We start from the raw sequence: 121690 nt of genomic DNA on the forward strand, positions 1-121690 counted from the left end.
GATTGTACACAGCATTGTCATTACTGAAATGTCCATCGCTGTACAATTTTCTTATCACTGAAAACCAGAAAAGCTTCATTTTGATGGTTCTGAGGTGCCCGAGAAAATGGTTCGCTGGTATAAGTCTCATTAGCTGTGAATAAAGAATGGAATTTTTTGCGACGTTTGGGATGTGAAGAGATGGACCCCAAGCACAAGTGAGTGTAACCATTTTTTAATGAATGGTGCTTATCAAGGTCATTTTTTTCTTTTATATTGTGTCTAAAAATGTTGTGCTTGAGCCAGGAGGAACAAGTCTCACTCAGTTGTACAGTTAGGAACATGTCATGTTGATCAGACTACAGTACCCAAATTCTCTCTCTTACATGTTTACCTGATTACTGATTAAACACACCTGACACACACTCAGTCATCTTCAGAGCACTCTCTCAAAGTATATAAGTATAAGGATTCTGAACAGACACTGCATTGCAAAGTATAAGCTCTTTGTCTCTTTCTTCCAGTTTGACTCACTGATTGTTCCTCTGGTTTTGACTTTCTTTTGCTATTCAAATTTTTGACCATCTCTGCCCTTGTTTATGCTGTTTTCTCATTGCCTGTTGTTTGACCATGTTTTTGGATTTCATCTTAGTTTTTTCCCTGATAATAAACATCACTGTATCCTGACACAATGTCAAAGAGGTCATCAATGTCAAGAGTCAAGTCAAGAAGCTTTTATTGTCATTTCGACCACCTATAGCTGACGCAGTACATAGTGAAATGAAACAACATTTCTCCTGGACCCTGGTGCTACATAAACAACATACAACATATAATTACAAACAGAACAACAACACAGCTAGGACAGAAGTTAAAGGTTTGTCTACATAATGTGCAACGTGTGCAACTAGGCACAAGCAGTGCAAAGACAAGAGAGTGCAAAACAGGAAGTACAAAAAACAACACAAGATGGGACATATAGCGCCGAACAAGAACATGTGCAGTGAAACAAAATGTAATGATGTGCAAGCTAAGTAACTATGAAACTGTATTAACTAATTAAATAAATATGTATAAAATAATAAAAAATGTTCATCATGTGTGAACGTTAAAACTGAAAATGTCCCTATTCACACAAACAAAAGAAAGGATTGGTCAGTGGACAGTGACGAAAGAGAACAGAGAAGTGATGTGGCTTCATATACTAAATTAAAAAATGCATGGCCCAAGCTGCTAGACTGTTGAATTTATAATAATTAATATAATCTATAGTAACATTAGGAATGTAATAATTACTATATTTAGCTTAATAATTTAGAGGATATACAGAGAGTGTATACAGAGCTTGTAAATTAGGCTACTTTACAGAATCAGATATATCTGGAACAGAAATGGTCAATGCTTAGTCCACCGATGTGTTATCTATCAGTTATCCCTAATAATGGATCATTATTTAACATGATCAGTCAATTAGACAGACAGATTACTTTAAAGAGCATTCCGAATGGCTGCTACATCCTACAAACTGTTCTCACTGTAGAGGGCGTGGTCTCGCGTGGACCTCAGCTATAATCACTTTAGAACGGAGCTTTAGGCTTTAGGCTACTACTCTGTTGATGACGCCGCATGCACCGCCCTACTTTATCACGTCACCAGATACGGTTCTCAGCTCGCGCTGTCCGCTACATCAGTTCAGGTGATCGAGTTTCATCTGAATCACACTACCCCGCTTTTCTTTAATTTTTACTTTGTAAAACCTTCTTGGTAAAAGAGCAGGAGTCGGTTTTGCGCTACAATTCGCGGACAATCTCAAAATAATCTCATAATCCCCGTTTCCCCCACACAAGGCTAAAAAACCGGGACCCTTAGAAGTTCGCGCGGAGCCTACTATTGGGCAAGAAAGACAAGAGACAAAAAGGCCTGTTTCTGTGGCGGAAAATAGGGACCTGGGGTTCAGAGACACGGACGCATCTAAAGCGAATTGTTAAAGCGGACTGTATCTCACATCTCTTCTTCCTTACTGCCACACTGGAGGGACAGAGGGAAAGCAAAGTGACGATTGTGTGGCTGGATCTCCTGAGCGACCATTCGCATTTTTAATTCTGTGTCTCCATTTGACTTGACAAGTTCGCGATCCAGGAGCAGCCTACATCTGTTTCTGATTACAGAGGCTTTGTGGCGGATCGAACCCGTAAGAAGAAGAGTGAGTCGTACCGGAGTTGCTGCAAAGGCGCTTCAGAGTGTATGGCTTTGTGACAAAATATTCTGTAGAACTGATCATCGACCGGAGCAGAACTTATTATTCTTATTATTATTCTGAAGTGCACGCGCCTGTCCACGGGATTTTCAGTTCACGGCTTGCACCATGGCAAGGCAGGCCAGTTCATGGATACTCTTATTGGTTCTCATGAATACACCAGGTAAGTGCAGTTGCGCTCTAGGAGTCAGAATGTGTTAATAAAAGAAATCAATACCGACTTTTATTTTGCGCGAAATGCAATAGGACAGGGTCACTTAAGCGCAGCTCCCATTGTGCGCGTTTGGCATGAACCTGAGTAGGAGGACACTGCAAAACGAAATGTAATGAATTTAAGAGCCAGGCTGAACGCAAGCACCCTGGTTTTGGCATTCAGTGCAGGAGGAAGATGGCGACAGCGATGCGGCACGACTCCATAAAAATGTTACAGCCGTTAAAAGATAGTCATCTCAAGAAAGGATGATAAAGATCACAAATCTAAAGTAAACCATTTCGCAAGAGTTTTTTTTTTCTTCCTATGATGAATTCCTCCATCATGTTCATGTATGCTAATGGCTTCACTTTGTTCAGAGTAATTCAACACAGCACTGTGTATTATACACGAGTTTTAAGGCATTCATTGTTCACACACTTTTCTTTAGATAGTTCAGGGTTCTGTATAAAGCCATATCTGATAAGGAGAACATCTTTATTATACAGATCTTTGAGGATTCTCCTACAGGGACAAAGTAAAAAACTCCGTAAGGTGTTCAATAAAACCAATTTTCCAAAGTTGTACCTGAAGAGTGCTTATGGCTAGAGTGCAAACATGTCTTCCAGCTTATGTCCCTTTAGACTAGGATTACATCTATTATTATTATTATTATTATTATTATTATTATTATTATAGCTATTCTGTGCAAAGTGTTTTAGTGACATATTAAAGTAATAAATGACATGCATTAAATCTTCTACTAATATAACATGTCATATCTCCTCATTAGATAAGCTTCTGCTGGCTTTGCTTCATGTGAAAATGAGAAATCTGCACTCGATACACGGACTGTGACTCAGGTGTAGAACTCTAAAGAGTTAAGATGTACGTGCCGTTGGCCAGCTGTCACTTTCCACTGAGACTTCAACAACAAAAACCTATTTTTCCTTACTGAAGCCACTGTTAAATAAACCACTATTTATAAGCACATTTCTCAGCGAATATCACACCTTTCCCTCCGACTGCTAATGCTGTAAACAGAGTGAGGTCAAGACAGCACCTTGGTCTTGAGAGGGCTTGCCTTTGGCTTCTCCGTCAAATTCAGATAAGATTCCCATCTCATTTAACCTTGGGCAGATAATTTTTTTCTACAGACAGACATGAAACAATGGATGGAGGATGTGTCAAACTCATTAAAGATTGCACTCAGTTTTTCTTCCCATGCAGTCATATCCAGAGTATTAGTACAAAAATGAATTACATTTTACAAACTGGTCCTTATGGGCTTTTTCAGCATTGTTTCTAAGTGTCTGTAATTCTTTGCTGAGCCACAGCCTTCCCTCTCCCATGATTAGTACAAGCCGTTCACTTTACAGGCAATTTGTTTGCAAGCTGCGACTTGTGATTTCAAGCTGTAGAAATGTAAATCCGCACACAGACACAGCTGGGTGAGGCTGTGAGCTTGCACAAAGAGGCAATGTCTGAGATCTGTACAGCTTGATCTCTGAATACACAAACCTAGCCAATCCCCATTGTCAAATCCAGTACTTTAAGGATAGTCTGCAATATTAACTGTGTACAAAACATGTATTTAAATTATCAGGATGAAAATTGCATCCTGTGATTAGCAGTTGTGGAGCCTGATTTTTTGGCATATAATTGTCTCAGAAACAGACATTTGTATCAGAGTACAGAAATTTCACAGAAAAAAGTGTGTTCATATAAGTGACACAGTAAGCAGTATTTTGTAGCTAAGGATTAAAGCAGACTGATGAATTATGTGAACATGCTGCATCTTGTTTTACCCCTCACGGCAAGCTTCAGCTCATTGGGAAACATGGTTAAAGGATCTTTCGGTTAACTCTTTGTAGAAACAGAGAGATTTCACACATTCATCATTAAGTTCATGGTTCAGTCTTATCAAGGTTGAACATAATATCAGGATAATATACTTCTGATTTGTTCAGTAATTAGGACTGGCGATTGCACTTGGCATGTTTGTCTGTTGACAGAAGGGTAGGAGTCAGGCCAGATTATTTATGAACTAGATATGGTCTGTTTGGCAGATTTTCTTTTCAGATTCAACCTCCGTTTCCATTTTTAGTTTTATTTTTGAAAGGAGAAACCACATGCATATTTTATATTCCCTTTCATACAGCTGACACTGTGCTAAACAAATCATATAGGATTAAGTAGGAAATTAAGAAATGTACGTTATCTCAAGCCAAACAGATGGCAAGTGGAAAAATTCTTGTTATTTTCCTTTATATGGCACATCAGCTGAAAATATTTGTCAGCCTTTTCTAGGGTTTTGTGTTACTGGCTGTCTACTCAGAAATAAAGACAGAAATAAAAAGTTATAGAATGTATCAGTTTACTAAAGTACAACATTTTAAGGTTTAACTGTGTGGAAGTGATCAAAGTTTAATCATCTGAGGGCAGTTTGGTCTGATGCCTTAAAAGTAGTACCATAAAGGAAATTGGTTTAAAGCACACATATTAATGCACACTGCTTCAGCTGTATTTTTCAAATCTATGAAAGGACTTCTGTGAAAAAAATGCTACAACCAGTTGCCTTCAATATCCCCATTACAATTTAAAGATTTCATTTTTAAAAGTAAAACAATTTGGAATTTAATATCGGAACAGTTGTGGTTGCAACAGTTTATGCTGATGTTTGGGTTGTGCCTGACAAGAAAGTCTTGTGTGGATATAATCTTTTGGCTCATGGTAGAGATCAGGATTAGTTGCTGGCCAAGGCAATCACATTTTTGGTCCTTTGAAGCTGTTCAGTCAGAGAGCTTGGGAAAAGAAGACAGGGATGCTCTTCTACATTTTCACCACTTTTATTAGCCTATTGATTGCAAAAACAAGGTTTGAGTGTTGTTTTTAATTTCTGGTTATTGCCAGGGTTTTACATGTTGTCATGATAAGCATTATCATTTCCATTACCAGATAAAAGGTCTTCACAGGCTGTGCAGGAAGGACCGGAAATTGACAGTTATAGCCACCTCTGACTGGGAATTGTGTACATTGCTAATATTATATGGCATTTGTGGTAAATTCCCTTTACACTCAAACACAGGAATTTATTTCTCATGGGAAAAGTGCTGGTTTATTAAAGGCTTATGCAAAAAGCTAGGAATTAGTGAAGGTAATCATGTTTTGGGGTTTTTTGAAGATTTTAATTTAGAGAGATGTAGAAGAAAGGGGGAAAATCACCACCATTCTTTTATTAATATTTCACAGCAGAATTTATGTTTGATTGGCATTTGCAATCTTTTACATTCATCTCATCGGCAGTGGACAGATACTGGACAGTAAATGTGAAAAATTCAGGGGGACTTGTTGTGTGGCACTTGTGTTTACTCTTCTTTACAAGCAAACACAGGAATACAGTCATTCACCTTCAGGATAGTCAATCAGGCTGAGGTCAAAGATCTGGCCTATTAAAGTCAAGCTCTTTTGAAGTGCTAAGTGATATACAACCTGTTGTGACCTTTACAATAGAGTCCAGACCAGCAGTGTCTGTGATGTGTAAGAATATATTCAAACAAGGGTGATTGGTCACATCTTCCACATTGCCCTTTTAAAAGTGATTTAAAGAGAAAGTGACACCTGGTACAGATGTTCATACAACTGCTATTTCCATTGCTTGCTTTCAGACACTTTGATAATTTTTTTTACTTAGTGAAGCCTGCTGTTAATGATGGTAGAAAGCGTGACAGAGTGTCGGCCATTTTGATTATTTGAACCTTTGTTCTTGATGTAGAGGTTTTGAGAATGAAGTGCACTCTCAACATCATCCCATATTGAAATCAGTTCCCAGTGAATACTCCAATCAGAATAATCTGTGCTTACAATAACTCTGATTACATGGGTCTTATTCCTGTATATAATTTAAAACAGCACATTAAAAAAAGTAAAAAGTAATCACGTCGCACAAATTATTTCTAATGAAGTTGTTTCTAAAAAAACACATGTGCATCCTTTTTGGGATGGCATAAGTTTGTAACTCCAGGTTAAAGCCACTTGTTAATTCAAATAATGTATGAGATACAATATTTAGGAAAGTGTGTGCATCAGAGAGAGAGAGAGAGAGAGAGAGAGAGATTAAAGACCAGAACATAAACATTTAAGGGAATTAATTTCCATCACTCATACAGATATTCAATCATATAGAGGCTTAGTGTCTTGAGCCGTTTGGCCATTTGGTTGGCAAGTAGAATTGGGTGGGACAGGACAGGGAAACGAATCAGTTGTGCAGTGAAGGATTTTATGCAAAGTTTACACATTGCTTTCATAATATTTTTGAGATTATTTGTTATTGTAATATTAAGATCATTTGTAAAGTCTTATAACCAATTTCGTCATTAGCGTTATATATGGAAGTTTAAGGCACATTGCATATGTTGATTGTGTTCAGTTACCTTTTCAGTTACCTGTAATGTTTCACACAGCTTGTATGACTTTGAAAGTGAAATGGTATGTTCTTCACAAGCAGATCACTTGATGTATGCCAGAAATGACAATATATGGATGCCTTCTTCAAACAGGAATGTCCGTGAGGTCTGCCAGACCTTTCACCAAGGTGAAAGTTGAAAGTCTTTCATAAGGATGTGTAGGATCATCTCAGCCAAATTTTGAATGGAAAGTATCTACTGATGAGTAGCTATGGTAACAAACAAATGATAGTCCAATAATGATTAACTTAAGAATTAAGAATTAATAGTCAAATTTACAAAATGCAATTACAAATGGGAATCTGTCTAGCTTGGAAGTGAAATCCAAGTAAGAATTTGGCAACATGCAAATTTAACAAATGTCACCCTCTGCTCAGATTAGACACCATACGGGCCACCTGTTTGGTGCCCAGAGTGTGAACGATGCTGCTTGTAAACTACAGACTGAAAATGAATTGCAATTAGTCACCCAGGTATTCCTCAGTATGATATTTACAACAAACAGAAGTTCACTGTTCGTTCTATCTTTCTATGAAACTCTGTTGCTGTTTTAACCAGCCATTATTTGTTAGATTACTTTGGGTGTACATGTGTATGTTTTACAAAGTGTGATGTTTCTTGATTCGTTTTCTGAATTGATTTCCATGCCTTGCTGGCCCTAATATAGGTATAATTGCTGAACAGAAACATCTGTTTTGCGCTGAAAGCTAATGGACAGATAAAGCGGGAAGAGCATGAAAACTGTTGACCAGAAACAGGTGTGTTTTCAGAAGGTCATTGAGCCAGCAAATGAGTGAAAATCTGTTTTGCTCATCAGCCATATCTCAGTGTGTGTTTTCTTAACTGCAATGGCTGCTGGAAGGAAGAGGTCCTTTTTTTCTCACCGTGTGTTTCAGAGAAAGCCTGTTTGAGAAGGAGATGTGTATTTGTTAGACATTGACACATGGCGTGACATTTGGCACAGTGTCACAGATGTACTGTTTGTAATTTTCAGATGTGTGTTAAGTAATTATACAGACATTGAGATGTGTTGAAGGGGGGTCAGATTGACCTGGCTTTTATGATATGACTGGGTTAATTTCTTGCTGAGCTGTTGGAATGGTTGTGCTGTTGGGCAGGGAAGCACAGCAAGAGAGCAACAAATTCCCCATTTGCCACACCACATTTTCCTTAAGAGTTAAGGATTATAGCTAAAAATATTTTAACAGAACCAGCATGTAAAAGTTTTTGTTATTTGACTTTTAGGCTTTTCTTTTTTGTCATGGATGTGGAAATTTAGCTTTCTGATTAGCTCTTCTGTTCCCGAGAAAAAGCGGCACTCAGGAACACAAACAGCAGAAATAAATTATTAAGTACAAGTATCCATTAAATACCCATTTTCTTAATGTTACAGAGTGTGTAATGATGCAGAAATTAGGGACTTAGTAAGCATGAAGTAGCCCTGAAGGTGAAGAAGTTTCTGTTATAGTCACCTATCATAATACACTTCAGACCTCAGCTGCTATTTTCTGCTTTAAAATTTGAAGTCATAGAAAATCAGTGACCAAGATCCAGTCTTGCTTGCACTGTTCTGATCTGGTATTAGTCTGATTTAGTGATTCTTATCTCGATTCGGAGATTAGATGGTTAAGTCCCTCACCCTTAGCTCTGGCCTGTATAGAGAGATCAGCTGTAGTGATGCTGGTATATTTAATTATTTTTTTCCCCAGACATATTTCAGGCTTTGAAAATCGACATAGCTTATTTATTCTCTGATGATTCTATTAATTCCTATCTGTTTGTTTTTCTTTCTTGACTGTCTGCTTTTTTTCCTCACTTCCTGTCATCTGTCTCTCTCTGCAGCCAGCCATAGGTTTGCTCAAACATTAAGCCTTTATGATAATACACCTTATGGCTTAAACCATATTAACAGCATATTCAGTAAAGAAATTAACTGTTGAGAGTACCAATATAAAGACAGATGCTAGAACATGTAATTAATCTCACAGTTTTGAATTTAATATCAGTACGTACACACGGGTAGAAATTTACTGTTTAAATCTATTAGAGACAAATGGCTCACCAGTTGGCTCGTTCCAGCTGTTCTTGAGCTCCTATATTAGGGAAGGTTAACCTATGGTTGGGAAGAGTCAAAAATATTTTCAGGGTAACAGCAGATAGTTAGATAACTGGAAATTACTGTACCTTTTAAGAACCTGGATCATTCCTGGTCTTCTCTTTTAAAACCTGATCATTCTTTTAAAATAAAACCAATATAACCATGCTTCGGTCAGAAACAGGTCTATTTATTGTAATGTTACTGGGCTGATATGCTTTCATTAGGGAAACTTGCCCTGTGATCGCTTGACTGCAGGGGTAAAAGCTTGTCAAAGGAATATGGCATAGAAAATGGATGAATATAGCTGCCATTTTATTTGGACTGTGTTTGTAGAGGTGTGGGGGGTGGATGAGAGGAGAGATAGATAGAGAGATGGAGAAAGAGGTGAGTGAATAGTCTGTGATCTGCTATGACGTGCTGTTGTTGTCATGAACATCTGGAGGCATGTGCTGTCCTATGATCATCACAGTCTGTGAATTTACCTCTAGTTTCCTGTATCTATTAGAAATATACAGTTGAAGCCAAATGGCTAACGATATTCAATCTCACTTTTTCATCCACACAGCTCCACACATTTCATGTTATCATGCATTTCAAATTGAGTTAAGGCCCCTTCATTGTTCAAATTAGAGGTAATTTTTAAAACAATCAATCAGAGACAAGTTTATATCAGCCTTAATTCACTGTTAGAATTACAGTGGGTCAGCTGTTTGCATACACTAAGCTGACTGTATTGAAGAGGCATGCTGCTACAGGCAGGTTAGAGATAGTTGGGTAGAAGAAACACAAAACACGGCTTTTGTTATCCTCTGTAGCTGCGTGTCTCTGAACCCTTGTTGAATCCTGCCAAGTTTCTGAACATGGACTTGAGCTAGATCTGATCATGCCTACACTATTTCCTCCAACAATGCTGCATTCTCAAAGCAACAATACCAACAATCTGAGGTCTGACCTGTGATAGTTGAAGAAGTGTGTGAATGCATTTTTTTTTTAATTTGGACTTGCACTAGCTGTGGTAATGGAATAAATATTAAAATGACACAAGATTGGGTAAAGATACAGGCCACAGAACACACAGGGAGAAAAATAGCCTGCAGTTTGGCATTGATCCTTCTGTGGCCCAATAGAAGGGCTAATGCTAAAGTAACCATTGTCATCAGCTATTGATTTTGCCATTTCAGTCTGAGTGGTCCTGTATTGCTGCCTTGTAGAAGGAAAATAGAGAATTGGCCTTAATAAGTACTCAAATATTTTCCAAATCAGTCTAGTATTTTGTGTATGAACAAGCATTTGCATATGTCTTTGCAAATGTTAAGAATAGCTTTATTTGATAGGTGGAGAAGAGGGAGGGGGAAACTGTAGAGTTGTAGATTTTATTTATTTCTTGATCTATGAGGGGAGAGAAAGAATGGAGGAGGAGGAGGAGGAAGAGAGAGAAGGCATGAAACATGTCAGTGTCAGTTGCATTGGTAATATAAAAAGAAATAGTGTGGATCAGTGGGACATTTATTGCTTAGTGGTAAATAGAACATGAGGGTTAAGAAAGGGGTTAAGGGAGTAAATCAGCCTGTGCTATAGGGTGTGGCTCTTATTCATCACAATAGAGCTGTGTCACAAGTAGCCCCTGTTTTATCTGTGACAAACATTTGCACTGACATTTAAAAGGCTTGTAATATGATCCTGTGGGTCATATGGTCTATGGTCAGGTTGTGAGGGGGGAAAAGTTGAAAAAGGGGAAATGGCTTCAAGGATATGTGGCACGTAAGTAAATGAAAGAGTACAGTCTCAATTTGTTTTACTATTTTCTATTTAAAATCTATTTCTCTATACCCACAATACACCATCCATGTGAATGAAGAGTGAAGTCAGGCATTAATCCAGCACTGATAATGAATTGACTTTATCCAAGCTCTCAGACACAGTTCCTCTCCCTAAGGGGAAGCCAGAGCCGTAAGTACTTATTTTATCCTAGCAATCAATCTGTCTCCTCCCGTCTGTCACCCATACCTAAAGTACCCCTAACCTTTTATACCCAATTTTAACTATGTTCTGTTAATTATCTCTCTATCAATGTGTACTTAGTCAAATTTCTCAGGTGAACACAAAACATTTTTTAAATCATATTTTATAGGTATTTGGTTATTTGGTCTGAGAGTAACATTGTGATTAAAATGCTTGTCATTTAAATACGACAACAAGATTTTAGTTCTGGACTCATTACCCTTATTACCATAATTTCTAAGTCTAATTTCTGTGTTTTGTAAATATATTTCAAGCCTACATTGATTTAAAATCAAAAGATAACCTGTGGCAATAGGTTATCTTTTACTGCTAAGTAGTGATCAGGAAATGAGGGTTAAGTAGGCCCCACCCTAAAGCCCTCCACCTACACTCATTGTATATTTCTCAGTTCTCCTGTAATTAGTGTAGACCCCCCTCCTTTGCTTGCTAACAGCCTAACAAGCAGTTTTGTGCCAGAAGAGCGACTCAGGAGGTTAGAGTCTGGCATAACATTGGAAGACTTGGCATAGCTATGGCATTAACCAGTAAGAGAGCTAGAAGTAGCTTAAGTACTGCTGTGGAAAATTAATGGGTGATTGTTAGTGCTAAGAGCCAAATTTGGTGATCCATAGACTGCCAAAAGTTATATCTGGATGGAGAGATAGAGGGTTACTTTCTCATGCAGATAAAAAGCCCACGCAATGTCATGTATGCTTAGCTAGAATCAATGTCGAACCATACTATGCCAACATAACCTTGACCTCCTCCTCCTACACCAATGCTAAGCTAGCAGAATAATTACATTTTCCAACCAGTTGTTTCTGAAGGAATTCTTGGCTTTCTGTTGGTGCATCCATCAGACACTCAAAGCAGCAACTCAGATCTCAGCAGACTAGGTTGGCCTGACTTGTGGGTCCTGTTTTTGCCATTAAGAATCTGTGTAGTTTCTATGTTAACAAAGCTCTGTGTTGGGATGACCAAACCTAACCATGGTTATTTTAAAAAGAAAGAAAGAAAGAAAGAAAAGAAAGAAATGAGATTTACGAGCTCATAATTTTTTATTTCAGATCCAGACCTCTTAGAAGAAAATATTGAACCACTGGACCCAACCCTATTTATGCTACTGTCTTATAAACAATGACGTATTTGACTTAATGGAGTTTCCTTTTTTAATTAATGGAAGAAATATAATAACAGCTGGCTGTGTGTGTGTGTGTGTGTTTGTGGACTGATTTACGCATTGCCTCAGTGGGGGATGGAGGCCAGAGTGCTTTGGGATTGCTGCAGCTCTGAATGAGCCATGTTGGAAGCCTGACATAGGTTCACTATAACAGCGTGTTTCTTTCTGGCTTTCCTTTTCTTTTAGTTTCATTAGACCACGGTGCAGGATGAAATGCTCCCAGGTCCCAAAACCCACTGAATTATCTCCATTAAGCCAGCATTCAGAAATAGCTCCCAGATGTGCCAACATACCTTAAAAGCAATTCTGCATTACAAAAGTATGGTCAATAAAAAAACGATTCAAAACAGGTGTACATTATAGACCTAACACGTCTTGAGTACTCTTTTGTTTTAGAATAGCTTTTGTGCAGTCCTTTTTAGTAGCAGAACATCTGAAGGAATTTGTCCCTGTAAGTGACCTAGTCTGTCATACTGTACATTCTTTGTCATATTTCTTGTGAGAATTAAGAGAGGAAGGTGAATGGTGATGAAGATTTTGTGTGGGTATGGGTTTCTGAGCTTGCAACCTAAGACAGTAAACAATCATCACTTTGTTTATGCAAAATTTCATGCAAATGAGTTTATTCTCCCTAAATTGATCAAAATAAATTTAGAAATGCATTTAATATATAACCTGACCTTTATGTTTTTTCATTAGCGCTACGAGAGTGTAATTAAATATACGATTAATGTAATGGTACATTTTTGTCTTTCATTAACTTGTCGTATAATTAAATATATTTACAAGTCTGATTTATTCTAAATGTTGCCACCACTGTTCAACACATTTTATACAAAATCTGTGATATAAAACGTCATCTCATTTAAAATTAATGCCAAGGGACAGACTTCAGAACCAGTTCATCTTCACTTACCTTCTTTCTCCCTCTCTCTCTCTCTCTCTCTCTCTCTCTCCTTTTTACACACACACACACACACACACACACAAACATTTCTCTATGTCTCTAGCTACAATTGTGAATGTGCTTAAAGTTATGTTTAAACTACAAAATGTCAGCATGTCATAATATTTAATGGTGTGCGTGTGAATAATAGGTATGTCAAATGTATATTTAGCATAAAAACTCTAAAAACCCACATTGCCGAAAAAAACACTTTCCTGATTTAGTGAGTTAATTCTCCTTAGAACAGCTGAGATTCTTCTTCCTTTGGCCTTTATTGATATATTCTATCCGTTTTATGGTCCGAGCTATTTATTTTTCCTTTAATACTCATAGCTTCTGGATAGGGAAGAGGTAGGATTGCAGCAAATGTTACATGTATGTGTGTGTGTGTGTTGTGTGTGAGAGAGAGAAATGAGAATTGTATGCACAGATGTATGTAAACACATGGCTGTGTACATGTGAGTACAAGTGAGGATGAGTATATTGTGGTTCTGCAACACAGTAAGCCTCATTTTCCGTGCCCCTCTCCCCCTGATCCTGACCCACATTTTCCCTTACATCCCTCTTGCACTACATCTCTCTCTCTCTCTCTCTCTCTCTCTCTCTCTCTCTCTCTCACACTCTCTCTGCTCCTCCTTCCCTCTTTCTCTCCTCTCACTCACAGCTCACACTCTCTCCATCTTTAATTGCAGCTGAACACACTAAGGCCATCTGTTTGGCCAGGGTTTGTCACCATGGAGATGCTGGGAAGCTTTTCGGATTTGTACTGTGCTGACCGGCAGGGCTAGAGGGGTCAATAATGTATGGAGTAGGTGGCAGTCATAAGGGAACCAGAACTGTACCATTGAACATTGGACATTGTCTTCTATAGATGTCTTAGAAATTATGTTAATACCTGCTTGCATTAATGCAGGTCAGGCCAAAGGGCACAAAGCTCAAGCACAGTGGATGATAAATTACTTTAATAGTGATATATATTTCTAATTGATTAAAACTGTCACACATTCGTTGCTTAAGCTTATAGAGTAATTTGAAAAGCTGCTAGATGTGACACCTTACTAGTCGTCGTTGACTTGTTTATTGCCTTCAAAGAAACCCGTGCTGTGGCTTCTGAGAAACTGCAGAAATGGTTTTTGAATCCAATTCTGTAAAATACCAAATTATCAGAACGAAAAGAAAAGTGGTAAAAGTATGCCTCAAACTGATTTTCTCAGGTTATCACTATTATTATCTTCATGTGCTGTTAGTTTTTAATTATTTTGTCATTTTTTTTTCATTAACTTTTTAGTAGCTATTACCATAAAATAAGACTGTTTGAAATATTACCCTGTGAAATGAAATAGGAAGGCATAATGTGACATCTGAGTAAGACTAATCGGCTGGGCCACACAACTCAACCTTTGCTTTCTTTATCGCTCTTCTTGCTCAGTAACAATTTGTAATTGAATATTGATCATCTACATGCAGGCTTGTACTCTTAACTGTGGCACAATTGAGAGAGTTTGCTCCATGCAATTCTTCTGATTAGTGTGATTAATGTGACTGCCAATAAAGCCTAGTGCACAGTACATGATTTAGCCCTGATTTCCCAGTCTTTCACTAATTTTGGTGCTCAATGTTTATACCCTGCAACTTGCCAAGTAGTCGCTTATGTAGTGTTCCCAGTATAGCAATGCAGTTCAAAATGTGTAATGTGAAATGGTTTAGAGATTTTCAAAGTCATAGTAGTCTGACTAAAATATTCCTATTACCCACACTCCACTACTGAACAGGGAGATGGAAGACAGATTTTGTGTTGCAGAGGAAGGCTTCTGCCCATGACCACACACTTTCTGGCCAGCCTCCATAGTGTGGCTAATGCTCATTTTTGGGAAATCAAAGTGGAGACATTAAGAGTGAGGGAGTTAGAGCTATGGAGGAGGATTGCCGTATAAATCACAAGATTCTTAAAGCACTAAAAGCCACGTGAATGACTGTTCAGTTGCTGTAGTTTGAACATAGGTACTTGCCATTTGCCTCTCTGACTTTGCAAGTCTTCTGGTTGTCCTGAAATATCCAGTGAGTTGTATTTTTGTGTTGCTATTCTCTCCCTCATCTCTTCCTAAACAGCATGCTTATGTGCAACTCTCAACTGAATGGATTTACATGTTTGCCAAACTTTGTCAGTTGAGTAGACAAACATTAAAATTGAGCTATTCTGGACCAACTGGTTTTAGATACATTCAGTTAGTACCATTGCCTTTTAATAAATGAAATCTACATGATCAAATGCCTAATATTTTGTGTTTGTGCTATAGCTTATTGAATTTAACTGCCAGGACACATATGGAGAAGGTCCCGTTTTAAGATTTATGATAATTAGGTTCTTGATTTTTTGTCATCTGTGCCGATGCAATTAAAAGCATATGTGTGTGTGTGTTTGCTTGGACAATCAATGATTGTAATCTTTCATATCAAGTCCTCCTGGCAGTATGTCTGAGCTGGAAAATTGAGTGTTATGCTTTGCTGTAGAAGATGAATTTGCACCAGCATCAGTATGCACACACACACACACACACACACACATTATTTACAGGAAATACACAGATTTCACAAAAATTCACAGATTGTTGTTCCTGTCTTTCAATACACCTTCTGCTTTGATCTTTTTGTGTTACATGCAAAGATCTTGTACTCCACTGAAGTATAAGGTGGGCCCCCTGTTCATGCTATGCTCAGCTTTTGCGATTTCCTGGTGCTGTGTGCCAGTATGTCAGCTCCAGTCTATCATGATCAAAGCTGTTAAGAGCTTTTCTGCTGCCTGCATATATTGTTCACATTGAATAGGAATTGGCTTGAGTCATATATATATATATATATGCTTTTACAATTGCTCAAGTTCTTTTTAGCTTCCTGTGGTGTCCATCAAAGCTTCATTTTATGTTAGTACTTTCAGGTAAAGATTGGTACCAGACAGCTGTCTTTTCATTGCCTAACAAAGCAGATACACAGCTATGCTTGTCTGAAGAAACTGCTGTCATTTTTTTTTCTCATGCCATTTGATTTCCTTCAGTAATTGAGAGGTTTCTTGATTTTGGCAGTGCTAAAGCCGCTGTGTGGCTGTTGAAATCACTAAGACTATCTAGTGTGTAGATCTTGCATGTTTTACAAGACACATCCAGATGTTTCTATTTGGAGTCAGCAGCAGGGGGTGGGTGCTCACTGCATTATAAGAACGAATTGGGATTAAGGTTCTCTCTTTGTGGAATTAATTATGCAGGCATATGAACTGCATTGTGGTAAGCAAGTGGAGGCACCCAATCAGACTGCTGACTCTTATTAATACTGGATCTCTCCACGGCTACCCACGTGTGGTTTTGGTTATAGTCATAGAGGTGTATGTGTATGTGTGTTTGTGTATTTCTGGCATATTTTGTCTGGAATCTGGAGTTGGGAGTTACATTTTAATCACAGTACAGATGCCACATGTAAGCTTTATTAGCCAGTGTTGCTGAATGCAGCTGCCACCACAAATTTTCCTGGCTATGTTTTGTCAAGACTTTTCCAGAGACCTAGACACTCCCCTCGTCTCTTTCTCTCTCTCTCTCTCTGTCTGCCTCTGTCTGTCTCTTTGTCTCTTGCCAGGTTTGAAATCTCTTTTAGGAGCAAGGTGACGATGCATTAGGCCACTTGATGCCAGATGGGAAATTGATCATTAGTGAATAGGCATCAGGGGAAGCTTGACATCCAAAGCTGCTTTTCACACATCTACAAAATCCATCACCCCTGAGCCCCCTGCTTTGCCCTTGACAGCACAGCGATTCATCAGATCTCTCTGTGCGATGTGGGACAAACACAGTCACAAAAATTTATTATGTGTTCTCTTGATGAGCTACTATTTTGGTGGCATTATCGATAAATTACTGTGCTTCTTTGTGTGTGTGCTGCAGGTGCTCTTTAGTTCCCGAGGAATAGCATTGTTCTTTTGTATTGGTTTTGTTTTCTGTCAGATGCTGTTTAACTGCAGATTAAGAATAAAAATGCTCCAGTTTTTGACACTGACTTCACAGAAAGTGGTGCTTATCCCCTTCCCCACCACCCCATATCCATGGCCCAAACACATAAAGGAAAAGCCGTATAATGTATTAGCTGCCAGTCCTATGCTCAATAACCATTATTCTGTTCTACTTGCCAGCTGCCATAAACACTGCCTCACATCTGGACTTTCATTGTCTGAGCTTGTTTTGTAACTTGAGCTGTGTCTTATAAAAATAGCCGATCTCTATTTAAATGTATAACCCCATAGTGTGGTAGAACAGGACTTCTATTCCTATTCCTGCTATGACTACTATTTATTATTGGAACTATGACTAAATTTATACCTAAGAACAAGCCTTCCAGTTTTTTAATTTCCCAATCGCACTGTCATGGTTTATTTTGAAATACACTGTGAGGTTTGCCATCCACATCTCCACATCTACATCTGACATGTCTATTTGAATAGAGTAATCTTACACAAATGGTACAGGAAGGCCATTACGTGCTGCTTTTTGTTCAAATGAAAAGCAACTGTTGCACAATAAGAAATGTTGCACAATAAAATGCAGTTGCAAGCATGCTCACTGATTTTTGTTTATGCCTTTAATTTGAAATGTTGGTATTAATTTAGATCTGCATACAGTGAATCTGAAGCTGTCTCTTTCTTAAGAATTCTGAAACATTGGTAAAAGCCCATAGTGGAGCATCAGTGGGTGCTGTGGGTATTAGCCAGAAAAGTCCCCTTATAAAACAATACCATAAACTGATGTTTTAAAGAGATGACTTAAACAGTTGCACAGTTGTTTTCACTTGTAAGTCTACTTTTACTGAGTACAAAATGAGTCCTCCTTCCCACATTTTCAATAATTTAAAAAATGTAATTGAAAAATATATATTATATATATATATATTTTTTTTTAGAAAAATTAAATAGATATACATGCACGTATACATATATATTTTTGACTAATATATTAAGAACACCATAGGTCATAGGCCCTTTTTGCTCCCAGAACAGCTTCAGCCGAACAGCTTGTGTGTATATTTTATAGCAGTTGGTCATTCTCTCCACGTATGTCTGAATGCTTTTGCCATGCAGTGAGTTCAGTTCTACTTCAGTCAGATATAGTGAGTGTACCAGGGTGAATCATTGCACAAAGTGATGTGCTCTGTGCACTCCCATTGCTGGAGGGGGTCAAGTGTTAACCCCATTATGTGCACGAGTAAGTGCATTACGCAGAACGAACACTCAATGAGCACCTCTTTCTCTCTCTGTCTCTCTCTTTTTCACACCAATACTTTCCTTAACAGGAGCTGTGCAGACCTGCTTGTGCACCTTCAGCTAAAATTATATTGATTTCTCTGGAAGGTAATGTCATGTATGAGCCCTCAGTGGAGAGTGAGATGAGAAAAGAAACGAGAGAGAGAGATGTCCCCCTCATCCACTACATTGAAGAGGGAAGATTTAATATTTTCATCCCTGGGAAGAAGCTGTCAGAATTCATTACTATACTTCAGTGTTCATGCCTCCTCTGACTGTCTCTTTTTTAGGGTTGCATCATTATAGCATTTGAATGGGGGAAATGAGAAATGAGAGTGAAAGCAATGAAAATGAGTGAAGGCTGAGAAATGAGAAAAACAACATATGACCATCACTGGTTAAAAAACAACATCCCACATTTGTTTAAGTAAACAAAAAGGTTTTGAGCTTTAGGTCCATCTGTGAGCACTTCCCCAGTGTTTAGGTAACATGGAGTAAATGAATCCACCCCCTCTCTCTAACCTCTTCCATTCTTTCAGTCAGAGGTGTTTCCACTCCATTTTACCCTCTTCCTACCTCGGTCTTTCTACTGTGGCTTGTCAGTGGTTAAGCTGTGCCACATGAACTTAGATCATTTCCCTGGCAGTCAAATTGAGATGGAAAGCAGTTGTATGGTCACTGAAGCCAACATACCCGTCTGAGCTGCCAGGTGTGACTAAATCTACCAGGCATTTGATAAAGTTGCTATTTAAATGAATACTTATTTGCAACCTCACTCTGCAGCATGACTACCCTGAATGAACAACATTTGATTAAAAAAATGTGTTATGTTTTAAGACTATGCAAAAATCTAAGCAGGGAGTGGTGCTGTGTTCTCTTCTCTAAACTTCCCCCTCTTTGCTGTTACAATAACCTCCACTCATCTGGAAAGGCTTTTCACTAGATTTTGGGGCGTGGCTGTAGGGTTTTGCCCATTCACCAACAAGAGTGTTAGTGAGGTCCGTCAGTGCCTGAGGTGCACCCTGTATTCCTATTTATTATAAAGGTGTTCAGTTGGCTTGAGGTCAGGGTTCCATGCAGGCCACTTATTCTTCCACAAGCCTTGGCAAACCATGAGTTAATGAATGCTGGAACATGTTTGGGCCTATTAGTTCCAATGAAAAGAAATTTTTAATGCTACAGCATACAAAGATTTTCTAGATAATTATGGGCTATAAATCTTGAGGCAACACTTTGGGAAGTCCAACATATGAGTGTGATGTCCACACATCTTTGGTCATATATTGTAACCATCAAAATGGAGCAGTGTCTACATAAAAGACGTTCCCCGTTCTGGCTCTCAGCCTTTCTACATCAAGAAACAACATGTTTTGGCTCCTCTGACGTGATAGAGTGTGACATGGTGTCTGTCAAGGTCATAGTCACACTTAGTGTATTTCCTTTCTACTTGTTTTTTGGTACCAATCACAATGTTTATGTTTACATTTTGCTTTATTTGCTTTACATAATTTTGAATTAGACTCTTGTTCTATTCAGTGCAACACTTCTTGTCACAATTTTTCTTGACTAAATATATTAAAGCTTATTTAGATTCAGAAAAAATTAGATTAGAGAAGTAGCATATTTAATCAAGTGATCGGTTTATCTGAGAAATGAAGCCATATTCTACTCATTTTTATTTAGAATATCTGTGTGAGTCTCCATGGCTTCAGTGGTATCTCTCTGTTTATGCATGTCTTGAGACTGAGGATGGTTAAGGTCATGTGTAGTGAAGCAGAGCTGCATTAGCTGTACAGTAGCCGCTTTTCTGGCTGTACTGTGATGCCATTTTCTCCCCTACCCATGGGGCTGTCATGCCTTTCTCTGCTCCTGCACTTAAATTGTTTTTCATGCACCTTCTGACTAAGCACTAGACACTGTTATTTTTGAGAATCTTGGATTGTTACCACAAACGATTCGCATTCAGCCAGATGGTCATGTACATGTATTAGGATAGTTTACACAGATGTTTGGTCTTTTGACATTGTTTGCATTATTCATTACATGACGAATTACATGCAGTGGAATAAATATTGACAATCCTTACATTTGAACAATGCTGTGAAGTTGTTTCTTTTAGCCCCTTCTGTGTGTTTGTGTGTTATCTCTAGCCTCTCTCTTTAGCAGATGAATGTGTCATGGAAGAATGAAAGCATGCCATTCTTTTGGTCTTATCCAAAATGGTTTGTCTGGAAGCACCCTGCTTTGCCCACTAATGCAGCCTCACTGATCTGATGCCATTTATCATGCAGCTGTCCTTTGTGGACCAGAGCAGTGCACCGGAGAGAATGATACCATCTGACAGCGAAAGACATGGATGCTAAACGAGTGTGGCACAAAGAGTGGGCAGAGCTCAGTACAGCCATCCAGTGCACTATACCTAGCAGAGGCAGACAGTATAGGCAGACATTTTGTTTCAAATAGCACCAACTCAGTGAGCACTGACGTGTCAGGACGGGTGAGCCATGATGTTGCAACGAGAGTGAAATTTGTGATGTGGGGGTTGGGTGGCAAAAACTAGTGAACATGTTTCATTTTCTCAAATCTCAAAGGGGTTCCTGCAGATATGCTTGTGATTTGAGAAAGAAATGCTTGGATGTGAAATGAGGAATAAAAATGACTGAATGGAAAATGTATTGATGTGCACTACTGAAAACAGTAACAAACAAGGGGCTGCTCTTGGTTTACAATACCTGGTTTGAGATGCTAGTATCTAGCTAGTGAAACCACTGTTTGTATGTTTCTTATTTCACATGAAATGAAAATAGTAAAAAAAAAAAGGCATGTCAGGAAATATTTTGATGCAGAGAACAACACTGTTCTAGTGTCCAAGTGTCAGATGTTCATGGGGACTGAGAAAAATTGCTGGACCATGAAGGCGGGAGTGGGCAATAAAGTTTTACGTTTGTGGGGACAGATAATGCACTTTGGAGACTATGTCCATTTTATACCGGAAGTAAAGAACATACTGCAATATATCAGAAACTGCAATATTCCTAATATAGTCAAATGTGTCTACTATTTCTTATTTAAAAGATTACAATAAACCAGATCTAAAAATTATTAAGTTTATTACTAGACATATCTTACTATTTTTAAGCTTTACATTTTCTTGTTCTATAAGCAGATTATTTGGCTAATTGTAACCACTCATTTCTAGAATGAAACTAAAGGATGTGCTAATAGAATAATAAACTTTATATCTTTTAAAGATTTATTGTAATCTTATATTAAGGAATGGTATATACATTTGACTAGATTCGAGATATCATTTTTTAATTATAATGATTTTTTTTGTGCGTGGCAACTGTACTGCAATGATTTTCATTTCACACTGAGCTCTACTCTCGGGTGGAGCATTCTGAGTTCATTCAGTGTTTTAGTACAGTGTAGCATAGTAATGATAAGCACATCTGATAAGCACATCTATACTGTGCTTATCCTTCATGCTTGTACTATTTAGCGTCGCAGTCTGCATGCTAATATGCCAACAGGATCACAGCGTACAGCAGGTATGATTCCAAGAAAGTGCTTTACTTTCATTCTCAAACATCGTAATTTTCACTATATACAGGGCTACTCTGATTCCTTTTGTATAAGAATTTTTGTTGCATTGTTAGGTTTAAAAGATTAGTTTAGACTACACAGTTTAGAAAACAAAGACAATGGTAACCTTCCATGGGAAAGTCAGATGCTTGCAGTGTGTGACTGAGCCTCATTGTTTGGACATTAGACTTAGATATTGCATTTTTTTAATGAGACAAAGACGGCAGTGCTGGATTAATACTGACTGTCATTCAACAGCCCTCCATTGTGGACTTGAGGTAGACACTGACAATAGTGGTAAAATATAAGATGGTATAGTAACAGGCAGGTTATTATGTCGCGGATTATATCTATTCATCTCCCACATACACTTTTTTTTTAACTCTCTTTTTCTCTCAGTCTATCATTGCCTGTAACAAAGACAAAGACTTTTCCAAATATTTTCATTTCACAATCCATTTCTTCTACCATTTCTGCCCACAGGGTGAATAAAATATGGAATGTATCCATTGGTCTCTGTTATGCAAATATTGGGCAAATCAGTAACATTTTACCATGGCTGTAGTTTACAGGAAAGAAAATGAGACCAGTTTTGCATCAGTTGCTGTTCTCCCAGACACCATTTAAAATAGATTGCTACCTCTTGTCATACACTGACTTATACATATAATAAGCATCTACAGTGATTGCTGTAGTCTTTGCCCATCCACCCCGTCCCCTTCCCCATTTCATTGCTTTCTCAGACAAATACTGACTGGGCTCCATTTTGGTAGGCTATCAACTGATGTACATCTAATTTTATAGTGTTTCCCATTACTGGCCAAACAAGCATCTCATTATTCTGCCATGTCAGGTATAGTATATTTAAAAGAGCTTGCTGGGGCAAGGTTAAGCTGGCCAGCTGCCAGCCTGTGTGTAATTCTGCATAATGGATGGGCAGCATAATAAAGGGAAAGGGGAAATGAAGACCTAACATGGCATAATGCAGAAAAGGTGAGAGTCCTAAGCCTTCACCATTAATTGTGAACTCTTAAAAAAACAATTAAGGGCTTTGACTGGGACATTCCAACACATTCAAGTCTTCTTTCAGATCCTTTCTTGGTATTGAACCACTCCAGTATAGCTTTGGCAGTTGCTTAGGATTGTTGTCCTTTTGAAAAGTGAATTTTTGCCCTAGTCTGTTGCAGAAGTTTTCAGGTTTTTTCAAGGATTTGCCCTATATCTGTCTTGCCCTCAAACTGGGCAGATTTTCCAGTCCCAGCTGATGAGAAACACCCCAAAACACAATGTTACCATCACCATGCTTCACTCTCAACGACCAGAGAAGTTTGCTGAGTATCCAACAAGCCTTCTCCAAATTTCTTTTTTATCATTAAAATCATTTGGGACTCTCCAACTCCTTCAGAGTTACTCCTGAAATTAATTTAGGCAACAATCCTAAACCAATAATTACTGATTATAAATCAATCATCATTGACAAGTAGTGTATAAAAATAATTTATGTTTTTAAACAGGTGTATAAATAGCCTAGCATAGCAAATCACCTGTAACTGATATTTAAAATAGTAATTTCTCTAGATCATCATAATTCAAGAATTAACAGTAGACTTATGTAAGACTCAGAACAAAGATATTGGCTATCAGCATTAGGCTATTAAATTAAATCATATGTTATTGTATTGTAGTTGATTTATAATAATATGACATCATTTATTTTACAAATTGAAATTGAGTTGTATAATGTGGAAGCCTGAGGTTTACATGCCAAAATGTGGGTCAAGGGGGGTGAATACTTTTGAAAGACAGGAGATGGCAGCTTTTTAATGTCTCATTGTCCTTTCTATTTGATACCCTTTCTTTGTTCCTCCTGAGCCAATGACTTGGAATAAGTTTGATTTCTACTATCAAGTATTCTAATATTCATCAATCAACTGAATGATGCCCACTTGAATCCCCACCAATTTCAGAATCCCTGGATGGGCATAAATAATGGAAGCATGGCAGTCTCTGCAGACCTACTGGAGCATCATAACAAAACCTGCTGTGTGAAAGAGGCCAAAGGGAGAAGTAAACACTGGGGGCAAAAGATTCTTGTCTGCGGGAACGGTGAGGCAAAGCAAATGGAGCCAGTGGAAAGAATATGATGTCTGTTGATAGAGAGCGGGACTGCACTTCTGGGAAACAGCATTGTTTAGATGAAAATGATAAACAGTAAGGAGGCGCTGCAGAAGGCACAGATCTACAGGGAAAACAGTAGTGAATGGATAACTGTTTGATCATTAAACACTAATTCACTCCATGTTTGAATGTGCTTCATGTTTTTTTCTTTAGAGATGAAAATCTAAATAAATAAATAAATTTCCACAGTTAAATAGCATTTGGTTAGGTAGAGAGGAAGTTTTGGACCTGACCTACATTGCTTCTCACCATTTTTCATCATAGTATCATGGACTGCGTGATAAAGATATTATCGTGTAATTTTTTTATTGATTCTCTTCTTTATGGCTAGCTCAGCAAATGTTAACACTCTTATTATCTTTTTGAGGTAAATAGGTAAGTAGCAGTAAATACATATAGCGATGCTTCAGGTACATTGAAACTAATATAACAATTTCAAAATTTGCATTAAGTATTATTTCAAGCTATTTATAGCCCAGAAAAAAACAAACTAAGGCTTTCAAAACTTTGTAACAGGACAACCTTAAAAGGAAAATGTGGAACCAAGTATCTGTTCAAAGACAATGACACTAAGATAGATTGGCCTATAAATGGTTAAATAATTTATCAGCACATACTTAACCTAAACCTGGTCTGGTCATTGTTCATTTCTGCTCAGACAGCAAAGATGTCCACCCAAAAAATTATAATTTTGTTTAATCACATGTTCATTCAAATCATTAGTTTGAATTAAGCCACTAGTCCTGTGTTTGAGGTACAGCTTTTAATCTAGAGATTATACCTGTTCTCTAAAGATGACAGAGAATATTATCTAGATATTCTGGCTGGAAATGAAAAGCTTATTGTAATCTTAAATTTATTTTATGCAATGACTGTGACGTTTGATCATGTTTGTGGATTTCTTGGTTTGTTATGCCCCATATGCCCCCAGAAATCTGTTGCAATGAATAAATAAAAACAAATAAATAAATAAAAACAAATATCATGTTTTTGGACTTTTTTGGTGGGAGGAAGGAAAGAAATGACACAGGCTCAAATAAGTGATGAGCTGTTGTGTCATAAGGTATTGGCAAATTATGATTGCATTCAAAACTAAATATATTGCACAAACTCATAAAAGAGAGGAAAAATATAAATAAATGTAAATAAACATTAAGATTAAGACTTTAAGAATATAAGAATATAAAATTAAATTAAATCTGAATAGGACAGAAGAGACCTCCCAGTAAATCACCAGTACTCTTTTGTGTGTTGGAGGGCTTAAATAAATAACAACGTGTCCTTGTCGTATGACGTTCCTGCATTCACGTTCTCTAGTTTCGGTGGCCCTTTCCTGTCCTCAGGAAATGCTATGACGGAAAGCACAAGTCCATTCTTGCCTGCTCAGCGTTATCAAAATGCACCTCTGGCTTAAACTGAAACTCACAATACTCATTCATTTGTACGTTGCACAAGATGAATAGAGATATTGTGTGGAGAGTATTCTGTAATCATCCGGGTATGTGTTATGAGTCACAAGTGAACGTGCAGCTTCTATTTCCTAGTAAGCTTATAGCATGAGGGACGAACACAAGTAGCTGTTTAATGAGTGCTGAGCCATCTGCATGTAATAAAACAGAGCACAGTAAAAAGTAGGATAGGAAAAAAGTTAAATGCTTACACAGGAAAACTGTTTTCCTTTCCAATTTTCTTTTCTGTAGTAACCTTTGGTTATCAGTGAGCTCACTCCAGTGTGCCTGGCCACTGCCCAAATATAGACACAGATGCATTAATAGCTAAGGGTTACCAAGGCTATATCAAGCATTGCTTTGGCTATGAGAGTACTATAATTTTATCATATGTATATAATTTTTTCATTTGCAGTTCCTTGTTTTTAGTCAACTATACAGTCATATTAATCATCCACGTTTGGTTCATGTTAATATACGTATCTTCTATTTTCCTTTAAAAACACCTCTTTTTTTATATTTATTGTTGCTCAGTGTTTTTATTTTCTATTGTATATGGCATGTAAGAGTGCAAAAGATGCATTTTTTTTTCAGTTGGTTCTCTTGGGGTTTCAACCCTCTCATATTGGTGATGTTGTGGTCTGAGTGACATGTCAAAATTACAGGGCGAGCTACCGTAGCAGAAACTTTGTGGTGATTGGTCACTCGTTTTCTGACATAGCTGTGCAGACAGGAGAGAGAGAGAGAGAGAGAGAGAGAGAGAGAGAGAGGAAGACAGAAATGGAGATAAAGAGATTGCGATAAAGAATGAAAAGGAATACTTTGACAGCCGTTGGTTCTCCTGGTGGAAACATTAAACTGGGGAAAGCGGTTTAGCTGGTGCTGAGGTGTATTAATTCCAGCCTGAGCTGGTTTTGCAAGATGTGTTAATGTGCCCGAGAATACAACTGTCAGTGGGTATAAATAATGCAAACTGCAGACTCAGGGAATCAGCATAGGTCTTAAAGCAAACAGCACCTACCCTTCTTGCTTTTTCGGCCTTAGGGTCCAAGAACTCTCTTCTCTATTCCTCTGCCAAATACAGCAACACCCTTCACCATCAATAAATGTAATATCTTCTAAAAGAAATCTGTGTTCTGTTCTATGACAATGAGCCATAAGCATATATAATAATTATTATTTCTGTTAACACTTAAGGATTAACATTTACAGGATTTAACAGGAAGTCTTCAAGGCAAATTTTAAAGCACGGCTCAGTATCATCCCAGAAACATTGGCATTAGCAACTAAATTTCATATAAAATGAAAAAGTTTATGAAAGCATTCCAAAACCCAGTTGACTGAATAACCTTGGATCCCAGACTCTTTGTTTTTTTTTTTTTTATCATGAAGCATGCCAGTGAAGGAACTTTCCTTCGTCCTTGGCTCAGTTTTGCTTCCATGTGAGGGGGATGTGTTTAAAAGTTTCTGCCCTGGATCTTCAGAGTTTTATGTGACACTCCCAGACTTATCCTCCCCAATTCTTATTCCTCTCCATGTCCCTAGCTCTCTTAAGCGGCACAGAGCCACCTATTTTCTGATTCCTGTTGCTTGAATCCTGGTAAAGTTAGTCTAACCTGACTGAATAAAAAGAAATGAAATTAGTTTTACCCTTTAGTTAGTGGACCCTTTAGTTATTAGTCCTAGTACATTTTTGAGAACAATAAACAGAATGTGGTGCAAAGAAAGGTAAATCATTTCTAAGTGCACAGTTACAATAAAAAAAAAATCAATGAAGCTTTAAACAAAGGAGGTGTATAGTAAATGATGTTGTTAGCTAGGCGCTCACATATCTTGGTGTTAATTTTTCTATAGGACGCCTACAGTATGTGACTGAAATATGTTCTCATTTCTTACCCCATGTAACAAACTCCTTCTTGTGCTGCTGCATTATGGATCAAATTTGCCTTAGCTTACAGGGAAGTAGGTCAGCTTTTCCAATGCTTTTTTTTCTGTTCAGGCTTGTTTCACAGCACTCTGTATTGAATAAGACACAATGGTGCTCGTGCCAGGGTGAAACAGTTAGTGATAGTTTGTCACTGTATCCATGTCAAGGTCACTATTCTGGCCCTCCTTATTTCGCTTAGCATACGCTTGTAAACAAATCAGACCATGGCTTTGCCTTTTCTTTATTTTAAATAAAAAGAAGACAGGATTGTCACTCAGAATGAGGGAAATCAATAGAGTGAATGCTAAGTCTGGCATTTTCTGTGCATGAGATGTGCATTTGTGTGACCATGCATTAAAATTAAATCATTCTGGCCAGTGCCCAGCACATTCCATAAATAAAACACACATTTACTCATAGCGCTCATGTTGCTCACTGAGATGCTCAGAAGCAAATGTGATGCACTGCACTACAGTATATGCACTGTCTGCTTGCCATAGCTTGTTCATTTCCTCATTCTTCTGCCATGGATTTTCAGCTGCTCTCTCTTCCGCTCTTTCACACAAACGCATACATAGACACCCTTTTTCTCACTCATTGTCACATTTGGTTGCCACTCAGAACAAAAAGAAAGAGGTGTTAAAGAAGGTGGCAAATGGGCTACCAGACATATACACAAATAATCTATAAAGCACATGCTTCTCCCTCACATGTCTAAGATAGCATAAACTCTCATATTGCTCTCAGTACCAAGGATTTTTTTAAATGTCTGTATTCACTTTGCCCTATTTGCTGAATTTAATGCCCCATTCTGCTGAGCCACTATGGGTTCCAAGTCTTGTAACTTGCACTCAGATAGTATCATAACAATGCTGTCATTATTTTTAGCCATTTTATTGACTTGTATATTTCTAAAATTGATTCAATTTGCTGAATTCCCAGAAAGTCAATTATTCTGGAATCTTTATCCTTACATGCCTCTTATATGCTGAATGCTGCTTTACAGTGCCACATGACAAACAAACATGACATTGGGAAAACTAAACCAATCATTAAGAGCTTTTACATGTGGTTCTTTGACCAAGACCTCTGTAAAATTCATAGAGTTGTATGTCCCTGCATTGTTCTTTTACACTTTGGTGAAATTGATTTGGTGGTGTTTCGAAATTTCTGTGGCTTTAAATATAAAAGCTGCTGTGTTTGAGCATCCCACTGTAGTAGCATTATGCCTACTGTATATGTACTTTTACATATACGTTTTTTTTTAATATATATAAATGCCTTTCCATAATAATAGTTTATTCTCATTTTCTTGCTGTCGTATTGTTATTCCCTTGGTGTTTTTTGTGTTTGTGTGCGAGGGGGTGGGGTTGGGGATTGGGAACGTGTGTGTGTGGGGGGGGTGGGCTGGGGGGGGGTGGAGTGGAGATGATGTTAAGGGGCATGAAAATGTCAGAAGAGCCATAGAGCAAATTGAATCCTATGGACTATGCTTTGGCCTGGACTTTAGCATTATCTTTTAATGCAAAGTGCACCTGAAAAAAATTGCTTGCAACCCTACCACCATTGTGGAAATTCATGTTTCAAAAAACTGGAGGTCACTATATGGTTTTGTTAGTAAAATCACATGCAAAGTCACTGAATGAAAATCTAGACAGTTTAAAGAGCTAGACATTTTCTTTCCCTGCATTGAATCATGTGTTTATTTCCTGTTTATATATGTAACCTGCAATGTCTAATTGCTCCAATATTGCTCCAATTTCACAAAATGTTCATTTGACTCAAATTTTTTATATTTCCAGCAGTGTTCAGTTATTATGATGAAGTACGTGATTGCTGTGTGGTTTTCTGTAGCCAATCCCACTCACTGTTTGGCCAGTACTTATCCAAACTCAAGAGCTGTCTGTAAAAATATAATCACAGTACAATAGACTCATTGATCTGCTGCTGCTGCTGCCTCTAAGTGACCTAGCTGATGAACCACTTGCCAAGAGATTCTAGTCATTCAAGAACGAATCATAAAAATGTGCATCTGTTTTTTTCATACGGAATAATGCTGCTACAATATAAATTCAATATAATATGTGTAAGAGCAAGTGTGTGTCTGTAAATCAGACATAGGCACGCACCATTTTCCTGTACATGTGTTCAATATATACAAGTCATTTACCAGTAAATACTAATATTAGACGATATTAGATTCTGTTGCCACACTGAAACAGAGGCTTCTTACAACATAAATAATAAACTACACCTTTTATAATTAAACACAATTTATAAACACAATTTATATATATTTTTTTAAAACATTTGTTGCACTGTTATCAAGAGTGACTTTAAGCAGTTACACCATTGCCTGGTTTAGGAGTGGCTGCTGTTGATGGGGAATTATACATTTAAATGTGTAACTTTAGCTGTTGGGCGAGCAAGACAAGACAAATTAATTCTCATTTGCACTTGATATAAACACCTGGATGTGCTCACTCTCTTTTTTCGTAAACACTTTGACATACTAGTGTGACTGAAATATACCTTTAGAATATAGCAGCAGTGGGTTTAAAAATCTGTGATCACAGATCACAGCTTTTTTTAACTTAAAAGCGGATATAAAGAAAGTTTTAGAATTTTGAAAAATGAAAGCAATTTTCTGATACTGACCATGTTAACTTTCCTTGAGCCTTATCCCTTCAGTTGAAGCATGCATTAAAATGATATTTGTAATGTAGTTGCTCTAATATGGATCATCAGGTTTTACACAAATTGTGGCATTCAGCATCCTGCACCATGTGCATGTCATTAAAGAAAAAGTTCCTAAATTGCTGCTGATAATATAATTTATAATAAAAAAATATAATAAAGCAAAATAGAAGCATTTCCACTAGTGATATGAGACTTTTTGGATCCCACAGCACAGTTCTTGTGCATTTATAATGACTTCTCCCTCAGCCACAAGATTGCCATCTTGAGTGTGCTTGTAGTGGCAGTAGAAAGATAGCTTATTAAATTCTGACATGCATCTGCTATGCAAATGTCTTGAAATGAGCATTCATCGGCATGGCAAATCCTAATTGAGTATACACAACTCCATGGCAACATAGCATTCGTCTTGACTGTTGAAGCTGTGATAATGAGTAGATAATTATTATCTGAAGCACTGCTGTATCCCTCAAACCAACATAATGGTGTGCTTGGATGTAATATCGTTAGCACCCTTAGATGTGGACATAACACAGTCTGTGCAAATTAGTTCTATAATTCACCTTGTGAAAACACTTTTCTACAACTGGGTCAAATGTTTCAACTACCATTCACGCGTCGTTGTTACTTAAACAATTGGTGTTTGAACAGTTTGAAGGTGTGTGAAGTAATGATTGTTGTTGCAAGTCACTTTTGCTGTGTCTTTTACATCCTGTACTTTAAAAAGTACTTGTGATGGTAGATTTGAAATTAAAACAGCTACTCACATTGTAAAGATGCTATCAGTTTTCAATTTATGCACATCATGCATATTATATCCTACACTATTTAAAGGGATATTAATCTTTTGTATTATTCGAGTCCATTACTTTAAACTTGCTTTATATACTTACCTTATCCTCCTTAATACTCCAAGCACAGTATTCAGTATTTCTGTTTTCATTTTTTTCTAATGTTTTCCCCTTGAACACTAACACTACACCACACTACTTAATTGCAAGAAAATTATTTTAGATGTTTAACTTTTGAAATGAAGCAACGGTACTACAATAGGTCTCTGTGTATGTGAAATGAGTCACATCAAGTCAGACAGGTTATGCCACTACACTGGGTGAGAAAGTATATAGGAACTTGCAGAACAGGCTGAAGTCATTGAGATTGCACTAACGGGCAGATCAGGGCATGCTCAGAGTCAGGTGGAGTATCTAAAACAACACACAATATCAAGGAAGAACAGAAACAGGAACAGAAATCATTAAAACAAAGCACAACAAGATAGACATAAAAAGACAAACACATTTTTGTATTTAATGAAGTATGGGTAGGTGGGCATAAAAAAGGTAAAATGGGTTGACTTTTAATGACAATAGAGAGAACCTTGATTTTGTTGGTAAGCAATGGGGATATAGCTCAGCAATATTCAAAAGTCTAGAGATGGGATTGAGATGTCCATTTTTGTCATGGCCCATAAACCCTCATATGGTGCATCAAGTAAGAATGGTCTCACTTGTATTTCTTTATAAGAGTCAGATGTGCTAGATCTGTATCATCTCTGGTTTTTTTCTGGAAAGAGTGATTAGATTCGAGGGTTTTTTTTTTGGGGGGGGGCACTTTTGTGTGACCATGCCCAAAATATTACTTATATGTATATAAATATAAATATTACTTATACATATATAAATATATGCTTTAATGTGTTTATTAATAATAAAATAACAAATGCACAAAAAATCAACCACCATTTGCACTCATGTATGTTGAAAGTAACAAACTGGTTACACAGAAGGTGGAAGCAAACACAGGACAGACATGTTGTAACTTGCTCTGTTTAGTAGAAGATCCTTAGGGGATGGAGCATTTCTCTTTGGAAATTTCAAAGTATGTCACAATAAACTTGCTACGACAGATCAGTTGTTACACCTTCAACCTGTTCAAGCGTTTTATCTATCTGCGTTTAGTAAGACTATTTTCAGTTAAATGGATGTTATGCATGTCTCTCTCTTATTGTGTTGTGATTTTATAGCAATATAATAACAGCACTGAAACATATACTTGGGTTTGGATCAATAACTGCTTTGTGGAGTCCATTTGTGTCTGTTTCCATGAGTGCAGCTACCTGACAACAGTACTGTTATTCCTTATCCAGCCTGCAAATTTATTCCTCCCTCATAATCACTTTGAATATTGGAATGCCATAAAGAACCTCCATGTTGCTGAGATTGCTGCATTAAAAATACAATGCATACACAGACTACAAGTTGGAAGAAAATTGGTAGCCAGTAGGTCTATTTACTCTTTGAAAACGTCTGCTTTTTGCCATGAACAGAATAGATTTTGACAGATGGAATCGTGTATTGGAGTTTAATGTGCCCATTGATCTAGCACGGATGGAGACCACTCCTAGTGGGTGGCCATCTAGTTGTCTGACTGAGAGGTGAGGCAGGTGTTGGTACAATAAATGTCTTCCTGCTTCACCGATCTTTAAGCTTTTCATCAGCTCTACTCAGGAGCTTGTCAATCCGGTCAGATATGTACAACAAAAAGCCAGAGGGAGTAAGAGACCGTAAGAAGGAGAGAGATTTAACTCAAGATATAACTGCAATTAACTTAACAGGGTTTACAGTACATACCTAAAGATAATAAAGCTTCTTCTAAGCAGGTAAATGCTTAGAATAAATGACTAAAAGCATTATTTAATCATTGTGTTTGACTATGCTTAACAGTTTCTTGAAAATTCTTTTCTTCACATATCCCAGCTTAGGAAGTTGCGGTCAGAACGCAGGGTCAGCTTGGTCATGCTGGGGCTTGAAACACACAATCCTTCTATCAACAACCCAGAGCCCTAACCGTTTAAGCCACCACTGTCTCTAAATAAAATAACTCTAAATATTCATTCCCTCATATGTGCAGTGTGCAGTGTTCTCCAACAGTTAAGCCATTTATATGTCTATCTACCTATGCTATGCAGCCCAGCCGGTCTTTCTTCAAGCATTTCTTTTGTTTTATTTAAATGACTGGTCTTTTCTTTTACTTTGGTTTTGGCTTATTTTCATTTTTCATATTGACTATTCCTCTAATTAATGGCACTAATATGAAATGTGTGTTTCACAAAATCATTCATTTTGTGCGAGTAATTGAAATTCAGCTGTGTGATTTACTCTTTCAGAGAATGATTATCCGTTTATCATTTTATCAATTTTGTAAATCTAAATATAAAAAAAAAAAAACTTAAAAAATTATTGAATTTTGACAGCATATTTTGTATATAATTGTACAGTAATCTAAGCAAATTCTGTGATATTCTGGCAATTAAGCAAGGTTTAGTTAGTTTTGTCATGCATTTCTTGTTACATTTAGGAGCACAAGCAGGATATGAAAGTTTTTTTTTCTGAAACTATGGGAATTTCATGAACATGACATTTCTTGTGTAAATACTTCTATTAACATTTTATGAATAAATGTGTGTATCCACCTTGATAAACAAGGTCCATTTTCTGTAATTACTTAAATTACACAACTGCCATGGTAGGTATTTGCAATATGATTAAATTGTCCCTTCAAGTAATTATACTGTCAAGAAATCCAGTGACATTTACAGAAATTATATTATATTACCAGAACTGGCAGTAGACTGGTAAAAGCTGTCACTCAAATATACACCAATAGAGCGTTGTTTCCTTACCAATAAAACAGTAGATGAACCAATCAGTGTCAGAAAGTGGGATTATTTATACAAGTTTTTGGACTCAGTATTAACACACACAGACACACACACACACACACAATATATATATTATTATGTACAGTATTAACTGACACTGCCTGAAAGCCCTGCTTCCTTTCCCCATCTCATGCACCTTTTCCATAACAAGATAAATGTAGAATGCTTTGAGTTCATTAATACACAATCCATTTTCAATGTATTTTCAACTATTTATTGTTACTTAAATATATTTGTAAAGAATTTCACCAAGACATTCTGCCCAAAATGTGGAAAAACAAAACAAAACAGAAAAACAAATCCAACAAAAAGATAAAAAGGAAGAGGCTTTATAGGCCTACTACATATTGTTTAATCTAACACTTTACAATATTTATGTTGATGACAAAGAAAAAGTTATTAAATTCACTGTTCTTTCCCTTGCGCCAGTATTGTGACAGCATGGCAGAAACCTCCTCCCTTTTGCATGCATATAATGTACCTTATGGAGCAGGGATTCAACATTGCTTTGGCAAATGTCCAGCATTCCAAAAACGTGCTCTGTAATGAGCATGCATGCCGGGTTTAGGATGATTAAATTGTTTATTGTGATTTTTTTAATGGTCAGTTGTAAGTAGGGAAAAAAAAATCGAAATTGCTATCACAAAGTCTAAATCTAATCCATCTTAAACACAATCAGTGTATATACGTTTGTACTGTGTATGATGCCACTTTGATTTTGGGTGGTAAAACTTTCATAAATCTAAAAGTACAACAATAGTTATTATTTTTAGAGTGCAATTTATCATCCAAGATGTTAACTGTTTAGCCCTCAACCTGGTCTATTTTTCTGGTGTCCTAGACTAGCACCAACTTTAAACCAGCACCATCTTTGCGGATGAGAGTGTAGTGAGTGACAGTAATTTAAATCTGTGATAATGGAGCTGTTGAAGCACCCTTCAACTCTTTTCGCTGCTCTCTGATCAATAGTAACACTGTCTTATTTTGTCAGCTGCACTCTAAGTCCAACGTGACTATGGCAAAATTTCCTTGAACTTCATGATAATCAGTGAACATTGGTCTGTTCTTGAACTTTATTCACCTTTTTTTTTATCTGCACCGGCTCTTCTTTGTTGTTTTCATTTCTACTTTTCCATTTTTCTTCTCCTGTGAGGTAGATTTTACAAAGATTGTAAAATATGTTCTGTTTAGTTAAGGCTTTTGTGTGTGTGTGTGTGTGTATGTGTGTGTGTGTGTGTGTGTGTGTGTGGTTAAGTAAAGAGGAGAGGTACACAGTACACATTGTCACATTACTTCCTATGGCTCTCTGAATACAATGTTTGGCTATATTTTAGATTTTCAACACTGTTGCTGAATCCTACAAAGTCATTTACCCTTTCTTTATGTCTAAGCTCCCTTGTCATCAGCCCACCCAGCAGACCATTTACAGCAAAGCAGTACCTTAGGGCCAGCTGTAAGATGAAGTGCTCAGGAAGTCCACATGACTACTTACCTTCCTATTTCCACATCTTTCATCAGGCCAGGACCCAAGCTCAGACATCTTTTTAGCTAGCTTTTGGATATTATATATTATTTATGAGAGTGAAGTCTTGCATATGTGCAATTGCACTTCAATCTCTAACTCATACATTTTTCACTTATTTGAAAGGCCTTGTGCGTTTCATACATCTATATCATGCATGTTAATAAATTCAATCAGAGAAGCTCTTAAGCAGTCAGACAGCTCGGGTACACATTAACTTTATAACTTGCTGCTTTTATTCAAGTAATTTAATTGGTGTTTCTTTCAGACAGTGACTCTTGGAGTTTCTTGGAGTGCTTCTGTACAGTTGGCTAATGACACGGAAGTGTAGTGAGATTCACTGCAGACTGCTGTGCCAGTTGGAGTGAAAAGTTCTTGACAGAAGGACAAGCATTATTCTGTTATTTAGACTGAGCATTCTCTAGTCTGTCATGTGTGACTGACATTAATAGTATGCAGGCTGAATAAGATGAACTGGATGGATGGATGGATCTGGACACATACATATTTATACTCTTTTTTAAAAAGAATTTTAAACCTAGATGATCTAAATGTGTTTCTACTACTTTTTTATTTGTTAAGGAGGGTTAGATTTAACCCTCCTTTTACAGTAGTGTGTGTGTGTGTGTGTGTGTGGGAAAGAATGAGTTGGAGTGAATGACTCACTCGTTGTGGTTTTGTGTGTGTGTGTGTGTGTGTGTGTGTGTGTGGTTAAGTAAAGAGGAGAGGTTTGGTACACAGCTGGGTAGCACAGCACATGCATTAGTGAGTGAAATGTAGTTGAGTTGTGGTGAGCATTCCAAAGGTTGTGTGTGGAACCTGGATTGCTTCCCAAAACCCAGTGGCAGGATCAGTTGTGGTTATGGTTATGGTTATGGAAATGCTGCAGTCTTGTTGTCTTACAGTTGTGCACTAAAACATGAAGTGATTTTTTGCTTTCTTTCTCTTGCTTTCCCTCCCAGGAATCACATGATGTGTTTCCAATAAGAAGCAAACCTTTTGAAAAAAACCCCCCCAAAAAACAAACAAACAAACAAAACAGTAAAGCAGATTTACCTCAGCAAATGTTTTCTCAAATCGTATTTGAAGTGGCTTCCAAGATGCTAAATGGATGCATCACTTATCCCATATGTTCAAATTAAGTACTGTTGACTGTTAATTGTTATTTAAATGCTTGAAGTCACTGTTCTTCAAAGTGCAGCAGTCTGACTTAGTTTGAAATGCATGACTATATTCCATGCATAAGACATTTCCCAAATGGATACATAGATTGCTGTTAATGTTTTAGCATTGATTAAAGAAGAATTGGCTAGGTTTCAGAGAAACTCATCAGAGCATTAGCATTCGCAGTGTATTTTCTCTTTGTGAAGTATTATTTTTGAACCTTGGTAAATGTGTGTTAAATGTGTAACTATCAACAACTGCAATTTTAGAAATAGAAAAAACAATTTTTACTTTAAGCGTGTGAAGCCGAGGGTATGTGCTAATTGCATTCTTTCCGCTACTTTTCCCATTCCAGACACTGTGTAAATTCTCACTTGGGAATGTTAGTAATTTGCATACATGTGAGGCACAACATTACAAATGCATTTTTGACACAGTCTTTCACAATGTGACATCACAACAGCCGTTCTGCTTTCTGTCCTTACTACAATTAGCCATGCTCTTTGATGGAAGTTGCCAACTTTTATATGTTCCTCCCCCATTATTCTTCAGAGGCCTCCTCTACTAGAAGGAGTAGGGGATTTTGAAGCTCTCAAAAAGGATTTTTGGGGATGGCTTTTTTTTTTTTTTTTTTTACATTAGCCATCATCTTAGTGGTCTCAGCTGCTGTAGAACTGTACATTGGGAGATCTGGTAGGATTACTGCACACAAAGCTTTCAGATTTGGTTTTACGAGCTCGCTTGCAGAGACTGGTCTGTCTTGCTAGCATGCAGAGATTGGTTTGTCTTGCTGAAAGGAAAAGGAAACTACATTGTTTTTGTTTGTTAATTTTTTTCTTAAATGCTACTCTGAATTTCAACATCAACAACATTTTCAACAACATTAATATCACTGCACAAAACCTCAGTATCCAGGTACACTGATGATTTCCAGTTAAATCAAAGCTTTTTGGATTTGCTCATTTAGTTTTCTTATCTGTAGTAAGTCTGCATTTTCTCATGTTAACATGTTAACAGCTTTAAATGGCTACTTCAACAACAAACTTTGTCTGGAATTTTGACTGTGGAAGCAGATGGGTCGAATTTGCTATGCTTGACCATTCCTCCTGCTTTGCAGGCTTTTCTGAGCTGAGGCTCCAGCCTGCAGTGTACTGAGGGCTCCTCCTCTCCAGCACACACACACACACACACACACACACACACACATTCTGCCACATGTTTTAAATTATGTCTTGACAAAATGCAGCAAAAACAGAATGGTAATACCTGCCATGAGAGATCTAAAACATTTACACTGCATTATCATGTGTGATATTTCCTGAAAAGTAGGACAATGTACCAAGTCTAATGGGTCCCTTACATTTGCAACAGTGGCACATTCAGTGCTTTTGTGAACAGGCTTAGTGCTGTTTTGCAATGTCTCTGGGCCTTAATGAGATAGGTGGTCATACAGTGGAGTGAACAGATATCCGTTTGTGTACATGCATCCTCAGTCAAGCAATTTTCATTATCACCATCCTTATAACTATTGTCCTTGTATCTTTTACTGTTTTTCTCTCTTTATCCGACCCAACATTTAAGCCAAGCCTTGTCACCTCTTCCCTTGGGCTACTAGTTGTTCTAGGCTAGTAATCCATTATTTAAGACACATCAATTAATTATTGATTAGTTATTTCGTGAATTAAGATTATGAGCTTATTATAACAACAGTTATGAGCTATTAAAGACAGTACTGGAAATAGAGCTAGATCATTGAGAAAAGACATATTTTATGACAAATGCCTGCAGATTACTTTCTGTGGAAGGGCACAAGGTAATTGACATAATGATGAGATTTTACAGCCTTTTTAATTTATTCAAATTCATGGAGTCAGTTTGTTTGGGATTAGCAGTCAAAATACAGTTTGTAGTCATGAAAGACCATTTGTAAGCTTTGTAAGATGAACTATTGCTGTTCCGAGTAATAATAATCAACCCATCTTACACAAATACACCGACTGTACACACACACATATGCACACACACACACACACACACACACACACACAATTTGTATGAGGGCCTTTCACTGGCATAATTTTAACGGTGCTAATTAATGATCTATCTTTACTAAAAAAATTAACCTCAGTAACCAAAAAGGAAACAAGTTGGGTCCTTTTTTTTATTTATTTATTTATTTATTTATTTATTTATTTATTTATTTATTAAAAACGTTTCTTCTTAGCACCAGCCAAATGTCACCACTAGCTTAAAACCATATACTGTATTCCTATTCTTGTCTTGTCCCTCCGCCTACACTTGTTCCCAAATGCATAAACATACACACATAAACATCTATCCTTCCTTATTCAGTGGGGCCCACAGCTGTTATATTTATGTGTATTAATTATTTAGTAGAATGTTGCGTTGGATGAACCCATGTTTTATGCATGTTTTTGTAATACCAGTAGGTACAGAGGTCTTTTGCTCCTGTGTCCTCTCTCATCATCTCCTCATGCACATTTACTCTTCCCTGTTCCTTTTGCAAATAACTAGTTTCTGTTTCCTTGTGTAATCGTTAACCACACATGCTAGTGGCTTTTTATCTAGTATCAGTGATGAGGTCATTGGCTAATGGGGCAGGTGGTGACTGAGTCGTGTTTGCTTTTCTTCTCAGCGCAACCGAAACCATGACAGTGCCCTTGTTTATGTGTGTGTGTGTGTGTGTGTGTGTGTGTGTGATGTGCTTGCACTCATTTGGTTTATAGTTGTTATGCACTGTTGACCTCCCATTGCTTTATTTTGGGCCAGAAACTGGCAGGTTTCTCCTTTAACCAAGGTCACATATGGAGAAAGGTTATGCCTTTGAAAAACACAAAAAGGTTTGCTTCCTTTACTCTTTCTCTGCCTGTATTTTTCATGCTCAACAGTTCTTAAATGATCCATGCATGATATAAACTCATTGTAGAAGCAAATATATCAGAATATTTGCTTTGGTAGGCAAGGAAAATATGGTCACTGATTTATGTGTAAAGCATGGAGGTAGAAAGTAAGAGTTAAATGAGGAGCTATGTTAGGCTGACTGAAACATTCCCTTGCCAGCTTTCTAGTCATACAGAGGCAGCTGCATGGGCTTATTGCAGGGGTTCCAACAGTTTTAGGACAAATTATGACTTTTGAGTGAATCCAACCCATAACACCCTATTTTTTTTAAATTCAAGATTTATAAGTTTAGGACAAATGTAAAATTTGAATGTTTTGTCATTTGCATGCATAACAGTGGATATAAAGAGTCTACAGTCCACTGTTAAAATTGTGATATAGATCATTAAAAGATAAAGATAAATCATGTAAACAAGGAGAAAAACAGATTTAGGGGGAAAATAATGATAAATAATAAATAATAAATAATTTTTTTGACAGTGAGATCCCATATCTGCTTTGTAAGCTCTTTGTTGATCACAGTTTCAGCAGTCAGTTAGGAAGAAGTTATGAAGAAAATCCTACATAAACAGCTGATTTTTGTTTGTTAATCACAGCCACTTGATTGATGGCTGGTGCATGATAATTACTTTTGTACATAAGTTCAAAATGTTTTTTTTTTTTGTTTCCTAAAATGTTTGAATTTTGTTGTCATTTAAATTTTGTTGGTTGCTGCATCACATTAAAGGTGAACAAAAGGTAAGGTCATTTTTTACATGACAAACTTGCAAGGATTGTGTAGAATTTATAGCCACAATATATTTTGAGTATGTGTAATAAGCAAACTAGTGCTTTTGTACCATGCTTAAGTCTCAGCTTAGCAGATGGCAGGTAGTCTGATAAGATGTTGTGGAGGCAGATGAGGGAAGCAGTGGTGCTTGCCATCTGTTGCATCTCTTTCCACTAAATAAATATTTGTGGAAGGAGAAGCAGTACATGCAGGTCTGCCTGTAAAACAGAAACCAGGAAGTGCAGAGAATGGAAAATAGTACTTAAAATAACACCACACTGAAATACATAAAATATTCTATTGAAATTCTTGTGGCGTGCTTTGTGATTTTGGTGCTGACTTGTTGGTTGGTGCTGTATTTTTGTTATGTCTCTGAGAAGTTAGTGATAACTACTAAATTTATGTTGCTTGAGGCCATGACTCATGCAGTTAAAATGGTGTTTAATAGATGAAATGATTTACATAATAAGGGATAAGAAACAGATTTAGAAATGCTTCTTTTTTACCACACCATTTTCTGTGATATTCAGTATGATATTAATTCAATTCAATTCAATTCAGTTTATTTGTATACCGCTTTTAACCATGGACATTGTCTCAAAGCAGCTTTACAGAAGTAAAGAAACATAGAGAAAGAAAAAAAAATTATGAATTTTAAGTTACTATTATATTATTAAACTGAAATCTAACAGTGAAGTAGTGTAGACAGCAAAACACAAGGCTCAAAATCCAAGAATGCAGTGCAGATATGCAAAACCATTACACCGAGTAGCAGCAGAGATCCAAAAGCTACTTGTGTTATATTATTAGTAACATTTATTTACATTGCTTATTGCCGTAAACCAAACCAACTGAATGAACAATTTTTTTCTGAACAATTTTTGTGTGAAAAATATGATGGATGTCAATATGGAACAGTCATATTATGCAGTAAATCATTTTAAATTCACATAAGCAGCATGTTAATTTTTGAGTCAAGTTAAATGGGTTTACTTATTATGTGATTAAATAATAGTATTTTATGGTATTTATATGCAAGTGCAATGGGAAATATTAAACAACACTTTACTATGAACTACTAAGAAATGTCTACAGCACACTCATCCGGCATCTTCGTGCAGTAGGACAGATTCATTCAGCTGTTTTGCTTTGTCAGCATTGTAACTTTGTTCTTTATCCTTTATGAATTTGTGCTTATAGATTTAATGTACAGTCTTGGTGCTAGCTGTGTGTGAAATTGATTGATGAATGGCTGTATTAAACTGTGGTATGCCCATGCACATGCGGAGGAGTAGGATTAGTCAGATTTCAGCACAACACCGGAAAGGGGCAGGATGTCTGTGAGGTTGATTGGAATGAAATTTAAACAGGTTTATTGAGTTCATTTGATTTTATCAGTTTTGTACATAATCTATGAAACTTTAGGCGAGCTGCTCAGAAGTGGGTCATGAGCGACTGGTAGCTTGCGTGTGACATGTTGGAGACCCCTGCTTTAGATGCATATGAAGCAGCGGTCACAAGTAAAAGAATTGTGGGTATTATAGAGAACACAAATGGATGCTTTTGAAGATCACATTTTAATTCTAAGCACTAACATGCAAATCATTAAGAGTGATTTTATATTAATGTTGAAACCAGAAGCAGGAGTGAAGTAAACCTTATTGTTTTCTTCACTGACTGTGTTAGTGCCCTCACTGTCTTTTGCTATTTGATACAATAATGTGACTTGATACTTCAATTCAAACAATATGTTCTTGACATGTGATGGACAGAATAAATAGCAGTGTAACAGATCTCTCTGGAGCATGCACATATTCTTTTCTAGAGTTGAAAAAAAGCTTTTTTTTCCTCTTCTTGCAAGTACTGCTTTCAAATATGTCAAACAGGCCATTTTGTGGTCCTCTAATGAGACAGGCAGACAGTAGTCATTTTTGTTGTTGCTCAGAAGTGGTCTTGAGGTTCTGTTCTGCTGCATTTTTGCTCCTGGAGAACTTGCATTGCAGCTCCGGAAGACTGGTGGCTCTGTTTGGAGAGTGTGAGTATGACAGAGACTTTGACCTTTAAATGCCTTTAATTCATCAGCCTAGCATATGTACACAGTTACAGGGATAAGACACATTTCACCTCCAAGTTCTTACAGCCAACCAGAATCAATTTCATGGAGCTCTCAGATTATTCTGGCTCATTAAGCCCTCATTTTGTAGTAACAGAGGCATATTTAAAATTATTATTTGGGTTGCTGGTGCAGATATCGCAATGGAATTTTTTTAAGGCTGTGATGCCTGCTGTCTACTTACATGTGCTCCATGACTTTATGACCCTTACTTTCAGTAGGAAATTAAGTTGTGGTAAGCATCCAGTATTCAGCAAAAGACCTCTCTAACTCTTTTGTCTCTTTCTGCCTTCACAGTTAGCCACCCAAGCCATTATCAAATTGCACATCCATGCTTGCACAATAAAATGCCTTTAATATATGCTTTAGGAAATACACTGTTCATACAGAATGGGCAGAATTAATGTTGTTAATGTCTGGATGCACAAAAATATGCCTTTAATATATGCTTTAGGAAATATACTGTTCATACAGAATGGGCAGAATTAATGTTGTTAATGTCTGGATGCACAAAAATATACTGTGTTGAAATTATAGTCAGAGGGCAGGTAAAAGAAAAAAAAAAAAATCAAGTGCCATTATCCTTTTAAGTGACAGTTCATTATATGTAAAACAAACATTAAAGCAAGTGTCTGTCATTCACTTTTTCTTGATGACTTTGGAAATTGATGTACATTCTAACTTTTAAAACTATTTACACGTCATAAAAATGTGTAATTTACTCTGAGTCTAAGTCAGTGTAACTGACCATCAGAATGTTAGTGCCACATGGCCATCCAGCACAGTTTGTTCTCAAACTAAGTTAATCCCACAAACCACTTCAGTGGTGTACATGCAGTATTGCAGAATGCATAAAATTATCAGACTGATGCACAATATCAAATATTTTCAAACACTGGTTTAGCAGAGCATTCTTTTAAGTCTGGGACATGTAAACTGTAGTTTGCTATTGTTTATTTTTCATTTCCTACCACTGAATCAGTGCAAGTCCTGGATTCATGCAGCTTTTGCGTGTCTCATTTGTCCAACTTTTGCTAATATCTAGTAAGAATGTTGATGTATTATTAACCAGTTAAGATAACGTTATGATAATGAAAAGTAGGGCTCCACCATGGCCCAATGAAAAAACATTTGCCCCATCATCCAGAGATCATAACTTTAAATCCTGAACATGCTACAACCAATCCATAGTCGTAAGACTAACAGAGCAAAACTGGCCATTCTCTCCCCTTTATCAATCACAGTGACACTAATCAGTCATGGGCATCTGTGAGCCCATGCATGCAGAAGGGGCCAGATAGCATTTTCCTCTGAGCGTGTTACGCCTTCCCCCTGACATTTCAGCAGTTTGAAAAGATGTGGTCAGCTGGCTTCGCATGTCTCAGAGGAAGCACATGATAGCCTTCACCATCCCTGGTTTTTGTGAGATCAGGAGAGATGCCTGATGGGTGGGAATTGGCCCCAAAAAGCTGAGAAAACAAATGACAAAAAAAACAAACAAACAGTTTTTAGGCTTGTGATATTGGCTTGTAATAATGCCCTGCATACTTTTGTCTAGTTACTTATCAGTTGTAGAAGGATAATAGTGCTTGGCAATAGTGATTGCATGGACAGCAGTTTTATGAGAATGACTTGCAGTTGATGCTGATGACATAGTTATAATTCTAGAGTTTAAGTTGTTGGTCCTTGCATGATGCTTAAGGTTCAATCTGATGCAGCTTTGTGACACATGAGCTGGGTGAGACCATGTGGACAAATGGAGCAGTAAATGTTACTCATTGTAGAGTAGGTGAAGTAAATGGGGACCATAACAGAACAGCCTTCTTAGGACTGTGTGCAGACTTTCAGTTCAGTGATCAGGGAGAGGATATTTTGATGAGCACTACTAAGGCCAGAGACTAACAGTGGTGCATAAAAGGCGGTTGCATTCACTAATCAATATATTTGTGAATGATTAGGCTGTGGTTTCCTAATGAAAACTCCAGTGAAAAGATCTCTTTTATTTCTTTTTCGCTTTTTTTTATTTCCTTTCCACACTGCATCTCCAATGTGCACACTGTAATTACAGTCTCTTTCCTTCTGTTTTGCAAGGGCCTTATCCAGCCCTAAATGAGCCTCTGGAGGCCCTGGTTTACATAGACTGGGGGGTCTGTAGATGTGTAATTATACCTTTTCTGAAACCTTGAATGCCAGTGCTGCTGTTGATTTGCTGCATTGCGCATGGAGAATGAAGCAGGAAGGCAGTGTAGGAGTAAATCTGTCTGTTTTCTCTGTTCTGGCATTGTCTCAGTGCCTCACTCTCATGGGACATTGTGAATAGACATTACATCTTTCTGCCACAGAGCTGACATAGATGGCTATGAGTTAGGATATTGTAAAGCATGTATTTCATTAGATAGCATGTCATTGTGTATAGAATGCAAGCTGTATTGGGCAAAAACTGCTGGCTGTTCGGAGTTAAACATGGACGCAGGTGTTCCTCTGGATGGGTGATTCAGGATCACCCGAACAACAGATTCTGCACTTTCAAACATTGTTAATCTGTTAGTCTTTCCATTGTACTCCCACTTGACAGGAGTCCAGACTTGAACATATTTCAGTTGCACCAGGATATAGAAATGAGAGAGGGTGTAATTTTTGCATCAACTAAAGGTCAACAGTCCTATTAATGCCACTCTGAACATAATGGCAAACTTGCATAATAACAACAACCAGCTTCTGGTAATAATACAAATAATAGCATTGCTTTCACATGAAATGCCTTTGGGCATTTCCTTAATTGGAAATACCCTGCTTTGTGCCATTCAAAGCTATAGCCTCCAAACTGCATTCATGATTAAAGTACAGAATGGGATGTGTAACAGATGACACACGAATGAATTTGGTAGAATTTACATTTAGAACAATTAATCAATCAGCTGGGTCTCATGCCATGGCAAACCAAATTGTCATTCTACTCATGCCATGTTGTTACAGTGTTCTGCTAATTTGTTCCTAAATTACTGCACTGTTGGGACAAATGAGAAAGAGCTTCTTTGTTTTTTACTTGCTTCAGTATTAGGACCTGTTTGCTGTTCTTCTGCGTGGTCATGTGGCACTAACATTCTGATGGTCAGTTACACTGGCTCAGACTTTTATGACATGTAAATAGCTTTAAAAGTTAGAATAGATTTTGCCCCAGTACATGGTTTCTGTTAATCTGTAGTAATACAAATGGCAAAGTATATATATTCAATGGGCAAAGTCTGTGATATTTGCTGTGATATCACATATGTTTTTTGCCTTTTTCTATGAATTACTGTTAAATTCTTCCTGGATATGTAGAAAGAGCACTAGGCAAAAATAACCATATTTTCTTTAGAATAATGGAGCCAGGATCATTACAGGGGAAGTATGCTTAAAGAATCAGCAAAAAAAAAAAAAAACAGTATCACTCACCACATTCTCCAGGATCAGTTGAGTAGGTCTCAGTCTTATTTCCTTTATGGTATTTTTTTTTTTCATTTAAATAAATATTTATTCATATGGGCACACATATTTGAGTGAGATGCCTGGGAGATTCTTGTTGCATGATAGGAAAGTTTCTCTTTTGCCATATCCCATGAATTCAGATTCAGGCATTCAATTCGCACACAGTTTTGTAAATTTCCAACTGAATAACACTTTTTCCCACTGGTGATTATAACCCAAAGCTTTTAACATGCTGCTAGAGCGTGAAACTAAAGTTCCTCTAAAGGCGTTTTCCTCAGCCAGTTTCTTTTCTTTGCAGAAAATGGATTATAGTAGCCTTATATTAAGTTGATTCTATACAATGAAACAACATTTTAGGTGGGTTCTTAAGTCTGAATTACCTCTGTATTTTATTTATATTACGGCAGTTACATTGTCTGGTCTGTTACTCGAGAAAGAAGTGTGTGTGTGTGTGTGTGTGTGTGTGTGTGTGTGTGTGTAATGAATATGTTCAGGGGGCATTTGTACAGCACCTGAAGGCATAATGCAGTCAATAAGAGATGAAGCGCACCTGGGCCTCTTAGGACAACCTAAATTTCTTATACCAGGAAGCAAGAGCTCACTGGACACACACTTGTCCATTGCCACACACACACACACACACACACACAGAGGCCACCTTGTCTGACACCAAGGAGAACAGCACAGTAACCCTGCATCACCCTTCATCACACTTTGCTTGTGTTGCTTTTAGTTGTTTGTCTCTTGTGTGAGTGGAGCAAATGCTACTGTTGTACTGTCTACTGTTGTGGGGGTGTACCGTCTATCCTGTTCCCATGGGAAAGTCTAGTGGACAGAATGCAGCCAACAGTACATGATTTTATACAGTATCTGATTTCTCTTTAAAAAGTAACTTAATTCAATTGTAATATTTTAGTAAAGTGAAAAAAGGAAGAAATGGTTGCTTGCTAGTGTGATCGCACCTTAAAATTGAAGAGACATCAAAATCTCAACGTAGGGAAAAAAAGGAAAAGGAAAGAGATGAGGAAAAAAAGACATTTTTTAAGTCCTCTAAGTTGATATTTGGTAAGTGCATAGTTTAATATGAGGCATTTGGATATACCAAATATATACACAAAATATCATCTAGAGACAGCTGGAAGAGTGACATCCAATAACTGCTGATCTAACAGGCACTGAGGGATTTCTGATGTCATCTGCAACTGATTTTATTATGATAGAAATTTCACTGTATACATGTGGGGGTTGTTCAGTTCTCTGCATGGGAATCAAACCCAGGCAGTGTGAGCATGGGATCCTGCTGCTGGACCACCACCACAGCCAAGGTTTGAGCCCTTGGCAGGGAACCAACCAGCCACTGAGGGGATAAAATGGGAGTGTTGCCTCATGTAGGGCATCAACCTGTGCCAAATCAAAATATGCGGATTAGATGGTCTGCTGTGGCGACCCCAAACAGGGAGCAGCGGGTTCCTGAGGTTGAATGAATTAATTGCTTTATTTGGTATTTTCAGATGCTAAAAATAGTCTTGCAAATATACATGTACATCGATCAACCATACCATTAAAACCACTCGCCTAATATTGTGTAGGTCCCCCTTGTATCACACCAAAACAACTCTGACTCATCAAGGCATGGACTCCCTAAGACCTCTGAAAGTATGCTGCGGTATCTGGCATCAAGACATTAGCAGCAGATCCTTTAAGCCCTGTAAGTCCTGTCCCTTTGGACAGGGCTCAAGATGGGCGCTCTGATTAGTCTGCGGCTATGTAGTTCAATATGCAGCAAATAATAATGCACAGTGTTTTCTGACACATTTCTATCATAGCCAGCATTTTTTTTTTTTACCAATTTGTGCTACTGTAGCTGTTCTGTGGGAACAGACCAGATGGGCTAGCATTCACACCCCAAGCATATCAACCAGCCTTGGGCACCCATGACTCACCAATTGTTCTTCCTTGGACCACTTTTGATATGTACTAACCATTGCACACCAGGAACACCCCAAAATACTTGCCATTTTTGGGGATGCTGTGAACCCTGTCATCTCGCTTTCACAATTTGGCACTTGTTGCCCATTTAATGAAGAACTGACTGCTTACCTGCTTCAGTGGTGGCCTAAAAGTTAAGGCTTTGTCTCTTGTCTAAGGCTCATATTAATTAGAAAGTGGGGAATTTATGCCCCAGACTGCCAAGCTGTCACTGTTGGGCCTTTAAGCAAGGTCCTTAACCTGCTCTGCCTCAGTGTGCTGTTTCATAGCTGACCCTGCACTCTGACTCTTCCGAAAAAGCTGGGATATGCAAAGAAAAGAATTTTACAGTGCTGCACTGTATATGTGACAAATAAAAGATTACTCTTCTTCTAATATATCTCATCCTATGGAATCTGCCATTGTAATTAGATAATCAATGTTATTCACTTTACCTGTGGGTGATTTTACAGTTATGGCTGATCTGTGTATATTTCATTATCATTAAAGAAAGTGATCAAAGCACATGTTGGAGTGTTAGCTCACTCCTGTTAGAAATACAGTAGCTTATGGTTTTATATAGTCCAGTGCAAATGTTTTGGGTATGAGCACACTTACACAGAGGTGAGCAGAGTTTTGTTTAATAGGTATTTTGTGCTGCCACAAGACAGTTTAGAAGTGGAGTAATTAAAGTTGGTGAACTTTGCAGGGTTTGCTCAGAATTCCTGCATTAAAGGATTTTTACAGGGGTGCTGGGTGGGCTGCCTCCAAGCCTTCCTCATCAGGAAGACAATAAATGTGTAGTCCCAGTGGTCTTTCTCATAAAAATACCTCTATAAAAATATTGATAGAGTGTAACCACCACTGGAACAGGCTCTGTAACTACCTACAGTAAGAAAGGAAGTGTTAGGATGCAAAACATATGCAAAGAAGGAAGTATTTGCCTGCAACGCATATGGATTGTGTTGCAAATAATACTGACACTTACTGGAGCTTCTTTTTTTTAAAAAAACTATTGAATTGGAATGACAAGGTTAATTTTATTGTTTTTGCTATATACTGAGAACGATCAAATGATGATAGATCAGAATTTCAGATTTCATTTTGTGCCATTTACATCTAGATTTGTTAAATAACTTAGAACATGGCACCTTTAGTTGTAGACCTCCCCATTTTAGGTCATGTTGGATAGTCTTACGTAAATTAAATAGCACTTGGTTTGCAATAACTCCATGAAGTGACCCATAGACTCATGAAACTGTTGGATTTTTTGGTGATGTTTTTTAAGGCTTGTAACACAGCTTCTTTCAGTTTGTTTTGGAGGATTCTCCCTTCAGCCTCCTTTTCAGGCTCAACTGGGTTAAAGTCTGGTGATTGGCTTGACTAGGCTAAAACCTTCCACTTTTTTCTTGTACTTTGTTGTACTTTCGGGTCATTGTCTTTCTGCATAATAAATTTCCTCTCAATTTGAATGGATGCATTTCTTTGTAAACTGGCAGACCTTCCTGTAGACTCCTGAATTTATTCTGTTGTTTCCATCATGGATTACATCATTAATAATGATTGGCCATTCTAAAAGCAGCCATGCAAGCCCTAGCCATGACACCATGTCCCCTGTTCACAAACAGGTACCTCATATGTTTTGGATCATCCTTCTTTCTCCACACTTTGTTCTTTTCATTACTTTGTTGTAGGTTAGTCCTGATTCCAGAACTTTGGCTTGTGGCTCGTCTCTGTATTTCTTTGCAAATTCCAATCTGACCTTTAGATTCTTACTGCTGATAAATGGTTTGCACCTTGTTGCACAGACTCTGTATTTCTGCTCTCTTCTTCAAATGGTGGATTGTGATAACTTCACCCCTGGCCTGTGGAGGTTGTTAGTTTTTGTGTTTTTCACAGCTCTTATAATTATTGTTGTTTTCCTTGGTTGCACTGTTCGATGTCTGGTAGTTAGCACACCACGAGTTTCTATCCTTTTCAATTATCTCTCTTTTCTCAGCTTCGGAATGGCTTGCTTTTCTATTATAGACAACACTCGTCTTTATGTTGATTTAGCCTTTTTAATAACAAATGCAGTTTTACTGATAAAACCCAGGGCGTAAACCAGTAGTAAATATTCAGAGTTATCTGACAGGGCTCACCAGGGCAACAGGAAACACCTGTAAGACACGTTTCAATATTTTTGATCACTTGTAAAATAGGTGAAAAAAAAGATTTTCTTTGTTGTTTAACACGAGAGAAAATTCTGATCTTGAGTTCAAGCCCACTTGTCTTCACGGTTTATGCGATTGAACTGTCCTTCTAATTGGATGTTCCAATTCTTATGGATGATATTGTGTTATTATGACTTAATTATAGAATTGTCTCCTTTGTTGCTCTGTCTTCTTTTACAGTGGGGAATGGGCAGTCTGTGGAGATGGACCCAGAAATATCTGGCTTTGTGGGTTCAACGGTGGAGCTGAGCTGCCGTTTCCTCAACAGCAAGAACCCAGTGAAGATCTCACAGGTCACCTGGCAGAAGTTCTTCAATGGCACCAAGCAGAATGTGGCCATTGCTAATCCAGCACTAGGTGTCTCTTTGCTGCCTGCTTTTAAAGACCGTGTTACCTTCAAGCACCTGTCCATGTCTCAGACAGATTCTTCACTTGAGGACACCACAATTGTTCTCAGCAACCTGCGCCTTTCAGATGAGGCTGCCTACATCTGCGAGTATACCACCTTCCCAGCAGGCAACAGGGAAAACATGGTCAATCTCACTGTCTATGGTAAAGCAAATGCAATTTCAGCTCTAATTGCAAGAATGTAGACTTTTTGTTGGTATGTATATGAGCATATAATCAATTATTGAGCATCTTAAAATCTACAATATTTTCAATATCATACAATCAAATCAATCATTTTTGCCACCGTTGGTGAAAATGGTAAAAAAAAGAAGAAGCCTAATCTCACGCTGAACACTTTTAAAGAAATATAACCTTTAATTGAAATACATTTTTTTCTAAGCAATATAAAACATCTGAACAAACCATACGTTACATTGATTTGCACCCTAACATTCAGAACATGGTGGCAGCAAAGTGCTACCACTCTATATGAATATCCAACTGTGAACCTTGAATTTTTTTCTCCTCTCTAACCATCCTCCTTATGTGCATGGGAACAAAATATACTTCCTCTTCTAGACAAGTACATTATAATGCTGGTTGTTTTAAATTATTGCCCTAATATTAGATATGGACATTTTCAGGCAAGTAGCCCTTTCATAGCCATTGCCTGTATCATGAAACACAATCTTGTCTCATTTAATTTGTGTATTCTCCGTTTTTCCTCATGTTGATGAATGGGTAAAGGAATTTGACCTCTGTGTCATATTTGACCTCCTTCATATTTATACTAAAGTGAAACAGGAAGTATTGGCTTTACAGTTAAGAGCAAATCTTTTTCATAGCCTTTCTTGCTCATCTTTACCAAGGGTACCAGTATATCTCAAGACTTTTTGCATAAATTCCGCAAAAAGTCGATTGATTTTTTAGCGTAAATTGAATGTTTATTAATGTGGATTATTTTCTTTTGTAATGAAACTAGTACAGAAGATAGCGAAAAGGCATCAGAGACATAAGTCATAAAGATGTCTAATATTTATTCTTGGCACTGTATATATTCCACAATTAGCTGATTTACAATGTACTTTATGATTGTTATTATACAGCTGCTGTAAATGTCATATATGCATGGGAGGGTATACTATGCAATAAGTGTTATTTGCAGTTGCTGTTGTTTAGAGCCTGTATAAATAGTTGTTATTTCAGTATGTTTTATGTTTCTGAGGCACACACACACACACACAAACACACACATTGAATTAAAAAATATTTCTTTAAATTATTTTTTAAATAGCAAGAGATAAATAAAGGGGGAGTAAGAGACTAAACCTGTCATAGAAAAAAATAATTAGAAATGAAACGATTGTGTTCTTTAATCAAGCTTATCACAAGTAAAGTTTTCTGCAGTACTGCTCCTATGCCAGGTTCTTAAGTTACAACCTGCCTCTAAGTTAAGGACAGAGTCTATAAATTTGTCAGAGCCCTACCTCACCTTGTTTGAATATCTCTGCATGTATGCACTTGCAAAGAAGATGTTAGATGGCCTCTCTTCGTCTCTTGCAGTTAGCAGGGATGAGCTTCCAGTGCAAACTGATTTTGAGCTAATTAACTGCTAATTGGTGCCATTACCAAAATTTGGATCAAATTACTCTGGGTTTTTAGATACACTCGATACATTCTTCATCTCCTTTGAACTTTGAAAAATTAGGAACTGGATTTATTTGATCAAAGCAGAGCAATAGAAACAGTGGAATTGAGTGTAGAAACTATAAAGGTGATATAATGTTCATGGTGTATGCAAATTAAATGTTTCACAATCACACATTTGTCTTTTTCTTAGCACGTCCCACGACGCATATGACCCTTACAACTCCCATCATCATTGCACGGGCCCAGAAGCACAAGATGACTGTTGCCACATGTCTGTCAGCAAACGGAAAGCCACCTAGTGTTATTAAGTGGGATACCAAGCTAAAGGGCCAAGCAACATTCCAGGAGACGCGCAATCCCAATGGCACAGTCACCATACGCAGCAACTACGAGATTGTACCAAGTCGTGAGAGTCACCGACAGAAGCTCACATGCATTGTCACGTACAATTCTGAGCACTTCAGCGATAGCGTCATCCTCAATGTTCAGTGTAAGGCAAACATCCTTTAAGAACATGACAAATAAATTGTATATACACTATATATGTCCAAAGTATTGGGACTGCTGTAGAGTCATATTTTATACATATATCAGAGGTATGGATGAGATATTTAGAGAGGATGGAAGTGTAATGGAATGGCCTGTCCAGAGCATGTTTAAGGAATAGTGGAAAAGCTGACTTTGTATAAGGAAGCTTTATAGCTGGAAGACATTTCTGATGGTCATGATTTAATATTTATGAATGTTTGAGAAAATGCCAATAGTTTGTGAAACTGTCATACTCCTTATCTAAAATAGTATATCTGTACGATATATATACACATTGGGGTGCAAAAGTCTGATACTACTAGTGAAAATGCTTGTTTTGCTTTATTTTGCAATTTAAACAAAGTTTTTCATTACAATTTATATTAGCAAGGGACTGACTAAAAATCCTAAATTTAAATTTCATGAGTTGCTTTATATTTTTATGCCCTGTTATGTTGCTTTAATAACTGACAAAGTCGACCTGGCTGACTCCTTCTTTTTGAAAGCCAGACATAGTTTATGATTTTTTTGTATAGTGATCATTGTTCTTGACTAACTTAGTAGTTCAAATTGAAGGATGGAAGGAGGGAAAGAATGAAGTTTAATTGAACACATTGTTTTCGTACAGATGAACCTGAGGTCAAGATTGAAGGTTTTGATGGGAATTGGTACCTGGACCGTCAGGACGTGAAACTCACCTGTGAAGCAGATGCAAATCCAGCTGTCACTGGCTACCACTGGAAACTGTGAGTCTAATTTACCTTAATTTTATTTCTAAATCGGCCAAGTGGTTGATTTTATTACTGTAGAAGTACATGCTGCTAGGTCCTGCCTAATGTCATGTTTGCATTTTTATGTCATTTTCTCTTTCTCCATATATTTCTGTAATCTCACCTAGATATATATGCATGCATGTACATTGTTCTTTCATACAAGTGAAAAAGGCAGTAAGCCTTTTATGCAGGTAATGAGTGTGTGAGAGAGAGAAAGAAAAAAATAGAGTTGTTGAATCAACATTAAAGTCCTGATGAATCAGCATGACATCATTGCTGTTTGCAGTACACTTTTTATTGTGTACACCTATTTTGCCTTAGATGTTATCACTGTTGGTTTGAATAACGAATGAACTATGCAAATATACCCTCTTGTTGCTGCTGTATGCATAATGTAAATATTAATATAGTGAAATGCATTTTGGGGTGCAGTGTTTGCTCAGCACAGCAGTTGGCTTGTATGCAGGATTCTGTTAAATTGGGGTGATGAGAGGGTTGGGAGCTTGAGTTAGATGGGGACAGAAACGGGGTAGAGATGTGAGATGGGTGGGGATGAAGTATAGAGACAGAGATGACAGAAAGAATAAGAAAAGAATAGGAGGAGGATAGGGCTGAGTAGAAAGGGATGGTCGAGAAAGAGAAGGATGAATGAGAGGGAGAATTTAATAGGGAGAGAGATGGCACCTTGGTGCTGATGGATTGGAGAGGACAGCCACTGTAGCAATGCACAGCACACACCAAATGTGTTGCGAAGCTCCCCTGGAGCTGCTTTATGGAGGTCAACTGTGGCTTGCTATGAGGCATGTACACATATGCGCATACATTGAAAAACATGCATGTACAACCTCTGCTCACAATCTCAGGGTAACATATGGACACACTTAAGCCTAAACACAAATCCTGCCAGCAAAGTTATGCAAGGTGAAGTATAATGATTGAGGAAGATAATAATATATTTTGTTATAAGCAATGTGTAATTCTATCTAGGACCAAAATGATGAAGGTTGCAGTGCCAAATCCTTGAATCTGGTGTCCAGCTTAATTTTGTTTTGGCAGTTAACATTGCAGCTCATCCTCCCCCAAATCTCATTATGTTTACTAAATGGAAGTGGTTAATGATTACAAGGTGCACAGTAGGAGCACTGTAGATATCCAATAATTTGCCCAGATCCTAAAGTTCTCTCATTAGTTTTACAGCTTCACAGCCTGGAGTGAATGCTACCATTTAAAATAGGAAGGCTGGTGGGCATCTGGGAGGAACCTTGGTTTGTTCAAAAAACAGAAGGAGACATTGCTATTATTATTATGTTTTAAGGAGAATCAGAGGGCCATCTGGCATTCTTCAGGATGTCTAGACCAAGGACATGCACAAAATACTCACAATTTGATGCTGTTGTGTAATTAAACATTGCATTCTGTCAGTAGCTGGGTTGCCAAATCTCCCGAAAGCGCAATCAATCCAGCCACAAAAACACTATCCAATACAAAACCAAAAGTCCTAAAAAATGTAGCCTATATTTAGCCATTGGTTACCATTTTCTTATTAAACAGTTGGGAATTTAGATTGGCCACGAATACTAGCATACACTTTCTGTCATTTTGTGAAGCTACACAGCATTACATTGCTGTTGTTTAGCTAATCATGCCAACAACCAAAAAGGTGTGTTGCATTTAAGTTAATTTACAGCAAAAGAGAAGCTGCTAAAAGCTCTTAAAAGTTCTTTTTTTTTTTTAAAGTTCCACATCTCAAACAGGCCTATAAACTCCAATTTACTGAAATGGCTCTGTTTGTGTAATAGTTATCTAATTTGTGTTAAAACATGCACAGTTCTAGCTCTTGTTTGGAGAGCTATTCATGTGACCTTTAACCATTTTGTTTGCTCAACTGTTTTAACAGCAGTTATGTTAGCTTCTTAATAGCTTCTAAATAGGTACACTATTTATTGATGAACAAATGGAGGCAGATGATACATTACTTAAATATTATATATAAATAATATATTCTGCAAGTTTTTGTACTTACGTATGGACTAGAAAGTGTAACATTGCTTTTTCCACTGCTAAGTAATTCAGATAGCTTGACTAAGTTTGTTGGTTAACAAAATATACATTAATTTATGTGTGTAATGGGATATACTATATGGCTTACTCAAAAACTAGTTTTGTAGCAGGTGATCTACAAAGAATAACTATGTGAATTATGTCACATGTAGGGGTAGAAAGCTAAATTAGGTTTTCGCCTGTGCTGTTTGTTCTGCATTGTAGTGGCTAGATCATGTACCTGAGTCTACAGTCTATATCACTTTCATTACAGACTTTGAGTTGCATTGAAAAGCTGTACAAAATACAATATAAAACCAAAATAAGAGTGTTCACTGGGTAAGTATATAATTAAGGTGCAAATGTTTGGGGAATACACAAAGTGAAACCAAAGTGGCCTGATGTCCTAAGTTGCTCAGGGTGGATCATGCATAAGGGAGCCACTTTTTAGTAGATTTGTGTATTTAGTGGGTTTCTAGTATTTCTAATCTGAACCTGAACCTGAAAGAAATTTCACACCTGTGTCCCTTTTGACTGACAGATCGAATGGATCCTTGCCCAAAAACGTGGAAATCAGAAACAACACTCTACTCTTCAAGGGGCCTGTGACATATGACTTCTCTGGCACATACATTTGTGATGCCACCAACAGCATCGGCACTCGGTCTGGCCTAGTAGAGGTCAATGTGACAGGTATGTTGAGGCTGCTAAGAAACAGTTTGGGTGTGGTGAAGAGGGTGGAGGGTGTAGGCTGACTTACCATCAGCAAGGTGGAGGACTGCTAGTGAATTAAGTGAATTTGCAGTGAGCACATTCAGATGCACACACAGATGTGAAAGGCATAATAAAGTGCTCATATAACATAACAGAGTTTCAAACTTAGACTCTCAGGTACTTCTTTGTATGTACAGGGCAATCCTTCATCTTGTTGTTCAAACGTTTTCCTGTTTGAACTTTTCAAAAAATTTCAAAAGAACAGAACAAAGCTAGGCAATTTTCTCTGCCTCTTCTTTGCCCAAATGATATTGGGAATCTTCAGATATATTACCAAATTATTATTATATTATATTGTATTGCATAATCAAAGGTAGTGCTTTCACTCTGTGCTGGCTCCAGATGTCTTCTCTTAATTTGGTTTTTGTCTTCTTTGAGCATATGGACATGGATGCATGCTGAAGATTTCTCAGTTGCTTTTCTCTTTCTCTCTGCATGAGTCTTGGTATTTGGGATGTTTTCTCTATGCATGCATTCATGCATCATGTTTCATCCTTGAAGATGCTATCTTTGCTTGACTTGTGAAAGTGAAGGCTACAATGTTTTACTTGCATTGCATATATGTGTGTATGCAGGCTTTCTGTCCTTCTGGTGATTCTGTATAATACCTTAGCATGGGGATATGCGATATTATCTGTTACATTGGCTAATTCTCATTCTGTGCTCTTTCAAAATGTTCACAATATTAATATAGCCCTGAAAAATCGGCACTGACAAAATGGAAATTGCATATCTGCAAATGCTAAGTGCATTGAGTAGTTTTGCTCAACAAGAGGTAATGTTTGGCTGTTAATTCATTCAGTCCCTACATACAGCTGACAAATTAAGCAAATAGCTTTCATGGCTAATAATTTATGGGGTTTAAAGTGCACAAGAGTAAGCCTGTTTGAGAGATTGTGTGCTGAGAGAATGTGAATAGTCAGATTTTAAATATTGTCTACTACCATGGAGGGGGAAAAAGACATTTAAGTATGGATTATCTCAAAGATACACCCTCATTAAGTTTTTCTATTGCTCTAAGTCATCCTAGTTATCCAAACAGGACAAATCTATTCTTTTCTCTCCAGCCTCCATTTCACAGTAGCCATGGGTCAGTCCACTTAGTTTGCATCTGGGTAATATATTGCACAGTTCTGTCTTTGCCAATGTCTTACCCATCATGGATCATTCCATTGAAAGGTCACTGAGCTTTGTGTCTTCATCAATAAGATTCTGAGGGAAAGGGAGAGTCAAATCCTAGCTGTGTTGTACTGATGTGCTTCTAACCATTCATATGTGACACATGCATGCTTTCAATTATATACAGTATATGGACAAAAAATTTGTGGACACCTGACCATCACATCCATATGTGCTTTGGGAAGACCCAATTTAGTGCCCTCTTTGCTTTCTACTAGATTTTGGAGCATGGGTTTGGGGATTTGTGCAAGGCCATTAGTGAGGTTGGGCACTAATGTCAGCTTAATCTTAGAAGTCTGGCATGCAGTCTGTGCTTCAATTCATCTCAAGCGTGACATAGCCTATACAACTGCATGCTTCCAACTTCCAAGTTTCCAGCCTCTGTCCATATAGTTTACATTTAAAACAGTTCAAATAGTAAATATAGCATAAATATTTAAATCATGACATATTAGTTAAACAGACATATAACTGCATTCATCTTAGCAAACTGACTGGGTGAAATTACTGGTGTTCTTAGTAACACTTAGTACAGCATAATGATATATGCACTACTATCATTTACATTTTTTTGGTTTGCAGTGATATCTAGCATGTTAGCTAGCGTGAACACCATGAGAAGGCCACATGCTTGGTTAATTATGTAATATTGGTATTCTAAGAAACCCAGTCAGAAGACCTTTTTATTAGCTACAATTCAATACAATTGTTCATCTTAAATCCAACAGTCACATCTCAAGTCTGACAACAGGATGATAGCATGTGTGAGTAGTATAGTACATGCTAGCTATATTCTAGTAGCTGTAACTATATGGAAGGACCAGTATGGCTATGTAAATTATTAGGACTTTTACATATGCACTTAAGCCTCTTTAAAAGGAATGTTCTTACTTAGTGAATACATACATACATACATACATACATACAGACTTTTGCCCCTGTTCACAATTTAACTTTAAAAAAAAATGTAAACATACAGAACCACCCAGTAAAAGAATTTCCACCCTTTTTAGGTATAAGGAGACTAGAAGGGAAATAAATAATACTACAATACATAAATATGTTTATTACTTTACTTTCTGTACAGAATTATTGCTGCTTACAGTCTATTTAAATGTGTAGCAACATGTCTGGAATGTAGGGAGCAGCCTGGACATGTAGTACTTAACATTTGTGTTTATTTGTAGACACTGTCATAGATAATACTTTCAAGACACAATCTATGGTGCAAAATCAACATGAACTGTGTAAACTATATAAATTTGTCAACTGTGCCAGGAGTCTAACAGGATTAAAAGTATTTTAAAGCCTCAACCCACATGAAACACCTGCAGTAACACCCTTTGAATTTTCACACATCTGATTATTCTTGACTTGTGTATTAAAATGCATTAATATTCTACTCCTGACTTTTATATGTTATAGGGTTGTTCCAGAGATGACAGAAATAACTGCAGATTGTTGTATAAGTTTTAGTTTTGGATTCAGTTGTAGATTTTAAATGCAGATCAAAATGCTTTAAAGTCTTTAAACATCCCAAAGATGTCAAATGATTTTTTTGTTTCAGACCAGCAGCATCCTGGTACTGGGACAGAAATTGGAAACAGAATATTGGAGAAAAAGTCTAAAATTCTTTATAAGGGCTTCTTCAACCTAAAAGCCTAAGAAATAGTAGTTCTGAAATCTGACCTTGACCTATAATGGTCTGTGTATTAGTTAGTCCTCTAACAAATATACCAGATTAACTGAATATTAATGTCTTGTGTATTAGTGTTGTATGTTCAATGACAGTAGCATCTGTGAGATATATTGTTTTCAAACTGAAAATTTGCTCTCAGTAAAGTAGGGGTTTGAATTGCTTCTAACCAGATTTGAATCAGATGATATAGGTTGTCTTCTGTCAGCATAGGCACAAATACAGTGCAAAGGTTAATTGTCTATTTTTGACTTTTCATTCCTTTGGTTCATGTACTACACCAGCATGTTTTACATGAATGATGTAAGCTTATGGTGTTCCAATATGGTTAAACCCTGAAGTGGATTCCATCAGCAAGACAGAAAGCTGTAATTAAAGAAATGAAGAGTAAGATATATATGCTGGGTTTTTTAAAGCTGTACTCTCTATTTCACTGTAGAAAAAGCCAAAGATCTACAGACATGTTTGCATCTAAGCAACAAAATACAAAGGATTCACTCAAATTCTCCCTCAATTATATCTTTAATGCCATGAGAAAGTTCCAGTGTATTGGTAGTCTGTCAGCTTACTTTAGCACTGCCAAGATTAATTATATGCTTTTCCTTTAGTATGGTTTTTGGTATAAAACAAATGGATGTCTGTGAAAAATGCAACAAAAACTAGATAATATGAATCGTACTATTTCTTTTCCCACCTAGATGGTGGTTAGGTTTGATTCTGTCACTTTGAATCAACTACTTTTATGTACATGTAAATGACGCTCAGCAGCTAGACACATGCATACTATACACTACTGTTCTCTGTTTCACACAGCTGCAATATTGCTACAGTGTTTGTGTATTTGATGCCATTGTTACTGCCATTAGGACACGGGTTCATGTGCTGTTATTTAACATGGCACCGGGGACTTTGCCACCCTCAATTTGGCAAGGAAAGGGGGGGGGTAGATGGGAGCTGGGAGGAGTGGGGGGATTGGCCAAGCTGCTTGCCTGTGGGAGGGCTAGCTAAGGAGGCAGACTTCTGTTTATGCTTTCCTGGATGAGCAATTGCTCATTCCTCCACATGTAGAATAGAAGTGTAGAGAGAGAGAGAGAGAATGTCAACCATGAGATTTATAAAAGATAGCATCACAAATATAAATAAATAACAGAATTTGTGTAACTGAAGGACATTTCTGGGTCTTATTGGAATTCTTTTGAGGTGATTGAATAAAGTAAGTGGGAGGAAGGGGTAACTCAGTGGTTAAACTGTTGGACTAGTGATTGGAAGGTGGAAAGTTCAGGTTGAAAGTTGAAAGCCTTGAGCAAGGCCCTTAACCCTCAATTGCTCAGCTGTATAAAAAGGAGATAAATGTAAGTCGCTTTGGATAAGTACATCAGCCAAATGCCATAAATGTAAATGTAAAATAGCAGCCAGAGGGAGAGAAATGGGGTCCAATGATGAGAGAACAAGGCAGAAAAAGTAGATGGAAACCAAGGAAGTCGTCTCTGTAATAGAAACTGAATTTGATTTGCATCAAAACACTGACAGTATATTAGTTATGCTCAGTCTGGTTTCTGTTATTTTAAACAGACTCCTAGCGTGGCAGAACCAATAAAAGCTTTTGCCACACACCTACCGTGCTATTAATGGAAACTGGATTCACAAAAACCATAAAAAGTGAGGTTTTAAAGTATAATAGCTGTCACATTCTGATGAATCCTTATAACGATCTGAGGTTCAAACAGGATTTTGTTAGTGTGTGCCCAAATCGAAAAAGAAAATAAAGTGAATCTAATTTTTCTACCTCTTAGCTTCAGAGGATCAATTTAATCTTTTCATTAGATCATGTAAGACTCACACACCGGTGTCTCATAAGACTCACACACCGGTGCTGTTTTGCTTGTATCTTATTCTGTGGTTGTATCTGAGGTGTGTGGCACATTACACTGCACACATATCCACACTAAGTCATGCCTATTGCACTATTCTTGACCCTGCCAGACATTATAAAAGGTGCATTCCATGGGATCTGAACCTTGGAACAGAATAGTATCCTATGAGGCTCAGCAAGACAGCACCTGGGCAACATTTAGGTATACAGCATTTATGGAACGATAGGAAAGTGCAGGAAGTGGCTTGTGCTAGTTAGTTCTGCAATTTTCTCATTATCTTGATAAGCTATTAGCTTGCGTATTTTATTCTCCCTTTGTCTCACTCCACCTCTCTTTCCTTCTCTCTGTCTTTCCCTTCCTATTCATTAAGCTTAGTGCCTCTGGGGAGAAATAGAGGGTATGGTGGCCAAATGAGCAGAGTAATAGAGTGACAGTGTGTTTGTTTTAAACTTGTGGAAAAAGCAAATGCTGCAAGTAGAACAACATAGATAAAGGCAGTACAAACTACATAAATGTATTACTGTAATTTTTGCCTCTCTAGGGCAGAATGAAATGGACAGTTATAGGGTTTCCTTAAGACTTTGAGATAGAGAATCTTTTTTAGCCCATGTGCCCTAGAGTAGGTTTAAGTAGGCCAGTCTATAACCCCTGCATCACTGTAGCAATAATGAATTCACTCATCAGCATGCTAGGGTGAAAATAATCTTCTCTCATTTTTAATCCTGTCTCTTTTCACCTTCATTCCTCTCTTCTCTTTCTACTGTCTTCTTCCATTCTCTCTACTCTCCATTCCTCTGCTTCATATCTCTTTTTTAATTTGCTCTGCACTCCACTTACTGAAAAATTAAGCCCATGTTCCACAGCACCCCCAGTAGAAATGTACTGGTTCAAACCTTATCTGCAAAGGACCTCTATGGGTGCAGATTTTCATTTCAATCAAGCATGAACCACATCTGAGTTCACCTATTTAATCAGTTGATTATTTCAATAGATTCAGGTGTGGCTCACCCACATCGGCCATTTACAGATATGATTGGACTCCCCTGTTGTAGACTCTGTCGGCTTCCTCAAGAGTGTTCTTGATTTGCCTAAATTTTCTGAAGGGGTTTTTATTCACCAAGGAAAGAATTTTATGATCATCCAATTTTGGTGGGTTTTTTTGGACTAACACCACAGATCCTCAACACATCTGTTTTGAATTGAATAAAATAGAATAAAAGAATAAAAGCATACTTCTTTGTTCATTCATATTTGTTTTGGCTGTCAGCCTTTCTAAAACAAGTGTCAGTTTGCTAATCAACACAGAGAGGGTAAATAAATCAAACAATCTGAAAATCTGAAAAAATTATAAACAAATGTTTATAGCCTTGTAGCTAGTGTCTGGTCTGATGAAATACTGTATGTAAATGCATGTGATCAAAGAAATCACTCAATTTACGTAAGTTGCTACACCATTTTTTCCTCAAGTAATTGGTTCAGTATGTTGAAAAATTCTGCTGGGTCCACAGTTAAACTGTGGTCAACAAGTGACAACAAGACAATTTGTGTTGTGTCATTCAATGTCAAGCATACTAATAGCACACAATAGGCTAGTGGCTTGATTCCAAAATAAAATATAAGTACCAGGACCTGGATAAAAAAACAAAGTAGTGCTCAGATGTTCAATTAAAAATTGCGTGGTCATGGCAGATATGTTTCATATGTAAACACATATCAGTGTTCCGCTAGCAGGTGCTAAAGCAGCTTTGTTTATGGCCTGTATCTGGTTCTATCTCTTGCTAAATTTATGAATGTATAAGAGATATTAAAATGCATTCTGTGCATTAGAATTTGTTTGAGATCATGCGCTACCAAAAGACATATAAATCCGTTTTAGGTCATCTTAATCTTAGGGAAGTATATGCAGTGGATGCAGTTAAAGAATAAATAATATATGCACCAGATATTTGCCAACAAACAAAACAAACAAAAAATTGGCATCATGTACCCTTGAAATGGACTGTTTAGTTGCCACCATTAAGGCAGACTAACTATATTAGGCATATTTGCAGACACTTGCTAAATAGCTGTATTTTCTGTTTTCTCATACATGACTGAAGCAGCTGACAGGGAGCTTTTAGATGAGTTTTGTCTGCATGCTTACAGGCAGGCCCTAGCTCTTTCCCCTCTTGCACCTCTCCCACCTTCACTTAACCTTGCCTTGTATCCATCTGCTACTGTAAATACTAAGCAACTGTAAATGCAAACCCCCTCCAATACAAATCATATCCAGCATTTTGCATTAAAATTATTCATATGTGACATCATAAAATCAATCAAGACCTGTACTGTGCATTCCTAGGAAGGCAGTGTGAATTTCCTGAAGACAGTTTAGAATTTCAAGCGTTCATATCCTTCTATTTTTTTTTATTTTTATTTATGCCCAAGGCTAGATTTGAGCTGTAGTTTTCATCTAGTATTTGAAATATGACAGCAACCATAGAACATCTATCAAGGCAAGCTAAGCTGGGCAGGATAGCACTTGCACAGTGGCTGCAGAAGGCAAAAACAGCAGTAGAGAAGCAATCATAAGAAAGGTGCCTTGAAATGAAACCTTATTTTAAGTCACTTTTTGTCATCCTATGAATAATTCATTTAATACAAAGATATCTGTAATTGTACTTGGATTGAGACCTAGAGAAGGCGTCTGTGTTTTGGTATGGGTTTACAAATGCTTTCAGAAGAGCAATGGAATAGACCTGAAGTTTTATTGTTCTGTATATCACAAACCCTAAACTTCAGGTCTACTCCATATGAATTTTGGGTTGAGATCCAATCAAATCATGACCCAAAACAGTAGTCTTTTTGCACTGTAAAATTAAGGGTTCTTTTTACTGCATCTAAGGGACAGTCAAGTGACAAATTCTTGGAGGGAGACAGCAGAAATCTTGGGTGGACATAAATAAAGTTAGATAAATAAAGAAATTTATCCATAATGGAGAAATTGTTCTTCCATGTTTATATGATAAAACAAAACAAAAGCATGAAATATGTGGAACTTCATTTCACACATCTTTCACAAACAACATTTTTTTTTCTAAATCCTTCTTGATCACATCCAGTCATTTGCTTTTTCTGTAGTCTGTGGAATAAAAGTTCTATATTTCGCTGTTGGTACATGCAACACTGCCACCTTGTGCACATGCTGACATTATATTAGAAGACAATACGTATATTCAAACATCAATGCACAGCCAAAATAATTCGCTGGCTTAATGCAGACAGAGCTATTGATTACTGTGTGCTTTGCAGTGCTGAAGAGTCCACTTTAATATGTAGTTGCTTTTATATATATATATAAAATGCTTAATAAGGCCCTATTAGACTTGAAGGTGTGATAGAGATTCTTGATCTTTTTCCTGCTTCCTATAGCTACACAGTTGAGATTTTTCTGGCTAGGACAAGGTTAAGAATTTACCATGAAATAAACAGATATTATGGAAAGATTAAAAAAGGAACAATAAAAAATAAAGTAAAATAAAGAAGTCTTTTAAAAGGTAGCGAAGAATATTTTTAAGCTAAAGGATGGGTACAATGAATAATGAAAGACACAATGAAAGGAGAAGGAGTTCTTTTATTTGTTTATTTGTTTCTCTCTCTCTCTCTTTCTCTCTCTCTCTCTCTCTCTCTCCCCCTCAATCACTCCGTCACTCACTCACTAGCCAGAGGTAACCTCTATTTGCTCTCAAAGTCATGTTGGTAAAGCCCCTTATTATTTCTAATCTCATTAGGGGCCAGATAAAACCGATATCTGACACTGGCTAATATGGCAATTACATATTCACACACACTCAACCATAAATGAAAGAAAAATTGTCCAGGAAAGAACAAACATTGAGAGATAGAGTAATTAAAATTGAGAAGATGTACAGAGGCATGCATTATCCCCTAGTTTTAAGAACAGGGTTTAAAGGGCTTTTTCTGCAGCAGTTCTCAAACTGGAGTACATAACCTAATGGCAGGCTAATTTTATTAAGGCTGGTCCAAATCTAAAATGTGCTACTTGTATACTACCTATTAATTTCTTGTATAGCAATACATGTGGAATTTGGAACAAAGATAGTTACTGCATTCCACCTTTCCTGGATGGCATGTACAATTGTGTATTACATTCACCTGTTTGTCATATATAATGTATATTTAATTTATGATTTTTGATATACTTGGGGCATAATCAAGACCCCTGCTTTGTGTCATTCATACCTGGGTCCTCTGAGAGGCATGTGTGAATCCAGGCATATTGTTTTTAGTTTCCACCACTGGATTCACACCGTATACATAATGAAAGTTGCTGTGTCAAGGGCCAACAGTCCTTTCACACCAGACTCTTTTCAGCTGTGTTTACTTACAAGCTAGTGGCAGCAACAACAGCACACTTTGATATTCATCTATTTTGCAACTCTAGCATTCTAGTTTTCTTTTTTTATTTAGAAAGGTGTAATTGCTTAATGGAAATAATGTTATTAATTAGCAGAATTAGTTAAAGACTAGTTAAAAACTGTTCTTCTCTGCTGCTTACTAAACAATTAAACTCACCTACTGCTCATTGTGACCCTTCATAAATGTTTCACAGTTTGTAACTTACATTGCTATACAGGATAATATAATAGGATATAAGAATATGATGAGTATACCCATGCCAAGGCTAAATGATTTGGCCAGTTTGTCATATACATTGCTAAAGATGGCTAAAAATGTGATGTATAAGAAAAAGGGACAGTAAGTAAACAGTATGTTTGAGTTCATTTCTTTCCCTGTTGATGTAAAATGAGTAACATGGCATACAAACACTGCTATGCAGTTACAGGTTGAACAGTCATGAAATCTTGGTTGATTAATTGATTAAATAGTGCAATATTTAGAAAGTGTATGTTTGAATTGTGGGTGAATTTGACATGCTTACTTACTCTAAGCAAGCCAACATGTGCAGGAACACAAGGGTCACAGAAACGGGCGTTCCTGGCCCATGCACATCAAATTTGTGTGCATCCTAAATTTATAATGGGATATATTGTTCCACACATTGCTGATTGGGGCACTATATACATTATCCCAGGAACACCATAAATTAACGAAAAGCGCATGGATATATTCTGGAAATAGCTATATTTGGAAGATAGTAGCTATTTCCAGTCTTCATTACACTGCTGCCTTTACTTTACTGCCCATGTTTGCATTCTTGTGTAGGGTATGTAACAGGCCTAACATGGCCTGTATAATGTGTGCTATTCTAGTGCATGTGGGTATTCAAAAACTTCTTGTTATGTGAAAAGTCTTTTATTGTTTTGAGCTGAGAGTTTGGGGCTTGGGAAAAGGTGATAGGGTTGGTGGTGCGGGCAGAGACCCCTTATTGTTTTCCTCCCTTGGCTTACCCTTTCCCATGTCCCTTTCCTCAAAAAAAGAGCACGTGCACTCCTTCCCACCTGAGCACTGACACACTCCCTTCCATTTGTCTTTTCCTACCCAGAATTCCCCAACCATGTCATTCACAGAGTGGACAATGGCCAGGAGCAACCCATTTCCAGTGCTGCAATATGGGGTGGTGTGGTGAGTGGTGTGGTTGTACTGATCATTGGTGTTGTGTTGCTCATCTACTTTCTTCGGCGTCGTCAGCGCACCTTCAAAGGCGACTACAGCACCAAGAAACATGTTTATGGTAATGGATACAGTAAGGCGGGCTCTGTGCCTGCGCATCCCACTGTGCCCAAGAACCTGCAGTACCCAGATGACTCAGACGATGAGAAGAAGGCCACTCAGATTTCGGGGCCAGGGGCCTTTGAGGGCACAGAACGTGATTTTGATGGTAACTCTGAAGACCTAAAGAGACCCTATTTTACTGTGGATGAAGGTGAGAGCCATGACTACGATGAGCGGACTCTAGCTTTCCAATATGAGCCTGAGTCTGAGATTGCAGATGACATGGTATCCCAAACTGACGGCTCTGTCATTTCAAAGAAAGAGTGGTATGTGTAGTCTAGCAACAAAAAATGAGATCAACGTTATTCTGATCTTACCTGCATTCTACCACACCCCTTCATCTCCATCACTAGAAGCCTTCTACCCATCCTGGCCTTCATTCCATCCCTCAATCCCCTTCAAGCCAGCAACCTCTGCCCTCATCAAACACATTTAATTGAACATAAACATGAAAAATGCTTGCAGCGTTGACAAATCAACATCACAATATTTCCACTTACTAGTAATTTAACCTGATACAGCAGTGAAAAGAGGTGTGATCTTTAATTCATGCCAATAGCCATTGACTCCTAAAGCTGTACAGGCCAGTTGCTTGAAACTTTTATGGTGCATTATTATTAATATAATTTGTTTCATTTTGTTGACGTTACAATGTATTAAATGTATTAAAAAGAGACTTTGATAATGAATGAGCTCTCACCCATCTTGTGAAAGTCCAACACTGGATGTATTATATTTTGTTATTTGTTTTAATCTCAGTACTCTTGTGTTTTCATATATGATTTTTTTTTTAATTGTCTTCCTTTTTTTTGGTGTTGGTTTTCTGAAAATGATAAGGTTATGTATAAATGGATAGTTATGAGGAATGTGGTCAGTTGTGTTGCATCTGACTGATATTAATTGATGTTGCATCTTATCGAATAACAGGTAATAACAGGTTCCTGATGAAGTTTCAGAAACTTGGATGCCAGTTTAAATTGAAATTCCAAGTCTTTTCTCTGCCTTACTCAGAGAGATCAGAGCAAAAAATGATATAAAATGGTGATTAACTGGCTTCTCACCTCATGTCTCATGAGAATGCTCTTACAGAAGCGTGTGATCTTATGCTTGTTCATCTTTCTCCCATTACTTATCTCTGGTGACATTATTGGTTATTAAAGTATTTTAATACTTTGACAATGTACATTTCACTACATTACACTAGAGGATATAAATGTTCTACAGACTTTTAATAGAGTACAAGGTTTATGTCTTTGTTTTTGGTGGTTTTTTGGTGACATGGGGTAATGCTATGTAGAGTTGGAATGTGTTTGACACTGTACATATTAAAATAGGGCTTAATATGTTATGCTAACCTTTTGTGACGTGCATTTATATGATTGTACTCACGATTGCACATGACATCTGATCTTTTGGGTGGCCAGAGTGACATGGAACGTGAAAGCTAAAGCTTTTGGGAAAATGGAAATTTTGAAAAGTTCTGTGTGACAAAATGAGCTTACCTGGACATGAACTTTAATCATGTGCTTAAAGGTTGTCCATCCTTGTTGTTTTGGTTTTTTCATTTTTATTTAGGATCACAGCAAACAAGGCAAAGGCAACTGTGTTCTGCCAAAAATACTGATCTAAAAAGACTGATCTAAAACTGCAGCGCAACATACCTCTTGATTATCTAAACCATTGACTGTGTTTTGCAGTGTTTTTTTTCTACAACCTTTCATACATATAGGGAGAATTATTGTTGGTAAAAAATAAAAATATACAAAAAAATAATGAGAAAGTCAATAAGTAATCAATCAAAAATAACTAGCTATCTGAAAAGATGCAAAGTTGTCTTATTTTAATGTGTGTTTTTTTCTCCTACAGGTGTGTACAGGTGTTTGTGCATGCCCTTTTATTTATCAGTTTTTTTTTTTCATCTTTTAAGCTTTTCAGCATAAGATACTTTATGTAATATTCCGTTTTGTTCAGTTTGTTGACTATGGCAGTAGAACACAGTCCAGTGTAATGGGACATTGGGTTTTTTGTACAGTAGGTCATGCAAGTTCATTTATATCTTTTTAGTCACCCAAAATTCATTTTAACCACAACCTGTGAATGAAATACCCAGCTCCTCTACCTGGCTTAAAATTATATTAGGAAAGATTCATAATCTAATACACAGCCTTTACACATGCTGTTTTTGTATGTATATATTGGAACCATAAATAAGTGCCACTTATTGTTATCAGTTTATCAATCTATTCATTTTGGCAAAACTCCATGAAAAACCATATTATGTCTGTGAGATGTAATTGTTATACAGAATTCAGGGACCTCAATGAAACAGAGCTGTGTTATAAACGGTTTCACCAAGTTCCAGGATAAAGCTATTCAGAAAGATGTTTACACATGCAGCACAGTGTGGAGGGGAATATTTTTGCCGTTTTGATGTGTTTCTTTCTAGTTCAAGTGTTAGTGTGCTGAATTTACAAATCATGTAATTATACAATATCCCTCTTTGGGAAATCCCAGCAGTGGATAGTAAGATCCATGTTACTTTAGTTCATAGCATTTAATTACTCGTTTATAATGTGTCTCACCAAAATCCTAAATAGACTTAAAAATTTAAACTTTGCTTTTAATCACCCTCAATATTCTGTAATGAAGTCATTTAAATCACAGAGAAATGACAAAAGTCTAATTTATATCAGACTAGGTACATGAATTCACTCTCTAGGTTGCTTCTGGTATGCTCCCATTCAAATCGGCATGACTCTTCATTGTCTCTTCAGCTTATCTGCCTGCTCACTCCCAACCTCATGCGATTAAAAACCAACTGCTCCCACAACTTTCTGGGGGGTCTGACAGATCCCAGTCCCAATGCACATCTCAGGCACTCCAATTAAAGCACTGAATATTGTTATAATGACTTTCAAATATCAATTGACATTAACCTCCTTTATGTGATGTACTTAATAGCAATTGATCTTTTTTTGCCCAAATGACATTTGAGTTTTACATTTAAACTATGAATCATCTTACAGTAAATGCCCACTCAAAGGCCTGATTTTTCATTGTAAATATAATATATAACATTTGCGAATCAAAATGTTAACAATCATCACACGAAAGAAATGGCTCATATTTAGTGAAAATATGAAAATAAAAGTTATTTTGGGAATTTTACTTTTAATGTTAATGGGTTCTATGTAAGGATAGATCACTTAGACATATAACAATTTGTAATTAACTGCCAAAAAAGATTACAAAAAAGGATCTAGTCCCCATGCAGTCATGTGAATGTATGTTTGCTGAGGTTGATTACTGTTCACCCAGTGAAGTAACCTGTATTTGCTTCAAAACATTAAATGATTTCAATGTTCAATGATATTTTGTTTCAAATTTCTGACTGCGTGACTAAACGTTTCCTGTCTCGTAGATCATACAATTAAATAGTCAACTGTATCTTGTAATAATATTATTTCATGAAATAATTGAATAATAAACCATTTATTCTCCACACATTTAATATTTTTTGAGAAGTTGCTTAAAGATTCTGTTTGTTACTGTAAAAGTTACAAACAATTTAGAGTGACTACTTTTGCAGTATTTCCAACCTTGTAAATTCTTTAATAATGTGAGATTTTAGGGTCTGCTGTTCAAGTAGGGGCCTGTGCAGAAAAAGTCCTAATTACTTACTTTAGACAGTAGAAAGGTAAGAGACTTTGTTTTGGGAATGTACTGTAATGCACCTTCAAGCCTTAAATGTCAAACCACTAATAACAGCTTTCTTTGTCACAAAATTTTAAGCAAAAACATGAAGCATGTACAAAACAATATAGTTTCGGCAACAACACACATATATTCTCTCTGCAGTTATTATGTCTACATTTAGTTTACAAACCACTTTTTTTTAAATATAGAAACTATAGGAACATTATTGTTCTTAGTCTGGTTATAATAAAAATGTTTTTGAGCCCATTTCTCAGCAAGAACAAGAACAATTCTCTTTTGTCTATGATATACTAACCCCCAGAACTTCACTAGGTGTTGATCCTACATAGAAACTTTCACTTGTCTTCTATTCATATGCTTCTTGTAATCATGTAAGATGTTAAAACATACTTATCTGTGAAAAGGCCATCCTCATATTGAATTTAGAAGGGCACATAAGAATTTCACTACATGAAAATGTATGAATATATATGGATGGGACTGTTGTAAAAGGCCTCCTGGTGCCTAATTCTGTGTGATTTTATAGTATGGTAAAGTGGTATAATTGTATTTGCTGGATGAGTTCAGGGACAGGTGTACTTGATGAAGTGATTACCTCGTAGCACAGAAAAAACTGTTCAGTGGCTTATGATGCAGGTAAATTTAGCTGATCAATAATATTTTTGGGGTGCACAGAAATTTCAGTCAGAAAACATTTGTAATCACTGTTCATGCCAAGTATCAAGAGGGGTACAACAGCCAAGCAGTTCTCCACTACTGATTTCATACAACACTTGAGAATGTCCTGCTCAGTATTTCAGAATACAGCAAAAAAGGTAAGTCCCTGCTGGTTCACCAATACCAAAGATGAAAAATGAGCATCAGACAAGAAAGAAACCAGTTTTTTTTCACATTACAAATGCTAGGTGCTGAGGAAGAAAAACAACCCACCTGTAATGGCTGCAGGTAAGAAGATAATTAGATTTTACTCACTTTTCCTGTGAGCGTGAATAACAGATACAATTTCAAACTAGAATGCTTACATTTATTACTAACAGATATGTATATCTGCTTAGTGAATAATCAATTCAAATAAAAACAGGGCAGGCAGAATCAAAAACAGTGAGCAGCACAAGGATGACAACTGGAAAAAGGGGCACTGTGAGTGAGTGTCAGGTGCAACAGGAAGTCTGGTGACTGTGAACGTGGAAGTGCAGGTGTGATGTGGGAGGTGGAGTCCAATGTATTCATGTTTGCATGCCGGGATGTGTGTTAGGAAATAGAGACCTGAATTTGGCTAGACATAAATGAATCACCCCAACATCGAAGGGAAGGGCTCAGGACCAGGACATTCTAGGTGATTTGTGTGAAACTCAATGAACAGGTTACGGTTTCTTTGGGCTTAAGGTTATAACCACAGAATGTGTGGAGGAAGTGGATTATCTCCCACTAGACTTAGCCTTTGGACTCAGGAGGTAAGGCTTACATTCACCTTCAAATTGCGCATGAAGCTGGTCCACACCCCCAAGATAAACTGCAGTGCCCAATCACTTACAGTGTTCTCAGGGCTGCCAAAATATTGAAATGGTTAAACAATAACTCACCAGTGGCAAAGGCTGAGGTGAGACTAGGGAGAGAGATGAGCTGTGGGGATTTGTATGGAACTTTGGCTTGGTGACGTGAAATATGTGGTTACTGTGTGGAGGATATCATGGAACTTTCAGGGCCACCAGTACTTGGTCTGCAGCAGGTGCTAAGTGCACTGAACCCCAGTGTGTCAGGTGGTGACAGAGGTGTGGTCCCCAGTGAAAGCTTTTTGTAGGGGGAGGGAGTGGGCACCTGTAATTGCTTAATACAGGCTATGGCTTGATCCAACAGCCAGTGAATCCCCCCCCACACAATGCATTAGAGGGGAGGATCTGCTCCTTTTTCTCAGGTTGTGGTTTGACTGAGTGCATTCGAGAGAGGGCACATACTTTGCTGGGGTTTTTTTCGGCTGGAAGTAAAGGATGCAATTGAAACAAAGAAGAGTGACCAGTGGGCTTGTTTGGGGTTCAAGCACTCTGTGGTATGCAGGTACTCTAGGTTCTTATGGTTTAATTTCTTTGTCTCCTTTCCTCCAATACCAAGAGCTCTTGGCTGCCAACATCATAGTTGTGCTCAGCCACTGACAGCTTGCATGAACAAGCAACATGGGGTTGTTTGAGGTCAGGGGCTGAAGTAAATGTTTTCTTAAACTTGGTAAGGTACTGTGCCATCTGTAGCAGTTCAAGGGCTGAGGGAACTAGTGGCAGAAAATTTGGGTACTTGATGGTACATTGCATTAGACCTCAGTCAGTATATATACCTACATGGCCTGTTGTTCAACTGACAACAAAGGATAAACCTCATCACTTGGAGGTGTCATAAAACTTAGATAAAATTAAAATAAATATCAAACATACACAAATACAAACAGAAAACATAATTAAAAAATAAAAATAAACTATGGAGCAGAATTAGATATAGACTATGTATGTACAAGTGTACAATATTTATTTATGTGCAAAACAATATTACTGTAGTATGTGCAAAAATTGAATACAACTGTAGATGGTAATAGCAGCTGTAAATGGTAATAGCAGCAGCAGTAACATTAACAATGTGCAAATTGAACTGTGGATATTAATAGAGGTACCATTAACATTAACAATTTGCATTGAGATGCAGCTGCTCGATAATAACAGAAGTAATATTAACAAATGTGCAATATGAAGAGGAGCAATTTAGTTCAGCTGATCTATGAGATAGATGAAACTAGACAGATGTCCTCTAGCTACCTGTTTAAAAGTCTAATGGCTGAGGGAAAGAAGGAGTCCCTTAATCTGGAGATCCTGCATTTCACACTCCTATACCTCCGTTCTGAGGGTAGGAGTGTGAACAGTCCATGTTGGGGATGGGTGGGGTCTTTAAGGTTGGAGACAGCACTCCTGTGGACTCTGTGGTGATAAATGGTCTGCAGAGAGGGCAGTGGAGTCCTGATGATCTTCTCAGCAGTCTTCACCACTCTCTGCAGATGTTTGCGGTCCCTCATATTAGTGCTGCCATTCCACACGATGATGCAGTTGGTTAAGACACTCTCAATAACACAGCTGTAGAAGTTATTGAAGATCTTAATAGGCATGCCAAACTTCCTCAGCCTCCTCAGGAAGTACAGCCGCTGTTATGCCTTCTTAACCAGCTGGGTGGTGTTGAGTGTCCATGTGAGGTCCTCGCTGATGTGGACCCCCAAGTATTCATTTTGACCATCTCCACTTCAAGCTCTCGGATGAACAGTGGCTGGTTCTCCTCTCCTTCCTCATGTCCACTATCATCTGCTTTGTCTTGTCTGTGTTTAGGGTGAGGTTGTTGTCCTTACACCATGTCACAAGACTGGCCACCTCCTTCCTGTAGGCCACTTTGTCCCCACCAGTGATCCGTCCTTTCACTGCAGTGTCGTCAGCAAACTTCAGGATGATGCTGTCCTTGTGGGATGCGACGCAGTCATGTGCGAACAGTGTGTAGAGGATGGGTCTAAGAACACATCTCTGTGGGGTGGCAACGTTCGCTGTGATGGTGGCTGAGGTTCTGTTTGCAATCCTGACAGTCTGCGGTCTGCCAGTCAGGAAGTCCAGAAGACAGTTGCAGAGTGTGGGGTATGGCATCTGAGGTGGACCTTTTGGACCAGTATGCGTACTGCAGGGGGTCTAATGTGTCCGGTATGCTGCTCTGAATGTTGGCTAACACCAGTCTCTCAAAACACTTGATGAAAAACACATGATGATTGGAGTGAGTGCTACTGGTCTGTAATCGTTCAGGCAGGTCGGGGGGCTCTTCTTGGGAAGGGGGGCGATGGTTGTGGTCTTGAAGCAGGTAGGGACGGTGCTCTGACTGAGGGAGAGGTAGAAAATGTAGGTGAGTACATCAGCCAGCTCCGTTGCACAAACTCTGAGGGCCTGCCCAGGGATGTTGTCTGGCCCCACTGCCTTGCGAGGGTTTATCTTCCTCAGTGCTCTGTATACCGCAGCTGATGGATACAGTAGGAGGGGAGAAGGGAGTTCAGTGGTCCCAGTGTGTGTGTGCCTCCACTCCGTGTTGTCACTGGAGGTCTCAAATCGGGTGTAGAAGGTGTTGAGGTCATCCAGCAGGCTGTCTGAGGAGCTAGTAGTGTTCGTGGTGGGCCTGTAGTCTGTGATGTGCTGCAGGCCTTGCCACATCCGCCTGGCATCACCATTAGACTAGAAACTATCCAGCTTCTCTCTATACTGTCTCTTGGCCGCTTTAATGGCTTTTCTCAGTCCGTACTTAGCAGCTTTGTACTCTGTCTTATTGCCAGAAGTAAATTCAAATGACTGAGCACGCAGTATGTGGCGTACCTGACTGTTTATCCAGGGCTTCTGCTTGGGGAGCTTCCTGACTTGTATGGTGGGAATGATGTTATCAACAAGTGCCAATGTACCCAGTCACATACTCAGTCCATAAATTGCACTGATTAAAGTCACCAGTGGCAATAAAAACAGTGTCAGGATGAGTCGTCTCTAATGTGCTGAAAACATCATGGTGCTTCCCAAGCATGGCTGTGTAGTTGGCTCGCAGAGGAATTTAAACAGCGGCCATGAACACAGCAGTAAATTCCCTAGGTAGATAGTAGGGATGGCATTGCAGCAATAAAAACTCCACATCTGATGAACAATGCTTATAAACAGTCTGTATATCCCTACACCATGAGTTGTTGACACACACACACCTCCCCCTTTAGCCTTACCGGAGGCTGCAGTCCAGTCGCCTCGGTGTATGGAGTGAGTCTGCAGCTGAATAGAGCATTCCGGGACTTTGTCTGAGAGCCAGGTTTAGTAAAAATTTGAGCGCAGCACTCTCTTACTTCACATTGTGATTGTAACCCTTGCTCTCAGCTCATCCAGTTTGTTTTCCAGAGATGACATGTTAGCTAACAGAAGGCTGGGTAGCAGTGGCTGGCTAGCATGAGCTTTTAGCCTAGCATGGAGCCCTTAACTCTTGCCTTGCTTGCGTCACCGTTTCCGGAGCGCTCTCCTTGGGTCAGCTTCCTCACTTGAGCTCGGTGCTTCGGGGCCTTCCTGGGGGTGATGGCGGTGGTTGCAGGAGCGGTATAAAACTGGTAAATTCAAAATGGTTGGCTGAATCAGTGATGTCCAGTAATGCCTGTCTATTTTATGTTAACAGAAGAAACAAGAAACAAACAAAAAGAAGAAAAAGCCGGCATTCAAGAGCGGAGCGAGTAAACACGTCTGCCTTGGGGGGGTGCCATGGGTGATTAGGCCTTCCCCTGATGGGCCCCCATGCAATTATTTGTATCCTCAGTGGTTGAGGTACTGGGTCAGTGGGGATGTGGATGTTATGGACAGTCGTCTTATCACCAATGTTATGTGCTGGCCCAGAGTCAATCAGTACTGTGAAAACAAAAGGAGTGGGTGAGTTCTGTATTATGATGACATGAAATGTGAAGGCATGGGTGGACAGTAGTTATATAGTAGTATATATAATTATATATATATAATTATATATATATACATAGTAGTGGTGAACACACCAATTCTGAGTGGGAGCTAGAGCACATGCTAATGGCACTGGTCTTGGCATGTAGAGAGATGAAGTGGCTGACTTGGCCACAATAGAAATGCCTTGTCCAATGTCTCTCTCTGTCATCATCACAGGTGATGGCTTGGTAGATGGCTTGGGTGACAAGAGAATCAATAGTGTGCTGCTTATTTTATTCCGTGAGCACCTCAGGCTGCAAGACTTGCCAAAATGCTGCCTTCAACTTGAAATCATTACAGCTACACTACATCACCTAAGAATTTATCTGGCGAGGGCATCAGTGGCATGGCCAAATGTATAGAAGCATTTGAGAGAGACAACATATAAGCAGCTTTGACTTGGGCAAGATGATACATTTCTGAGCCTCTCCAATCAACTGCACAACTGCTGTGATTGTTCGCAACCAGTCTGGCTCTCCTGCTGCATCTATAGGGTGGCATATTATTCTGTCATAACAGAAACAGTAAGGAGAATGCAGGTGCAGGTTAGCTTGAAGTTTATTTCAAAGTAGCAGACAATCCAAAATATAAGGCAATTCTAAAATCATTAAACAGGCACAGGTCAGGCAGAATCAAAAACATCAGTAATAAGTAGCATCAGTAACAAGTAATCACATATAATGCCAAAATTGCACAGCTATTCACCTTGCCAACAGCACAAGTGACAATTGGGGTTCTCCCTCTCATAGCTCACCCTGATACATATTGTTCTTCCTCTCATTGCTCACCCTGACACATACAGTATCTCACAAAAGTGAGTACACCCCTCACATTTTTGTAAATATTTTATTATATCTTTTCACGTGACAACACTGAAGAAATGACACTCTGCTACAATGTAAAGTAGTGAGTGTACAGCCTGTATAACAGTGTAAATTTGCTGTTCCCTCAAAATAACTCAACACATAGCCATTAATGTCTAAACCATTGGCAACAAAAGTGAGTACACCCCTAAGTGGAAATGTCCAAATTGGGCCCAAAGTGTCAATATTTTGTGTGGCTACCATTATTTTCCAGCACTGCCTTAACCCTTTTGGGCATGGAGTTCACCAGAGCTTCACATGTTGCCACTGGAGTCCTCTTCCACTCCTCCATGATGACATCACAGAGCTGGTGAATGTTAGAGACCTTGCACTCCCCCACCTTAGGGTTTAGGTCTGGAGACATGCTTGGCCAGTCCATCACCTTTACCCTCAGCTTCTTTAGCAAGGCAGTGGTCATCTTGAAGGTGTGTTTGGGGTTGTTATCATGTTGGAATACTGCCCTGCGGCCCAGTCTCCGAAGAGAGGGATCATACTCTGCTTCAGTATGTCACAGTACATGTTGGCATTCATGGTTCCCTCAATGAACTGTAACTCCCCAGTGCCGGCAGCACTCATGCAGGCCCAGACCATGACACTCCCACCACCATGCTTGACTGTAGGCAAGACACACTTGTCTTTGTACTCCTCACCTGGTTGCCGCCACACACGCTTGACACCATCTGAACCAAAGAAGTTTATCTTGGTCTTATCGGATCACAGGACATGGTTCTGGCCATGTCCTTAGTCTGCTTATCTTTAGCAAACTGTATGCGGGCTTTCTTGTGCATCATTTTTAGTAGAGGCTTGCTTCTGGGACGACAGCCATGCACAGCAATTTGATGCAGTGTGCGGCATATGGTCTGAGCACTGACAGGCTGACCCCCCACCCCTTCAACCTCTGCAGCAATGCTGGCAGCACTCATACGTCTATTTCCCAAAGACAACCTCCGGATATGAGTGTACGTGCACTCAACTTCTTTGGTCGACCATGGCGAGGCCTGTACTGAGTGGAACCTATCCTGTAAAACCGCTGTATGGTCTTTCCCACCATGCTGTAGCTCAGTTTCAGGGTCTTGGTAATCTTCTTATAGCCTAGGCCATCTTTATATAGAGCAACAATTCTTTTTTTCAGATCCTCAGAGAGTTCTTTGCCATGAGGTGCGATGTTGAAATTCCAGTGACCAGTACGAGAGGGTATGAGAGCGATAACACCAAATTTAACACACCTGCTCCCCATTCACACCTGAGACCTTGCAACATTAACAAGTCACATGACACTGGGGAGGGTAAATGGCTAATTAGGCCCAATTTGGACATTTCCACTTAGGGGTGTACTCACTTTTGTTGCCAATGGTTTAGACATTATTGGCTGTGTTGAGTTATTTTGAGGGGACAGCAAATTTACACTGTTATACAGGCTGTACACTCACTACTTTTCATTGTAGCAGAGTGTCATTTCTTCAGTGTTGTCACTTGAAAAGATATAATAAAATATTTAAAAAATTGTGAGGGGTGTACTCACTTTTGTGAGATACTGTAAGTAGGCATAGGGAGGAAGACATTTAAAAGGTTTAAGAGTTTCTTTAGCAGAGGAGAAAATGGCCAAAAGGCAAAAAGGGAGATGAAATGTGTTCACATGATGTGCATGATGTGAATGACATTCACTCAGTGAATGTCCCATCACATCTGGTGCCACCAGTATTGGCCTGTAGTGGATTTTTTGAATTCTCCTAAATGCTGTGAAAGCATAGCAAGTACCCCAGACTCAGAAGCATCTATCTCCACAATGAAGGGTCTGGGGGGATTGGGGTGCATAGGCACTGGAGCTGTTCTGGAAGCCTTCTTGAGCTGAGCCATGGCTCAGTTGGAGGCAGGGTTCCCAGCCAGATGTTTAGGGCCACCACACAGCAAGGCCGTGGAGCACGATGGAACCCCAGATATCACTGAAGCACGATGCACGATGAACCCCAGATATCACTGAACCTCCTTGAGAGTCCATGGGGTTGGCCAGTCCACCTAAGTTTATGATGTTCTCAGGAATGATCTGGTGAAACTCACACTTCTGCCTTTAAACATATAGTTGGTTCTCATGCAGGTAGTGGTGGATGCTGAACATGATGGTCATGATAGACCTGGGCCTAGTATTAATTTACATTTACAATTTTCTTGTAAATTACATTTATTTTTTTTTTTGTAAATGTAAATGTAATTTACATTTACATTTACAATCTACTCCGGAGGGGGAGTGGTTAAGTCGGCCCAATGTTGGTCTCACCTCCTATGGGACCACCTGCAAGGGCCTGAATTTTTATCAGTTGAAGCAGAGGGTCTGTAGGAATTTCCAAGCATCACACAGCCTCCTCAACCATGAAGCACATGAACAGTACATGAGAGCTGTATTATGGTAACATAAATACATTGTTTATGAGACTATAACTGGGATTAATTCATTGTGTCAGAGTGGGTGACAGATCCTCCACTCTTGTGAGCTGGTTTGGGAATCTCAGAGCTGTTGGGCAAATGCAAATGGGCAGCCAGCACTGCTTAAGGTCAGCTAGCAGAAGTGCTGATGCTACTGCTCAGGCAGGAAGCTGTTAGGCAGTGAGCTTTCCCTGATGACAGCAGCAGCGGTCACACACCTACTCTTGTTCTGGCAACACCCATGATTCATCTGCATTATCAAAAAGATCTATGAAAACATCAGCATTGCCATCTTACTGAGCAGGACATGAGGCACTTCATGGAACAGACTTCAGAACAGATGCCAGTTTTCTGCCTGGGCTTGGAAGAGGGCCTGGAATCAGGGCTCCTGCTCTGTTTGCAACTATTGAGGCATGCTTGATACTGGGTGTGATGGATGCCATTGACATTGGTAAGTTCTTCTAGTGGTGTGTACTCCATGTCAGTGTATCTCACCTCAATCCTGGGACAAGAATGTTTGGGAAAGAGGCAATTGAAGCCATGCTTACAAACACAAATTGCACTTTATTTTAAGTTTAACTTTTCAGCATCTCTACTTAACTGCACATAAACAGTTACACACACTCGGCTATGTGTGCTTAGTCTTTCTCTCTCAACTCCCTCTTCTCCCCCTTTTTATCTCTGCCACCACTCACTGCAACAGAGGAAAAGTAATTAGTGTTAAGTATGGGTACATTATTCCTTCTACTTACCTTTCTTGGTCCAATTCACAAAACTGCACTTGACCATGTTCCTGCCATATCCACATGTACCACATGTGTAATGGCTGATGCTATGGGAACACTTCATTAAGAAAGTTGTGTCTGAAGCTCAGATCATTTTCATGGCTCAGATAGGTCACATAACGAAGGAAATACATACCAACAAGTCCATATAAGGTCATCCGTGTTGCATTACTCCAGTTTTTACTTGTCTGAAGGAAGCAGCAGTGGATACCAGGGGTGTAGCAAGCACTGCAGTGTCTCGTTACCTTCTCAGGGAATTGGGTTACATATGTAACCTGGTGTAGTTCCCTATTGAGGGAACTCAATGCTTCATCATGGCTGATGCTATGGGAACATCAATACCCATGCCACCACATGCTGGTCAATGGCCAAGAGGCTGTGAGAGAGCATGAGCGACCTGGGAATAGAACATCAATAGCCCTGAAGGACCTGGGACCCTGGAGTGGGCTCTAGGTCCAGGTTCTAGAACCTGATAAAGGTGTGCGGAGAGGAAAGCCTGTGGCAGCACAAATTGCACAAAGGTCTGGATAATGGACAAGTGTGCCAAGCGCTGCTTGGAGACCAGATTGCCCTTGTTTTGGCTCCCAAAGCAGACAAACATGGAGGAAGACTTTTGCCATGAGCTCGAGTGATGACCTCGGCCACATCTGTACCAGATCATCAAGGCTCAGAGGGGCCAGGTGAGAAAGGGAACAGCATCTTCCTGACTGGCCACCATGGCTTTCAACTGGGCCAGAGTGAGCCAGTTGCACAGGTAATTCAGTACATGCATATTTATGAAGTACATGGATGCTGCCCTGGTGTGAGTGCATCTCAGGGTGTGAGAGAAGCGAGAAAAGTTACTCTTGGAGGAACATGGCTTAGTGTTCTCCAACAACAGTGGGCAACACACCCTGAAACGGAGGAAGACGGTTTGGTTGTAGCACAGTTTGGCCGTTCCTCACCCAGTTTGGCTGTTAAGCCTCAAACCCCATTGTTTCTCTTTCAATTTATGATTGTGTTACAACCTAAATATGAAATTGATGATCATTAGCACCTGCTTGGTATAATTGGTTAATCATACACCTGACTCTGATACTATCTGCACAAAGTTTAGGAGAAATTTTGGAACATTCTTCCTCACAGAACTGCTTCAGCTTGGCCATATTCTTAGGGTCTCTGGTGTGAACAGCTCTCTTGAGATCTTTCCACAGCCTTTCTATGAGATTCAGGTCTGAACTCTGACTACACTCGAAAATGTAGATTTTTTTTAATCCATTCTATAGTGGATAAACTTCAATGTTTAGGGTCATTGATCTGTTTCATCATGTAACTTCTACTGAGCTTCAGCTGCCACATAGCCAGCCTTATATTTTTTTCTTTAGGCCATCTTGATAAAATTGGGAATTTATTTTCCCTACATGATGGCAAGTGAAGCAGCAAAGCAGCCCCAGATCACCATAATCAGCCTTTGATGTGTTCATGTTGATAGGTGGTACCCTTTTTACATCAGACACAGTGGTGTGTGTTCTTTCCAAACAACTTAGCCTTATTGTTATTAGTCCACAAAACATTTTCCAAATAGCACTGTGGAGTGTCAAGTTGGTCTTTGGTAAAAGTCAGGCATGGAGATTTTTTTGTTTTCTTTCTTTGTGGTACCAAATACACCATGCCTGTCATCTTAGCTGGAAGACCACTTCTATGGAAAGTAGACAGAGACCTAATTTGTATCCATTTATAAACATTTGTCTAACAGTGGACAGATGAATATCTAAGCCCTTTTCAACACTTTCCAGCTTTATGAGACTTATACATGGGTTTCAAAAAAGTGTTACTGCCACAGGTTCATGTACATGTACATATACAATGTGGGTTTCATTTGGGTACTATCATGTCCTATACCTTTCAAAACCCTGCAAGTAGATGGATTAGCTAAGCTAAATAATTTTAAGAGCAGTGGTAGTTTAGTGGTTAATATGTTGGACTACTGCTTGTAAGGGGTACAAGTTCAAGTCCCAGTGCTGCCACTGCTGAGCCTTTAATCCTCAGCTGCTCAACTGTATTAAAAAAACTGATAATTTTAAGCTGCTTTGCTGTTAGCTGTCACAGGGTGTCTGTGAAATGTTGTAAGTGTAGATAGCACAACTAGACTTGTAACTAGAAGGCCCCTAGTTGTAAATATGTGTGTCCTAGATGTCCCATCTTGTCTTTCCAGGATGGGCTCTGGATTCATCAGGATAAAATTGTCACTGAAGATGAGTGAGAGTATATCATAAATGGGTATTTGGGGGAAGGCAAAGTGCCAGTTTGTGAATTAAGGGTAGAACCAGGAAAAGTGAGTGATAAGGATCTATACCCGAACAGGATTTCTTTAACAAGTGTTCTTTGTTTCAGTAAGTGGCAGCAAGAATAAAATTAGGAGAGTTGAGAGCCATGAGAGAGAGATGACCAGCACAGGATTGTATTTGTGTTTGCTGAAGTAAGATATTGCTGTGAAATTGCTTAAAAGTTGTAAAGCAGACTAAAAAACCTGTATGAATTGTCTCACATTTGCCTCCCATCTGCTCATTTCTGACCAAGATATGAATGGTTCCCAATGCACCATATACTGTAAGTACTCAAGGAGGTACAAACCATGCATTGGTGGATTTAGGCTGTAACCGGACCTCAATTTAACAATGCCTGAATTCAACCTCAAGGATTTTCCTTTGATGCAGGCCCACCTTTAACCAAGTAAAAGTAATTGGTATTCATCAGGTTCAGCCAAATGTTGCTCTCTTCTTCCCCTATTTTGCAATTATTAAAGATTGATTATACTGAATGATGCAGGACACTTAAACTAAAGAGGAAAGAACCCAGTTATTGGTCCTAAAGAGCCATCAGGAAATGTTATTCCAATTGACTTCTGTTTAATCTTAGAGATTAAATAGATTTCTACTAGCATTTATCATCCTTTCAGATTGAGAAGCTGAGCAGTTAAATCAAACACTTAAAAATTTGATCCATAAGTTTGTAGATGCGGATGCTTGGAATTGGAATAAGTGGCTCAAGCCACTATTATTTGTAGTACAAGAGAACATTCTAGAGTGGGAGAAGCTAAGACCAGAGATAAATTTAAAAACAGAGGTTTAATCCACCCTGGACCCTTGTGGAACTACCTCTCACCATTTCAAATCGCAGAGGTTGTAAATGTGTACAAATGTGCTTTTGCCTCTACCTAAGACAGACATCAAGTGGGTGGTCTTGATCCTCTGATATTATCTGCTGGGGTGAGCCTTCATGCACTGTTTGGACCATGACCTGCTCCAGTGGCTCCTCTGCAAGAAGGATGCCAATGTGTGGATCACTTGTTGATATGTGACTGGGGTGCAGATGGCTCTGGCAGATTTCCTCTTTCAGCATTCTGGGGAGAATGCCGGATGGCACCCTGGCTGAGTTAGGTGGGTGGGAGTATATGGAGGCAGGGAGAGAGGTCAAGCATTGATTTGTAATGATAGGTAGGGCCAAGGAAAAGTGAGTGGTAAAGATCTACTCCTGTATGGATTCTTGCTAATGTGTTTCAGTGAGCAGCCCCGAGGATAAAAGTGTATGTATTAAGAAAAAAATCACTGAAAACTGAAAGTAGTAAAGCAAAATGAAGAGCCAGGTTGAATTGTTTTAAACCTGCTTCCCCTCTCCTCATTTCTGACCCAATCTGTGAAAGTGGTAATAAATGCTTATCTTTCTTATTTGCTAGTGTATTATTTGATACAATACAGAATATTCTTCCCATCTGCTAAATTTCCAGCACTATAGATTGGGGCAGTAGGTTTTTATTATGAGTAGTACAGATTGCCAGTGCTTATGTACACATGGCCCAGTTAAGGTTAACCATAGTTAACTGAGAGTATATCAAGTTATGGTTATTGGTTATTAATATTTGGTGATGCAAGTCTTAGCTTAATATCTTTTAACAGTGTTAAAAGGGCATTTCCCGCATGCAGATCATTCATTGTTGAACAACAACGACAACAATAACAATACTGATAGATGCTATTCAGAGAATTGTGAGAGTATTGTACACATAGGGCAGAGTTAGGATTAGAGTCATATTTTAGCAATCATTGCATGTCATGCTGATATTTATATTTTTGACTGTAAGTACACACAAAAGCTATGGAATATGATTAAAGGCCAATATTAAAAGTGTAAATATGGTACTATTAATGAATTAATAGGGTTGTCCTAAAAGTGCACACCTTTTTTAATGGAGAACATCACAGGAGACGTGGCCTTAATCAGAAGCAATGTCTTGAGAACTGAATTTCTTATGGAAAAATTATGAATAAATTTAACCCTTATTTGAGAAAAAAAATGTATATGTCGTTATTTTTTTAGTCCTGATATTTTGTGATGTTTCCTAATTAAATAAGATATTTCTAGAAATGTGTCCATTACTTATTGATCATGTTTCAGATGTCCACTGTGACATGACCACACACATTTGACATACTTTGTCCCCAGTAAGTTTGGGTACCTAAGATGCAATGTCTCAATACAAAACTTTTGTAACTGAATAAAAGAGTTGGATTCAGTATTTTTGAGTCACAGGATATGTGTGTCACTGACAGTTAATTTAAGGAGGATGTGTCCAAGCCAGACAATATTTTTGAAATGGATGCTGCTTCGGAGGATCCAGATTATGTTGTATCCTTGTTCAATAGCATATATAGAACTAATACAGCTGTGGAAAATTATTTTTTCATTATTTTGTGTAAATTTAGAAATTATATGTTTATTTCTGTATTTAGATGCTTTTCTGAAATGAACATTCCTACCTCAGTAAATGTAATAGGTAACAATACACTTATTTTTTATTATCTTGTCAGTTCAAGAAGCTCAGGATAAACAGAAAAGAACATTTGATCATTTTCACAATTTAATCATTGGGGTCACAGTGATCCCAAACAATGATGAAGTAAAGCAAATCTCAACAGGACAGAAGTGTAGCAGATCAATTATCAGTCAGCTTAATCACTTTGATAAAATTGTCTACACTGTGAGCACAATAAAAATTTAATGTCAACATCAGAGGAGCTGTAAGCATAGCAGGTGATTTATCTCTCAAACTACCGGCATGTTTTCTTCATCCAAGACCATAAAATTTAGATTGCACAATTTTGTGCACAGTGTGCAGTTGTCTATTGCATGTTGTCCTTGATTTAGTATCTCATAGCTTCTACGCAGAGTGCTTTTAAACTGGTAGAATTTAAAATTAATTATAAAATTTTGTCTGTGATCTATCTTGCTTCATGCCACAATTAAACCCCCCAAACCCCCAACCCCCTTTTTGGCCAAAAACATTGAAACCACAGTGTCTGCTACAGATGAGTTCCCATCTGCCCATTTTCTGCATGTGTGAGCCTTATTTGCCACATACAGGAAAGTCTTCATAGTCAGCAACAGCTGCTGCAATGTTTAGCACATAACACCAATCCCTTATCCCCTCATGCATAGCCTACTAACACACTAACAGCTGCACATTTTGATTATACGCATTCTTGTTTTTCAGTTACATAGACAGTGACTTTTGTTTGTGAATTACTAATCTTTTATCATATTTGGATTCGGATAGAGTAATAAGTGAACAGCTGTATCCTTGGATCTCAACTACATTAAGTATGCCATACCATATGACCTTGCAACTTGATCAAATAATCTATATTATTACAGAACAAACATGTCCAAGTTTTACAGCCAGTCAGAAAAATACTTAATTGCAGTATTACAGTAATAAGATGATCCAACTGACTCTGATCCTAATTTATCACTCTGTTTATTGCTGACAGATGGTAGTTGAAAGCTATATCCATTTATAACCATTTCACTATAAGGGAAGTCTGATAGAAGCGCTACCTAGTTAAGCATGTGTAGGTTTAATATAATGAATGTATCTCTCTGACACGTGCTGTTAAATTACACAACAAACCCAATTCCTTTGGACTGGTTTTGATCTAAGCTACCTACAGCACATGGGCTTTTGAATACATTCCTATCACAGCTGTATCTTCATACTGTACAATTATTCTATCCATCCTTTTGCCACCGTTAGCACTCTTTGTCTTTATCTTTGTACGGCTATAGAATAATACTTCTTCTTCAGACAGAAGAATTCCAATGTTTAGTTCTACCCAGAAAAGGAATGTGTTCCCTTCTGAGTCAGGTTTCTCTCTAGGTTCCTTCCTTTATCAAGACCTTTTCTTGCACCTGTGAATTTTGCCTTACTCAATAGGGATCTAAATCTACATACAGATTTCTGTAAAGCTGTTTTATTACAATGTCTCTTGACCCAACTGAATACAATATTATTATGTTTGCATGATTGTTGGGAGTATATTTATATTTATTTAAATAGTATTAAGCACTACTTGTATTGTCCTCTATTAATATATAATTTTGTTTAGATTTCCTCATTTTTAAGTTGCTTTGGATAAAAGCAGCAGCTAAATGAATAAATTTAAATGGTTTTTTTTTTCTGTTACAAAGCAAATGTCAAATTAAGGTCACAATAGAACCAAATATAAAGGTGAAATTCAGCCAGAAGTGTTTTACCTAGATGAGTTACTTGTGCATACCATGATACTCATCAGAAATGAGTGGCAATACATGCTTTTGAGGCTAATTGATTGATTGTTTGGAGAGTAAAAGATCTGTGACACTTGGAGCACTAGAACAAACAAAGTGGTGTGCAATTTCTGTGAAACCAGTGTTTGTATTATATTGTTCTTAAAATGCTGCCTGGATTTTTCTTGATCAACAGTCATTTCTAGTATTCTATTATAAAATGCAAACCAACACAATTATTTTTATCTAAATTTCGTGGCCAGGTATGTGGCTATAAAAGCAACAGATGCATGTTGGTGCATGATCAGATTTTTTTAGTTAACAATTCTCTGATGTTCACTATAATAGCATGAAAATAACACTACACTGTACACTATAATGTATATTCCAAGAACTGGGTAAAATGCCAGGTGAGAATATTGACTTTTGGAGAGGACTAGGCAGTTGAATTCTCAAATTAGCAAAATAGAAAATATGTAGTGCAATTTAAATATATGCATATGTATTTATGTAGTTTACATAGCATCTGTTACAGAAATTGTTTTTAAATATATTTATACTTCCCATGCCCCCTCCCCCTACTCTCTCTATCTTTCTGCAGAAAAGCCACTGGCCCAAGGTCCACCAGGAGGTGTTCTTGGCATTCTGGGAGTAGTGGTTGTGTTTGGCTTGATTGTAGGTGTCATGGTCACCATCTGCATGGTGTACAAGCGTGGACAGAAAACCAGCAGTGAGACTGATAACGATCTGTAAGTGTTGAAGAACTAATGTAAAACAACTTGGAAAGAGTGACAATAAGCAAAAGTTTAGTTAACTGGGCCAAAAGACCATTAACTAATGAACTGCACCCCAGTTAAAACAAGAAACCTGCTGATGGAAGGTACAAAATGGAATGGATGAGTATAAAATGAGTCGAATCTAAGACATCAGTACAACTCAGTAAAAGGTGCAATTAGGAGAATGTACAAACTGTGTGTACAGTTGAGAAGTATGTACAAACTGCAATGGTGTGCAACTACTAAGCAATTGCACCATTGTGAGGAGTTTTGTATGTTGATTGCTGGAAAAATCTGTTACTTAGTGTGCTGGTACTACCTGGATGGGAGAAGAGTGAACAGTGTATGATTGGCATTGGAGAGCTCCTTGATGAAATTTACTCTTCACATTGAACATCTGTGATGCCTGTGATAGAGGGTAACTGTGCACCAGTAATGCATTGAGTGTTTTTCATCACCCACTGGAAGGCCTGTGGTCTGAGACAGCCACTGTACCATATTGAGGAGCAGTTTCTCAGTATGATCTCAGTAGTACAGCAATTGCAGCTCACTAATACCTGAGTAGATGTATGAGCTTTCCTCAGTCTCCTCAAGTAGTAAAGATACTGACATGCCTTCTTGATCTAGATGGGGGTGTTGATAGTCCAGGTGAGGTCCTCTGAGACATGAACACACATGAACTTCAATTCAATTCAATTCAATTCAAGAAGCTTTATTGTCATTTCAACCACATATAGCTGACGCATACATAGTGAAATGAAACAATGTTTCTCCAGGACCTGGTGCTACATAAACGTACAACATAAAGATCAAATACAAAAAACAACACAGAGCTAGGACCAAAGTTTTGTCCTAGCCACATAAAGTGCAAAGTGTGCAACTAGGTGCAAACAGTGCAAAGACAAGACAGAGCAAAAACAATAAGTACAAAAAGACAACACACAAAAAAAAACTGGCTACAGGCTCTACCACAGGAACATTGATGTAACAATGCATTTGTGGATCCTCTTGGTCTGCTAGTAGTGCACAGTAAGTTCCTTGGTCTTCTGAATATTAAAGGTCAGGATGTTGTCATTACACTACATCACCAGTTCCTGGACCGTCCCCCTTTGGAGGCCATTTCGTCATCATTGCTTATAAGTCTTACCATAGTGTTGTCATGTACAAACTTCATTATGGAGTTTGAACTTGATACAGGCATGCATACATGCTTTAACAGAGGACAGCAGTGTTCGGTACAAGGGTCGAAGACGTGGCTGTCAAATAGATTGCAGGCTGGCTACATAATAGACAATTTTCAAATCTTCACTGCTTTTATAAACATGACCACAGACATGAGGATACTTTTGACTGATTTTTAACATTATAATCCTCTGAACTCTACACACTAGATGATTTGACCAGACCAGGAGACCACACACCTGCCATTTTTCCTTGTTGGCCCTATTGTGGTCTTACACAATACACTAAAAAATACTCATCATCTTGCAAAAATTCAACAAGCTTGCTTTTTTTTTCTTTTTTTCTTTTTTCTTTTTACAATGCTCCATTTGCCTCAGGTTGTGTTGTTAGGTGCTATGCTGTGGGTATTCCGACAGAGCCTCACCAATTAGTAATCCTAAAAATATCAAATGTTTGATATGACCAATTCAAGATCAGGGAGGCTCAGACTCAGTCATCAGTAAAATAATCGTATTTACACCACATGCTTGAGGATTATTTAAAGGAATAATCGGTTGTGATAAGCCTTGAATTGGGTCACGCCACCATGATCACTGGAGAGGGCAAATCAGGCCCAAACCTGTCTAGTGTAGCCAGCTTTAATTGCATTAAAGGTTGAGGTGAAGTTGATCTAACACTAGAGCTTGCAAAAACCTTATGGGACAAGTTTAGGCTCCATGTGTAGGAGGTTTATGTTAGTAGTCCACAGTACAAAATCTCAGACAAACAACAGACCAGGGTCAATACACTGAAATATTCCGGAGCACACAAAACCAGAAGGGAGATCCAAAGAGAACAAAAAGAGTTGAATTACTACCATGTATCCGATCATTTACACCAAGGCAGCACTGTAAATGTATGGAGCATAGCCATAATTGTTTGTATGATTTTTTCTTCCTAATGTTAGTAATATAGCTTTTTACTCATTTATTATTACATGAAAATACACTTTAGCATGTGCTTAAAATAATTTACACACAGATAGTTTTCACACATCCCAGTAAACATGCTTTATGAACACCCAAGATTGCTAGATCATGCCCCATGTGTCTAAATTGCTAGACACATGGGGCATGGAGCAATGGACTTGTGTCCCTTCTATGGTGTATGCCTGCCTCTCTGGATAGGCTCTGGATCATGCTAAAACACTTACTTTGAAAGTTAGCGTGAGTGTGAATTTTTCTCACCTGGTTTCTGAATGTTGGTCTACATGCTTGCTATAGAATAGAAGGTCTATTCTTCTTTAAAACAGGATATAGTATTCTGTGCTGTTTCCTAGGAAAACTGCTCACTGACATGTCCTTTACTTTCAATTCTTTTGAATTTTGAAATTATGAGGTGTTTTGTGAGTGAGCTTTGAGTAACAAGATAATGGATGGTAAGATCAGTTTAGTTTGCAAGTCTTTGATTAGTCTTCATTGATTATCAGTATAGGTTTCAGAAATTCCAGATAAAATGAGGTTATCCCACATACTTCTGGTTTGCATGTTTGTCTCTCCATCTCTATAATTGAGATGAAAGTGAGTTATTTTCTGTTTTCTTTTAACTGCTGGCATGTAAATTGATCAACACAACAAACATAAATGGCAGTCATACCATGCCACTATAAGTGAAACTATACAATACCTCAATATTTACAAACACATACAAAGTGATTACATACAAACTAGAGAACCAAACCAAAACAAGGAACACAAAGTTTGTAGTCAGTATAGGCAAAATTTGGAAACAGATTTGTCACACCCAGACCTGAGTATAACACATCGGCAGTCGAATCTGCTGGCAGTGACATCTGTGCCAGCTTTATACTGCCACCCACTGGTGACATCATCTTTGGGTGTAAGTGGCAAAACTTTGCTTTGCCTTCAGCAAATGAGCAGGTTTACTGATATTCTCTTGGTCTTTTCAAATTTGCTTTAACTTCCACAGTTTCTTTTAACAAAATTTCTGAAAGTGGAAAGTGTGTAAAACTGTCTGGGAGTATTCTGATATATTTTTATAGCCATCCTCTGCTTTGTAGGTACCTATTAAGTTCATTATCAGGTCCTTAATCAACTACTTAGAAAAACCCACAAGGTTTGAAGAGTGAATTTATTTTGCTCTGAAATTGTTATTCCTAATGACAACTCGTGACCTGCTTAATAATTCCTAATGAGATTGTTAAGGTCTAACGAGTTAATTAAGTTCTGAGATTTAACTTGAAGGGTATCTAAAAATTTGAACTTGAGATATTTACAATTTTTTTCTATTTCTTTATTTAGATTACTCAGTATAAATGAACTGTGATTTAACATTAGCAGAAAAAATATATTTTAAAAATGTTGCTGCAGCTCTTGCATTTTCTTCTTTTACTTTTCTTCTTTTATGTCTATAGACATGTTTTTGGCAATTAAATCTTAATTAAGCGCATTCATGACTCACTCCTGTGTGAAGTCATGAAATGCTACAAAAAAAAAACAAGTTAAGGCACATTTATAGTAGTCTGCAACAGTAGATACTGTGATAAATTCAGTAGAACTGGAACAGTATGAATGGAGTTGGAATAGCTCTGGAATAATATCCACATATAGATTGTGGCATGTCTGTCTCTATTTCAAGTATGTTCTCTGATGCAACAAGCACATTAGTTTGCCGGAATGTCATTCAGGACTTGCATGAACAGAAATTGTAAACTCTAGGCTATTATTATGATCAGTCTCTCCTCAGCCAATGAAGCAATTGAAGTGTTTTGACAATTAAAACAATGATTACTACAGAAGAAGTGAAAGAAGTAAACTTCCTTCCAGGTTGGGCCAGGACAAATACGAAAGCTTAGTGGGTATAACTCTGGTTACTCTTCTCTCTTTTTTGAATAGAACAGAGATGCCACCTATGCACAAACCTGCCCCTCCACCAACAAAGAAGAACAGTGACATGAAAGGAGGCTTGATATCTGATGACATACAGGTAGGACGAATTCCTGTCTTCCATCCAAAATACAGAACATACTTCACACACATACACAGATCAGCTATAACATTAAACTCACTGATAGGTGAAGTGGATAACATTGATTATCTCATTACAGTGGTACCTGTCAAGGGATGGGATATTAAGCAGCAAGTGAGCCGTCGGTTCGCAAAGTTAACCTGTTGGATTATAAATGGTCTAGCATAAGTATCTAAGTGATTTTGACAAAGACCAAGGAATGATGCCTAGCCTGTCTGGTCCAATCACACAGAAAAGCTACTGTACCACAAATTGCTGAAAAGTTAATGTTGTTTATCATAGAAAGATCTCAGAAAACACAATGCATTGCAGCATGCTGTGTATGGACTGCATAGCTGAAGACTTTTCTGAGTGTCCATGGTAAACTCTGTCCATTGTACCTACAATAGGCAAATGAGAATCAGAACTGGACCATGGAGCAATGAAAGAAAGTGGCCGGGTCTGATAAATCATGTTTTCTTTTACATCATCTAGACAAAGAGAAATTAGTATAACACTTAGGCTGAGGATAGAAGGACTTTATACCCTAGGACTTTATACTATTCCTATATCTGACTTAGTCAGACTTCTAAATAAAATCATCGCAGGGATCAACCCATGCATGGCATACAGACATTTCTCCACAAATTCTGATTAAATGTATGTGGACGAAAGTAAAATTCTTACATTTGTCTATGAAATGCAGTATGTATACAGTATATAAACATTTACATGAAGGAAAAAAAAGAGATATAGTACTTTAACACTGAAATTGTAAATGTTCAACCTTTTTCATTTTTCAATGTCTGTACTGCTTATCTGATTTATCCTCGGGTCACGGGGAGATCTCAGGTGTCTAAATATTCAACCTCCTTGGTGTTTTACCTTGTTTGTTGCTGTAACATCTTGGTGTCAGACCTCCAGAGGGAGCACTCGCCCGAATTCTGAGCCACCCACAAAGGAACAATTCCTGGTTCTATTTTTTATATACGGCACACACAACGCGAAGTATTGTTCTCCATGACCGTACCAAGCCTTACCCTACGTTTCATGCTATTGGATTCTCTGTGTATGGACTTTGCTCTGTTTTCTGATTTCTCGTGTTTTGCCTTTTGATTCGGATTTGTTTGCTACAGTGTTTTGCTTTCCGGTTTTTGACTTTGCACTTGTTTCCCTGGTTACTGAGTTTTGTCCTCTCGTCCTACATCACCACGGCTATTCGTCTAGATAACCTCCAGCGTCAGCACCACCGGAGCACCCAAGCATGCCTGAATGATTGGCACCACACAGACTCAGAGTTTCTTCACTTCATGTTTATCCCTGTTTGCAAAATTTCATTATGTTCAAGAATGGTTCGTCATCTCAGCGCTCACAGACTCAGGAGCAGCCATTAACCTGATCAACAGCAACTTTGTGGAGGAACTATGGCTTCCCACCATTCCTTGCACCACCCCGCTGTGAGTGACTGCTGTGAAAAATCAACCTATAGGGAAGGGATATCTCACCCACCAAACAAAACCACTTACTCTTCAAATTGGCCTGTTTCATCATGAAGAAATTACATTTTATGTCATCTCCTCTCCATCTAACCCCATCATCTTGGGTTTCCCCTGGCTGCAATGCCATAATCCCCAAATCTCGTGGAAGGAGGGAGAACTCAAACACTGGTCATCCCATTGCCTGGACACCTGTTTCCTTAATGTCGTACCACAACCTGAGAACCACAATAGCTTCTACCATCCCTAGGGAATACCACGACTTCCATGAGGTGTTCAGCAAAGAGAAAGCAACCCCCACCCACCCACCACTCCTGGGACTGCACCACAGATCTCCTGCCTAATGCTATGCCTCCAAAGAGTAGAGTCTACCCTCTGTCTCTCCCAGAAAACAAAGCCATGGAGGATTACACTGACGAAGCCCTCCAGGCAGGCTATATCCGTCTGCCTACCCCCCCCCCCCCCCCCCCCCCCCGCTGCTGCTAACTTCTTTTTTATGGAAAAAAAGGATGGGGGACTGCAACCGTGTATAGACTATTGAGGACTGAATGCTCTCACTGTCCAGTACCACTATCCACTACCTCTAGTGCCAGCAGCACTGGAAAAACTCTGGGAGACCCGAACCAGACCCAGCTTACTGGGTCCACTCTATTTTGAACTCTTGGCGTATCGGGCATCGTGTACAATATCTGGTGGACTGGGAAGGGTATGGCCCGGAGGATTCAAGATTCAAGGTTCAAGAAGCTTTATTGTCATTTCAACCACATATAGCTGACGCAGTACATAGTGAAATGAAACAACGTTTCTCCAGGACCTGGTGCTACATAAACATACAACAACAAAGTTCACAAAACACCACCACAGAGCTAGGACAGAAGTTTGTCTTAGCCACATAAAGTGCACAGTGTGCAGTTAGGTGCAAACAGAGCATAGACAAGACAGTGCAAAAGACAATAAATACAAGAAAGACAACACAAAAGAACACAGGACACTAAGCGCAGAAAAGAAAGAAAAGAACATGTGTACGAATGTAAGTGAAATAAAATAAGATAAAATGAAATGATGTAAAACAGTATTGTGCAAAAATATTGTGCAAAAATACACAGCAGCGGTTGAGGTAGTGCAAATAGAAATAAACATAAATATGACTATAGCAGCGGATGACAGGTAGAGGTAGTGCAATAAGTAATGAACAATATAAATTATGTGTGTGCGTGTCCATACAGTCAAGAGAGAGAGTGTGTGTATCTGTGTGTGAGAGAGACAGAGAGTTGATATACAGTTCAGTCCTGATTGAGAGTGTGTGTGTGTGTGTGTGAGAGAGTGTAGAACAGTTCAGTCCAGGGTATTGAGGAGCCTGATGGCTTGAGGAAAGAAACTGTTACACAGTCTGGTTGTGAGGGCCCGAATGCTCCGGTACATCTTTCCAGATGGCAGGAGGGTGAAGAGTGTGTGTGAGGGGTGTGTGGGGTCAGCCACAATGCTGTTAGCTTTGCGGATGCAGCGTGCGGTGTAAATGTCCGTGATAGAGGGGAGAGAGACTCCAATGATCTTTTCAGCTGTCCTCACTATCCGCTGAAGGGTCTTGCGATCCGAGACAGTGCAGTTCCCAAACCAGGCAGTGATGCAGCTGCTCAGGATGCTCTCGATGGTCCCTCTGTAGAACACAGTCAGGATGGGGGAAGGGAGATGGGCTTTCCTCAGCCTCCCCAGGAAGTAGAGGCGCTGCTGGGCTTTCTTGGTGATGGAGCTGGTGTTGAGTGACAGGTGAATTTCTCCGCCAGATGGACATCAAGGAATTTGGTGCTCTTGATGATCTCCACCGAGGATCCGTCGATGGACAGCGGAGAATGGTCACTCTGTGCTCTCCTGAAGTCAACAACCATCTCTTTGGTTTTGTCAACGTCCAGGGAGAGGTTGTTGGCTCTGCACCAGGCTGTTAGATGTTGCACCTCCACTCTGTATGCTGACTCGTCGTTCTTGCTGATGAGACCCACCACGGTCGTGTCATCAGCAAACTTGACGATGTGGTTGGAGCTGTGCATTGCTGCACAGTCGTGAGTCAGCAGAGTGAACAGCAATGGACTGAGCACACAGCCCTGAGGAGCTCCAGTGCTCAGTGTGGCAGAACGGTAGTCATTGAGGCAGGAAACCGTAGACTTCTTTGGCACAGGGACGATGGTCGTTGTCTTGAGGCACGTAGGGATGATGGAGCTGCTCAGCGAGATGTTGAAGATGTCAGTGAAGACATCTGATAGCTGCTCTGCACACTCCCTGAGAACTCTGCCAGGAATGTTGTCTGGTCCAGCAGACTTCCGTGGGTTAACTCTGCATAGAGTTCTCCTCACGTCAGCCGTGATGAGACAGAGCACTGGGTCATTAGGAGGAGGGATGGTCTTCCTCGCTGTTGTGTTGTTCTGTGCCTCAAACCGAGCGTAGAAGTCGTTCAGCGCATCTGGGAGGGAGGCGTCACTGTCACAGGCAGGTGAAGTTGTCCTGTAGTTGGTGATCGCCTGGATGCCCTGCCACATGCGCCGGGAGTCTCTGCTGTTCTGGAAGTGGCCGTGGATTCTCTGGGCATGTGCACGCTTCGCCTCTCTGATGGCTCGGGACAGTTTGGCCCTTGCAATTTTTAAGGCCGCCCTTTCCCCTGATCTGAAGGCAGAGTCTCTCGACCCATCTGTCATACTGTCTCTCGACAGTAAAGTGTCTCTCGTGCCATGAGAGACACTACTGTCAGCACTATACATTTTGGTAGGTAGCATCCATCCATCACTACTACCAGATAGTGAAGCACAATTCATTACTCCAGATAACACATTTATAATGCTCCAGAGTCCAGTGGTGCCACACTTCACCACTTCAACCGATGCTTGGCATAGTGATCGTGGGCTTATGTGCAGCTTCTTGGCCATGGAAAGCCATTTCATGAAACTCCTGAGAGTTTCTGTGCTGATGTTGTATGAAGTGGCAGGTTAGAACTTTGCAGTGTGTAATGCAACAGAGGCTAGGTGATTTTTATTCATTACCACTGGTTGACCTCTTTATGTCTGATCTGTTTTTGCTCAGAGTTGCTTGACTCAGGTGCAGTACAGTAGACCAAGGCAGATCTAGCAGTGCAATAATTTCACTGCAGTATCCTAACTGACTTGAGATAAAGGTGACATCCTACAAAATTGATCATATTTAAAGTCCCTGAACTCTTCAATATGAGTAATTCTACTGCCACTGTTTGACTGTTGAGATTGCATTGCTATATGCATTTTTTTTTTTTTTTATAAAACTTTGACAATGGCAATAACAATAAAGTTCAATCTAACCTGATCTATAAAACTAAAAAATATTTTGCAAACATAGTATCTGAAGCATTTAGTATGATAATAGTTTATTATTTTATTGCTCTTTGTTAAAAGTGCTATACAAATAAAACTGGAAAATTGAGAAAATTATCTGCATCAGTGTTGTGTTAATTATAGTAGTAATGCTAGAGAGTTATTAATGAATTTACACCATCATAAAAAAGACTCTTTGGTTTCTATATTTTGTTGACTTTCTTTGGGTCTTTTTGTTTGCTTATTTGTTATTAACATTGATATCCACATTTTAAAGGTGGTTCTTTTGGACAAGGAGGATGAGATGTTGAAAATTCCAATGCATCCCCCTTACAATGATGTGGTGCTGTCTGAGACAACTGCCTTCACTGATAAACCAGTAAGTAGTGTTTTCTGCCTTCTACTTCTATTTTCTGGACACTTGACCATCACATCCATATGTGGGCCTTCCCCAAACTGTTGCCACAAAATTGTAAATCATGCCTTCTCAGTAGATACTGGTGCCTTTCCAGAAGACTGGGGGCTGTAATAGAAAAGGGGGACCAACTCCTTGTTAATGCTCATGGTTTTGCATTGTATGCATATGGACATGAGGGTTAGGTGTCCACATAATTATGGCAGTTTTGTATGTATCTGTACAATATGTATCTGTTATGTGTATGGGTATAAAGTTACACCAAAAAAATCAAAAGGATACCAGTTAACATGATGTCCTCTCTGGGCAGAAATAGCATTACATCAAGCACAACTTGACTATTGGTTAAAATATTTCACCTTTTTTTTCAAATAATGTAAATACACACAAAAATATGAAAAGGCATATAAAGGGAATTATATAAATAGGAAATAAATAAATGTTTGAATAATATGATTTAGAATCAATAATTCAGGATTCATGTTTTCTGTACAGCTGTGGAGTAAGTAACTTTAATAGTGTCTTAAAAAATATCAGTGTTCCTTTGAACTGCCGGCAGAACCCTGATATGCATGAGCATGCAAGCACTGCATATGTACTGGAAATCTCAGTAGTGAGCACTTCACTGATTCCTTTTCGCCTGCTTGCATTATAATTATAAATTATAATGTGTAAAAAAGAAAGTGCATTATTTTATAGGCGGACAGCTAATGAATTATGGGTGGGAAAACAGCTAGCAACAGAAAGTTTGAAAGTGTCAGTAATAAACATTAATGAATAATGAATTTCCTCCCTGTCAACTGTTACATTCAACAACATAATTTCTCTCATTCAAGATTACTATCAATTTTACTAACAAACAACAAAACCCAGACAAAGTCAATTATTGGCCATACAAGTGTGCATCTAGTGGTCTTAATGCATGTGCTAATGAATACACTTTATAAAGCATACACTGTTTTTTAGATTTTTTTGGGTCACTGTAGTCTAAGTTTTTAGGTTTTCAAGGTTTTTGATGAATTCTTTTTAACTGTGTTTTTAATTGTGACACAGCATTGAGGGTTCTTTTGTAAGTAAGGACATAAAAGGACAATATTAAATTTCAAATTTAAACTCACTACCCCTGTAACTATTCTCAACTGAACACTCATACCTCATCTGTCCTGATGACTAGGCCACCTTGGACTACCTCATTGACCAGTATATCTGCCTCACTCAGATCTTGAAATGATGAGAGACATCACTGACTGAGAAGCCAAGAAGACTGAGAAGTCAAACTATATTTCTACAGGTGATTCACTGCAACTTCAGCATCATCAAAGTAATGTTCACTTACTTGTACAAAAAGAAATGGAAATGGGCCCAAGTTGCAGATTGAACTTTTACCCACCTCAAGGAAGCACCTCTGTCACTATTCTTATGCATCCAGACACCACCAAGCAATTCTTTATAGAAACGGGTGTTCGGGCTGTGCTGACACAATGATACACAAACCCAAACTCAATTATTACCTGCAGAAAGAAACTGACATTGGTAACTGAAAACTGCTTGCCATTAAACTGGTTTTGGAGGAGTGCCAGAACTGGCTGGAGGAGGCTGAATATTAATTTATTGTAAACACTGACCAGAAGGATATTGAGAAAGCTGATTTATTATCATGGCTCTATCTTGCATTTCCTAGACTTCCCTCAGCTTCAAGGGTGAGCTTGCATTGTGGAATGCAAGTTTCAAGAGATTCTCAGGCTGTAAGCCTCGTGAAAATACTTCTTTGGATGCCATATTGTTCCAATCACCACCTGTGACTATGGAACAGAACTCTAGCACATAAATAACCACCCTTCAAGGTTCAAGAAACTACATGCTGGAGTCCTTGTCCTCTGGTGAGTGGTGAAACACACAACAAAACAGCTTAATGAATCTCTCATAGAAGGCTCTTAAGGATTTGCACAATTTTTAGCAGAAGTTGGGCAATACACAATGGTCTAGGAAAGATAATTCACCTTAGAGGGCTTGGCACCAGTCCAGCTCTTCTGCTCCATTCATGTTGGTGGCAAAGCTTTCTACCACAACAAAGACAATAAGATGTTCCACTACAAGCATGAACATCATAACAGCCCCTTCTTTGCTGTTTCAGGCATGTAACATATATAGTACTGTACAAAAGTTTTATGTGGGAAAAATGCTGTAAAGTAAGAATGTTTTCAAAAATAGAAATGTTAATAGTTTATTTTTTTATCACTTAACAAGATTGAGAGTAAATGAACATTAAGCTAAATCCATATCAAAATATAGTGTGACCTTTTGCCGCAAAACATCATTAGTTCTTCTAGGTACTCTTTGTGACAGTTGCTGCAGTGAGGACAACACAGAGGTCAAGGGATCAGGCAAATTTGTTGTCTTTTATTTAGAATGTTAAAAATTTGCAATCAAAAACAAAAAGTCACTCAGTGCAAAGCTGCAGGTGCAGTGATGCTGAAGGCTTAGGAGGACTGTAGCTGGCAGAGGTGGAGTGCAGGTGAAGCAGCACGACAGCGAGGCAGACCCAGGAGCGTGGCTTTGACTCAGCAGAATGGGGAGCATTATCTTCTTCAGGTTGGAGACTCTGGCACATAAACAGAGATAGAGATCGCACACGGCATTAGCTACCACCCAGAGCTTAGTCTATTACCTCCCCTAGTGCTGAGCCTGTTTTCCTCCAGGAATCTTCTCCTGGAGGGTGAAGAGTTTCAGTGACGCTCCTGATTGTAAGGAAGAGTGTTTTAAAATTTCTCCTGAATGTTGTGCAGTTCTAATCTGCAGCTACAGGAAACACTTGGTAGACTTAGATGTTGTTCACGTTAGCACATTGTGTTTGTCTATTGTGTTTATCTTCTACTTGTGAAGATGAGATCTATGACCAATTAATCAAGATAAACAATAAACAATTAATTCCAAAGGGTTCACATAGTTTTTCTTGCCACTGTAAGAGATCTGATATGTAACAGTCCTACTTTCAGATCACGAGTGCTGACTGTGCATTCTTTATTATCTCATTTTATCTTAATTGTGCACTAGCCTGTTTTCACTCCGGAAAGAAAAGAGACAAAAAAACGGATACTGCAGTGGATTATTTCCGTTTTGAAGCAGCAGGATCATCACCACCGAACTGAATCCTTTCCCCTTCCTTCTGACTGGATTATTGTTCATGAGGAGTTAGCGGGTGAGCTAGCTGTGTTTGGTCCGCTGATCTGGTTCTGCTCACCCTCGCATGAAAGATGGGTGAGACCAGTCCAAAGACTGCTTAACAAATGTATAGGTTGTAAATAAGGACTGAGATTGTTCAGAGACTGGGGGAGTGGGCTTTTATGTATATACACTACTCACAAAAAGTTAAGGATATTTGGCTTTTGGGTGAAATTTATGGAAAATGGAAAATGTTCACGCTACAGTGATATTATATCATGAAAGTAGGGCATTTAAGTAGCAGTCTGCAATGGTGATTTCCTCATCTCAAACAATTTATTGAAACAAAAGCCAACAGTGGTGGGTATACCACAACAAAAAATGTCAATGTCTCAATAATTTGTCATGTGCCCTTGACCATCAATTACAGGTTGACAACGACGTCTCATGCTGTTCATGAGTTGACTTATTGTCTGCTGAGACATGGCATTCCACTCTTCCTGAAGGGCGGCCCTCAGGTCATTGAGGTTCTGGGGTGCAGGGTTATGAGCCTCTTCACGGTGACTTAGCTGATCCCATAGGTTTTCTATGGGATTCAGGTCAGGAGAAAGTGCAGACCACTCCATTTGAGGTACCCCAGCCTCCAGCAGCTGTTCCCTAATGATGTGACCTTGATGAGCTGGAGCATTGAGCATGCAGGGGCAATGTTATTCAGATAGTATTGGCTTGTCACTGTACCATTCACAAAATGTAGGGCAGTTCTGTACTGAGTAGACACACTTGCCCAGACTGTAACACCACCACCACCAAAGGCTTGTCTGGTGACAACAGTGGCTGATGCATAGCGCTCTCCTTGACGTCTCCAACATTGTTGGCGGCCATCATTTCTGCTCAACGTGAATCGACTTTCATCAGAGAACAGCACTAAGGCCCACTGGTCCCTCGTCCAGCGTAAATGCTCCCTGGCCCGACACCTGTGCCTGGTGGTGTGGTTAGGTACCCTTGCAGGTCATCTAGCACGCAGACCACGCTGATGTAAATGGTTTCGAATGGTCTGACATGACACTTGGGTGCTTCCTCCCTTAAATGTGCCTGGAGTTGAGTGGTATTCAATATCCGGTTCTGCAGGGTTCACAATGAAGCGGTCATCAACGTGGGATGTGGCCAAAGGACATCCACTTCTATGCCTTTCTGTGACTCTTCCAGTCTCTCTGTATCTCTGTTGCAACCTGCTGATGACACTCTGTGACACGCTAAGCTCAGTGGCCACTTCCCTCTGCGAACATCCTGTTTGAAGCCTCGCAATGGCGAGGTACTGTTGATGAATTGTTAGGTGTCGTCTTGGTCTCATGATGTCAAAATGTGAAGAGCATGATGAAGAGCACTGTTTAAATAACAATTCTAACTCAACCAGAAAATGTATTGGTCAATTCATGGATCAAACACCAGTTGTGAATTTTGCTGTTAAGCACCTTGTTAGAGAACAGCAAGTTATGCAAAAAGTACTGAAACACTGAACAGTTGGACATGTGCATTCAAAAGTGTAGAGAAGGTCAAATTTCACCTGTAAAGGTTATGGTGCATTTTAAGTGCATCCTGAAATTTCACCCGAAAGCCAAATATTCTTAATTTTTTGTGAGTAGTGTATGTGTTTGTTGCTTATGGCTAATACATGGTAGTTTGAGTGAAAATTGATCTTGGTGTCAGCTATGTAGCCAGGGCCTCTGGGAGGCGAGCGTTACATAGCGGTGGCCCGTACGGGGAGCTTTCAGCGTTTCTGTTTTCTATTATTGTTTCTTATTCTTGTTGTTGTTGTTATTGTTGTTATTATTATTATTACTATTTGTTATTATTGCTATTGGTGAAATATGGATGCCAGTATGGAGAATGTTAATACTGCTGATTGTGCTGCTGAAGGTCACACTCTAGATCAGGCTGTGGATTTTACTGCAGGCCAATCTGTGACTAGGCATAATCCTACAGCTGAAATCACATGTTTATTAAGTTCACTGTATATCTGTGATGAAGATAATGATGATGAAAATGCTGATGTACCTGTTACTGATGTGAGGGATGTACAATCAATGCAAACTGAGATTAAGCAACTGAAAGGTGATTTATTGGACCTTAAAAATCATGTTGAGACCCTAGAGGCAGAACATAGATAGGGAGGCAGCTTTAAGTGATGCAGTGGAATCCAAGTTTGAAACATTGCAGGACATCTTCCAGCAGTCCCTAGAAAAGCTGGAGAATGCTGTGGTAGATTGTTTTCTCAGGAGGGATGCTAAGTGGGAGGTGCAAATGAAAAAGGTTAGGCCCACTGGCACCCCTACCCTCCACAGACTGCAGGCCTTGACCCCCACTACACCTCACATTCCCTCCATACAGCATCTTCGCTCCCAACTTGGGGCGTCTCCCTCTTGTGTTCCAGTATCTTCTGTCTGAGACCCTACCTTCACCCTGGACCAGCCTATGCCAACCCCCACACCCCTAACTGTCCCATCTTACCACTTGCCTGGTGCTTCTTCATTCTGTGAGTCTCAATTTTCCATCTTTCGGCGAAGCAGCAGAAACTGCAGACATCCTCAACATCCTGCAACCCTTACCCAATGCTGAGCTCCTGGGAACCCTGAGCACTGTACTGAGGGGACCTGCATTGAGCTGGTGGAAGGCAGAGAGAGCAAAAGTCCAAGATTGGAAGACCTGAAAGGAGGTCTGCCTTTCTTCCAGAGGACTACCTTGAGGAAGTGGAGGAGAAACTCCACAAACAAAAGCTATGAGACTTTGCCTATGACTACTGTGCTCTCTGTCTCAAGTGGAAGGCAGACATCACAGAGGCAGAGCTGGTGAACTGCATCTTTAATAATATCAACCCCAGAGTCGCAGGATGCCTGAGAGGAACTGTAACCACAGTGGAATAACTGGTCAAGGTGGGCACTCGAGTGGAGAAAGACTGTCTAGGGGCCAAGGACTATTGGCAGAAAGTTGGGAAGTTGTATCCTAAAGAAAAGGGGCCCCTCAACAAACCTGGCAGGTGAGGTCACAAAGAGCTAGCAGGGGTTACCCTCACTCAGCCACACAACTGCAAACTCCAGAACCCTTCCCTTCTCCAAGTGCCATTGCAGGTGACGAAGAAGGAAATTCGAGCCATGATAGACACAGGAAGTTCCTTCACCCTGAAGCAGCACAGTGTCTGGAGGAGTCTAGGAAGGGAGAACGTCTTGACTCACTCACAGGATCACCAACAACACTTCGTGATGGCAGATGGCAAGGTGCATGTGTCCAAGCCCAAGACCCAATTAACATACCTGTGGCACAATTCCAAGGTGACAATTGACACATCATGGATGATGTGCATCTGACCTTTCTTCTCCTCTTGGGGCTGGATTTTATCCACCAGACGGCAGCAGTACTGGACGTGGCCAATAACCGTTATGGATTGCTGGCAGGGGAAGGCTACTTCTCCTGAGGAGATATCAGAACTGACATCCCCCTACCACCAACTAAGACCGACAGTGACACTTTACTATGCCTTATCCCCAACCCTGGTATTTCCCTGTCTGACAGCACTTCAGGAAAACACCTCTGCTCAGTGGGACTCCGACAATCAGGTCGAGTTGAAAAAGCTAATGGAAGCATGGCCGTTCACCACATCTAATAGGCTGGGGCGGACCGCTGTCGTGAAGCACCAGATTTCCACCCTGGATCAGATACCGGTGAAGAGCAGGGCATACAGAGTTTCACCCATGAAAAAGAGTATTATAGAAGATCACGTTGATAAAATGTTACAATGTTACATAGAGCCCTCCTCATCTCCCTGGTCCTCACCTGTGGTCCTGGTGCCAAAACCGGACCAGTCTTACTGGTTCTCAATGGATTACAGGAAGCTAAACAGCAAGACCATACCAGATGCATTTCCAATGCCTATTCTGCATGACATCCTTAAATCCATGGAAGGCACCTCCTGGTTCACTACATTGGATCTGCAGTCTGGATACTTGCAGGTAGAGATGGAGGAAGACAGTAATCAGAAGGCTGCTTTTATCACTACTAAGAGCCTCTACCAATTCACCAAGATGCTGTACAGAATATGCAATGCTGCAGCCACCTTCCAACGGCTGATGGAGCGAGTGCTGGATGGGTTAAGAGGAAAAGCCTGCTTTGTCTACATTGATGACATCATATTATACTCCCCGACCTGTGAACAACATGTAAAGGACATCAGCGCGGTTATCCAGAAGCTTACCCGAGCCAATCTCTGCCTTAACATGATAAAGCGTCACTTCTTCTAACAGCAGTTGAAATTTCTGGGTCACATCGTCTCAGGGAATGGCATTGAAGTAGACAAGGAGGAGACTGGTGTAGTGGCAGAATATCCCGCACCCACTGATCTGAAATCATTACAGCGCTTCTTAGGACTAGCTGGCTGGTACCACAAGTTCATCCCAGGGTTCGCTGACCTAGCTGCTCCCCTTAACAGCTTGAAAAAAAAGGGAGTTAAATGGGAGTGGAACAAGGAAAGGGAGGCCAGCTTTGACACCCTGAAAGCAGCACTAAAAAACCCACCTGTACTTGCCCACCACAACCTTTCTCTTCCCTTCCAAATCCACACTGATGCTAGTGAGCTGGGATTAGTAGCCATCCTGACTCAGCAAAGTCAAGAGAGAGGCATCAAGGAGCAGAACTTAACTATTCCACCTCAGAGAAAGATTGTCTGGCCGTAGTGTGGGCGGTGGAAAAGTGGAGGCACTCTCTTGAAGGAATGGAATTTGAAGTCTTTACTGATCATGCTGCTCTGGCTTGGGCCTTCAACTACTGCCCAAAGACCTCTTTCAGACTGACAGGGTGGACACTGTGACTACAGCAATTCAGTTTTAAGGTTCGCTTTAGAAAGGGTTGTCTTAACGCCGGACCAGATGCATTGTCCAGAGCTGTCGAGCCTACAGTGAAGCCTGACAGCCTACAGTGAAGCCTGACAGTCCAGCATCATCATCAGTCTGATCTTCCCACATGCTCAAGTCAAAGACCTGTATGGAAGGATCTGGGAGTACGTGAAGTGGTGTTCCACATGCCAAAAATATAAGTACGACAACACCAAACCATCAGGGTATATGCAGTCCACCAAGGTACCAGAAACAGGGCACACACTAGGCATTGACATTATGGGACCCTTTCCCACCAGCAAAAAAGGAAATAGCTACCTGCTGGTTATTGTGGACTTGGCTGGAGATGTTTCCTCTTTGTGACAGCAAAATGCCAAAGATAAAGGTCCTTTGATAGGAAATCTTCACCCGATGGGGCGTGCCCAAGTATTTGGTCTCCAGTTTATATCCTTGCTTCTGACTGAATTCTGCAACTCAAAAACTCACCACTAGTTACCATCTGCAGGCTAACATGACAGAGTGAGTCAATAGAACCCTGAAGGTCATGATTTCGTCATATGTGGGAGACCATCATGATACATGGGATCAGTGGATTCCAGAGTTCTGCTTTGCCGTTAACACTGCCCAGCACGAGACCACGGGAAGAACTCTGCCATCGGCAGAGCTGATGACAGGCAGACTCCTCAAGGGGCCACTGCAAAAGCTACTACATCGACCCCCCCATGCCAGACCAAACAGCCTATCCACTGGTGGAGAGACAAGAAGAGATGGCAGAGGAGGTAAAGCACAGGATGGGGTTGCACCGGGCGAGACAAGATAGGTTCTACAATTCCCAGAGGAAGGATACACACTTTCATCCAGGTGACCTAGCCTGGCTCCGAACACACCCTTTATCCAAGGCCACTGCTAAGTTCTCTGCTAAGCTAGCGCCCAAGTGGGAGGGACCAGCTGAAATTTTAAAAAAGTTAGGGCTAGTAAATTACACAGTAAGGTGGGGTAATCCACCAAAAACAGACAATTTAAATGTGGTGAACATAAAGTTCCATGGACTCTTACCTTCAATACCATAGGATGGGGGAGGGGTCTATGTAGCACTGCTACACACATTTGCACATATATATATATACCTACAGGTTTTCATGTGTATTTCTATTTATTAATAGCACATGTCTATGTTCAACTTTGTTTTTTTTTCGCCATCGGTATTCTGTGTGGGCTCTGTGCGGGGGTTATTGCGAGACCGGGATGAGAACCGTGACTCCGTGCTGTGATGTCATCACGCAACATTGGGTTACAGAAGTGAATATAAGCCAGGGAAAAGCCGGGGGAGAGAGAGCACTCTGGAAAGAAAAGAGACCAAAATACGGATACTGCAGTTCATTATTTCCGTTTTGAAGCAGCAGAATCATCACCACCAAACAGAATCCTTTCCCTTTCCTTCTGATTGGATTATTGTTCACGAGAAGTTATCCGTGTTCGGTCTGCCGATCCGGTTCTGCTCACCCTTGCATGAAAGATGGATGAGACCAGTCCAAAGACTGCTTTATGAATGTATATGTTGTAAATAAGGACTGAGATTATTCAGAGACTGGGGGAGTGGGCTTTTATGTATATATGTGTTTGTTGCTTATGGCTAATACATGGTAGTTTGAGTGAAAATTGATCTTGGTGTCGGCTATTTCATTGTTGTTTCCCGCTGTTACAAGACCCATAGCAATTTGTAGCCAGGGCCTCTGGGAGGTGAGCATTACATTGTTACAAATTACTTGCCAAGTAGCAAGTAACCTTTGAGTCAAGTCAGGGATGTCGGTGGTGTGTGGCAGATTTACCACCAGGCCCAGCTCCAGATACAAGATGAAGGGTGGGCCAAGTGATATTCCAGGTGGGCCAGGGGGAACTATATATATATATATATATATATATATATATATATATATATATATATATATATATATATATATATATATGTATATATATATATACATCCTTTTTATATATATCCTTTTGAAACAAGAAATCTATACATTTTGTGTTTTGTTAGGCTACTAGTGCAGCAATAAAGTTTACATACAGTTCATTCAACATTTGAGGGCTGTGCTGAGATAATTGAAATGGGCAGGACTCAAAGCAAACACAAAGAAGTGTAGATTATACTTGTGGCTACTGGCAGGTGCATCCCCAATTTGATTGTACTTGGGGCTATGGGCAAGTGCATCTGCAATTGTGGCTTTTCCAAGACCCACTACCAAAAAGGTGAATAGACTAGTATTGTAAGTTTGTGCCTAATTATTTAGATGTCAGCACCCCCTTGATTGATCTCACTAAAAAGGTAACACGATCCAGTCCTATGGACAGATCCATACCAGCAGGGTTTTATTTACATATAAGCTGCACTCTGTGATGGACAACTCCAACATTCTCTTGAGTTTTCTGTCCACTTTGTTTATAGACTAATACATTTGACAGGGGGCAGGCACAGATTTGATAACAAGCAGGCAATCAGATAATCGAGGAAACAAAACAGAAAGAAAACAGAGAAGCACGGAAACAGTAAACAAGGCACAGCTCATACACAATGAAACAAACACTGACATGCACAGTGTTTAAATGTCCCATAAACACGGAATAGGCCTCGACCTGGAAGCAGCTCAATATTTAGATAAACATTCCCTCCAGTGGTTTGAGGGGGGTATTGTAGGACATGATGTTATCCAGGTGTTCTATGGCAGGGCCGAGCATAAACCTGGAATTGGCCTTGACCTGGAAGCTGCTCAATATTCAGACGAAGGTTCCCTCCATTGCTCAATATTCCGATGAAAGTTCCCTCCAGTGCTTTGAGGGGGGTATTGCAGGATGTAATCCAGGTGTTCTATGGCAGGGCTTTGCAGGTATTTTGGGTGTGCGTGGTAAAACTTGTTGATGAGGGTGGGGTCCAGGAGGTCATGGGCATTGACCCAGGATTGTTCCATGGGGCCATATTCTTCCCAGTCCATGAGTACTAAAGTTGTCCTCTGTGGCATCTGGAGTCAAGGACTGAGAGCACTAGGTAGGCTGAGGACCCCTTGATCTCAAGTGGAGGAGGTAGTTCAGTTCCAGATGTCAATTGATTGGGTGACAAACAGGCTCGAGGAGTGACACAAGAAAGGTTGGGGAGATACGGTAGGAGGATGGGAGTAGCAGGTAGTATGACAATGGGTTAAAACTTGTCTGAGAATCTTAAAGGGCCCAATTAAGCAAGAGCTTAGCTTACAGTGGTGGAGCTTGAGGTGCAAATTCCTTGTGGAGAGCAAAACTCTTTTGGCATTGGAACAGGGCTTTAGGGTGCCTGCTTGTTGGCACTGCTGACAAATTGTCTCTAGACATATAGCATACTCCTGCATATCCATTTGTTAATTACTGGGTTGATTAATGGCTGATGGTTCTCGCGACTAGAGAAACAGGGGTGGTTGATATTCCAGCATGCATTGAAAAGGCGTCAGCCCATTAGAGGAGTGTGTGAGGGAGTTTTGGGCATAATCCGGCCAAGGGAGGAATTCACTCCATTTCTATTGGTGTAACTGTGGTATATGTGTTGAGGCTAGGGAGATCTGTGACAAAGTCAATGATGATATGGTACCAGGTTCGTTGGGGCAGTGGGAGAGGTTCTAAAAGTCCCGTGGGTAGTTTTAGGAGGATTTTGACTGGGTGCAGACGTGGCAGGCTTTGACTTCGACATCTCAAGCCAGTGTAGGCCACCAGAAGGCATTCTGGATGATAGCAGTGGTTTGCTGAATTCCTGGGTGACCCGAACTGTGGGCCTCATGTACCCACTGCATGACCCTGGTGTGTAGGCTAGTAGGCACATATTATTTATTGGGCAGGCACTCAGGAGGTGGCGCTTTTGACTGTTGAGCCCACTGGATTTCCTGCATGATGTCCCAGCATAAAGGGGGCAATAATGATTGAGGGGAAGATGGTTTCATGGAGTGGTTGCTGGTTTATGGGATCATGGCACCTTGAAAGAGCATTGGCTTTACTGTTTTAAGTCAAAGTTAGGTTACTGTAAACTAGAACCATGAGAAGAATATGGCCCACCTGGACTGATGAGGATTGAGCTGCACTATTTGAGGTTCCTGTGATCTATTATTACTTGGAATGGGTGTTTCGCTCCCTTGAGCCAATGCTGCCAACTCTTCTAAGACCTACTTGATCGATAGAAGTTCTCTCTTTCCAATGTTGTAATTTGCTTTTGTGGGGGCTAGTTTTCAGGAGTGGAAGGTGCATGGGTACAGTTTACTGGGATCCCCATGGTGCTGAGATAGGACTGCCCCAACTCTGCAGCTTGAGGCATCTACAATGAATGGTTTGCTTGAGTCGGGTGTTTCAGGATGGAGACGGTCTGAAAAGTGATGAGGTCAGTGGGGTGCTATGGAGCTGTGGTTCCTTATAAATTGCCTGTAGAAATTGGCTATCCCCAGGAAACATTGCAGTTCCTTTACATTGGAGGGTAGTTGCCATTCCATTACTAGGGATTATATCCTAGGAACAAAACAGTGTCCTTTTTATGGCTTTCTGCCTGATGCCGCATCAGGCGTGTGAAGCTGTGGATGACCGCAAAGGTGCATGCACTGCTAAACTCCAGAGACTCTGCCTTCAGAGTTGGAGACAAGGACGCTCTAAGAACAGCACGGGCCAAACTGTCTCAAGATATCAGAGAGGCAAAGCGTACACAATCCCAAAGTATCCACGGCCACTTCCAGAGCAGCGGTGACACTCGGTGCATGTGGCAAGGCATCCAGTCCATCACCAACTACAGGCCAGCTCCACCTGCCTGTGACAGTGATGCCTCCCGCCCAGATGTGCTGAACAGCTTCTACGCTCAGTTTGAGGCATGAAATGACGTGACAGCGAGGAAGACCATCCCTTCTCCAGAGGACCAGGTGCTCTGTCTCACCACGGCCAACGTGAGGAAAACTCTACGCAGGGTTAATCCACGGAAAGCTGCTGGACCAGAGAACATTCCTGGCAGAGTGCTCAGGGAATGTGCAGAACAGCTAGAGGATGTCTTCACAGACATCTTCAACATCTCCCTGAGAAGTGCAATCGTCCCAACATGCCTAAAGTCCACCATCGTCATCCCTGTGCTGAAGAAGTCTCCAGTGTCTCTCAGTGACTAATGTCCCGTTGCGCTCACACCCATCATCATGAAGTGCTTCGAGAGACTCGTCATGAGGCACATCAAGAAACTGCTGCCACCTTCACTTGACCCCATGCAGTTTGCGTATTGTCCAAATCGTTCCACAGATGATGGCATCACCACAACCCTCCATCTGGCCCTCACACACCTGGACAACAGCTAACAGCCTGGTGTAAAGCCAACAACCTATCTCTGAATATGGAGAACATGAAAGAGATGGTTGTTGACTCCAGGAGAGCACAGAGTGACCATTCTCCAAATGGATCATTCACTGAACATTGATGGGTCCATCGTGGAGATCGTCAAGAGCACCAAATTACTTGGTGTTCACCTGGCAGAGGAAAGCCCAGGAGCGTCTGCACGTCCTTCTTCCACCTCCCATCCTGAGCACCTTCTACAGAGGGACCATTGAGAGCATCCTGAGCAGCTGCATCACTGCCTGGTTTGGGAATTGCACCATCTTGGATCGCAAGACCCTGCAGCGGATAGTGAGGACAGCTGAGAAGAGTCTCTCTTCCCTCTATTATGGACATGTACTCCACACGCTGCATCTGCAAAGCAAACAGCATTGTGGATGATTCCACACACCCCTCACACAGACTCTTCACCCTTCTGCCATCCGGAAAGAGGTACCAAAGCATTTTTACCCGCACAACCAGACTGTTGAACATCTTCTTCCCTCAGGCAATCAGGTATCTCAACAGAGAACTGAACTGCGCTGGACACGGACACACACACACACACACACAACCGAGATCTGATCTCAACAGAGAACTGAACTGTGCTGGACACAGACACAGACACATACACACACACACACACACACACACAACTGAGAACTGCTCTCAACAGAGAACTGTACTGTGTTGGACACGGACACGGACACACACACACAAAATTGTCCTGTTTACATGCATATGTCACTTTACATTGATCTTGTTTACATGTAACTTTAATATTTGCACTCACTGTCAACACTATTCTTTTGCACAGAGTCAGCGTTATATGTCCTATTTGTCATCTGTCTTGTCTTGTCATCCTAAAGAATTGCACCTTAAGTATAGTTTAGCTTTATCTCTATGTTTAGCTCTATGTTTGTCTGCGTCACCTGTACTTTGTTTTTGTTCTGGTCTAGGAGGAACGTTGTTTTATTTCACTGTGTACTGCATCAGCTATATATGGCTGAAGTGACAATAAAGCTTGTTTGACTTGACTTTGACTTGAGTACTGTATGGACATGAAGAGTATGCTCCTCCCGGATGGCCAAGTATACCAGGATGTGGTCAGTGTAAACGATCAGGTAGTTGTTGACTTTGTCTCTGAAGACTTCATTGATGAACGCTTGGAAGACCACTGGAGCGCTGGTCATGCCATATGGCATCAACCTGTACTCATAGTGACCCTGGAAGTCTTCCATTCATCTCCCTCTTTCATCAGGTTGTAGGCAACTCTTAAGTACAGTTTGAATATGCCTCCCTGAGCTGTTCCAAGGCTGATGGCACTAATGACAGAGAATATGGGTAGCACCTGGTGATTGCATTGAGGCTGCGATAATCATCCTTTTTTTTTTTTTTTTTACAAAGAAGAACCCTGCAGTGAAGGGGGGGGGTGGATTCAATTCCAGGGATTTAACAATTCCAGGGATTTGACAAGAGCCTGGAGGTCTGCTGGATTCATCAGTGGCAAAGTATTCTGTAATGACACCACAGACAGTGAAGATTGAGCTGTTTAAATGTCCCATAAACCAGGAAATGGCGTTGACCCAGAAGCTAGGTCAGGTTAGGTGGTGATGGTAAGAGGCGGAGGCGTGTTCAAGCATGGGTTTGTGACTGGAGTGTGTATACTCCTGTGTGGAATTGCTCTAACATGTTCTGTATTTTACTGAATGGCAACAAAAATAAAGTGGGGAGAGATGAGTACCATGAAAGAGGGAGAGAGAGAGAGAGAGAGAGAGAGAGAGAGATGATCTGATTAGATATGTGCATATCTGCATGTGTGTACAATAAAATAATACTGCTGAAAAGCAACCAAAGTTGTAACGGATTTTTGAGTTGTCCTAAGCCTGCCTCCCTTCTCCTCATTTCCCTTCTGAGGAGAAGTGGGACAACCATAGCAACTTTCTACATCATGGAATTATCCTTATGGAACATTAAAAGTGTTCTAAATATAGTTTGTTTAAAATGTTTAATTTAATGCTTATGATTTGCAATTTGCATTATGCTCTGGTGGCTAATAACTGATAAATGAGGTGAAAATCTCCTAAATACTACTATTCTGACTTATATATCTTACTCTTGTCTTAAGTTTTATGTTCCTTTCAGTTTATTGTCTGTTGCTCAGTTTGTCTTTTTCTGTACACATAAATGGCCATCATGACCACCACATAACAACAAGAACTTATCATTGTTATGCTTATTTATAATCACTACTCCTCCCATTCACACTTATTCAGCCTTATTTTTTATGCAACCTGAGATTCCTGTCAAACTGGGTATATATCAAAAATAATTCCTAATATATAGCAGGACTGTGTTATACACCTGGATTGCCAACAAGAAGGCACTGATTTCAAGAAAAAATGTGTCGGTGTTTACATCTTCATTTTATGGTGTCCATACCTGAACACTCTCTTGAAGGGATTATACATATACATTAATTTCTCTATTTGTCCTAAATTCTTTGTTTTTTCATGAGCACCAGTCCTCACACACCTTTCCACCTCTCTTATCTCCAGAGCTTTGCCCACAAGGACTGTGATGTTCAGTATGCGGTGCTGGATACTGCAGCTTTGGCTTCCTCTCCACGGAGCTCAGTGCATTCTTGCGGAGACCTTGTCGAGTATGCAACCATCCAGCCTAGCTCTCACTAGTGCATGCCCTAATTGGCACTTTCTCTATGCTTCTGGCTTCAAGGTACACAGATTACTGCCCACCCTCTCTTATATGTTTCCTTTGTTTTATTATGGATCTAAAGATTTTTCTCCCACTGTTGGAATTAGTTGAAAGAATGCAGTATGAAAAAAAAGAATATTAGGAGATAACTGGGTAACAATTTGCATGTTCTACTAACTTTTAGCACAAGCCATTTTTTTTCAAATGTTTGTAGGGGAGCTAAATGTTTTTTTGTACCAGTTTTGGTCACAATGAACAGCTTATTCTCTAAAAGTAAACTTTGGCCCACGTTAACAGCTGGCTATATCAAGCAAAATAGCTAAATGTGACTGCATTCCTGTTGTAGGACAACTAAAGCAACAATTAGTGTTGCAATGTAATACCTCGTTTTTGAACAGGACATATGCTCCAGTGTTTTTCAGCAGCAAAATGTGTGTCAGCAGCCCAGACTCCCAGAGCCAAGCCAACTTCACCTTGAACAGAACATGTTTTATGATATTTGAAGATTTTTTATTTAATACAGGAGTCACATGTATTTTCTATGAATCTTTAGCCTGCTTTGTACTGTATTCTGTAAAAAAAAAAAAAAACAGAATAAAGTAACAGTCTGGGGCTTATTTTGTGAAACTCAATGTAAGAGAATTACTTACATTTTTACATGTAAGTAAGGAATTTAAGGTTTTACCAACTATAACAATGATATTGACCTAATACATATTAACTGTGGAGGCACTGCTTTAGAGCCAACTGATATTTTGTTAAGAATGTAATTTAACAGTTACCTGCTTGATCCTTTCTCTTCAGATAATTGCCCCTTAAAAAGCAATCTGCATTTCCCCAAACCAAACTGCCATTAAGCATTGCATATTATTACATGAATCAATTGTGATATATATGTAATATATAACAAATTCCTTGGGAATTTGGCCATAAGGCTTTGCACAGGTTCCCCACCTGAGGCAGAACAGAACATGGGGACACGTTCATGTATTAGTGCCCAAATACAAAATCTTTTATTATAATAAAACCACACAACACGAAAAAAACTCTCAGTTGGAGTGGGAAGAAGTCACTACTGATTAACAATTAGACCAATTACAAAACTAAATCATACTTACAGAGCTGCAGCCTATACTACAGGGCAGAATGGGTAATAAATTACCCATTACCTTAATTTACATGAATGTATATGAATGTGAATGTGGCCCACCTCCCTCCGCCAACAAAGGAGCCAGGACCTGCAGCTCTTTAAAAAAAAAAGGCACAGTATTAGGAGACCTTCTGGAGATAGCAGGATCTAAACAATGTGCAGCCGTCTATTCATTATTATTGATTATTCATTATTAATTTAACAGTCTACTGAATTTCTCAAATGATTAATGATTAAAAATATGTAATTCTCCTGATAAAACACACAAAAAATGAACCAAAGTCAATTAAATAAAACAATCACAACTAATTCAAACAAAGTCAATGCAAAAGGAAACATAAAACATAAAACCAACTGCCAACAGCCAACTGCAGTATCGTACATAAAAACAGACACAACCACACACACCCACCATAACATTAAGCTGGATGACTATAGGCAGCAGGGCGATAGCTTAAAAGTTATGGTGGGTGTGTGTGGTTGTGTCTGTTTTTATGTACGATACTGCAGTTGGCTTATGGTGTTACCAATATTTTGTTCATTGTTGGTCTGTATTGTATTGGTCTATATTGCATGTGCTGAGTGGTTTGGTTTTATGTTTTATGTTTCCTTTTGCCATAAGCAAAAGGAAACATAAAATAACCATAAGCCAACTGCAGTATCGTACATAAAAGCAGACACAACCACACACACCCACCATAACATTAAGCTGGACACCATAAGCCAACTGCAGTATCGTACATAAAAGCAGACACAACCACACACACCCACCATAACATTAAGCTGGACACCATAAGCCAACTGCAGTATCGTACATAAAAGCAGACACAACCACACACACCCACCATAACATTAAGCTGGACACCATAAGCCAACTGCAGTATCGTACATAAAAGCAGACACAACCACACACACCCACCATAACATTAAGCTGGATGACTATAGGCAGCAGGGCGATAGCTTAAAAGTTATGCTAGAGCAGGGGTTTCCAACACGTCATTTCCACTTATTAATAGCTCGTCTAAAGGTTCATAGAATATGTACAAAATTGATTAAATCAAATGAACTCAATAAACCCCTGTACCGAAAACTGTCTCCCCTGACAAATCATACTCCTCTGCATGTGCATGTGCATCATAGAGTTTAATATGTTCATCAATCATTTTCACACATAGCAAGCATCAAGACAGTAAATGAATGCATTATATAAACTTAAGTCTATAAGCACAAATTGAAGTAGTTTGCATAAAGGATAAAGAAAACACATGGCAGATCCATTCAACTTTGAAGCTGCTGGGAATTTGACAGCATTAGGAATAAAGCTACGATGCTGCCAAAGCAAAACCATTGTATGAATATGCAGGTTTAGTGTGCTGTAGACATTTATTATTAGTGCAGGTGGTGTTTTGTAGTAAAGTACTGTTTAATACAGTATTTCCCATTGCAAATCCATATGAATGGCATAAAAATATGATTTAATCAGATACAATACAATTTTAGTTCTCTGTTTAAAAAATTAATATTGCCTTCAATATCAAAGTGTTCCCTTTTTTTAAGAGAGAAAGAGTCTTTTTCTTAAAGAGTCTTGCTGAGACCATCAGGGTATGTGCCAGGGGACTTGTAACAATTTGCTGCTATATAACAGAATCTATGTGTATAAATGAAATCTGACAATAATAACTGATTTTTTTTATTCACACAAAATAGCTTATTCAGCTGTTTTGGTTTACAGCAAAATGCGATGGAAATACATGCTACTAATAATATACAGTAACACATGTAGCTCTTGGCCACCTTAATTTTGTCAAAGTAGCTTTCAAAAAAATGAAAAAAAAAAGCAGAAATGAAAAAACAAAACAAAACAAAAAAACAATTTGTTACATTTGTTATACGATTGCGCTGGCGAACTCAGCAACACCAAAAGTCTGGAAGACCACAAAAAACATTGATGATGGCAAAATACATTCTTTGGTGAAGAACAAACTACAGGTTACAAACGTAACCTGGTGTAGTTCCCTTTCAAGAGAACTTGATGCTGTGCCTACCACTGCACAAATATCCTGGAGGAGAACACCACTGACAAGAACAGTGGAAGATAGAGTGAGCCCTAACACCCAGAGGTGAAGCCACACTCTGTGCCTCATAGGCCAAGGCAATAGCCTCCACTACCCAGTGTGTACTCCATGGCGCTACTTGGAGACTGGATTGCATTTGTTTTGGCCTCCAAAGCAGACAAAAAAAGAAGAGGACTTATGCCATGCGCTCGAGCAATTAGAGTAAATGCTGAGAACCCAATAGGCACAGGTGCAGTTTCTCTTGCTCTGCCAACTCTACAACTAGCTATCATGGGCATTTTGGGAACATATCCTGGCCAGGAATGCAGAATAACATTGACCATTCAAGAAGCAAACTCTAGGCAGGAGCAGGTGACCCATCCTTCTCAAGAAGGCCAAGGCTAAGAGTATAGCTGTTTTCAGGGTCAAAAACTTCTCAGAGGCTGATGCCATTGGCTCAAAGAGGGCTTCAAGCAATCCCTCTAGGACCATTGAGAGGTCCCAGTAGGGGAAACATGGTCTACAAGAAGGGTTCAGCTCCCTGGCACAATGCAGAAAGCAAGAGACAAGAGGGTGCCTACCCAAGGAGGCCCCAAGAACAGGCAAATGATAATTGGTAACGGCTGCCACATAAACCATCAGTGTAGAGGGTGATAGGCCCTCAGAAAGGTGTGACTGCAGAAACCCCAGCACTGTACCAACAGGGCAGTGAACAGGATCCTGATGACACCAATTGAAATGGAGGTAAAAGAGCCTGAGCCTGAGAAAAGAGATCTCTCCAGATGGAATCTCCCAAGGGACAGGAGGGAGATTAGGTATGGGAACCATACTCAGGCTGGACAACGAGGAGCCTCCAACAACAGGTGAACTCGGTCGTGGTTCACTGGCTAGGACTCCTGGGAGCAGAGCTATCAGGGGAAAGGCGTACAGCCTCGGCCACATCTGTACCATGGCATTTAGTCAGTCTCTCCAGGGTCCTTCTCTATGTTACCGTCACCAGTGTGTCCAGCTCTGTGTTTGGCTGCTTCTTCTTCTGAGCACACCACAGCATAGAAAAGGACACTGGTGACCACAGACTGGTGAACTGTGAAGCAGTTTTTTGCAATCCTCTTAAGGAAGTACAGACAGCTCTGTCCTTTCCTGAGGAGAGTGTCCATGTTTATGGTTCCATCCAGCCTGACATCCAGCTGCAGCCCCAGATATTTGTATTTCATATGGTATGGACACAGGTTGAGATTGTGGTTTGTACCTACAAAAATCCACCACCATCTCCTTGGTCTTGAAGGTGTTCAGCCTCGAGTCCACTCCTATTCCTGCCAGCTTTCTCTTTGTATGTGGGGGCAAATGGTGTTAAAGGCACTGGATGGCATCATCTACACCCAACCTTGCCTGGTACGGAAACTGCAGTGGGTCTTGAGCATGGTGCACTTGTGATCTGAGGAGATTGAGAAGCAGTTGTTCCCTGGGGTGAGTCTTCTTGGTGACTGGGACAATACATGGATTCTTCCACAGTGCCTAGGATTCCTCCCTAGCCTCAGGCTCAGATTGAACAAGTATTGAATTAGCTCCCCAAGTTCAGCAGAACAGGCCTTTAGAATTTTCAAACACACCCTGTCCGGGCCAGCTGCCTTCCTGAGACATAGCCTCCTCATCTCCGTGCAAACCTGTTTTTTAGTTATGGTACAGTAGGTGTGAATGGGGTTAAGTTAACTTAAGGCATAAGGCTTAAGGTTAACAATAAGGTACACATAGTAGTGCAGGTATGAAACACAGTTGTGGATTTAACCATATTTATATCAGTATTTACATCACAGTGCATATGTGCAAACTGGCAATAGATAATAAATATGACGTACCTTGAGAGTCTAGAAAATAGTATTAATGGTTGTAGAAGTGCAATGTGAAAGTGTTATCACCTGTCACACACAGGTGAACTATTGTACAATATTATTGCAAATGGTATGAATGACCTCCTATAATGTTCTCTGTAACAACGAATCTGAAGTCTTTTGGAGAATGAGCTCCACTGACTCTGTAGTGTATTGTAGAACGGGATTTTCCATGACTGAGAGCAGTTTGTTCATGACCTTCTTCACTGACTCAAATGTCTCTAGTTTGTGTCCAATGATAGATTAAGCCTTGTGAATTAGCTTGTTAATCCTGCTGGCATGCCTGGCACTGATGCTGCCCCTCAGCAGAGCACAACACAGTAAAAGGCACTCATCACCACAGACTGGTAGAAGATCTCCAGCATCTTGTTAAGAACATTTAAAGATCTGAGCTTCCTCAGAAAACAGATTGTGCTCATTCCCTTCTTGTATACAGCATCAGTGTGTCCTCCATTCTAGTCTGTTGTTTAAGTGTACACCCAAATACTCCTGTGGTGGGAAGAGAGGTGCTGAGTGTGCAATCAATGGCTGCAGAGGCTAAGCTGTCAAACCTCTTAAAAAACAGGTTGAGATGATTTGCTCTCACAGCATTCCCCTCCACAAAGCTGTAGCCCTTCCTTTTGCAACTTGTGATGGTTTTCATGCCCTCCCAGACCTCCCTTATGTTGTTGTTGTGGAGCTTCCGCTCCACCCCCCTTCTGTACTCCTCCTTTGCAGCTCTCAGCCTGACCTTGAGTTCCTTGTGACCTTGCACACGCTTCAGCTCTTCCTGGCCACTTGCTTTAAATGCCCTCTTTTTCCTATTAACGATTTCCTTCACATTTCTGGTAATTCATGGCTTGTTGTTGGGGAAGCAGCACACAGATTTGATGAGAACCACAGTGTCCATACAAAAGTTCAGGTAGTCAGTAGTGCAGTGTGTGGCCCCCTCAATGTCCTCACCTTGTGCCCCTTGCAAGTTGCTCCAATCAGAGGTCTTGTAGCAGACCTACCTCAGGAGACCATTTCCTGAAGGAGCATGTGGTAACTGGTAGTCTCTGGATCACTGGCCTGTATTGTGGTTTGAGCAGGACCGAGTTGTGACCTGATCTGCCCAAAGGTGGCAGAGGAATGGCAGAAAACAGAAGGTCTAATATTATGAGAAGGTGGCTCAGCCTAAATGGAGTTTAGTGTAACATGGTTAAAGTCTCCAGAGATAGCAAAGAAAGCATCTGGGTGTTGTGTTTGGAGTCTTGTGATGGTGGAGTGGATGACGTCACATGCAGTCTCATCATGCGCATAAGGAGGGACATAAACACAAACAACAATGGTGTGTGAGAACTCCCTGGGCATGTCATATGGTTTAAGACCCACCGCTAGTAGCTTTATATATCTTAGCTACATCCCATCTCCCAAAAAAACTAAAGACTTGTAAATGTAATGGTCTGAACATGATGGAATCCAATCGAGCATGCATTTCACTTGCTGATTGCAAAACTGAAGGTAAAAAAAAAAACAAATAACAGACAGAACTAATGACAACTGCAGTCAAGAAGTGCATCACCAGGGAAGAAACCCGGCACCTGGTGATGTTTATAGGTTTCTGAATTCAGTCCTTGACTGCAATGGATTTGTAACCATTAAGTTGCATTCACTAATGTTCATTTCAAATCAAGAGTGTATAGTGTTTGCTCACTCATGTTGGTTTGCTAGTTACCATACCAGTAAAAGAAGCTAGCTTAGCTATCAAAATGAATAACTTACTGGAAAAACTACAAAACTCCCTACTGAGAGCAGAACAAAACTTGGCTTTGCTAAAGAAGTTTCAAGAATTTCAGGTTCACATTTTTGGAAAATATGTTAATCACCTCCTCAACCATGCCCTTTTATTTATCAGGGAATAATATGAAATACATTATTATTGTAAGGAAAAATGTTGTGGGAGATATCAGGATGTCAGCCAGTGGACATGACTGAGGAAAAGAGGAAATTGCACCAGGGTTGGATTCTAATTGAGTAAACACTGTGTAGCGAATCTAGCTCAACATTTAAATATTTAAGTGTAATTATAACTGGTTATAATTAATTATAAATATTCAAATGGGGGTTCTTAGAACTAACTGTCAGAGAATCAATAACACAATTATTTGATTTGTTCGTCCACCGAACAGACAGTATAATTATGTATTAATTCCAGGGAAAGTTATCTTCCTGACCGAGAAAGAATAACTACTTCATAAAGTACTAGCTGTAATTTAGCACGTAGCAAGATCAATGTTCAGGGACCCCGAAATTGTGAGCAAAGCACAGAGACAATCACTCATGAATAAAATGCATTTAATAAAACAGAAACACACAACACATACTAACTACGACACACATACATAAAAGACAGAATAGGGATTATAGAGAGGGGATAAGTAGGCAAAGAGAGATTGAGATTAAGGAAGGGAATACGGAGGAAATCAGGACGAGAGAGAGAGAGTGAGAGAGAGAAAGAGATAAGGAAACAGAGAAGAGATCAAAAATGGCAAGTTTCAGATCGAGTTTTAATTACAACTGTGTGAGAATCGTCAAGGTAATTAGGATTCGCCTTAATAAAGGGGCTTCAGCTTAAAATTGCGGATCTAAAATAATTACTAGCTATTACTTGCATTGGTTTGTTGATAAGAGTGTTGATGTAGTGGATCAAGGAGGTTCGGAGATTCGAAGTCCTCGGAGTGAGCAAGAGATTCTGCTGGAACGAAAAAGGTTTGTGCTTGTGCTTTGCTCACAGTTTCGGGGTCCCTGAACATTGATCTTGCTACGTGCTAAATTACAGCTAGTACTTTATGAAGTAGTTATTCTTTCTTGGTCAGGAAGATAACTTTCCCTGGAATTAATACATAATTATACTGTCTGTTCGGTGGACGAACAAATCAAATAATTGTGTTATTGATTCTCTGACAGTTAGTTCTAAGAACCCTCATTTGAATATTTATAATTAATTATAACCAGTTATAATTACACTTAAATATTTAAATGTTGAGCTAGATTCGCTACAACTGCATATGTGAAAACACCCTTAATTATCATGCATTTGAACTGCAAATTGCAGTTAAATTGTAAGATTATTTAGTGTACTTTTTCCATTTTGTCCACTTCCAATTACATTTCCTATGAGTTAAGACATTATTCTCTTCTGCAGTGTGTATGGAATTCCCTTTGCATTTGCCATTTGTATGCCATGCACAGAATCTTGTCAAGCAGTGTTGGGGTGGGTCCCTAAGCAACACAAAAGATTAATTGTGCAATTTGTAATGCTCAGATACAGTTTTTGTGAAACATATACAGTCTGTGATCCATTAATTGCTATTTTTATTTCCATGCTGAACTATTATTTTAATGTTTTGATTTTTTGTTAAATAATTCTGGTTTTATTTTTCCCCAACAAATGTTATTAGAGGTTATGAAGGGATGTAAGCAAGTTAAAAATTAGCTAAATTGATGTATGCCATTTAAGGGATAGATATAACTGATTTTTGCTTTTTTGTCCTTGTTTTTACAGAACTCTGGGTCCCAGCGATCTCAAAACCAAGCAGCGTATGTGAATTACCATCCTCTGAGCAATCAGAAGCTTTTTGAGCTTCAGCATGACTCTGTATACCCCTCTGTTACCTTTTTACCACCAATCACAATAAATTAT

General features: G+C 39.2%; 1 protein-coding gene across 1 annotated transcript; it reads left to right on the forward strand.

The window, feature by feature from the left end:
* Positions 1 to 1623: 1623 nt before the first annotated feature.
* On the forward strand, positions 1624 to 70100 carry nectin1b (nectin cell adhesion molecule 1b). The gene is made up of 6 exons (XM_058387528.1): positions 1624 to 2399; positions 50274 to 50645; positions 52324 to 52623; positions 53290 to 53407; positions 56016 to 56167; positions 66504 to 70100. Exons 1-6 carry the CDS (start codon positions 2345 to 2347, stop codon positions 67007 to 67009), a joined length of 1503 nt encoding a protein of 500 aa, XP_058243511.1. The 5' UTR covers positions 1624 to 2344; the 3' UTR covers positions 67010 to 70100.
* The last annotated feature ends 51590 nt before the right edge of the window (positions 70101 to 121690 follow it).

This window comes from Hemibagrus wyckioides, linkage group LG04 (assembly GCF_019097595.1).
Source record: "Hemibagrus wyckioides isolate EC202008001 linkage group LG04, SWU_Hwy_1.0, whole genome shotgun sequence".
NCBI classification, from domain to species: domain Eukaryota; kingdom Metazoa; phylum Chordata; class Actinopteri; order Siluriformes; family Bagridae; genus Hemibagrus; species Hemibagrus wyckioides.

What these genes read in the sequence shown, in the direction of transcription:
- nectin1b (XM_058387528.1), top strand. Translation starts at nt 2,345, where the DNA reads ATGGCAAGGCAGGCCAGTTCATGGATACTCTTATTGGTTCTCATGAAT. An exon ending in GGTTCTCATGAATACACCAG is followed by an intron (nt 2,400 to 50,273) that starts GTAAGTGCAGTT and finishes CTTCTTTTACAG; the next exon opens with TGGGGAATGGGCAGTCTGTG. An exon ending in CGTCATCCTCAATGTTCAGT is followed by an intron (nt 52,624 to 53,289) that starts GTAAGGCAAACA and finishes GTTTTCGTACAG; the next exon opens with ATGAACCTGAGGTCAAGATT.